The following is a 133,765-nucleotide window of genomic DNA, read 5'->3' as shown; positions in this document are numbered from 1 at the left end:
CCGCTCTGTAAATTCTCTAAGTAATCCAGGACAGTATATGACAATTTACTGAGAAAGAGGGATGTTAGTAATTTTGCTCCCCAGTTTAAACAATATTAAGCATGTTAATGCTTTAAAAGTTGTTGAACAAGTCTACATGATACAGCCTTTCAGCAAACAAACTCATTCCCAAGTGCCATGAATCATGGCTAGATGTGCTTTTCTGCAAAGCCTAGCAGGATCTAATTATGGGCAGTAAATGCAGAGCCAACTGCATAATCAATTTAAAGCTGCAAGGGCTCCAAAAATCAATCTGTCCAAGAAGACCATATATATATGTGTATGTATATATATATGTATGTGTGTGTGTGTGTATATATATATATATATATATATATACTTCTGCCCTGTGAAAGGCAGGAAGGAGATTACTTCTGACTGCCAAGGGGAGTTTGGTGGTTGGGCTCACCCTGGGCAAAAAGGGATAAAGTATGTGTTCCTAATTCCTTTCTGTACTTTCTCCTTTTCAGAAACTTTCCTCCACAATATACTTCTCCTATCTTCCTCCCTCTTTCCTTCTCTTTTTCCTTCCCTCCCCTGCACCTAGGACTGCAAGAGAGTCTTTGCTTAACCCTAAGGTTGATAAATGTAGCACTCCTTAGCCTTTAAAAATCCATGCCTTCTGGACATATACAGACTGCCAAATGTAAAATAGATAGCTAGTGGGAAGCAGCCACATAGCACAGGGAGATCAGCTCAGTGCTTTGTGACCACCTAGAGGGGTGGGATAGGGAAGGTGGGAGGGAGACACAAGAGGGAGGAGATATGGGGATATATGTATATGTATAGCTGATTCACTTTGTTATACAGCAGAAACTAACACACCATTGTAAAGCAATTATACTCCAATAAAGGTGTTAAAAAAAAAATCCATGCCTTCAACCTTAAAAAAGAAGGAAATCCTGACACATGGAAGAATCTTGAGGACATTATGCTAAGTGAAATAAGCCAGTCACAAAAAGAGAAATACTACGTGCTTCCACTTATATGAGGTATCAATTTCATAGAAACAGAAAGTAGAATAGTGGTTTCCAGGGGATAGGGAGCCTAAGAGGCGGGGGGAATGGGGAGTTGTTGTTTAACGCAGCAGTTCCCAACCTTTTTGGCACCAGGGACTGGTTTTGTGGAAGACAAGTTTTCCACAGACGGTGGCAGGGGACGGGGGATGGTTCAGGCTGTAATGCGAGCGATGGGGAGCGATGGGGAGTGACAGATGAAGCTTCGCTCCCTTGCCCACCGCTCACCTCCTGCTGTTCGCCCAGTTCCTAACAGGCCGCGGACCAGACACCTGGTTTAATGAGTATAGAGCACAATGATGTGAATATACTTAACACTACTGAACTGTACTCTTAGAAATAGTTAAGATGATAAGTTTTATGTGTTTTTTTTAACCACAATTTTTTAAAAAGTCTTATTAAAAAGACAGGTGTTGGAGATGGTGGGGACAAACTGGAACTCTTATACAGTGCTGGTGGGAACGTAAAATGGTACAGCCACTTTGGAAAAATATATTGGCAGTTTCTTAACAAAGGCATAAACTTTACCATATGACCCAGCAATTTCATACTTAGGAATCTACCCAGGAGAAATAAAACATATGTCCAAAAAGACGTGTACATAAAAGCATTATTCATAATGGCCAAAAAAATGGACACAGTTCAAATGTCTATCAACTAGTGAATAGATAAACTAAGTGTGGTAGATTCATACAATGGAATATTATTAGGCAATAGAAAGGAACAAACTACTGACACATGCTACAAAATGGCTAAACGTCAGAAACATTATGTGAAGTGAAGAAAGCCATATGCAAAAGATCTACATATTGCATGATTCCATTCATATGAAATTTCCAACGAAGGTAAATTTATAAAGACCAAATAAAGCAGATCAGTGGTTGCCTAGGCTGTGGAGTGCAAGTGGAGATGAACTGTCAATAAGCACAAAGGAACTTTTGGGGGTGAAAGTAATGTTCTAAAACTGGGTGGTGGTGATGGTTGTACTCAGTAAATTCACTAAAAATCACTGAGATGTACATTTTATTTTATTTTATTTTTTAATTTTTAAAAGTATTTATTTATTTATTTGGCTGCACCGGGTCTTAGTTGTGGCAGGCAGGCTCCTTAGTTGCAGCTCAAGAGCTCCTTGGTTGTGGCATGTGAACTCTTAGTTGCGGCATGCATGTGGGAACTAGTTCCCTGACCAGGGATTGAACCAGGCCCCCTTGCATTGGGAGCAAGGAGTCTTATCCACTGCACCACCAGGGAAGTCCCTGAAATGTACATTTTAAATTGGTGAATTATACAGTATATAAAGTATACCTCAATAAGATAAATATTAAAGATAAAAATTATAAACAACAGCATGCCCTGCATCTGGGGAGCCATGTTGGATGTAGATCCTGCAGCCCCATTCAAGCTGCAGGGCAAGTGTTTCCTGGAGCAGAGATGACCTGTCTCAGTGAGCTCTGCCCAACATGAAGGTCTGTGAGCAAGATAAAGCCCTACACATACACAAACCCATGTCACAACAATAAAAATAATATTTCATCTTCCCACAGATTCTAACCTGCCTACTTTCTTGAAGGAAAGAAGTCTATCATGGGGACTTCCCTGGTGGTCCAGTGGCTAAGACTCTGTGCTCCCAATGCAGGGGATCTGGGTTCGATCCCTGGTCAGGGAAATGGATCCCACGTGCCACAACTAAGACCCGGCACAGGCAAATAAATAAATATTAAAAAATAAAAATAAAAAGTCTGTCATGGAAGAATTCCCACCAGTGAACTGCACTTTACACACAATCACCTTTCAGCCTCCTAACAACCCTAGGAGAGAGACTAGTATACTAGAATATAAAACAGCACAGATTGTCAGATATCCCAATCATAAACATTAAAATACAAAAAAGTCTGCCTCTCAGTTAAGGAAATACTTATTAGCCCCATTTTACATATATAGAAACTGAGATTTAAAGAGAAAAAATTATTTCATGAGGTCGCATAACCTGTAAGTAATAGAGCAAATAGCCATGCTGTTAGCCGTGGCCCTTCACTGCCTTCCACTGCACTATAATATGCTTTTTCTAAATGTATATGTTCCTCCAACAAATAACCACCCTGTCTTGAGAACAGTTGATCTCTCAGAGGATGGGATTTGGCATTCACTCTGCCAACCCTTCTGTTACAGACAGAGCAGGTGGGTGACTCACCTCTGGGAGCCAGTCCCTTTTGCACACTTGTCTCTCTGGCTTTTATTTGTGAGAGAACTCCATCCACTGTTGTCCTGAAGAAAAGGGACACACTCTATCATTAGATGATCAGGAAATGCAAGAAATGAGGAGAGATTGAAAATGAGGGAGCAATCCACCTTGTAAGACTTAAAAGTAAAAGGAGTTCAGCTGCCTGGGAAATAGTGAAGACAAAACACATTTGACCAGGAGAAAAAGTGTGAGACTTTGGGCAGAGGCCCTTTGTTTGCTAGGAGATAACTGTGCTGTTTTGATGCTTGCCTGTTGGGAAATGGGAGAGGGCTATTGTGTAGAAATGGGAAAGAGAGCCACAGTGTCTGGGTTTTGACAAAAACATCCCATAAAGGTACACTTACTTAAGTGTCTGCTATTTGGTTAATTTCTTAAGTCTCCCCAGCCCACCACTCTAGTGGGGGATAGGGAAAAACTGAGTCACATCTTAACGTTAACATCCCACCCACCTCAAAACAAAACAAACGTTTGGTGTCTGGCTTGAAGTTTCTTTTGCCTTTGCAAGAAAAGGAGGTGGAATTAGTGTGAATGTAGGTGTTGTAGCTACACAGATGCTGCAGCCTTCATACCTTAAAAAAGAAAATCACCTTATTCTGCTGGTGTTAAAAAGTCTCAGAAAACTGACAGGTTTAAGAACATTAAGCCTCTTGGAATAATTTTCAGATATTTCTTAACACGGAATGCTGGGGAGGGGGAAAAGGAGGGAGAGAGAGTGTGTGGGAGAGAGAGACAGAGGAACTACATGACAGAAAATTCATTATCAGAGGCAGAGAAACTGCAAAGTCATCCCTGAATGTCATTTCATGCTAGATTCCACAATCCCCTGGATTACTGTGTGGTTTAGCATTTGGGCAGCCATAGTACAGCTGCCCCGAGTTTAGAGCCTAAAGGAGTAAAATTTAATGACAATTACATTACATAGAATTATAAACACATGAATTAATTGATCCAGTGGCATGCCAAGGGAGCTGTTCACCCTGGGCACAGACTATATGGGGCTCATTGTAGAGAATTTAAGAATAATACAAAACTGCCAGCAATTCTAAACAATGTCATTGATAAAATTCTCCTACCCTCAAAAATCATTCATTGATGTAAGTTCTAAACTATCGCTGCAGTTCCTCTTGAGTTTTTAAAAACATCTTTATGGTGATATAATCCACCTACCATAAAATTCACCTATTTATATAATTCAGTAATTTTTAGTATATTCACAGAATTGTGCAGCCATCACCACAATCTGAGTTTAGAACATTTTCATCACTTGTTGGGTTTTAGTAATGCGTATGTAAGATTCTGATTAGCACATTTTTATTACTAATTCTTTAATAGCTTTGCATACTACATGGAAGTTAATTTGGAGAATTTCCAATTATACTGTTGGCTTCTGACCCAGTGGAATTTAGCTACATGGATTCATTTTGAAAATAAGTTCATAATGATCAAGAATTGTTTTAGGTCATTGGGCAGTTTTTGCCTCCAACGCTTGTAATTTACATATTCTTACATTTAAACTGTAGGTTCAAAATGAACAATGGTGGATGTAAGTATGTTTCTTGTTATCTTTTTTCTGGTATGAAATTCTTAGATGAAGTTAATCAGATGTGAAAATATTTGTAAACAGCAAGAATCAGACTTGAATATCTGATGAAAAAACACTAAGCTTTGAAATTGCTCCCTGAAGATCTGTGCGTAGAAATTGAGAAGGCTATACAACAACAAAATGTAAAGAAATGGGACATTTACATTAAAAAAAGAATAAAAGTTCAAAGAATGCCAAGAGAAACAATGAAAGATTCTGTTCTTACATTGCTAGAAAAAAATCAGAAGTCAATGTTTCAATGTCAAGCACTGGACACCCATTTTAAAGTAATGGATCAAAAAAATGCCAATATTTACTATTATTCTGTCATTTCCTCAGATTTTTTTTTTTTATAAGATGCAAAACTTTGGAAGTTTTTACTAAAATACAGAAAAAGTAATCTCTGGTAAAGATTACATTTTAATAGAAAATTTTTGATTGTGGAGACATTTGAAAGCCTCTAGAATCATTCCTGAAGACAAAGACTTGAAGCATATTGCAATTTCTGGAATTTCTTGTTAAATCTGATTTTTATGACTCTTCCAAATTTATCCTCATGTTTAAGACTTTCCCTAATTCTTTGTGTGTCTGTTTCTTTGTGTGAAAGAAACTTTTCCAAGTTAAAATTATTAAAACATGTTGTTTGCTCTGAAGATAGATCCACAAATCTATTGAATGTGAAGATACGAAGGAGGTCCAATTTGATGAAGTCATTGACAAATTTTTCTAAGCCAGCGCCCCAAAACAGAAGATGTAATGTTATTCATTTCTGTCACAGACAAATATGTAGGTATGTTTCCTTTCTTTCAAGAAATACATTAAAGTAATTGAAAAGCTAGATGCTTTTTTTCTTTATTTTATTGAAATATTCAAATTTTAATTTTTACCAGCATGCTTATACATATGAAGTTAAATAAAGGAAAATTTTCTCCCCTCTGCATTCTTTTCTGGCCATTATTATTATTTATTCCCTTTTACAATACTACTGAAGCTAATTTTGTCGTGTAACATAGAAGGTGTTTAAAAGCAACAATAATAAAATGATTTGCTCTGGATGTCAGATAAGCAACATATTTGATCACTACATTGATCATCTTTGAAAACTACTTTTGTTAAAAAAATTTATTTATTTTATTTATTTATTTTTGGGTGCGTTGGGTCTTCGTTGCTGCGCGCAGGCTTTCTCTAGTTGCGGTGAGCGGGGGCTACTCTTTGTTGCGGTGCGCAGGCTTCTTATTGCAGTGGCTTCTCTTGTTGAGGAGCACGGGCTCTAGGTGCATAGGCTTCAGTAGTTGCAGCATGCAGGCTCAGTAGTTGTGGCTTCCGGGCTCTAGAGCACAGGCTCAGTAGTTGTGGCACACAGGTTTAGTTGCTCCACCGCATGTGGGATCTTCCCGGACCAGGGCTCGAACCTGTGTCCCCTGCATTGGCAGGCGGATTCTTTTTTTTTTTTTTTTTTTTTTTTGCGGTACGCAAAGCTTCAGGAAGCGCGGGCTTCAGGAGTTGTGCCTCGTGGGCTACAGAGCGCAGGCTCAGTAGTTGTGGCGCATGGGCTTAGCTGCTCTGAGGCATATGGGATCTCACTGTTGTGGCCTCTCCTGTTGCGGAGCACAGGCTCCGGACGCGCAGGCTCACCGGCCATGGCTCACGGGCCCAGCCGCTCCGCGGCATGTGGGATCTTCCCGGACCGGGGCACAAACCCGTGTCCCCTGCATCGGCAGGCGGACTCTCAATCACTGCGCCACCAGGGAAGGCCCTGGTTTCTTTTTTTTTTTAAACCTATGCTATCATAAATAAAGATATACTAATGACTTCCTGGAAACTACTCGGTTAGAACCTGGCGGGGCATGACTCACATCTGGTCCTCAGATGTGTCAGATGCTAGGACAGCCGGTTTCGCATGTGTTGCTTGAATCAATCAGCCCAACTCCCTGTGGTAGGTTTTATTATTTTCATTTTACAGGTGAGGTTTAGAGAGGTTTAGCAAGGTAAACAAAGTTACATAGTAACATGTGGTTTCTAACTAGCGGATTTGAATCCAGGTCTACCTCAAATGAGAGGCATTGTGCTGCAGACGTTTACAGCCTAACTGGGAATTCACAACCCATAAATGAAGATAAAAAGATAAAATAATATAAATAACCTATGCCAAGTGCCCATAAAGACCTGACCAAGACCTTTATTGGGTCAAAACGTGGAGCCGTCATTAGGGGGTCTCGCAGTTGAGAAGGCTTTATGGGGAAAAGATTGAGCAGGGCCTGGAAGGGAATATTTATATACAGAACTATAAAAGAAAGAGGAATCTGCATGAGGAAATGTGAAAAGCTGAAAAGCTGGGTCTGTTCCTTGCCTGTCAGGATTCTAAGCGACGACTTTAATTGATTTAGAGGGACCTGCTTACAGAAGAAAGAAAGTTCACATCCTTTTAGTTTACCTGTATAACTGAGGCAAAATCCTACCAACCATTTCCGGTCATCTTCAGGTTTGGGCTTGGATTTCAGAAGCTCATGCCACTATATTCAATGTAACAAATATTTCAAGCATAGTAGCCATGGATAAAGCTTTGCACTGATTTTTCTTGTAACTTTATGATTTTTAGTTATATGTATATGCATATCCACACAGGTATACACTCACACAAATATACATTTTCACACAAAAGATAGTTATGGATAAAGCATATACATACTCTTCTGCACCCTTTTTTTTTTTAACTTATCATATATTGTAGAGTTTCATATCAGTACATAAAGATCTGCCTTATTTCTTTTTTTTTTTTTTTTTTTTTGCGGTACGCGGGCCTCTCACTCTTGTGGCCTCTCCCGTTGCGGAGAACCAGGCTCCGGACGCGCAGGCTCAGCGGCCATGGCTCACAGGCCTAGCCGCTCCGCAGCATGTGGGATCTTCCCGGACCGGGGCACGAACCCGTGTGCCCTGCATCGGCAGGCGGACTCTCAACCACTGCGCCACCAGGGAAGCCCTGCCTTATTTCTTTTAATGGCAGCACTTTCTTTCATTGTCTGAATCCTATCGTCTTTAACCCTTAGGTTGTTTCTTTTGGTTTGCCATTACAAACAGTGCATCATATAACAACTTTAAAACTATATCCTTTGCTTATGTGTAAGTAAATCTAGGATAAATTCCTAGAAGTAGAGTTTCTGGATCAAATTGTATATGAATTTTTAATTTTTAAAAATAGTGACAAAGTCTCCTTCATAGAGGTTGGCATTAATAGTTTTTAACTTATCTGCAACCAAATTATTTTCTTGTAGAAACAAAAGATTGATCCATTAATGCTTTGTGCTGTCTGCTGGGTCCACCAAAGCAGTGCATGAAAGTGCATTCAGTTCATTTCAGCCCATATCGCTGGAGCCTGTGCTGTGTGCAATGCATAACTTAAAACAATGAGCAAGAGAAAGGACTGAGGGGGAGAAATGGGGACATATTGCAAATACTAGAGAAGAAAAACAATGCTCCTGCACCAAAACACCCACTTTCGCACAGGTGGAAAGTACAGAGAAATCTTGAAAGAAGAGGCCTTTTGTGTTTTTTCCAAGGCCCCTCTCAAAGCCGTGAGAAATCTGGGACAGGCAAGGTTGCGGTCTTGGCTGTCCCAGTCTTCAGACAGGCAGGTGACTCCAGCAACAGAGGTCAAGCTTGGGTAAGTACACTGAGAAAATGAACACAATCAAGGTGATCAGCTAAGAAAAAGTTTGGTGGCTGGCAACGGAGAGGAGAGAGAGGATTTTGGAGGAGAACCAGTGAGGAAGAAGGGCTTCTTGGGGGGCAGAGAGGAAAGCTCGTGGGGAGAAGGGCAGTTTAGGGGCCAGGAAAGGGGAAGCAGATTATACAGGAAAACGTAGGGGGACAGGGTTTGTTGAAAAAGGTTCATTATAATCTCTTTCCTGTCATTATCTCTCAAGTTTTGTCTGTTGAAAACCACTTCAGTGGGTCCCTACCAACCTAGACTCAAGACCTGTTTTCCTTCCATTGAGACACAGGTCAAAGCATCTGGTGTCTTGTCTTCCTCTTCTTGCCTCTTTCCCTCTCTGCACCAAATGGTTAGTGCAAACCTAGCCAGATAGTTACCTCATTTGTAAATGGGAATTCTTATTCCTGAACCCATGACCCTCCCCAACAGACAGGATACATAATGTAGTGGGAATCGATCATTTTTTTAAAAAAATTTTGTTGGAGTATAGTTGATTTATGAATCTATCATCTGAATGCAGGCTAGAGTTTGCTTTGCTGAAAAAACTCTGAGATCTTTCTACTTCCAGCTCCTTCATCATGTCCTCCAAGAAAAGATTGCTTTATATATCAAACCCAAGAAGAAAATACAGATGACATGCTAGTTGGAAGCAAAAACCCAGTAACTTTATAAAGTTATGGACTAGAAGTTTGGAAAAGATGTTAAAGGGTCACTTGGTCCCATACTTCAACAACTACAGGAATTCCCAGACCAATGATCTGTAATGACAAGAAACTCTAGTAAGTTTGGAAAAAGATCAGCTCCTGGGGTCGTTTTATCAGTAACACTTCTCCCTTTTTTTTTTTAAACTATGTGATGTCTTTTTTTTTTTATTAGAAATTTATTTATTTATTTTTGGCTGTGTTGGGTCTTTGTTCCTGCACGTCAGCTTCCTCTAGTTGCCGTGAGCGGGGGCCACTCTTCGTTGTGGTGCGCGGGCTTCTCATTGCGGTGGCTTCTCTTGTTGCGGAGCACAGGTTCTAGGGGCGCGGGCTTCAGGAGTTGTGCCTCGTGGGCTACAGAGCGCAGGCTCAGTAGTTGTGGCGCATGGGCTTAGCTGCTCTGAGGCATATGGGATCTTCCCGGAGCAGGGGTTGAACCCGTGTCTCCTGCATTGGCAGGTGAATTCTTAACCACTGCACCACCAGGGAAGTCCAGCACTTCTCTTTATAGTGAGCTTAAACTTGTTTTCCTTGTACCCACTGATCCAACTGTAATATCCATAGTTATACGAAATAAATTTAACTTCTCACTCCTCTGAATGTTTATGGTATTTATTGTCTATGTTGTTTCTCTAGGACTTATTATAATTTAAGACATTTAATATAGTAATTAATCAGTGAACACCAACTGCTGCTCTACAATATAACAGGCACTTGCCTACATTCTGGTATTATTTCAATGAATAGGACGAATCTGGAAGAGACATATAAACAGATAATAATAAATAATTGTTAAGTGCTATCTCTATTAAAGGTTTGAACAAAACACTATGGAACCACAAAGGAGGGAATAATAGAACATATGGATGGGGTACCATGAAAAAACAACCAAGTTCATCATTAAATAAATGTTTGATCTAGGTTTTGAAGGATGATTATGCATTTGGCAGGTGAAGAAATGGGGAAATAATTTTAGGAGGTGTTGGTTTCAGGGATTTCTTTTGGGCTTTTTTTTTTTTTTTTTTTGGCTGCACCGCCTGGCTTGCAAGATCTTAGTTCCCCGACCAGGAATTGCATGCCCTCGGAAGTGAAAGCGCAAAGTCCTAACCACTGGACCGCCAGGGAATTCCCTCTTTTGGGCTTATAGAGAGCAAATTAGAGTCTAGAGACTGAAAATTCCTTTCTCCCTGCGGTGCACAGACCTTAAGATGGTCTGCAATGATCCCTAACTCCTGGTATTGATGCATTTGTGTAATCCCTTCCCCTTTATTGCGGGTGGGGCCTGTGACTTGCTTCTAACCAATAGAATACTGCAAAGGTGACAGCATGTCACTTCTGCAGTTATATGAGGTATAACGCCCATCTCGATAGCATGATGAAGCAAAGGCCGTGTTGGGGAGGCCTACGTAGCAAGGAACTGAGAGTGACCTTTGGCCAGCAATCAGCCAGGGACTGAAGACAGCAACTGCGACAGCAAAAAACTGAAGATTTCAGTCCAACAGACCACAAGGAACTGATTTCTGCTAATGACCATCTGCGTTTGAAGCAGATCCTTGCCCAGTCAAACCTTGAGATGAGACCAAAGCCAGGCCAATACCTTGATTTCGGCCTCATGGGACCCTGAAATAAAGAGTCCTGACCCACAAAAGCTGTGAGATAATAAATGTGTGTTGTTTTAAGCTGCTAAATTTCTGATAATACTGTTATGCAGCAATAGATAAGAGATAACCTTATGCATTTTCTCTTGCTGTTCCTTTTTTTCCTCTTCATTATCTTCTTTGTTTTAAAATAGCTCTTTTCGGGCTCCCCTGGTGGCGCAGTGGTTGGGAGTCCGCCTGCCAATGCAGGGGACGCGGGTTCGTGCCCCGTTCCACGAAGATCCCACATGCCGTGGGGCGGTTGGGCCCGTGAGCCATGGCCACTGGCCTGCCCGTCTGGAGTCTGTGCTCCGCAACGGAAGAGGCCACAACCGTGAGAGGCCCATGTACCGCAAAAAAAAAATAAATAAATAAAGTACCTCCTTTCTTCACTCTCTTCTCTCTGTTTTAGAGAACTAAGCTGACTTTTCTGCCAGTCTTAGTCCAGAATGCTCTCTCTCTTCTTTAAATACAGCGAGTAATAACTTTAGCATGCATCTTTGTCTAGGATTGAGTGAAAAATGGAATTGTGTGGGAACACTTGGATTTGTGGAGTCAGAGAGACTTGGGTTTGAATCCTGACCTCTCTACTTAACAGCTACGTGAATTGAGGCATATTATTTAACCTCTCTGAGCTTCACTTACAGTAAAATGGGTATAAAAATAATGAACCAGGGTGGAAGATTTTAATTTTAGGAATTTCCTTGTAGCCAAGCTGCTTCTTCTAAGGGCACCTCTAAATACTGTGTACTCAGCTGAGCAGTGGCAGCATCAGTAGCTAATGGTTCTCTCTAGCAATGCCAGCTAGCGTTAACTAGCGTCAAATATGAAAGGAGTCCTGATTGTAAGGGAGTCCTTCACTCTCATATCATCTGGGAAAAATACCATTAGATATTAAATTTAAAGTCCTGGTTAGGTCTTATAAGAAAATCTACTTATTTATTTGGGGATGGGGAAGACTTTACATATTTCATTTAATCTATTAAAATAAAGAGAGATTTCAATTTTGCTTTTATTTCACTTTTATAATTCTTTAAATAGAGACTTGACCCCATTTTAGCAGGCTCTGATAGAACACACACCATTCATTTAAAGAGTATTCCTAGTGTCTATTTTGGGCAAAATGCATTTTATAAAATTCACCTGTCCTAGAAATAGAAAATATTTTATAGAGGAAAGTAGCTAAATAAATTAGGGAAAAAGAAACCATTCCTTATATTATTTAAAAAGAGAAGAGAAAACAGAAGTAGGCTACTCCCAACAGATACAGGAGATGTAAGGACACTTTATTTTTATTTTTTTGAATTTTTGAATTTTATTTTATTTTTTATACAGCTGGCTCTTATTAGTTATCCATTTTATACATATTAGTGTATATATGTCAATCCCAATCTCCCAATTCATCATACCACCCCCCACCACCACTTTCCCCCCTTGGTGTCCATACATTTTCTCTCTACATCTGTGTCTCTATTTCTGCCCTGCAAACCAGTTCATCTGTACCATTTTTCTAGGTTCCACATATATGCGTTAATATACGATATTTGTTTTTCTCTTTCTGACTTACTTCACTCTGTATGACAGTCTCTAGATCTAATGGAATATTACTCAGCCATAAAAAGGAATGAAATTGGGTCATTAGAAAGGACACTTTACAGGTCAGGTGTCCAGCATGTTCAAGTCTGCACCCCAGGGCTTGGCAGTCCTTGTATTTACAACTTCTGCCTAGTGGAGAGAAACTGAAGAATAAAAGGCCTCGCGAAGAGAATAAGGCAGAAATGAGAGGACGGGAAGGAAAGGGACTGGGAGGAACACTTTTTTCGAGAAACTTCACCCTCCTTTTTTTATTCAACTCTTCTCAAGAGCTGCACAAGCTGATCCAAGGCCTCTAAGAAACAGGATGAAGCCTACATGCTGAACATTTCTCAAATAAAAGATCCCAGGGTGGGGGCTTCCCTGGTGGCACAGTGGTTGAGAATCTGCCTGCTAATGCAGGGGACATGGGTTCGAGCCCTGGTCTGGGAGGATCCCACACGCCGCGGAGCAACTAGGCCCGTAAGCCACAATTACTGAGCCTGCGCGTCTGGAGCCTGTGCTCCGCAACAAGAGAGGCCACGATAGTGAGAGGCCCATGCACCGTGATGAAGAGTGGCCCTCGCTCGCCGCAACTAGAGAAAGCCCTCGCACAGAAACAAAGACCCAACACAGCAAAAATAAAAAATAAATAAATGAGGCAGAAGGAAATAACTGCCCTTTAAAACAGATTTTGAAAGGATTCTTCTACTTATAAAAAAAAAAAAAAAAGATCCCAGGGCTGGTGTCTGCAGTTCCTAGGGTGTTTGTTAGTCTAATGAAGTTTATCTTGAGAAGACAGGCTCGGTGGAGGTAAGTGTAGGGAAAAAGTAAGTAATAGCTACTTCTACATAGTAAGTACAAAAGGGAGGGGAAAAAAGAAGTTTATCCAATAGGAGAGGGTGTAACAAAGTTTAGGAAGGGATGCAAATGCGAAAGTAGAAATAGTAGAGACTTTTTTCTGGTCATTAATTCCTTTGGACTGTAATGTTGGAACAGGATTGTGGAGGCCATTTCATTGCTGGGTCATAGGGAACTGGGTGGAAGAGGAGTTTGGGAGAACATATAGGAAAGCTGGGGCAGCACTTGGGGGTCTCCTCTGGGCACTGGCCATTTGCCAACTGATTCAGAGGAATTTCAATATTTTAACATCTGGAATGCCCATCCTGGTGCTTCCTGGCCTGAACATCAGCCCTGCCAGTGTCCCCGCCCAGGAGCCCCCTCAGGTTCCTACTATAGTTTCCTGGGATCAGTGGGGCCAGTAGCTCAGCCATTGGGCCAAATGCCCCTCTTCAGTTTTCTTCTCTTGTTTTGAGCTGCCTGAAAAGAAGTACTGAAACGCTATATTACTTTTCCTTCCAAAGAACAACAACAACAACACACACAGATTTTAAAGGAAATCCACTGTATGATAAATCTTGATCCACAGTCTGACAGTTTGCTCATCCCATAAAAAAGTTTCACAAGGAAAAAATAAAACATAAAGTGATAAAAAAAAAATTTCACAAGGACCATCCCAAAGTTAGAAACTCCAGAAGCAAAGACATACCATGCATAAGAAAGGAAAACAACCAGTGCTCCTTTAGGAGCACAGACTCAACATAGACAAGAGCATGGACGTCACCCAACTCCATGGAATAGAATCCCTCCACCACCTCCCAAAGTATCCTCCACAGTCCTCCATTTGAAACCCTCTATCACTATGTATAATTTGTGTATCCCTGACTCCAGTATTGTCACTGGGCTTGGTGCCATCCTGCTGTTACCTTCAGTGCCCGCAGGAGAGTTGCTTCCACTGGGTACTTGTCATATGCAGTGAGCCCTGCTACATCTGCTTTCACTAGACCTCCCAAAAGGAACCACCGATATCTTGGATCCCTACAGCACTTAAGTGGCACTGTGTTCTCTGCAGCCCTCAGTGTCCTAATGCTGCACTGTGTGTTTTGCAAGAGAGTATGAAATATCCCTATCTGTCTTGTCCAAAGTGATCAGACATGGTCTCAGTTCTCAGCTCTAGGAACATTCTGCATGACCAATCTCTCCATATTGTCCAAAAACCTCTCTCCCTTGGCCGACTCTGGGCTCTGGAAGATGGATGGAGTACCTAAAAGAAGGCTAGCCTTGGGAAGTCCCTGGCGGTCCAGTGGTTAGGACTCACTGCCAGGGCCCAGGGTTCAATCCCTGGTGGGGAACCAAGATCCTGCAAGCCAAATAAAAAAAAAGCTAGCCTTTTGCGTGGTTAAAACTAGCCTCCTGCCAACATAGCTCCAATGTGCTGAAAGGATGTCTGTCTCTTTCTTGGCCTTGAGTTGCATTACCAAGGCTCCTGTCTGTTTTCACAACCTTAGTACATACCAGGAATCATAAAAGAAATAGGAGAAAAAAACTTGCCCATCCATGGGAATTCCCTGGTGGCACAGTGGTTAAGAATCTGCCTGCCAATGCAGGGGACACGGTTTGATTCCTGGTCTGGGAAGATCCCACATGCCTCGGAGCAACTAAGCCCATGTGCCACAACTACTGAGCCCCCCATGCCACAACTACTGAAGCCCGTGCACTGCAACTACTGAAGCCCGCATGCCTAGAGCCCGGGCTCCACGACAAAAAGAAGCCACCACAATAAGAAGCCCATGCACCGCCATGAAGAGTAGTTCTCGCTCACCGCAGTTAGAGAAAGCCCACGTGCAGCAACGAAGACCCAGTGCAGCCAAAATAAAAATAAAAATGGAAATTAAAAAATGAATAATAAAATATTTAAAAGAAAGAGTATATTAAAAACAAATTAGCCCACCCATGCCCTGCACCACTATGTCTCCTAGAATTTTAAAGAAACTGTACTTTCTGTTTATATTTACAGAATTTCACTCCCTCTCTCTTTCCCTCTCTTCACCACCAGTTTTCCCCAGCAACCCTTGGTCATGAGCCCATGCGGAGAGTGGAGACTTGGCTCAATGAAGAATGTGAGTAGAAGCATCATGTGTTACTTAAAATCTTTCCTTCCTAGTGATGACTGAGGCTTTAGTTAAGCTTGTCTGCTTCTCTCTTTAAATTATGACTTTTTTTTTTCTTTTTGGCCGCACCACATGGCATGTGGGATCTTAGTTCCCCGACTAGGGATCGAACCCACTCCCCCTGCATTGGAAATGTGAATTCTTAACCACTGGACCACCAGGGAAGTCCCAAATTTTGACATATTTTAAGCATACAGAAAATACCAAAATTATATAAAAGATCCACAGTCCTATTCCCACCACTGAAATATACTGAATGTTTATATTTTGTGGTGTTTAAATTACAGGTAAAGTTAAAGACATTTCATTCCCCTACTTCTTTCTGAAGAGGTAGCTCCTCTGCTGAAGTTTTGTGTGACCCCAGTGTATGCTTTTATAACTGTATTAGACATTTATGAACACATAGCTATGTATAATATTGGTTATATAATATTAGGTATACAATTCATGTGTCTATAGATATTAAAATATTAGCTATATTGGTTTGGGTCTTCAAGTTGTACATTAATGGTATCACACTATGTCACTTCTTTTCTTTGCTCAACAAAAGTATTTTTAAGTTTTATTCATTTTCTTACATATAGAGCTTAAGTAACTTTAATTGCTGTATTTTAGAAATAAATATATCACAATTTATCCATTAGTTCATGTCAGTGGACATTTAGATTGTTTCAATGTTTTACTATTACTAATCATGTGTCACTGAGAGTTTTTGCTCTATGGATCTTACAATTGAGTAAAAGTTTTTCTGGGTTAAATTCCAAAAGTGAAATTGCTGGATAATGGTATATGCATCTTCATCTTGACTCAATATTTCCAAATTGACTGATCTCCAAGCTGGTGGCGCCAACATACACTCCCTCATTCTCTCCCAACATTTAGTATTATCAGTCTTTTCTGATAATCTGATAAATGTCAACTTATTTTAAACTCTGCACTACCCTAATTACTCAAGAGATTGAACATCTTTTACCTAATTATTGATCATATGGGTGTCCTTGTCTGTGAATTGACTTTTCATATCTTTTGCCAATTTTTCAATCTTTTCTTTCTTTATGAATTTGTAGAAATTCTTTATATATTCTGGATACTACGTGGGTTGTCTTTTGTGAAACAGAAAATTTAAAATATCTGTGTAATCAAATATCTGTGTGATCTATATAATCAGATCTTCCCCTTCAGAGTTTGTGCTCTTGGGGTCTTGTTTCAGAAATCTCTATCTCAACATCACTCAAATAGGCTGCTGTATTTTTTTCTAAACATTTTAAAGTTTGCATTTTATATTTAGTTTTTAATTTACCTAGACTTTTTGTACAGAATGATACTGAAATCCAGTCTTATCTTTCTCCATGTGGTTAGGCAATTTCTGTCACCTGTCCATCTATATGCGGCTCTGGTGTGGGTTATCTATTCTTTTTCTGGTATTCTTGTCTCACACTAAACCATGCTGTTTGTTTTTTGTTTTTTTTTTTTTTGCGGTACGCGGGCCTCTCACTGCTGTGGCCTCTCCCGTTGCGGAGCACAGGCTCCGGACGCGCAGGCTCAGCGGCCACGGCTCACGGGCCCAGCCGCTCCGCGGCACGTGGGGTCTTCCCGGACCGGGGCACGAACCCATGTCCCCTGCATCAGCAGGCGGACTCTCAACCACTGCGCCACCAGGGAAGCCCAACCATGCTGTTTTGATTACTCTAGCTTCATGAATTTTGCTTTCCTGCCCCTTTCTTATTTGCCTTGAAAACTATGTTGCCTCTTCTTTACTTTTTCATATGAATTTTTGGATCAGCCTATCAAAGTCCATGAAAAACCCCGTAGGGATTTCAACTGTAATTGCATTAAATGTAAAGATTAGTTTGAGGGAGAAATTGATATTGTTGAGATGGCAATTCTTACCATTCTTGATCATGCTGTAGTCCCAGTTTACTTAGGTCTTGTGTTCTTCACTGAAATTGGTTTACTTTTTTCTCATAAAGATCTTTGCATCTTTCGTGAAATTTATTGCTTGGCATTTTTGTAATTATCTGTTGCTAGTTTATAAGAATATAATCGATTTTGGTATCCAGATCTTGTATTCAGCAACATTACATGATCTTAAATGTGCTAACTGTAACAAGATTTTCATGTCCACAATCTTTACCATGAGTACTCCAAAGTCAAGACTAATTATAGAGTCACAGTTGAGACCGAAAGTTACAAAGTGACATCTAGAATTGTGTTTGTCCTTTTGTCTCTTTTTTAAGTATCTTAGTCTCTTCCCCCTCTCCTCTCACACTGACTTGGACTTCCAGTGACTTGTCTGAACGTAGTTTTAAGTCTAGTTCAGACTCAGTCAAGTTGTACAACAAGGTTGTACGACTTGACTGAGTCTGAACTAGACTTAAACAAGGTTCAGAAGAGAAAACGGTTGTCCTTTCCCACCAGTTTTGGTAAAATCAAAATTAATGGTTTAATCATTATAACCAGATAAATATTCACAGCAGAGCCACACATAACTTTTTCTCTTCTTGTATCACACGTACTTGTCTCAGAGTTTATAATGCCTCTGTTAACTCCCGAATGATTTCTGTGTTGTTGGTCTGGCCTGGTGATCATTGGCTATCGGTTCATATTTAAGAGGAGGTACTGAAAGGCTGGCTTCAGCCTCTGAGTGTATAAGCAGGGTTTGTTGACCCATGGGTATTACATTAAGATTATTTATTTAGTTACAATTGTCAATATTTTCTCTCAATTATTCTACTGAGCTGGGGTGGTGCTATGAAACAGATGTTTGTGTCCACCCACCCCCCAATTCATATGCTGGAGCCCTAACGCGATGGCATTTGGAGATGGGGCCTTTGGGAGGTAATTTATTCATGAGGATGGAGACATAACGGGATGAGTGTCCTTATAAGAAGAGGAAGAGAGTCCTGTCTTTTGGCTCTCTACCATATGTAGATACAACAAGGAGATGTTTATCTGCAAACCAGGAAATGGGTTCTCACCAGATCTGCCGAACACCTTGATCTTAGCCTCCAGTACTGTGGAAAATAAATGATTGCTATTTAAGCCACCCAGTCTATGGTTATCCTTGTTATAGCACCCCAAGCTGAATAAGGTGGGGAGGGGATATGTAAAGGAGTTATAAGCAACCCATCAGGAAAAGGGGTTGCAGGTCTCCCCATTAATATACAGATTTCAACTTAACTCTTCTGTTTTTAACCCAGCCCCTTGACAAGTCTAGGATCCTGGAGTCCAGTGCCACTCATGACAACCTCTCAGAGTAAATCTCAAGTCATCTTTCAGAGAGTTGGGGGAGGGGAAGAGGAACAGTCACCTGCCCATAAGAGCCTTGCAGGGAATTTGGTGAGGAGTGTCTATAGCTTCCTAGTCAGATGTTTAATATAGCCTCTTGTTTTTAGTGCCATACCCCTTCCCACCTGTTCACAGTCACCCCAATTCCTGAATCTCTGTAGAATTCTATTTTCTTCTCAATATTTTTACTGTGAGATTAAAAAGCATTTTTTTTTGTTAATACAAAAAGTTGACAAATAACATCATACACGTCTGTTCAAACATTACCCCTACTCCCAGTTTCTTGTTTGTCTTTTGATCTTATTTATTGGGTGTTTGTCATGCAAAGTTTTTTTGTTTTTTAAAATGAAGTAAAAAATGATGGCTCTGTGTTTTGTGTTACAAAAGTCTTTCCCACTTCATGAATGAAAAAAATATCGTCCTGTCTTTTATTCCAGAACTTTGTAGTCTCTCACCATCTTTACATTTTGGAGGAGGATTAGCAATTAATGTAAGATTTCAGATAGTGGCAAGTATCCAAAATGATTCTTTCTTCCCAGCTGGCTATTTAGTTGTTTCAGCATAATCCTTTGAATTACTCATCCTTTTGATGACGATTAGAAATAGAACTTTTAAATTCTTATTTGACTTAATGTCATTTCTAAGCTTCTATTCTTTTCATAGATTTTGTGTGTGTGTGTGTGTAAATGCATATGCTCCATTATCACACCATTTCAGTTATTACTGTAGTTTAATAATAGGTTTAACTATCTGAGGTTGCTAATTTGGGGTTTAATAATAGGTTTTGCAATCCTCCTACAGCAATCTTGAGAATGTCTCAGTAAATGCTCAGGTCAAAAGCCCTGCAGTAATCCTTTCTCTTTTTCTTCCATGCTATATTCAGTCCATCAGCAAATCTGATGTATTCTATCTTCAAAATATATCCTGAATCTGACCAATTCACTACCATTCTGTCCTACATGAAGCCGCCATCATTTCTCTCATCTGGGTTCTTGCAGTAGCCTCCCAAATGGTTTCCATGTTTCTGTGCTTGGTGTCCCTGCAGTTAGTCTCCATACAGAAGCCTGTGTTATATGTAAATCAGATGTCAGCCTCCTGCTCAAAAACCTGCAGTACCATCTGATCTTACTCAGAGTAAAGACAAATACTCACAAAGCTCTGACCTCATCACCTCCCACTCCCTCTCAGCTCTAGCCCCAGGGGCCTCCTTGCTGTTCTCCAAACACATAAACAAAAAACACTTAGCATAATTTACTCCAGGTCTTGACAATTGCTGTTCCACCACCCATAACTTACTTCCCTCAGATGTCCGTTTATGTTGGCGGCAGAGAGGGAAGAAAGGGAGAAAGAAAGACACTATCTAAAGAAATAGAGGAGAAAGTCTATTTCATAATAAATGTAACAACTAAAATAAAAATATGAACTTCCCAAAATTGTCAGATGAAAAACACATACCAACACAAAACAAGCATAGAGCATGTAGTGACAATCTATTTTTTTAAAAAAACTAAAAATAAGAAAGAAATCATTTAAAAATGATAGAACTAAGACTCATCTAACTATTGTATCCATAGATGGAAATATGTTAAGACCTATCGATTATCTATTATTGACATGTATACACTGATGTGTATAAAACTGATGACTAATAAGAACCTGCAGTATAAAAACAAACAAACAAACAAACAAAAAAAACCCAACTAATACTAAAACTTCTTTGGGTTATTTGTATGGAAATATGTTAATATAAATGTGTCAGACATTACATGAAATTTCTAAAAATCTTATATGTTCTGGTATAATGTTATAAGTCATAATTCTAGTTATTACTTTAAAATGTATATCTCAGAAATAACTAAATTTCCTTGTCAATTGCATTATTATAAACTTTCATCAAATCTTTAACCGTGGTCATTTTTAAGTCTTTTGTCATTTACAAACAGTTCTGGGTGTACTCTGATGCTTTTGCAAAAATGTTCCTATAAAAGGGTTTCATCTTCAAGGAATTCATGGAAAAGACTCTGACAAGTACAGGTTTCTGGTAACTGACTATACTGCTGAACTGAATGAGTAAGCATTTTCAGGACTCTAATGGAAAACTGATGAATTCATAAACGTGCTAACAAAAGATCAAGATGAAAAAAAGAATTAATTACATGGGACTGAGTGAACTGATGAGGATGATTATAATTTTTGTGACTTTCTGTTTGAATAAAAGAAAAAATCACACAAGGACTCGGAGGCAAAAAATATACAAACCAATATTCACTGCAAAGTAAAGGAGGTGTTACAGTAGAGGCTTACTGGACTGAATGTCAATATTATGACATAGTGTGAGGGTATTTCATGTTTGGTAATTGCAGTCACTGTTGCTTTTGTTGTGGTCATCCATTTACAATGTTTGGTGTCAGTTTATTTATCTCTTGTAAAAATAAAATACAGAAAAAAAAAGATTCCGGTTGAATTATAAAAGAAAGAATATTCTGTACTTCTCTGTGTATATTCTGCCCATAGAGAAAGTACTAAATTAAAATTACTCAGAAACTTTGTAAAGAAAATGAACAGAGATATTCTAGGAAAATACAAATAAAATAAAGTAGGGGTTCTGATATTAATATCAGATGAGATTAAATTCTGGAAAACAATTACAAAGATGACACTTTATAGGGTATGCAATATACAATTACGTTCTTACAGATAGTTATGCCCAACTTATATGTAAAATTTGACCAAAATTGTTGGAAATTGCAGGTGAGGGTGGGGGGCGGTACCAGTGGCAGAGAATCCAGAGGCCCCTGTATTGCTCTCTATGGCCTTGAATCATCGTTTAAGTACCACCTTCACTTTTTAGGACATATCCAAATACTGCCTGTAGTTATTTACCTTATGTTTTTCTTTAAAGTGACACATTCCTTAACTGAAATAAGTTTATAATGGTAAACTTTTTTTATATTTTAAAAACATTTTTACAATATAAAAAATGGTAAATGTGAATATCTTATAAAACAGGAAGCTATTCCTCAGCTCTGAGAATGTATTTCTATTTTACCAAATTATTTAAATGAAGCCAAAAAATCTACCTTATTATATAAAATCTGATTTTTCAATGTTAGCTTAAAGGGACAAACGAAACATGCCTGTGACTCTTTTGGCTGTGTGTCTACCAGTTCTTTGTGTTAATAGGTGCTGGGGACACACAAAAGGAATCCTCCTCCCGGACTCCTCCCTCCAATATCAGCCAATGGCTCCTACAACTCAGCGCCCTCTCCCTCTCCCTCTTCTCCCTTTATCCTCAGCCACTGACAACACCACTTATGACTTATCTGGACTATAAACTCCTTAAGAGCAAAGATTATGTCCTAGCATCCCTCTCTCCTTCCCCTCACCTACCAGAGTTTCTGGTACTTGCCAGGGGTCCATGCATTTATTTGTTTGTTCACTCATTCAACAAATGTTAGGTAGCAGGGAAACAGAAAAGACTTCATAGCATAAGTGAAAAGGCTTATAATAAGTGTAGTAAGGACTCAGACAGAAAATATGCAGAGTTCTGTGGGCTGCAAAGAAGGGGCAACTAATCCTAACTGAGGGAGTAGGGATGCAATATCTGTCTGAATTGATTCTTTGATTCTTGGAGAAGTTGTATTTATAAAAAAAAAAAAAAAAAAAGTGTGGGGAGGCATTCCAAGAAGAGAAACCAGCTTGGGATGGGATCTAAATTAGATTGGAATAGCTGATTTCTAGAGCATGAGTTGGGAATGTTGAATGATGGTGCCGGAGGGTAGTCAGGCTTGGTCACGAAGAACTACATTGAATCCTTAACTTCCTACACTGGCACACTACACACCCTAACACCTCTTCACTTTTTTTTCAGTGGGTTTCCCCCAATGGCAGTCTATAATTTCTTACTTCTTCTTCCCTTTTCTTTTTAAAAACAAACTCTTAAGCATTTGAGTATGACTCAGTTTATCTTTTTTTAAAAAAAGTTTTATTGAAGTATAGTTGATTTACAATGTTGTGTTTAATTTCTTACTTCTTATTTCCTGACTGGCAACATCTCATTTATCCTTCATGTACCAGTTCAAATGCCAGTTTTTCCGGAAAGATGATCTCAACCTCTCTGTAACCCTTAAGAATGGAATTTGAATTGACTGAACTACTGTACTCTGCATATACCTTTATTTTAGTTGTAATTATTTTGTTTTATAGGTATTGTTATTAGTTTTCCAACTAGGCTGGAATCGTTTTAAAGTCAAGGGCCATTTTAAAGTACATGTTTGTATTCAAAGCATCTGTTAAGATATTTCATATTTGTTCCTTGAATGACTAAATATCTGCATATTAGTGTTTTGGGAGTGCAAAAGGAAAAGGAGATTGTCCTTGACTTCTCAGAGGAAATAGTATTTGTTGGACGTTGAGTATAAGTAATGTTATACACAAAAAAGAGTGAGGGAGGGCATATCATGCAAGTGGAATAGCAGTAGCGAAGATGTGATTTCTTATTAAATCATTTGGGTTAAAATGATTGCCCAAGTGATTAGTGGGGATAAAGAAAGTTTGATGGCATTTGCATAGGAGGAAGGTTGTAATAAAATTCCATTTCACACTGAACTTTTCTTCTGTTGCTTTACCTGTGTCCAGACATTTTTGAGGTGGCGAGGCTATTTGTTTATTTGTGCTAGTGCTGTTGAACAGATGACTATGACAGGTCTTTTATCCCTTAGTGTATGTATTTTTTTTTTTTTTTTCGGTACGCGGGCCTCTCACTGCTGTGGCCTCTCCCATTGCGGGGCACAGGCTCTGGACACGCAGGCTCAGCAGCCATGGCTCACGGGCCCAGCCGCTCCGCAGCATGTGGGATTTTCCCGGACCGGGGCACGAACCCGTGTCCCCTGCATCGGCAGGCGGACGCTCAACCACTGCGCCACCAGGGAAGCCCTTGGTGTGTGTATTTTAAGACTCAGTTCATGTTTGGCTTTCTCACACAGTCTTTTCCAACTACTGAAACCCAAAGGGTTCCTTCATCCTTTCTGAATTCCTCTGGACTTTTTGCTGGTACATCTTCCACAAAGGCATGATTATTTCTTTTGCAATTGCACACCTTATATTTTGATTTTTATCTGTAAAGTGACTTTTTGACTTGCAGCTGATACATATAAAACATAAAATATTTACCACATATATAAATACAGACAGAGAGAACTGACTCTTCATTTTACCCTCCCAGAGAATGATGAGTATATTGAATCCTTCTTACCAAGAAGGAAAAAAAAATCTCATTACTCTTTGGAACATTAGAAGATTAAGGCTAGAGAAATGTGCTTCACTTGAGAATTGTATTATTTTTAAATGTTTCCTATCATTTGAGATGTGTTTGAAGGCAATAGGAGATTATAAAATTTTTTTGATATTACACATGGACTTTCATGAAGACCTTCCTCTGCAAGTGTGCATTTTTCTGTGCCTACTGATAAAGAACCGTTTCAGATCCACTTGCTTTGATCTGCTTATTATTTGGAGTTTGATTCTGCCCTTAGGGTTTACATTCTCCTCTTTTTTTCTTAGGACACTAACAAGAACTTAGCTGGATGAAACGGCTTCTTTGATATCCAGTGGTACACTCCCATTAGTCAACCGTACTGCAGTTTTTCTAATCTTGATTAAATGTTAATGAGAAACTTTTGCAAAAGAGACTTTGCTCCACTATACCTAGTACTTGCCATAGAAATGTGTGGCCAGGACGCCCCCAGGTGGTCATAGTAACAAGTACATGGGAATCTTCAGAACTTTGCATTTCTCCCTAGGCTTTTTCATCCTTTGGAGCGGATATTAATAGAAGAGGCTAAAGGACAAAAGGGGAAGGAGAAAAATGTAGGAATGTTTGGCTTACTTCTCTCAGCTTAAATTTCCAAACTCATTATCTTTGTGTGGTGTGTTTATTGCTTCTGTTTTTTTTTCTAGTTTCTTGTTCTGGATGTTGATCAAAGTGTGTAACAATCCAAGCAGCCTTACACTCAGAACTAACTATGCAACTTCCCTGGTGGCACAGTGGTTAAGAATCTGCCACAACTACTGAGCCTGTGCTCTAGAGCCCGCAAGCCACAACTACTGAAGCCCGAGTGCCCTAGAGCCTGTGCACTGCAACTACAGAAGCCTGCGTGCTCTAGGGCCTGTGCTCCGCAACAAGAGAAGCCACCGCAATGAGAAGTCTGTGCACTGCAACGAAGACTAGCCCCCGCTTTGAGGCTAGTAGCCTCAACTAGAGAAAGCCCGTGTGCAGTAATGAAGACCCAACACAGCCAAAATAAATAACATAAAAATAAAAAACAAGACAAAACAAAAAAACGAACTATGGTTGGTTGACTATAGTTCTGACAAAACAATAGTTTTTGATCAAGAAAAGGTTTCTTTGAATTGAAATGGTCACGGTAGATGCAATAGTAATGATTCCTACAGCATTCTGATACACTGTTAAACAGCTGGACAATAATGGATAATAATGAGTAATTGAGTATACCTACCAGGTGTTGGGCATGGTGTAAAGTGCTTCACATGCATTTCATCTTCACAAAGGCCCTGTGAGATAGTCAGTCCTATTATCCCTGTTTCATAGAGGCTCAAATAGGTTAAGTGGTCTGATCAAGTTCACACAGTAGAAAAGGCAGAGGGCTTATGAAAGGAACGAGGCCCTGTGGGGCAAGACTCCAGCCTCCATGACTTTCCCTGAGTTCCAAAGGGTGGATTCGAAGAGTTGCTAATCAAGGGAGGAGCAGACAAGAGACCACATGAGGCAAGATTAAAGGGACCAGAGAAACTCATCAAGATTAGGAGAATGACCACCTGAGAAGAGATTTAAGGAGTGAAGGCCCTGCTCACACCCTAATCTTGTCAGAGACCCCACCCTTGAACGACTGTTAAAAACCCACATCAAACCCTCTGGGGTTTTCAGCACAGGAGTACAGAGAAGCTGAGCTTTCAGTAACACTTAGCTCTTTGCTTTGTTAGGGACTTTCCAGCATGCTCATTGATGGGCAGTGAATACTGAGAATGATTTTGGCATAAATGCCCACTTAACCTTCCTCTTCAAAATTACTTTGTAGTGTAGCTTAATTTAATACATCACTATTTCTACTGAGATCATGAAACATTTCTGTACAAATCAGGTGTTTCTTCATTAGGCAGTGACAATACATAACACCATTGATTTGACTTCTTGGCTTTGCTGGTGAAGTGATTAAGGTTGGATACAAAATCTTTTAAATTTTGGCTCAAGCAATAGGGCCGGCGTCTTTTACTAGGGTTTAATCCTGACTTTGTCCTTTCACCTGATGAGTCAGGGATGACAACTGGATTTCATATTGCACATTAAAAGCCAGAAAAAAAATTACTATTAATGAGATCGTGCCACAGGAAGGTACACTGCAGATATAACAAGCAGTAGAACCATTCAGGGCCATCTCAGAGAAGATCACAAGGTGGATCACCCCCAGCCTTGAACCCTGCTGGCCCTTCTTCCCCTTCAAACATTTACTCATCCTTCAGCTCTTGTCCTGACCTCTGGTTCTGGATTTTTGCCGCTTGTGCTCTTACACTTATCTCCCTCATATCTCTAGTCATGTTAATAATGGCCTGATTACTTGTCTGTAACACCAACCTTCCCCCATACTAAGAGTTGGGGGGTCGATAAACTCCATAAGGGCAGGAACTGTTTCAGTTTCTTACTAACAGCCTGGCAAACCGTAGGTGCTTAATAATTATTTGTAGAAATCGCTGTAGAAAGATGTTGCAATTTTAAAACTGCTTTTTTTTCCCCTCATGCAGAAAAATAGGAGAGCTTTTTAGAAAATTGTCTTGGGGATGTTAACAAAGTAAGTTTGCCAATGTTGAGCCATTTCTCTGTGTTATTTATGTAGAAGATAATTCTGAATACCTTTCTATACTACTTTCAGCAGCGGACATAATTTTAGGGTAAGGAAGTCATGTGTGAGATGATACCGCAATAGATTTTTTTTTTTGGCTGCGTTGGGTCTTCGTTGCTGTTTGCGCAGGCTTTCTCTAGTTGAGTTGAGTGGGGGGCTATTCTTCATTGCAGTGCGCGGGCTTCGTTTTCACTGCGGCGGCTTCTCTTGTGGAGCACGGGCTCTAGGTGCGCAGGCTTCAGTAGTTGCAGCACGCGGGCTCAGTAGTTGTGGTTTGCAGGCTTTAGAGTGCAGGCTCAGTAGTTGTGGTACACGGACTTAGTTGCTCCATGGCATGTGGGATCTTCCCCGACCAGGGCTCGAACCCGTGTCCCCTGCATTGGCAGGCGGATTCTTAACCACTGTGCCACCAGGGAAGTCCCACAATAGATGCTTAAATCCATTATCTCTAACCCTCTCAGGTAGGTATAACCCCCTTTTACATGTTTAAAAAAAATAATAAAAGGGGCTGTATTAGTCACGGATTTCCAGAGTGATAGATCTATATCTATATATGTATATAGATGTACAGGGTGAGTCAGCAAGTTGGAGATGATCTAGGAGATCCGATGGTATAGTTCCAGTCCAAAGGCTGGCAGGCTTGAGACCCAGGCAAAGCAGATGCTTCACTTTAAAGGCAGTTAGGCAGAGAGAATTCTCTCTTCCTCTTGAAAGGGTCAGCCTTTTTATTCTATTCAGGCCTTCACCTGATTGGATGAGGCCTACCCACATTAGGAAAAACAATCTGTTTTACTTAGTTTATCAATATAAATGTTACTCTCATCCAAAAACACCCAGAATCATGTTTGACCAAAATCTGGGCACTCTGTGGACCAGTCAAGTTGACTCATAAAATTAACCACCACAGATATCCACAGAAAATTACTTCCTCAAGTGGCAAAGCAGGGATTTAAACCTAAGTCTGATTTACAAGCCCCTGATTGTTGCCCCAGTCCACACATTGCCGCCAGAGAGGTAATAAATGCAGTTAGAAGCACTTCCAGGTTGATAAACCTTTGGTCTTTTTCATAACAGCTTTCTCTTTTCCCAAAGCAATGTCCACAGATTTTAAATATCCCAAATGCCACATTTCCCCCAGTTATGAAACATCACGTGCATACCGGCTTCAAACAAACTGATCTGGATAGCAGTATTTGCTCGTTGGTTTTTATACTAGAAGTTTAGGCACAGAAGTTGATTAAATAATAGGCAATTTGGTCAGGATAAGCAATTCAGTAAATTTTCCTAATAGGCATGATCAAAAGTCTGTAATACTGGATATAGAGGAGCAAATTTAAAAAAAGATAATCAGGATTTGGAAGCAGAACAAGACAGAAATATTGACTTTTTGACAATTACTTTTGTATCCTTTTAAAATTACATAAAAAACTTATTAATTAAAACAAGTATTTATTGAGCACCTGCTATGTACTTGTAACTGTTTGGGGTACTGGGCATACTGTAATGATCAAAATTTGAAACACTTTCTTTCTCAGAGCTAAAAAAAAAGCAAGCATGTAGCATTACCAATGTCTTGGCAAATCAGATGCCCAAAACACAAGAGAGTCACAGAACTAAAAACGAAACTTGCCAGTGACCAGACTTCTGGGGTATAAATAAAGGTTCCTTAGGGTCAGGGACTTTAGTGCATACACTGGATGGCACTGTTAAATTAAGAAATGTAATTTATGATTTAATATTCTCATTACCAGAGAGTCTACGCTAGGTGGCGTTCAGGGTCAGGATAGAAGCAGTAACCAGCGATGGAAAGTCAATATTGTTTCAATGTCTGTGCTAGAAGCAGCTTCCTGGTGGGTCCTGAGAAACAGTATTAAATGAGAAAGGGGTGAGGTTGCTTTAAGTGATGATTACAATGCTCTTCCCCGGAAGGGCCGCAGAGGTGAAGAGATAAAGAAAAGGTTCATGTGATGGCTACAGAGCAGACTGCAAGTTGGAAAGATAAAGGCTGACCAATTCTAAAAGTGTAAAATCGTGATATTAAGGGGAACACAGCCTTACTGTCTAGATCAAGGAGTGGTAGTCCATATCAAGAAAGTTTAGGATAAAGGATTGCTGTGCAGTGATAGAGTACATAAATGGAACCCTACCTTTCATAGTTGGGAGACTTTGAAATAAATTTAACAGATTAAGCTAAGTTTAATTGTTGATACAGCCATAAGAAACATCATCTCTCATGTCTATCTTGTATATGGTGTGAGATGAGCCACTGCCTAACCCAATAATGAAAATGTTGATAGGCAGTATTACCAGCAGAAAAACAATTTATCCTATAGTAAAGAGCATGTGGGCAATGTTCAAAATTATTTTAAATGTAAAATAAAGCTGGAAATCTATAAAACTCTGATACAAATGAAAACAACTTTTGAAATAGCACTTGAAGCAGGTCTTGACAGAAATTGATTTCTGCTCAACTGTAAGTGACAGGTTGGAAGAACTAGAAAGAAATAGACTATCCTCAGAGACACAGGTACTACTGCAAGTGAAGAACATCCAGTTTACACAATGCCTAGCTGACAACATTCTCAGCTTGGCACTCTTCAGTGCCATGTTTGAGGTCACACTTTTTTTTTTTTTTTTTTCTTTCGGTACGGGGGTCTCTCACTGTTGTGGCCTCTCCCGTTGCGGAGCACAGGCTCCGGACGCGCAGGCTCCGGACGCGCAGGCTCAGCGGCCGTGACTCACGGGCCCAGCCGCTCCGCGGCATGTGGGATCTTCCCGGACCGGGGCACGAACCCGTGTCCCCTGCATCGGCAGATGGACTCTCAACCACTGCGCCACCAGGGAAGCCCCGCACTGCCTTTTTTGTTGTTCAGAGACCTTAGGGCTAACACCATATCAATACCCTTAATTTATAATCCGAATGATATTCACCCATTTACTGATTAAAATTTTATTTCTAGTCTTTCCCCTTGGGCATGATTCCTGGTAGCTTCAGCTCATATATGCAATTTTTTTGTTTATGAAATACTTCTTAGGTCCATAAAAAATACTTTTCTCAGAAAACGCAGATGTGCAGGTAACAATCATCTTGTGCAAATCTCAGTGTTGTGTATTTTATTTGATCCTTTAAAATCATGAGTTATGAAGGGATTGGGATGGATTGGCATTATTCTTAGTTTGGATCATGACGGTAAATTGAATGAAAATAAAACCACTCTTTTACATTAATAACTTTGCATGAAGCCTCAATGCATTGTGTTAACAGTCATATATGAAAAATTTCAAATATACAAACTAAATATCAAAATCAATAAAACTGTACTGTTTTAACACCTTTATAAAATAATTACTAAGTCCCAGAACTTTAGATTAAAACCTTGGCTTTAGATAAAAACGTGGTTCCAGATTTTTAGATTTCATGGAGCAGTTAAAAAAAAAAAAGTGGGGGCCAATATAGGGCTGCCAACTTTTTATTTTGCCAAGAATATTGAAAGCAACTAATACTACTATCAACGCCATTTCATAAAAGGATATCTCAATACCACAAAAGTTGGTATAATCATGTAATAAAAATTAAATTCAAGTTGATGACCTTCTGTCAACCTTTTTTTTTTTTTTTTCCTTTAGGGATGCTGAAATTTTAGTCTTGGCTTAGAATTGGGGAACAATGCCTAAAATGCCATTTTGTCCAACCATTTCAATTAAAAGGCTAAGAGGTGAGTGTGTTTGCCTGACATCAGTTAGTGTTAAAATCAGGGAGGAAAAGCAGAGCTTCTGACAACTAGTAGAATAAAACACTGTCACAGATACCCAAGTATTGAACATGTGGCTAATTAGGAATCTTAACCAACGTTTATCTTAAAACAAAATCATTCATAACTAATACAAAATCAAATAAACCCACCTACTCTGTAGAAAGACTTGGTATACATGATTGCACCTGTTACAATTTGTCAAGGAAAACAACCCCAAGTCATAAACTATCATAATATAACCCATGTCATAAATGATATAATCCAAACTGTGAGCTTTGAATTCTCCAAAATGTTGTGTTCTCAATTACATCGTCTATAATAAATGCTTAATAAATGTCTGCATGAACAGGAGTATGTCACTCTAAATTTGTCACTGCAAAACAAGTTTCTTCATGCCATTAGAAACTTCTCAACCTGGCACAAAATCTTACTGTAGAAATCACTGAAACATAAATGATACAGAGAAAAAAAAGATGGTGATGGTGTTGGGGAGCCCCACTTGCCTGATCTCTCTATCAAATGAAAAAGCAATTAGAAGATTTAGGGTATTTAAGGGAGAACAGTAATTGTACACAATGATTTTTGTGTAAAAACAGCTCACATTAACTTAACCACACCTACTTTACTTTTTAGGTTAATTAATAACATGAAAAGGTTTTCATATCCTAAAGGAATTCTAGTTCAAAAGCATGTAATAGAATTTTAACATGACCATGGGACTACATTTATCTAATTATTCTGGACTATCAAAATGCTACACTAGATCTGCATTTCACAATAAGGCGACCATTTCCAATTTTACCATAATCATAGTCACCCACTTACACCATTGAAAGTACTTTTGAGAATTGGCACTAGTTTGTTTTCTTCTCCCACTAGCTATAAAAATGCATGACTCATAATAATTTCAAATTAAGAATACAGCTTAGTGTGTTCAAAGGATGTCCCCCCTCCCCTTTTTTTTTTGGCTGCACCACGTGGCTCATGGGATCCTAGTTCCCCCACCAGGGAGCGAACCTGGGACCCTGGCATTGAGTGTGGAGTCCCAACCACTGGATAACTGGGCAATTCCCTCAAAGGATGTCCTTTTATCTGTAACTTTGGGAGTTCATAGATGTATTTTTCTTTAAAACAATTAACCTTTAAAAGCATGATGCTCTCTATTGCTGACCCAATCACACTTATTTGAAAAAGGAGGAAGAGGCATGAAAAAATTCATCCTGAGAATCTTATAGGTAGAATCAGGGTTTGTAGTACTTGAGATTTTGTGCTTAGGATGTGCCTTAAAGACAAGTTCAACTAAGTCATGTGGACTACTTAAAAACTGGTACACACAATTTTGGGATCAACTTTATCTACTATAATACACAAAACCATACATTAAAAAAATATCAATGATCATACTTAATATAGGAACACTGATGTTTTAGTTGCACTGATTCCTGTTACTTCCAAAGTAATTCTGGATCCTACCAAGTAGAAACATGATGCACTACTACTGAGAATTCAAGTGCCTGCAAAGAAATGATGAGAATGTTTACCTGTTACCTTTGTCAATTTCAAATTATGTCTGCTACATTACGTATATATTTTTCCTTCTAACCCATGAAATCCAAAAACCTAATTTCTCTTAAAAAATATATTAACTACTCCTGGGCTTCCCTGGTGGCGCAGTGGTTGAGGGTCCGCCTGCCGATGCGGGGGACACGGGTTCACGCCCCGGTCCGGGGGGATCCCACATGCCGCGGAGCGGCTGGGCCCATGGGCCATGGCCACTGGGCCTGCACATCCGGAGCCTGTGCTCTGCGGCAGGAGAGGCCACAGCGGTGAGGGGCCCGCGTACCGCAAAAAAAAAAAAAAAAAAAAAAAAAATATATATATATATTAACTACTCCTGTCTTAACTCTTTTATTGCTCCTAATTATTTTCAGTTTTCATATTTTTTTCTGAATCAGCAATGAAATGCAATGTTTCTGGTCTGAAGAAAGTTACTTTGAAGAATATGACATAAACACTTGTCTTCAAATTTTTGCTTTTAAGATTATACAGTTTAAAAGAGGATGTAATTCTTATTTTTCTCCCCCAGTTTCTTTACTAGAATTAATCATGTGCCTGATTATCAAGCATGAGGAAATAAAAATCTTCCCATGCCTCTGATCTACCCTCATGACTACTATTTCTGTCAAGGATGTGTGGCTCTGCATACAGGAGACTTGATATTATGTGTTCCAATTCCTTCAGTGTCCCCAATTCAAGTGTTTGCCACTCCTTGGCTAGAATTCTGGAACATTATTACATTTTAAGACATCCTTCATGACAACTTTAAATCTCATATCATTTTGATCTAAATTTCCACTACTGGTTTCTTTAATGGATCAATTAAATATCCATGAAGATGAATACAAAGAAGTTACTGTCCCTTTATTATTGACCTGGCCCACTTTTGATTAAGCAGAATTAACATTCAAAGTTCATTTTGATTGAAAACACAGAAGCTGTATTTTCTCAGTGTCATTACCACGTTCAAGAAGAAAACCAAGGTCATAAAAGATTTTTCCTAGATTGTTATTAAGAGATTAACGTAGTTTAATCACACCCAATTTACTTTCTAGGTTAACTAAGTAATATTAAATGGTGATAATTTTTCTTTGAAATTACAAGTACAATCTGCACAGACATGATTTTGAGAATAATTTAATACGTTAACTTCGCCATACAACTATATTGTAATGTCATATTTAAATGTAAAGAAACGGATCCTTACAAGACCAAAGTAACCCACAGTCCATGAGACTGGATTTTCCTTTTTCCTTTTTTTTTTGTTTCAACAAATGTGCACCACGATGGTTCAACAAGTAAGGCAAATGCCGTGAATACGAAAGCTGTAGTTTGCAATATACCCCATCTAGAACCCAGGGGAGGTGAATTAGACACAAGTGGTACTCATTCTAATTAAATGATCAGGAAACATCATGACAAGTTGGTCTGCAGCATCAAAAGTGTCCATTTAAGTGTCTTTTTTCTTAATGATCAGAGGTCCCACGTTGTCTCCAGTTTCTTCATTGTGTTTTGTGTGAGAGCCATCACAGAGTGGGAACTAGGAAGAGAAAGAATGTGAAATGTCTAATTGCAAAATCAGTATTACGTTTGGCAGAGTGGGGGTGATGCTTAATTCACATATGACATGATAACTCAATAGATTTTTCTTGGCTACCTTTTACAGGTTTTCTTAATGAGCATATGTAAAGTGTACACACTAAGGAGGAGGAAGAAACTGACTTGTGGATAATACACAGATCATTAATTGAATTTCCATTTGTGACGTTTGATTGTGGATGTGGAAAACCTTTTCCATGTTTATGTACTAGTTATATTTCCTTTCTAGTGAACTACATCCATGGCCTATCTATTGGTAAGAGCCTAAGTTCATTTGTTTAAAATCAATCTGTTCATTATCCTTTTGCTGATCATCTTTGCAGCAATTTTTTACCCAACCCTTTTTATTTTGCTTATTTATTCATATCCTTAATTTCTCTTCTTTCATACAAATAAGTATTTCCCTTTTTATCATCCTTCATGGAGACTTCTTTCTCCTGGAGATGCGATAAATTTCCATTCCTTTCCAAGATTTCACATTTTAGAAAACACAGACATTTTGGTGTCCAGTTGAAGGAAAAGGGACAAAAACTAAATATTTAACACAGTGTTTCCCAGAGTGAGCTCTGCAAATTAAGTCCTGCAAAATATTCTGATGTAACTTCATTCTGTGTTTAAAAAACATATACAGTTAAGTCACAACATATATTATTATTTTAAAGAGGTTCTGCTATAAAACACTATTTTAACCCCAAATTTCCCAAGCTGATTGGACTATGGACACTTTCACTTTGATACCCATTATCACGGTGTTCTACAGAGCGCAATTTGCAAATTTCTGTTCTAAGATCCTGTTGCTTCAATATTATTAGAGGTGATTGCTTCCCAAATTGTTATACCTTTATTCATAAATTTATCAAAATGAATTCTACATATAAAAATGCTTATTTATAGGTTCTACATTATCATATTCATCATTCATATTATCATATTCATAATGGGATAATGACTGTGTTTAAAATTGGCTTCAATATTTGGTAGGGCTGGTTTTCCTTCACATTACTCTTTTTTGTTAAAACTTTCCTATTTATTCTTTACCTAACTTTATTAAACGTTACCTATTTATTCCTCCAGATAAACTTGAGAATTTTTTGGCCACGTCCTATTTTATTCCTCTTGTGTTTTTCATCCTCAGGTCTTATGCATTTTCTAATAAGATCATTTCTGCCTTACATGTTTTATGGTTATTATAATTAGGTATATGTTTTCATACCTGACTACTCTTGATATATATTATATATATAAATATATGTGTGTGTCTGTGTGTGTGTATATACCACTGTTTTTTGCAAGTATGTCCTTCCTACTGTTAAATGATAAAAAAATAAGAATGCAACAATGTTTTAGGTGTCTCCTCAGGATTTTACAATTATCAGTATATTATTTTGTTTTTTCCTTCTATATTATACCTTTCATTTTTTATTTCATGTCAAATGATGACAGCGAGCATCTTTGCTTTATTCTTGGTATCTGGAATGTACCTGCACTTTAGAATCTAGCTTCACTGTTTAGTATAAGGTACACTGTGGCACGAACTGAGCCTATTTAGAAGAGTAAAGTAACAGGAGTCCTGGCCTGAAGAGCAAAATCACCCATTACTCCATTAAGGAAGTATAATTTTCAATACCTGAAACTAGACAATGATGGTACATAATATTAAACTTTGATGAGACTTGTCTATTCTAAGATTAAAATAATATTGGGTTGATGTTAAAGAAATTCAATTTTAATTTTACGATCTGCATATAGTTCTGGGAGGTGGTAAATTAGTTAAAAACTACAGAAAAACTCAAGGTATCGTCACATCTTATATTTCCAAGTATAAATTCTATCTTGGGGTGCCAATATAAATTCAATGTATATAAAAGTTACATTATTTCTGTCAATAAAATATGGTACAGTATATTCATATTAAAAACAAGTCCGTGCAACAAAAACATGACCCCAAGCTTTCAGTGTTTTCTTGGCATGGATGAGGAAACAGCCCATAAAATATTAAACTGAAATGTATCCCACAGCAAAGAACAGCATTTCAAAGTGACGTATGTTTAATAAACAAACACAGATGATTTTACAGTGAGAATAAAAGTTTACATTGTAAAAAAACTCCATTTTTATAAATAGCACACACAAAACACGTCACTGTATGGTTTTATGCCCACAGGTTATAAAATACATTTCTGAAAAATGAAATATTCATAAAGTTAAAAGTCTCAAATAATTTACTAAAATAGCATATTTAACTTTTATTTTTTTTCAAGATTTTTTTTTCATATGCACCATTTTTAAAGTCTTCATTGAATTTTTTACCATATTGCTTCTGTTTTGGGGTTTTTTTTTTGGTTTTTTGGCCGCAAGGCATGTGGGATCTTAGCTTGCTGGCCAGGGATCGAACCCGCACCCCCTGCATTGGAAGGCTTAACCACTGGACCACCAGGGAAGTCCCTTTTATTTTTATTTTAGTCTCACATTGAAAATACTAGAAAACTAATATATTTTCTCAAATTATTTTTCTCCATATATAAAGAACAGGAGAGAAATCTATAGAGAAATATACAAAAGATAAGAAAGCCATACATCTAAAATGAGGATATAATTTTGTAATAATCTGGTTCTGCCTAAAAATGGAAATTCACATGTTTCATCATGGTCTTAAAAGTAAACAAGTAAAAAATAAATACTTCTTTAGGGCTTCCCTGGGGGCGCAGTGGTTAAGAATCCGCCTGCCATTACAGGGGACACGGGTTTGAGCCCTGGTCTGGGAAGATCCCACATGCCGCAGTGCAACTAAGCCTGTGCACCACAACTACTGAGCCTGTGCTCTAGAGCCCGCGAGCCACAGCTACTGAGCCCACGTGCCACAACTACTGAAGCCTGTGCGTCTAGAACCCGTGCTCCGCAACTAGAGAAGCCACCACAAAGAGAAGCCAGTGCACCACAATGAAGAGTGGCTCCCACTTGCCGCAACTAGAGAGAGCCCACGTGCAGCAACTAAGACCCAATGCAGCCAAAAACAAATAAATAAAATAAATAAATTTTAAAAAAGGATTAAAAGAAAAAAACAATCTAAAAATATTTCTTTAAAAAGTAGTGAGTGGGGGGAGGGATACATTGGGATATTGGGATTGACATATACACACTACTGTATATAAAATAGATAACTAGTAAGGACCTACTAGTATAGCACAGGGAACTCTACTCAGTACTCTGTAATGACCTATATGGGAAAAGAATCTAAAAAAGAGTGGGTATATGTATAACTGATTCACTTGCTATACACCTGAAACTAACACAACATTGTAAATCAACTATACTCCAATAAAAGTTAAAAAAAAAAGTAGTAAATAAGGAGATCCTGGCTATTTGTTAATAAACTTTCATGCTTCTTTAAAGTACATAAAGCTTTGTATGCCTTTAAAATGTAACCTCCGTATTCAAAATCATTCTGCTCAGAGGCACAGATATCTTTTAATAGTACTTCCTATATCACTTAACACTAGTCAGAATAATCTCCCAAACTTCATGTGAAGATTAGGCATTCTCACATTTATCCATTAGATATGTCTCATTTTAAGTTAATGAAAAGACTAAACATTTTTTTCAACCAAGAGCCAAAATGAGTTATTTCAAGATAGGATTAGCAATTTCTTAATACATTGTATGTGTTAGTAGAATGTATTTATTAAAATTAATTCATGATTCTGATATACAGTATAAATGAATGAATGGTAATTACTGGGCATTAAAATTCAAATGGTAAATTACATAACAATATTTGTGTTTTTCCAGAAAGTGCCTTGTTTCATTTTTGACCTTTCTATACAGGAGAAAAAAAACATGTGGTGGATATATACTTTCAAACGTAATCTAGGAAGTATAGCAGTTTTTGTATTAAATAACAATATAATGAAAATGTGAATTTTATTAACTCACTAAAAGTTTTAAATGTGTTAAAAATGTCAAGAGCTGAAATTACAAAAAACACAAAGGGTATATTTAATTCAGCTCATGTATCAATACTTAAAAATAAAAGAATCAGAAAATTGATGAGAAAAAAGTTTAGCTCACAGATGATTCTAACATTTGTTCTAAGATGTTAACCTTTGTCTATTAACAAATCCTGGAGAAAAGTTTGTGAATTAAATTGGTTGAATTTCCTGTATGTCCAGAAAATATACTATCATATTTGTTAATCCAATTAGAAAACTACGAATCCCAAATACCTTTAAAACTAGAGAAGAGAGAGTATGGAGAAGAGGTGGAAATAAATGTTTAGGGGTAAAAAACACTAGAGATCCTTGCTCTCTACTTGGAAAGCTAGCAACCTTGTCAGGGTCTTCATAAAAAGCACAAAACTTGTTTCTTTTTAATGGTCCCACATCTCAAGTTATAATGTTTCTGTTTTTAGGGTGATTCAAGATGGAAATAAATAACTGTTCATCCTTGACTTACCTCTTCTACTTGCAAAAATTAAAAAAAATTTTTTTGAAGCTTCCTTTGCCAAACTTTGTATTTTTAATTAGAGTTTGGATTATATTTTCCAAGGAAGTTGCCTGGGGCCATTTGGCTCATTACTATAAACTGCTCTGAGAAACAAGCTTGCTTTGGTTGAGAAAGAAAATAAAAGCAATGAGATCTTTGAGACTAAACAAGAGAATATGACATTTTATACCATTCTTATATACTTACTTTAGTAAGACCTATGATAGTAGATATAGTAGGAAAATATGTAAGAAAAATTAAGATTTTACAAGACTGTCTTTTTTTTTTTTATTTAAATTTTATTTTTTTGGCTGCGTTGGGTCTTCGCTGTTGCGCGTGGGCTTTCTCTAGTCACAGCGAGCCCGTGCTGCTCTTCATTGTGGTGCGCGGGCTTCTCATTGCAGTGGCTTCTCTTGTTGTGGAGCACGGGCTCTAGGCACACGGCTTCAGTAGTTGTGGCACATGGGCTCAGTAGTTGTGGTGCACGGGCTCAGTGGCTCCGCTGCATGTGGGATCTTCCCGGCCCAGGGCTCGAACCCGTGTCCCCTGCATTGGCAGGCGGATTCTTAACCACTGCGCCACCAAGGAAGCCCTACAAGACTGTCTTTGTGTGAATTGGGCAAGCAATGTAACCAACGATCAGAATATTGTTTCTATGAAGAAATGGAGTCAGTGCCACTCTTTTTTTTTTGGCCCCGCTGCGCCGCTTATGGGATCTTAGTTCCCCAACCAGGGATCGAACCCACGCCCCCTGCATTGGAAGCGTGAAGTCTTAACCACTGGACAGCCAGGGAAGTCCCATTTCTAACCATTAATAGGGTGGAGACTTTCCATAACTCATACACACACACCCACACTCCCACACACACCCACCAAAAACAAACCCATCACTAATAAAAAAACCCAACTCAAATCCGGAAGTTGTTAAGGAAAGAAAATTATTCTACACAGTTACATTTCATTGCAATTTCAGTTGAGCTCCTGGCATGAACTGGCTCACCTTTCCTCTCTTTCTTGATTATCTCTTAGTCTGCCTTCTCCTGCTGTCCTTGTTCAAATCTCTCCTGCCTCCCCAATGGCCACCATACAACTCAGCAAACGCCATAATCTACCCAAGATAAGTGGGGGCTGGGAATCTAGTAAGACCATGTTGCACACTCTTCCCTCTGACATCAATGTTCCCTCACCTTGTTTCGAAAGTAAGACTATCTCTTTCTTTCTAAGGCTGAGTCCGAAATCTATGCTCGTACTCTCCTTTCCTTCCACCCCTCTCAACATACCACTGTCTCAAATAGTATCTTTCCCTGTAGTTGCTTTAATCATTTCCTTTGTATTGGTTCCTTTCCTTCTCACTTCACTTAGGGACAACCCTTTTGTGAAATACTATGAAACAGTCCAGTTTCTGAAACAGCAGAGGGAACACCAATCGGGGGGAAGAGAGGAGGAACGAAGTGTGTTAAAAACATGTTATTTCTGCACTTGACTAAGAGATCTGATTCATTAGGTCTGAGAAAACTGCTCAAAATGTTAGAAACCCACAACAGGTTACTCGTGACTGTACCTTAAGAATGAATTAGAGGGGGGAGGGACAAAATGAAGAGTATGGGATCATCAGATACAAACGACTACACATAAAATAGATAAACAACAGGATTTACTGTATAGCACAGAGTATTATATCCAATAGCTCTTAATAACCTATATTGGAATATAATCAGCAAAAAAACCCCTCCAAAACTGAATCACTATGCTGTACACCTGAAACTTACACAGTACTGTAAATCAACAATACTTCAATTAAAAAAAATAATGAATTAAAACTGAATTAGTTTATATAATACATAAATTTTTTTTTTTAGATAGGAGTTTAAATTTTGTTGTATTAGAAACACAACTGGTGTATGAGGAAAAAATTACTGAACATAAACTCCATATAGCCATCTAATCAAAGGTATCAAGCCTTCTGTGGACAGGCATGTAAGTGTGTGACTTGGCACCTGCGTGACAACCTTAGGAACCTCAGGAATGTGCAGAGATTCCAAAGATGCCTGGAGAATAATTTGAATGATATTCAAAGTGAACTTTGAATCGCCTCATGTGGTAATAAAAAGTGCCCAAGATTCAGGGAAAATTCAGAACTGACAAATCAAAGATGCAAAGAGGATTAATAATGGTATGAAAGATAAGCTTAAAAAGAAAGAAGACATTGAGAAAATTGAAAATAAAATGACTGGTCTCGCATTCCTTTCCTTAAAGTTTACCTAAGGGAAACTCTAAATAGTATGATGAAAGAATAATCCTGGAACGTTCTGTTGACTTATAAAGTCTAATAAACTTTTAAACCACTAGCTTGGCCTGTGTCCATTTGTGATTCTTCCTGAAATACTTGAGATCTTAGTCCATAAAAGTCCACATTCGCTTTATTGACCCTTTACCCTCTGGAAACACCCAACCAAAGCAAACGCCCTTTACTTGGCTTCAAAGGTAAGCTTCAGCGTTCACTCAAGCAGTCATCATATTTTTTTCTTTCCATTCACTGTCATATTTACCAAAATTTTGCCATATATTTAGAAATACCATATATTTAGGTATTTCTTTAGTAGTAATTCATACTGTAATCCATTTGGACACAGCTTCTATTCTAATTATTCTGTGAAAATGACACCAAAAGGTCAGTTGCCTAATTGTTTAACCCCACAGTCTTAGTATAATAGTCTATTCACCTCCTGGTCTTTTGCACAAGCCGATGTTCACAATCAAACCTTCTTTGAAACTTTTCCCTTTTCCACCGTGAAGCCACGATATTCTTAGTTTTCTTCTAACTCTGGGACCCATTTCATCTCCTTTTTTGGCTCTTCTCTTTACAAAATGCAGAAAATTCTCCAAGATTTCATACTTAGCCCTCGATTTTTATCTGTACCAAGGATCTGCTGCATTCCTACCCTTGACTCATCAGTTTTGCTGATCGCTATCTCCAACCCTGATGTCTCAGCTTTAGTCCCACATTTCAGGCTGTCTGCTGTACATTTCCATTCAAATGTCACCTCAGTGTCACTCTTTGAAATTGAACTCCTCATTGGTGTCCTGGAAAATGAGCCATTCACCCCGAATTCCTTATTTCCGTTAACGGCACCACCTCTTCTAACCCTACGATCCTATCTTAAGCAAGATACTTCCACGAGCTTTAGTCTTCCTCCCACAATCTTTCGCACAAATCAGTCATTGCATTTGGCTGATCCTTGCCTCAAAATGGTTCATGTATCTGTTCATGCTTCGCCATTCCCACAGCCAGCACTCTGGTGTAAGTATAACTTTATGTCTGAAATCCCTGACAAGAAGCTCCCCCATGTTGGGAGGCACAAATTCCTCACGCTGGTACTCAAGACTCTCCTCAATTTGGACTTATTCCTGCGGGGAGGGAGGTGCAAGGACCAGACTAGATTCCTCATCGATCACACTTTCACTCATGAGTCCTTTCCCACAGATTCTGAGAAAGAGTCCCCAATACTTGCTAGTGTATTCCAATGCCACCAATCTTTCCAAGGGCAGTTTAACTCCCATGTATATATCACTATGCCTTCCCAGAAAATTCTAGCCCACAGTGCAACAAGCTCTTCCTTTTATTTAAAGCATTCGTACTGCATCTACTACACACATCTATGATACCTGCTGTTTTACTATTTAACTGTTCTCAAGCATGTATGTAAGTAATAGAAATTAAATGAACTACTTAAGATCACTGACTAAAGAACTATTACAACTCCGGACTTAGAAATGCCTTAATTTCTAAAGGTATTACTTTTTTTTTTTTTTTTTTTTTTTTTTTGCGGTACGCGGGCCTCTCACCGTTGTGGCCTCTCCCGTTGCGGAGCACAGGCTCCGGATGCGCAGGCTCAGCGGCCATGGCTCACGGGCCCAGCCGCTCCGCGGCATGTGGGATGTTCCCAGACCGGGGCACGAACCCATGTCCCCCGCATCGGCAGGCGGACTCTCAACCACTGTGCCACCAGGAAAGCTCCTAAAGGTATTACTTTTTATATTTTGGTGAGCAACAAGAGAATGAAACCTATTATAGGTGTTAATTTTTAAAAAACAAACCAGATCTAGTCTACAGAATATTATTGAGGATTATTTTCTAGCAACTCCACTAGTACTTATAAACAATCCCATACTCCAAATGAACAGTGCTCTTCTTAAGGAACAATTTCTGTAATGGGACTATTAATTTTTGGTTCATATTCCATATGTTCATCAAGCAGTTTTCAGACACAATGACATAATCTAAGCACTCTATCACCACTGGATTATACAGTATCAATTGTATCCGGAGAAGGGGGTTAGAGTAATATGCTTTCCGTTACCTGGTATGTGACTTCTTCCTTATCTGTGATATGTGATTTGTGATAATGGCTTTCCACTGTGGGAAGAGGTCCCTGACATAACATGCTTTCAGAAACAGATACATCATTTTTATTGTCTATTTTCTTAGGCCTTATAGTGTCATCTTTAGTAAAATCCATTTTATTTAAATGTTAATAGTGGCAGTATACACAGTATTTCACCATATTTCTCTAAATATACCAGAAATTCTGAAGTTATTCAATGTATGAAGCTTTTCAAGATGACCTTAGGAGAGCATTTTACCATCTTCAGATCACCAGCTGTCATCGCTATCTAAAAGCTGCAGGTATCACAGAGATAATTCCAGATGGAACTTGATAAAATGCAATTCTCGCAAAAGAAAATAAAGATACAAAAAAATCCTGTGTTGGATATTTAAATATAGGAGCTGCAGCTTAAAAAAAGCTTAGGATATAGGGTCAATACATATGTACCAGGTAAGAAATTTTCAGGGGTGATTTTCCAAAAGTTTCTCTTGATATTTCTAAAACTTGTGCTAGAATCTAGGAGCTTGAAATCTCAAGGGGAAAAAAAATGACCTCTTCTGTTTCTCTTTGTATTTAGGCTGCATACTCCTTTTCCTGGGATACTGAATGCTAACACCCACTTGGGGAGGAAATTCTAAGCGTAAATAAAGGGATTTTTCTCTCTTCTTTGGCCAAGAATGTGGTTATATTTGCCTAACTCGACGAGGGTACGATGCAATTTCACTGCATGGTGGTTATACATCTTAGTAAATATATTCCTGAAGAGTACACAGAAAACAGAGAAAAACAGAATCCATAGAAAAAAGGAAGCAAAGGAGAAGGGATATCTTGATATTTGATGGTACCAGTGTGGCAGATAGTTTAAACGAAATGTTGCATTAAAGACGGCACTGGCATAAAGGACTTGCTTCTCTTACCTTCTTGGACCTCCAACAACGGCAGTACACAGCTTTATCTCCCAAATCCTCCATGTCAAAAGCATGTACTACCTTGGGGTTGTCTTTCTGGATGTGAGGGTTTACCATAGATTTGTTGCGATGATCTTTGACATAAAATCTTTTGTAAGCTAGATAACCAACTGCAGCTGTCCCAGCAGCAATGGTAACCGCTGCAATCCATTCAACTAGAGTAGGGAAGGAAAACAGGAATGATTATCAAAACCAAAATCTATACCAATAATCTAACACGAACGTTCAGGAAATCCAGTTTTTGAGTACTAAGCATCCCAACAGTCAAAGGTGTTTAACATTAAAAAAATGATCAGAACACACTGGTGAAGTAGTCCCTTGTTAAAACCTTCCCCAGCCCTTACTGAGGCAATTGTGTATTTTCTATTCAGTATTGTTAGCTAAGTTAAGATAGAAGAGGGAAACTTAAAAATTATTTTATAATTGGAGAAGAAACAAAGTTTAGTAATCTTTTTAAAGTGTTCATAAATAGATTTAAAATAACCTGTGAGCCTGCAGATACCTATTGCTTTAAAAAAAAAGATACATATAAAAATTCAGATTACTAATAAGACCATAAAAATTCAGATTACAAACAAGACCCTCCTCATCCCTCTAAAAATCAGGAGGTGATTATGTTAACAAAATGACTCATCAGAGTTCTTTTTTTTTTCTTTTTGGCCACACCTGAAGCATGCAGGATCTTAGTTCCCTGACAGGGGATTGAACCTGTAGCCTCTGCAGTGGAAGAGTGGGGTCTTAACCACTGGACCGCCAGGGAAGTCCCAGAGTTCACTTAAATAGTAGGTCCTTTAGTCATTTAAAAATGCATAACCACGAACAGAACTGGTATCCAAAGAAAAAGAAAGGACAAATAAAACAAAACCAACCTTTAATATTAAACATTCAGAGGAATATATCCACCAGCATTCTGGGCTTCAAGTCATTCAAAAGCTTTGTTTTTGTTTTCAAAGTGTCTCATTAAAATAAAACTCAGAAGGTACTAATTTTATAGAAAACATAATATAATTAGTTAGATTCTCCTTTAATAAATTCTAAATTTCCATTATCCACCAGTGGATGATCTGAATTCCCTACAAACTTCATTTTAAATTTAATGACATTTTTCTGTGCAATTATTTGCTTGACTAATAGGCCATCTATTTATTCTGTTCACGTAGCTTTTCAAGGATCCCTTAGAAATCCAAGCACTTAACAACTACCCCAGTTCCAGAGAATTCTGGAGAGGAGAGAGTTCTGCATAGTCTGGTTAGCCTCAGTCTCAGAGGAGAGTTGTCTATTCCCAGCATGGAGTGGACTGCAGGAAGAAGTTGAACAGGGGTCAGGATAAACACACTGGACTGCGTCCCAGCATTTCCTAAGTCAGATCTTCACAGTGTTTGAAATAAGTTCCCAGACTATCAAATAAAGCCCTAGAGAGACAAGTACAAAAAACACATTCCAAGACCAAATAAAAACATATAATGAATAATTAACTGTATGGCTTACTTGCACTACTGAGTCAAATTTCTTATTGTACTAATGTGATTAATCATTGAACCTAATAGTTCCTTACATAAAATTGGAGTTCATTCTTACAAAACTCTAATGGAAAGGAACAACCACTCTCACACTTAGTTCCTTTTATCTCGGTCTTCTCTTCTAGCTTATTTAATAATTTAGTTTTCATCAAGTGTTCCTAATTAGCATGTTCCTTGGATTCTATTTTCAACCACAGTTATTTTTCTCTATGAAAAAATTTAGTTTGTTTTCCTGCCCACACAACAGTTCTATTCCTCCCTGCTATATAAAATAAACATTAACTTTATGCCCTTCCCAGATACTGTATGACTGAGAAAAGTTAATAAGTCATTTGATAGCTTCAAACCTTTGGCTTCATTGAAAGATACTTTAAACTACACACCTTGTGTAGATTTGCCCTGAATTTTTATTTATTATTTTTTAAAATTTGTTTTATTATGAATGTCATCATTTTTTCTCATTGGTAAAGGATTCTTTCTTTTTTTTTTTTTTGGCTGCGCTGCACAGCTTGTAGGATCTTATTCCCTCAACTAGGGATTGAACAGGAGCCCACAGCAGTGAAAGCTCCAGTCTTGGAGCTGGAGTCCTAACCACTGGACCACCAGAGAATTCCCTGCCTTGAATTTTAGTGCTGCTTCATGGTATCATTCTGTGGCAACTCCAAGCAGGGCTGAAACTTTACTGATTTCTAGCTTGATTCATGATCTTCCTTTCTGATGCATTTTTAACCATGGAAGTCCCTTGAGAAAATGTCAGGAGTTATAGCAATCTACTTCTTAGCTAATGGAAAGCCACTCTGAATAGTTAATGTACCTATCACAAAATGGGCTAAAATACTGCTTTGCATATATATATTCAATTATGTTTGCTGAATGTTAAATCCTTAGTATAAACTTAAAAGAGGGAAATATCCCAAAAGACTGAAATAATACAATTCCCTAAATGCTGTTGATCTTAGTTACACCTTACCTTTTTTTTTTTTTTTTGCAGTACGCGGGCCTCTCACTGTTGTGGCCTCTCCCGTTGCGGAGCACAGGCTCCGGACGCGCAGGCTCAGTGGCCATGGCTCACGGGCCCAGCCGCTCCGTGGCATGTGGGATCTTCCTGGACCGGGGCACGAACCCGTGTCCCCTGCATCGGCAGGCGGACTCTCAACCACTGCGCCACCAGGGAAGCCCTACACCTTACTTTTGAGGTGAAGTTTGAAGTAATCTCTATCAGATTTGTTTTAATGATGCCTACATATTACATAAAGGCCTGAGATCCAAAGAACAACTACAATTGGTTAGGATTAATTGGTCTCATGATATAAAAAAAAAGTCCTATAGGAATTTCTACCTGAAACTTATGATAGGCCAGAAGAATCTTTCTCAGCCATCAAAACATCCTTATATTCTCCTTTCTCATTACTACCAACTGAATCCATATGGTGACTTTTTTTTTGCGATACACGGGCCTCTCACTGTTGTGGCCTCTCCCGTTGCGGAGCACAGGCTCCGGACGCACAGGATCAGCGGCCATGGCTCACGGGCCCAGCCGCTCCGCAGCATGTGGGATCTTCCCGGACCAGGGCACGAACCCGTGTCCCCTGCATCGGCAGGCGGACTCTCAACCACTGCGCCACCAGGGAAGCCCCATATGGTGACTTTTTAAAAACCTTTACTTCCCTTGGATTTTTTTGATGGTGGAAGAAATGACAGAATAATTGACACAGAGGGAACTAACTCTAGATATTACCCAAGAGTGGCTGCCCTGTGGGGAATCAAAACATGCACTCTGTGACCCTACCCCCTAAGGAGGGTCACTGATGAACCTTTATAAATGTCATAGCACCATATGTGTGCTGGGAAATGGCTTTGCATTTGCTCCAATGAGTTTTTTAGACTCACAGAGTCAGATAAGGTCTTAAGAAAACAATTTCCATCCCTCCCCCATTCCCAAATTCTAATTCTCTAACCTCATTAGAGACAAATGTAAAAGTTCCCAGAGTAAGAAAAATGTTGCTGTTTTATCATTTCATTACTGTAGCCTGAATCAGTCTTTTCTGGCAAAAAGCTATGGATGCCACTGGCAACTCTAGGGAAAAGAAAGAAAAGGAAACTATATGGAGATAGACAAGAATGATGATGGATTCAAAAGTCAACAATTACAATAGAGAAAGAATTGAAAACCCAAGACAGTAAACAAACAATAAAACCCAAGTAACATTTAGTTCTTGATAGTGTACATGCCTATTAAGAACAGACACCATCTCAGGTTGAACAAGGGACTATATCAAGACCCAATTTCTAAAGATATTTCAGTTGGCACCTTTCAGACATTCTTTCAAAACTGGTGTCCAGAAATATCCTAAGCCTTATTTTTGCCTCTTCTACTTTATCCTTACTTCCCTTTTCTGTACACCTCTCTCAAGGTATAGTGTTCCTATAGTTAGATCAAGCCCCTACCTTGCTTAACAATGCTCTCTATCTATACAAATACCATGAATACATCAATATAAAGAAAATACAAAAAATACACTTCTAAATAATCCCTCCCTTTCTTACTCTTCCCCTGGCAATCTTTGTATAATCTTTGGTTTTCTCTCTTAGGATTATTCAGAGATAGAGAAAACATCAACTTGTTCCCAAATCCCACACCCGTATTTATAACTCATTTCTTTACTGTGGGAAATCATTTTGCTTTAACCTAAGACAGAAATCTCACCCTGCTTCTTTTCCTTTAGCCCCTTTGATAGCCCCAAACTGTCCTCTCCTACCCAGTGTCAACTGCCATAGAATCAGAATGTTCCTTCCACCTCAGGAGGGGGGGAGGGGAGCTGTGTTTAAATCTTTGCCTCCCTTAGGTCCCCCTTAGATTGGTAGGCTGTGCCTGGTAACGTTTTTCTCTCAAGGCCTGGTGCACAGGAAGTGTTCAATGTTAGTTAAGTAAAAAGAAATAATAGATTCCTAATCTGAATTTGCAACTCCCTCTGTCCATCCTACTATCACATTGCTCTTACACCAAATGACTTCTCTTTGGCCTCATCTTAACCTACTGTATCAAACTGTGGAATTTCAATACTTCCTGAGATTAAAAATAAAACTTCATTATGGAACCCTTCAGACATACACGGAAAATACTGTAATGACCTCCCATTTACCCTCACCCGGCTCCAACAAGTATCAACTCACTGCCAATCTTGTTTCATCTACAGCCCCTATTATTTTTTGTTCATAACCCATAGGAGCTAACTCCTTTATTCACAGTATGATCTGCACATTCCTTCTCAGATAAAAACAAACCCTTGAATAGTTACTTTAAATGACTCAATAAATTTATTGAACCCAAACAGTATTTTTATATGTTGAAGTTAAATGGATTGGAAAATTATGCGTTAGTTTCAAAAAAAGAGACAACGATATAACAGTCAGAGAATAAGAACTTATGAAATTTAGTTTTGGTTACAAGCATTGTAGTGCTCAGGGTTTGGGAAGTACAATAAAGCACAGGCAGATAGACTAATGCTTATTTTGTAACTGGAGGGTAAAGCAAAATATGAAGAAAAAAGTGACTTGAGGGGACAGCAGGAAGAAGGAAGGCCTTTAAAAATATTTGGTTTAGTTGGCTTTTTTTTTTAAATGAGGGTGAATTATGAGTGACTTTGGGCTGAAGAGAAGAAAATCCCTGTGAGAGGACAGAAGAATTAAGAGCAATTGGTATCATTACTGAGGCAAGAGCTTAAGGAAGCAGGAGAAAATGGCATCTGGATGATATAGAGAGAACAGCCTCAGATAATCTCTTCCTTGCAAATAGAAGGGAAGGGATTAAGGATGAGAGCAGAGTCAATGAGTCTTGGAGGTATTAAGGAGCAAGAAGTTTAGTAAACTTCCTAGAGGTCATCTATTGGGTATGAGGAGGGGTCATTAGAGAACGGGGACTCTGTAGCAGTGAAAGGCACTTAATGTTTCTTAATGTTTATTACAGTTTCTAAAACTGTAATCAATATTTGGTATCACATAAAAAATAAGTTTGGTATAAGTATGTCAATTATACCTCAATAAGGAAAAAGGAAGTTTGGTAATATCGACCAAATGGGCATCAAAAGCCATCTCACTGACTGGGATCTTCGGATTACCATTCCAATCACTCATCCTCATTGCCTTTCCCAGATTCATGTCCTGACCTGATCTCCATTTTATTTCTAACCCACCCATTATTTTTTTCCTGAACATAAACAAGAATTCTGCATGCACATACACACCCTTTCATTTTTTATTTACCATATACTTATATAGTGCTTACCATTGCCAAATACCATTATATAATATACACACAAATTATAAAAAAAATATATAATTCACTTACTTAACTGAGAAAAGTCATGGTCATCTTCCCCCAAATCAAAAGATCTAAATTGATTTTCAATCTATAGGAATGAACAGGTTTGGTTTAAACACTGAGAGTAGAACAATTTGAGATCTAAACATTACAAAACAGATATTCCGTCCCTACCTTGCCACACCACTATATCTGAGGAAGAAAGCACTGGTAGAAGTGATTTACAAAGGCTTTGGGGTCCCTGCCCATTGTCCTCACAACAGTCCTTATGCTTTTAGGTGAAATAAAAAGTAGTTACTTCTTTGGCTTCCCTGGTGGCGCAGTGGTTAAGAATCCGCCTGACAATGCAGGGGACACAGGTTCGAGCCCTGGTCTGGGAAGATCCCACATGCTGTGGTGCAACTAAGACCCTGTGCCACAACTACCGAGCCTGCCATCTAGAGCCCGTGAGCCACAACTACTGAGCCCGCGTGCTACAACTACTGAAGCCCGCGCACCTAAAGCCCGTGCTCTGCAACAAGAGAAGCCACTGCAATGAGAAGCCCATGCACGGCAGTGAAAGAATAGCCCCTGCTCGCTGCAACTAGAAGAAAGCCCGCATGCAGCAACAAAGACCCAACACAGCCGGAAAAAAGTAGTTCTCATAACAAAGTTGAGTACCTAAAGTTTAAGCTAATAACCCAATTGACGAAGCAATTTCCTATCCCTTAGAAAATGGCAAAATAATGGGAAAGTCACCTTTGGATTCCCATATAATTAGGTCAAAAAAATAACAAACTTGTCTTGATTACAAGAAAGATTAGCTTATAGTCTTAAGAGTCTTAGGGTTCACCTATATCACATTTCAATAGTATGCTACCTAAATAGAGTTTAGTGCCCAATTATACAAAATGACTCCACATTAAAAAAAACCACTTTGGAATCTTTTGTCCCATATCACACAAGTGCAAATTGTCTTCCTATAAGATTATCAGTGGCTCAAGTCACATGAATATCTTATTTTACACAATTGTCTTATTCCTCAGAAAATTTTTTTTTTACAATAAAAATCACTCCCTATTTTAAATGTACGAAGGTGCCTCTATTTAAAGGAGTCTAAAGATGAGTATCCTTTGAAATACGTTTTGCAAATAATCACCTCCTATATACCGCATTAGTAACTTAAAAATGTCATGGGTTATCACCCTCACTCTGACAGATAACTTTTCGCAACAAGTGGAATTCTCCAATTTATAGAATCTATTACAAAATTAGGGCCAAGTTAGTAGGCACCTTTTACAGAACCTGGTACTCCAGATGCTCAATATTTACTAAATGAATCAAGTAGACTATTTTAAATTAATTTCTGGACAATCTACCTTTACCTAACTACTGTTACAGGTAACCAAACCTTGAGGGTGGTATTTTATACCTGGGCAAAGATCACAGGTATCCCGTAGCAGTACAAACTATTATATTAATTATACTACCACCAAGAATTGTTATAAAGTGAAGCTCTAGAAAGTCTCTTAATTTTAATCGGACCTTCTGTGAAGTAACATTTCCAAACGCTAGGTACTAGCACAAGGGAAGCAAGGCTGAGAAAGGTGAAGGCTCAATGAGCTCAGTTTTCAATCCTCTCTCCTGGACTACTGCCACCGAGGTCCAGATGCCAGAGGCATTAAAAACAAAAAACAACAACAAAAAACCCTGGGAAAACTGAAGACCTCGGATTGGGTGCCTTCCCTTTAAAAAATGTGCAAAACTAAGCTGTGATTAGTCATGCATCGCTTGAGGGCTGCAGGAAATCTACGTTCTCACTCCACGGTAATTTAAATGTGGAGAAGGGGGAAGAGGGTTTTTGTTTTTTGTTTTCACCTTTCCTTTTTTTTCCAGGCCCTGTGACACAACAGAAAGGAATCTCAGGGAAGAACAAGAAAAGCTAGCAGCGCAGCGGTATAGTTAGGGGACTACCCAGACCTAGGTAGATGCCTGCATGGCCCCCACGCCACTTTTGCCCCGGATCATACCCTGACCTGGCCCCCTTGCCCCGTGTGGCCCGAGGTGTCCGCAGGTCCGCGGAGCGCTTGCCCTTCTCCATCTCAAGGTTACGAGACTGGCGGGAACGCAGGGCCGCCGTAATAGCCCGAAGAGGTGCCGAGGGAGCTGCAACCGGTGCGCAGGCCGCCAACCTCACCCGCTCCCATGCCCCACTTCACCTCGTACGCTGGAAGTCATACTCATGGCGCCGTCGCTTGCAAGAATGTACACAAGACACTGAGCACAGACCGGCTCGAGTGGACAGCGGGAGTCAAGGTAAAACAGACGTCTGTCCTAAGGGCGAACTGCAGGCTGCGACTGCGCAGGCGCCGCGATAGGCCGTAAGCACGTGTGTATTAAGCAGCCGGGCTGATGCTGAGCATGCGCGAAGCTGCGTTCCGGGCCTTTAGGAAGTCCTGAGTCCGGATTTTGACAGCCGTAAGAGGTGGGAGGAGGAAAAGACCAAGAGAGGTAGCAACTGAGTTTGCGCAATCCTGAGGGGCTCGGTCCTGGAGCCCAGCGGACGGGCCTTTGGAATAAGGAATCCGGACCAGGTTTTACGTCTCTCCCAGGTGTGCGGATTTGTGGGGGCAGGGTGTGTGTGCTGATATAACACTTGCCATAATCAGATATCTAAGGTTTTACCCAAAATTTTCTTGCTTAGTCTGGTACCTACCTGCAAGGCCAGGTTCAGTTTTCACTTGAAATGCCGGACACAGGAACCAACTGTGGTGTCCCATCCCAGAATCTCCCCCTCGCTCCCAGCGTCCATCCCTTTTCTCTGCCTTCCACCCAATTCTCCTTGATCACCTTGGAACTTGCGCTAAGGGTCGAGTGGGAGAGAGATAAAAACGGCTCATTTCTTAAAAAAAAATGTGCTCACTTAAAAAAAATTAAGATTATTCCCTATCTTCTACAGTCTGAAATCAGTGTCGGTTTCAAATTTTTTTAATTAGCTGTTTAGGAGCAGCAATTTGGGGAGGGAGGATAGGATTACTTGAGGGATGTTTTGGAGGTGCGTCTTCTAAGAAGCTGCCTGTTTTTACTCCTGTTGTATCTGTGCAGGGTGGGAGTTGGAGGAGGGAGGTGATTGCAGTTAAAAGGTGGTCTTCCAAGCCTCCCTGGGCACCGCCACTGCCTCCCAACTCTCCTAACGCGTGACTGACTGCCCCTCACAACTGGGAGCCCCTGATGTCTTTGAGCTTAACTCCGGGAAGCGCTGAAGCGCGCACTGAATGAATGAAGGCACACCAGCCCTGGCAGAACCGTAAGGCCAACCGGGTGGGAATGAGAAGAGTCGCGAGCTTGGTCGCCTCATCCAGGTCGCCTTCCGCTCGCCCCGGTAGCGCCGAGCGCGCGCCCTGCCGCGGGGGTCCCGTCTGGCGGCCTCTGGGCATGCTCAGTAGCGGCGGCGGCCGCGGGTCGCGCAGTAGGAAGCTCGCGGCTGAGGCGGCGGTGCCGGCGGCGCTGACGCGCGCGCGGCAGCTAAGGGGACTGGAGGACAGCGGGAGGGGGCGGGGGCACGGGAGGTGGGGCCGCCGTCGCCGTCAAGGCCCCAGGGAGCGCGGGGCGCCACCGCCGACGCCGCTCATCCGCTGGGGTCAGTCTTCTGGGCTGCGCCCGGGTCGGCGGCTACGGCGGCTAAGCAACGGGAGCCGAGAGGCGCGCTCCGCCGAGAGTTGGGCAGGGCGAGCCCGCGCCTTCGCGGCGTCATGGGCCCCCTCCTTGGGCCACAGAGGGCACCAGCCGCAGGAACCCCCGGGCCTCCTCGCGGCCGAGCCTGAGCGACCCCCGGGTTCTCCGGCGTCCCCTCCCTCCGCCTTATTTTCTTCCCTGCTCTCGCTGTTGCTGCCGCTTCAGCTCTCCGTTATGGCAACGGAGCCGCCATCCCCTCTCCGGCTTGAGGCGCCCGGCCCCCCAGAAATGCGGACCCCACCGGCGGGCGAGACCTCCCGCGAGGGCACCCTGAAGCCGGCGGGTGGCAGGCTCCGCTTCCTCAACGGCTGCGTGCCCCTCTCGCATCAGGTGGCCGGGCACATGTACGGGAAAGACAAAGTGGGTAAGTGGGGGTGGCGCGGAGCTCACCGCACCCCTTCCGCCTTCGCGAGCCCCGGGCCGGCCGAGGTAGCCTGGGGCTCGTTGGCCGTGCCGGACGCCCCTCCGGGTGTGTACGCCGCACCCCCGGTCTCTTCCGCTTTCCCCAGAGCCTCGCGACCCGTGCAGCAGGGGCTCGAAAAGTGGGACGATTTCTGGGGTGTGGGGCGTCAGGCGGGCAGCAGGAGGTGGCGGGGAGAGGAGTGTCTGGTCTCCCCAGGGAGGGTGGGTATTGATTGAAGACGGCTTTCGTTGTTAGTGAAAATAAGGAACTTCATTTTTACTGGACGGGGAAGTAAATTCTCCCCTGAGCACAAGGTCTGTTTATTATAGGCGGGCAGCTAGTATTGCAAAAGAAAAGGAATGAAATGCATATGATGCTAATCTAGTGCTTCTCTTTTGGGTGCAGCTGCATAGCTGGAGGGGACGAAACAAGTGTTTTTTGTTTTTTGTTTTAGAATGTTTGTTTGTTTGGGTTTTGGTTTTGGTTTTGGAAGCTTGTCCTGGTTTATCCGGGATCTCTCTCCGCGCCCCCTTGAGAGGTTTTTCTGATATCTCCTGGATTTCTCCGGGAGGCGTGGTTTCAGGAATGCTGAAACTCGGATTCACGGTAGGAAATACACCCTACTATTGTATTAGGGTGGTACACAGATAAGACAATCAGTTATTCTTGATCATCTTTATAAGATTGTGTCATGGCCTGTGTAGTACATGTTTTGAGTCACGGCGTTTAAAGCACAATCCAGGGCCTTTTTATTCTGTTGGTGATGTAAAAGTTCGGTTTAGAAACTGGAATTCACCTAGCTTACACTGGTTCCTAGGCCATGATTACTTGGAGAATCAGATGGAGGCGTATGTGAGTAATGCAGATCTTAGACCTGACAATTTGGTTTGTGCTGGTAAGATGATTCCGGTTTAGGCTGGTAAGATAATACTGACATTTTTAGGCGAGGTAACAAGCCAAGGCTGGTTAAGTGACAAGCCTAAAGTCACAAAGCTACTGTGTGTAGAATCTGGAAACCAAGGGTCTTGCTTCAGAGCACTTTTTTTCCCACCGTGTATTGTGCTTGTAGAAAACCACTCAAACAAGGATTTCTGAAAATGGATGAGATTGAATGTATGTTATTTCCCAAAGAACATTTCCCACTACTTTGATCTTTACCTACTCCTTTTCTCTTTTTCAAAATTAGGGCTTAATGATGTATCAGTTGCGTGCCTTTTTCCCCATTAAATTGTTAGTTAACTTGTTCCTTGAAGTTAGCTCTCTCTATATATCGATACAAAATTTGTCTTTTTCTGAACTATTTGAGAGTAGGTTGTATATATCATGCCCCTTTACACAAGTAATACCTCAGTGAGTATCTCCTAAGAATGTACTTTAGTGTGTATTTCTGTAACCACAGCACATTTATCAAATATGCAAAGTTTAACCATGATACAATGCTTTAATCTGTAGTCCATATTCTGCTTTTGTCAACTCTTCCAATAATGTCTTTTATCGTATTTGTTTTTTTTGGCATAGGAACTAGTCCAGGACCATTTGTTGCATTTAGTTGTCATGTCTCTTGGAATTCTTTAATTTGTAAGTTTCTCAGCCTTTCTTTTTTTTTATGATATTATCAATTTTGAAGACTGCAGGCTAGTTATTTTATAAAATATTGTTTAATTTGGACTTCTGATGGGTTCTTATGATTAGATTCAGGTGATACATTTCTGGCTGGAACATTATAAAAGTCTGTCCTTCTTAGGGTATCACGTCTAAAGTCCACAATGCCTATCTGCCCATTATTAGTGATATTAACTTGATCATCTGGTCCAAGTGTGGTCTGGCTTCTCTAGTACATAGTTAATATTTTCCACCTTGCAATAATAGGCTGTCTATGGAGAGATGCTTTAAGATCATGCAGATATTGGGGTCCTCATATTTTACCCCTAGATTAGACATCTATTGATGATTCTTGCCTGAAGCAGCCTTTACTCTGATAGTTGAAAAATTGTGATTTTTCCAATTCTACCACTCCCTCTATTTTAACAGTCAGCATTCTGTTGTAAGAAATAGCCCTCAGATAGGAAGAAAAAAAAAAAGCCTTCCACTCACAGATACAGAGAACAAACTAATGGTTACTAGAGGGGAGGGGCAGTGGGAGGAGCAAAATAGGTGAAGGGGATTAAGAGGTACAAACTATGAGGTATAAAATAAGTTACAAGGATGTAATGTACAACACAGGGAATATAGTCAATATTTTATTTATTGAAGTATAGTTGACTTTGTAAGAAAAGGAAAAAAAAAGAGATAGCCCTCCATTACTACTATGCATATGTGTTCTTTTTTTTTTTTTTTTTTGGTACGCAGGCCTCTCACTGTTGTGGCCTCTCTCGTTGTGGAGCACAGGCTCCGGACGCGCAGGCTCAGCGGCCATGGCTCACAGGCCCAGCTGCTCCACGACATGTGGGATCTTCCCGGACCGGGGCACGAAACCGTGTCCCCTGCATCGGCAGGCGGACTCTCAACCACTGCTCCACCAGGGAAGCCCACGTGTTCTTTTTTATGATCACTTTGGAGTCGTGGATTCTTATTTTATAAAGTGTCATAACCCATTATAGAACTTGTTTATTTTGTTGTCCAAATTGTCCTAGATTTGGCCAATTGGGAGCACCTCCTTCTTTTCTGTCACAAGTTATTTTTGCCTTATCTCGTGCCTTCCCTTCCCAGCTCTGGAACCAGCCATTTTCTCTAAGGAGCGCTCGTTCATTTTTAGTGGGAAATGGTATTTAGAAACCAAGATCTGGGTGCAGGTTTGCTCATTGCCACTAGGGTGTCATTGCTTCCAGGTCTTTTCAATACACGTAACTAAAAAGTATGTATAAATATTTTAGAAATCATAAGTACATACTGATACTTCCAGTTTCATTCCAACTCCACAGAGTTTTTTTCCTTTTCCTGATTCTAAATTTGTTTCCTGTTTGCCTCAGTGAGAACCTGGCTCCCAGCAATATTAATTTTTTTTTCCTTAATCCTATAATCTTCAGGATTTCTGTACCCATACTACTCTAGAAAACAAACCTAGAATAAAGAGTGCAAGATGAGATTCCCTTTTACTGAAGGTATGTAGTTGGAAACTCTTCAAAAGTTATTTGGATTAGAATTTTTTGTGTGTGTGTGGTTATTTTTACCCCCCCTCTTCTCAATGGTAATATTATTCATTTGAAATACAGTTGGATTCATTTGTTTCTGTTTAAATTCAGTTCCCTTCCTTCAGTGATATATCAATATTTTTGAATGGTTGTAAAATTACTATGCTTCCAAAAGTCAGAACTTTACAAAAAGGTATATCAGAAGTGTCACTCTATTCCTTATCACTCCATCCCATTTCTCAGCATCCCTTGTAGTTAACCAATTTCATTGTTTTCTGATTTATTCTTTCTGAGTTTCTTGTTGCAGAAATAAGCAGATCTCTGTAAGTTTTCTCATTTTCCCTTCTTTCTGACACAAAAAGTGATATGCTGTATATACTGTTTTGGACGTTGCTTTTTAAACTTAACAATATCTCCTATTATCAGTTCATAGAGTGCTTCCTCATTGTTTTTTTACAGCTCATTTGTACTGTATTGTGCATATACCCCAGTTATTTCAATTTCTTGAATTTCCTTTTGGACTTTTGTTTCACTGATTTGTTTATCCTAGCAATAATACTTCATTGTCTTAACTTAAGCTGCTGTATAATAAGTCTTGATGTATGGTAGAATAAACATCCCACTTTCTTTTTCAAGATTATCTTGACTATTTCTGGCCCTTTGCATTTCTGTATAGATTTTAAATCAACTAGTCATTTTCCCCAAGAAACCTGATAAGATTTTGTGTCTGCTTTGAATCTATAGATTGCTTTGATGAGATTTGATTTCTTTATAATCCTGAGTCTTCCAGTATTTGAATATCGTCTATCTCTCCATTTATTTAGGCCTTCTTTAATTCTCTTAGACATAGTTTTCAGTGTAAAGGTCTTACACTAGATTTTCCCTAGGTATTTGATGCTACTGTAAATCATCCTTCCTTTTTAAAGAATTTGTGTGTGTGGGAACATTTCAAACTTAGAAAAGTTGCAAGTATAGTACAATGAACTGAATGAATGAATGAATATATTACCATTCATCTAGATTTACCTATTATTAATGTTTTGCCACATTTGCTTTATTACTCTCTGCATATGGTAATGATTTTGCAGAACCATTTTAAAAAAATTGCAGGTATCATGACCCCTTTCCTCTAAATAATTGTGTATCTTCTAAAAATAAGAATATTTTCTTACCTAACCATGGTAAAATTATCAGTTCCAGAATATTTCCATTTGGCTTTTGCCATTATTCCTATAGTATTCTTTATAGCAATTTCCCCCTGATATTCTTTATAACAGTTTTTCCCCTTCTAAGGCTATGTACATTACATTTAGTTGTTATGAGCCTTTAGTTGCCTGTCATATGGAGCAGTTTTTAAATTTTTCTTTATGTTTCATAACTATGAAATATTTGAAGAGTATAGGCATATGGCTTTTTAGAATATTCTTTAAGTTTGTCTAATTATTTCCTCATGCTTAGAATCAGATGAATGTATTTTTGGTAAGAATACTTATGAATTATGTTGTTTTCTTGAAGCATCATATCATAAAGCACAGGATGTCAGTTGCATTGCTGGTGATATATTGGGATGGCCAAAAGGTTCCTTTGGTTTTTAAGGAAAAATAAAAGACACATTTTTCATTTTCACCAAGAACTTCATTGAGCATTGTATTCACCATATTCTTCTAATAACCTTCCGCCATTTTTCAGGCTTCATAATTCCATCTTCCCAAGACTTTTTATCTTTTTGAGCAAAGAACTGTTCCAGGTGCCTTTTACAGCCTTCCAGGGAATTGAAATTTTTCCTATTAAGAGAATTTTGTAAAGAACGAAATAAATGGAAATCCAAAGATGCAATGTCTGGTGAATACGGTGGATGAATCAGAACTTCCCAGCCAAGCTGTAACAGTTTTTGCCTGGTCATCAAAGAAACATGCGGTTTTGCATTATCCTGATGGAAGATTATGTGTTTTCTGTTGACTAATTCCAGATGCTTTTCATCGAGTGCTGCTTTCAGTTGGTCTAATTGGGAGCAGTACTTCTTGTGATTAATCGTTTGGTTTTCCGGAAGGAGCTCATAATAGAGGACTCCCTTCCAATCCCACCATATACACAACATCACCTTCTTTGGATGAAGACCAGCCTTTGGTGTGGTTGGTGGTGCTTCATTTTGCTTGCCCCACAGTCTCTTTAGTTACACATTATTGTACAGTATCCATGTTTCATCACCCGTAACAATTTGTTTTAAAAGCAGAACGTTTTCGTTATGTTTAAGTAGAGAATCACATGTGGAAAGAAGGTTTTTTTTCGCTTAATTTATGTGGAATCCAAACATCAAAGCGATTAACATAACCAAGCTGGCGCAAATGATTTTCAACCCTTGATTTGTATATTTTGAGTATGTCGTCTATCTACCACGTGGTATAACGTCGATTGTTCTCAATTAATGTCTCGATTTGATTAATCACCATCAATTTCAACTGGTCTACCCGACCGTGGAGCATTGTCCAGCGAGAAATCGCCATCATGAAACTTTGTAAACCACTTTTGGCACGTTTGATCAGTGACAGAACCTTCTGCATACACTGCACAAATCTTTTTTTGCATTTCAGTTGCGTTTTTACCTTTCTTGGAATAGTAAAGCATAATATGCCAAAAATGTTGCTTTTTTTCTTCCATCTTCAATATTAAAACGGCTACACAAAAATTCACCAATTTTGATAAGTTTTTTTTTAATCCATGCTGATATGACAGCTGTCACAATATAATCTAACAAAATTGTTTCGAATGAAGTTAAAGACAACTAAGCGCTACTAGAGTCAGCTTACAGAAAAAACCGAACGAATCTTTTGGCCAACCCGATAACTGATCACCTGATTAAATGTTATTGCCAGATTTTTCCACCGTGAAGTTTTATTTTTCCTATTGTAAGTAAATAATTTGAGAGGAATATTTTTAGACTTAAAATATCACGTTTCTTGTCAAAGTTTTCATCAAATGTTGTAAGCACCCATTGATGATATTTGACCAACTCACTAATTACTGTTAGTTGGAAAATGGTAATGTTCTAACTCTCTTATTCCTGCTACATGTTAGTTGTCATTCTTCTTTTTTTGTTTTTTTGGCCGCACAGCATGGCAGGCAGGATCTTAGTTCCAGGACAGGGATCAAACCTGTGCCCCCTGCATTGGAAGCGCAGAGTCTTAACCACTGGGCTGCCAGGGAAGTCGCTATTTTGTTTTTTGGGTTTTTTTTGGCATTCTTCTATAAGGAATATAGATTTCCCTCCTCTGTCTCTCTTTCTTTAATTAGTAGGATGGAGTAATGGATTTTTCAAACTTCAGTGAATGGGTCTTAATCCATTATCGTTGCTACTTATTTTGATGCTCAGTTGTCCCAGATTTCGGCAGTGGGAGCTTCTTCAAGCTGGCTCCTGTGCCTTTTTTTTTTTTTTTAATATTTATTTATTTTGGCTGTCTTATCGACTGAATCACCAGGAAAGTCCCTCCTGTGCCTTTTTAACATTTCCATATTTTCTTTTAAAGCATTTTCTCATGTTGTGGCATAAAAAGATGTCCCATGTTCATCTTGTACTTGCCCTGTCCCAGGCCTAGAATGAACCACTATTTTCTTCAAGAACCTAGTTCCTTTGGGGGTAAATGGTATTTAAAAACCAAGATCTGGGCAACAGGTGTATTCTTTGCTCCTTTAGTGTGGTTGCTGTTTGTCCTTTCAGCAGACTAGATTAAGAAATAAATAATTTCATATTCTTAAAAATTAGAGTTCAGGGCTTCCCTGGTGGCACAGTGGTTGAGAGTCCACCTGCTGATGCAGGGGACACGGGTTCGTGACCCAGTCCGGGAAGATCCCACATGCCGCGGAGCGGCTGGGCCTGTGAACCATGGCCGCTGAGCGTGCGCGTCCGGAGCCTGTGCTCCACAATGGGAGAGGCCATAACAGTGAGAGGCCCGCGTACTGCAAAAAAAAAAAAAAAAAAAGAGTTCATATTCATATCTGTAATTAAAATTTAATATCACAGTGTTCTTTACCTCTCCCTGTTCTGTATTCATATCTCCCTTTTTTCTCACAGAGAACTCTGTCTCCCCAGACATCAGTATATTTACTCATTTTGGAATATTTATTTATTTATTATTATTTTTTAAAGGTTATTATTATTTATCTTTATTTTTGGCTGTGGCAGGTGGGCTTCTTTCTAGTTGTGGCGTGCGGGTTTTCTCTCTCTGGTTGTGGCACGCGGGCTCCAGAGCACGGGGGCTCTGTAGTTGTGGCTCGAGGGCTTAGTTGCCACACAGCATGTGGGATCTTAGTTCCCCGACCAGGGATCGAACCCGCATCCCCTGCATTGGAAGGCGGATTCTTTACCACTGGACCACCGAAGTCCCCTGAAGTGTGCTATTTTTTGTTTTGTTTTGTTTTGTTTTGCTCCACATAGAGTATAAGCCCTTTCTTCTGTTTAGGGTGAGGGGCTGATAAATCATATTCCCCCTTGAATTTAATTGAGCTGGTGTGGGCTGCAGTCTTAGATTCAGTTCACCTGGTATTGGTTCAGCCTTCCAAGATGCTTCCTTTCTTATCATGACTGTCTTTTGGCTGTGAGGTATTTGGCTGCAGTATAAGGTACTATTGGTTTACTTTTAGATCCTGGAATTCATTCACTGGGAGAATGCCTGGTATTACTATCTTCTACTCCATGTCTGCTTTCTCTGAAAACTTGGAGTGGGTGTTTTGCAGAGTGAGTAGTGTGGGAGAATTGCTGGACCAAGCAATCTATTTTTGTGTTAGGACTATTGTCTCTAATCCATCCTGCTACCCCCCACTGTTGTCTACAGTCTGGCTGATTTCTGCTTGCCTGCTAAAATATTTGTCTAATGGCAGGTTTACCTGTCTCTAGATGAGGTGTCTGCCCCAAGATAGGGAAGCTTCATGGTTCTGTTCTCACTTATGAATGCTCCATTCCGCCCCCGCACAACCACAGTTCAGTTCATCAAGGAGTTTTTACATCTACCATTCTTCATTAGCCTATTGAAAATGTCTATTTCCATGGGAGTGAAGACCTTTCTTGTTCTACATCCCAGCCTTTGGGAATAGAATTTCTCTTTAGTAACTTTTAGCTCTATTAGACTGCTCCTTGAAGTCCCAAAAACCTCTACCAACCAATCTTATCCATATGAATTAATGTTTACCTTCCTTCTAGTCTGTAACTAGGACTTAAAACAAATAAACTTGATTACTGTTTCTCTTAAGTTGGTACTTTCTGCTTCTGTTGACTAAACTCTGCATTTTTGTCATGATTAAAAATTCCTGGCATTGCCAAAAGAAATAGAAACTTAAGTGGCGTATTTTACCAAAATTGTAAATAGATTTATTTGAGCTATGTTGTGTTCTAACTAGTGTGATTTTATGAAATCTCAATATATGAAAATTTAAGATTTTAACATATAAACTTGGGAATGAATCTTCATGGCATAGTGACAGGGGCAGTGCTAGTATATATATGTGATGACTTTAGAAAAAGTTTTTCCTTTTGAGTGGACATATTATAAAAAGGTACCTCTTCCTGCTCCAGGCTTGGCCCCTGATTTCAGCCCCCACTTTTCCCATTGCCTAGGTGCCCTCATGCTATCTGTATAGCTGTACACAGTGCATCTGAATCAGGAAAAAATTTTAGTTGCTTTCTTATAACAGATGAGAGAAGCAAAAAAATTACAAAGTAGGAAATTCATGTAGAACCATTGTTAACATTTTTTTGTTTGCTTAATAAAAGTGGGATCAATTTATGCTACTGCTTTTAACTTGCTTCTTATTTAACTATAAATTAACATCTCCTGGAAAGTCTATCACTGAAGAATTTCTGTAAAAATTTACATGTGTTCTATTTATTAGAAAGTCTGAGGGGGCTACAAGGGAAACAGTGGTTGGAGACAATAAAACCAAGCTGTTTAGAATTTGTGTTCTGGTGCTTTGCATATAACAAGCACTGAAATGTTAAAATTTCTGAAATAAGTGTAAGGAATCCCTTCAATTTATCAAAGTGGTTTATCTGTAACTTTAGGAAAAAATCTACGATGCAAGATACGCTATTATTTAAACCATTTTAAAATATGTGACTTGTTCTGTAGGTATACTGCAACATCCAGATGGCACAGTTTTGAAACAGTTGCAGCCACCTCCAAGGGGTCCTAGAGAGCTGGAATTCTACAATATGGTAAGTGAGGTAAGATTTGTTTCGTTGTATTCAAAGTGTTTTTCATAGCCTTCTGGTGATGACTCAGTAAAAAATACATTTGACAGCATGTCTTAGTGTACTGTGTATGTGACTGAAACAAAAGCTTCAAGAAATACAATGCTTATCTTTACCTATGCATTCTGGTATTTTCTATTCTACTTCATTTTTTAAAGATTTGATCTACTAAATTGATTTCAATTGATGGGTTGTGACCTACATTTTGAAAAACGCTTAGCTGAGAGACTGTATTTCTCAGAAGTGCTGAGTTTAAATAGGTGTTTTTTTACTACAGGATTTCTTAGAGCCTTGAATGTGCTAATGTGTACTGTGCAACTCCAAAGGAGGGTAAGGGTGAAGGGGGGCACTTAACATCTAATTAACCATATTACTAGGAGTACTTTTTTTAAAACTTATTTATTTATTTACCATCTTTATTGGAGTATAATTGCTTTACAGTGGTGTGCTAGGAGTATTTTTCAGAACATTCACAGTGTTTTGCAACTGCCACTTCTGTCTAGTTACAGAACATTTTTATCACATGAAAGAAAACCCTGTACCCATTAAGCCATGATGCCCTATTCCTCCCTCCCCCCAATCCCTGCCAACCACCAATCTGCTTTCTATGGACTTAACTATTCAGGGTATTTCGTATAATTAGAGTTTCACAATATGTGACTTTTTGTGTCTAGCCTCTTTTGTTGAGCATGTTTTTAAGGTTTGTGGTATGCATTAGTACTCTGTTCCTTTTTATGGCTGAGTAATACTCCATTATACTTAGATACCACATTTTGTTTATCCATTCACCCATTGAAGAACATTTGGATTGTTTCCATCTTTTGGCTTTTGTAGATAGTGCTTTTATGAACATTTATGTATAAGTATTTGTTCGAGTACCTGTTTCCAGTTATTTTAGATATATACCCAGGAGTGGAATTGCTGGGTCATACAATAATTCTACACTTCACTACTTGAGGAACTGTCAGAAGTGTTTCCCAAAGTGGCTGCACTATTTTACATTTTCACCACTAATGTATGAGGGTTCCAGTTACTCCATATCCTCACCAACACATGTTAGTTATTATTATTTTTTTTTTAATGGGCAGTCAAGTGAGTGTGAAGTGTTAATCTTACTGTGGTTTGTTTTGATTTTCATTTCCCTAATGGCTAATGATGTTGAACATCTTTTCATGTACTTATTGGCCATGTGTGTTTCTTCTCTGGAGTAATGTCTAGTTAGATCTTTTGCTCATTTTTTCATTGGGTTGTCTTTACCTTTTTTCCATGTTTTAGATACAAATCCTGTATCAGATACGTGATTTGTAAATATTTTCTCCTGTTCTTTGGGTTGTCTTTTCACTTTCTCGTTAGTGTCCTTCGAAGCATAGACTTTGTGTCATATTTAAGGTCATGAAGGTTTATGCTTATATTTTCTTCTAAGAATTTTATAACTATAGCTCTTAAATTTAGTGCAAGTAAAAAAATGATGCAAACCAAAACAAAAAACAAGTACTGCTATAATGCTTTACCACCATTAGCTCATTTAACAACAACCTGTGAGTTAGGTACTATTTTTATCCTCATTTTTTACTAAGGCAAAATTAGTTTAAATAATTTGACCAAGATCATTCAAACAGTTAATGATGGCCCCTGGATTTGAACATAGGCAGTCTTATCTCTAGAATATGCTTTTAACTGCTAACACTGCTTCTTTTTTGAGGAAAGTATTTTATATTTACTCTGCAAAAGTCTTGCACATAATTTGTTGGATTTATTCTAGGTACCTTATTTTTTGTTTCTATTGTAAATAGTATTTTTTTGAATTAAGTTTTCCAATGATTGCTAATACACAAGAATGAAATAGATATTTGTATAGTGTTCTTATATATAGTAATCTTGCTGAAATCTTTTTGTTTTTTGCCCGCACCGCGAGGCATGTGGGATCTTAGTTCCCCGACCAGGGATCAAACCCGCATGCATCCCTTGCAGTCAGGGACTTTAGTTCAGTGCTTAATTGAAGCAATGGTGGGGGCATCTTCCTCTCATTTAGTAGAAGTGCTTCTAACATTTCCCCTTTAAAGTATGACTTTCAATCTAAGTTTTTGAGAGGTACTTCTCCCCAGGTTAAGGAAATTGCTTTCTTTGTGAGTCAAGATTCTGTCAAGGAACAAATGGTGCACTCTGTCAGTTTAATAAAAGAACTGTAGTCAGAGTTTAAGGCCACCTGCAAGAGATAATGCCATACCATCCCTGGGCCTAATCGGCACGGAGAGGGAGTGGTTGTTGGAACTCTGGGAGGGTAACTTTATGAGAAGACTTGAACTGATAAGGAGGGAACTAGAGAAGTAAATAAGCTGACCTCAAGTCTTCTCCTACCCTCCAGTCTCTTGTACCAGGAAGAGACAATGGCAAGAGGGCAAGGAACCCCCCTTGATGCAGTCGATTCAAATGAGCTTCTTGGGGAAGGAGAAGAAGATACGTAACATCCTTCCTATTTTTATTTCAAGAAACAATTCAGAATACGAATGGGTATTGAATATTTTTCAGCTGCCTTTCTGTATCTGTTGAAAAGGTCATATGAGTTTCCTCTTTTAATCTGTTAACGTGGTAAATGCCATAATAGATTTCTAACATTACACTACCTTCCATTTTTGAAATAAAACCTACTTGGACATGTCTTTTTAAATTTGTTTTTTAATAATATGCATTACTGGATTTTGTTTGCTAGTGTTTTATTTAAGATTTTTTCCAGCTATACTCATAAGTGAGATTGGACTATTATTTCTTCACATATTGTCCTTGTCTGGTTTTGATATCAGGTTTCTTTTAGCGTCATAAAATTAGTTGAGAAGCATTTCTTTCTCTATTTTGTGGAAGAATTTGTATCAGATAAGGATTTTGTTCCTTAAAGGCTTGATAAAACTTAACCTATGAATTCATCTGAGTGGCCTGTGGTCTTTTTCTTCCTTTCCTCCTTTCCATCCATCTTTTTTTCTCTCATTCTTTCCTTGGAAGGGATGTGTGTGTGTATGTGTGTGTGTGTGTGTGTGTGTATATATATATATATATATATATATATATATAACATCTTTATTGGAGTATAATTGCTTTACAATATTGTGTTAGTTTCTGCTGTATAACAAAGTGAATCAGCTATATGTATACATATATCCCCATATCCCCTCCCTCTTGCATCTCCCTCCCACCCTCCCTATCCCACCCCTCTAGGTGGTCACAAAGCACTGAGCTGATCTCCCTGTGCGATGCGGCTGCTTCGATCTACTTTACATTTGGTAGTGCATATATGTCAGTGCTACTCTCTCACTTAGTCCCAGCTTACCCTTCCCCAAGGGGTGTATTTTTAAACTAATGATTCAGTTTCTTAAATGTCTTGATTTTTTCTTTGTTAATGTGATAGTAAAATACAGATTGTAGTTTGTTTTATATAATTACCCACCCGGCAGAGTTCTTCATAGTATTTTTTAAAATGCTGTGCTAGTTTAGTTATGACTCCCTTTTAATTCCTGATATTATTTGCTGTTTTTCTCTTTTTCTCTATCAGCTTGACCAAAACGTTCTTTATATACTCTCCTTGTTTCGGTATAGTAGCTCTATCCTCATCTATGACAAGTCCTTAAGTTCAGATATCCTTTGGTTCAAGGCTTCAGAGTGGACCTCTATGAGCCCAACATCACTGCTCAGCTTAGCACTTCGGGTTTCCTCTTTATTTTAGATCCCTATGAATTTCCTTTTTAACCTTGGGAGCTCAATTATGCGTTTAAGAAAATATTTGTTATATTTTATCCTACATTTCTAGGTAGAAAGCTTTTTAGGTTATCTTGCTTGGCATATTGCAGTAAATACCAGTCTTACTACTTTAAAAAAATATTTAAAGTAAGAAGAGAAAGTTTACCTTTCTACTCTTCCAGTTTTTATCTTTTCACTTATAAATATATCATAGACTTCTTTAGGTAAGTACATAGAGATATACTTGGTTCCTCCATCTTGTCGTTAGGTCATCATGAACACTCTGTGCCCTCACTCTCATTGTGCCAGGAACAGAGGGATGATAAGGTACACCCTGCTCTTAATTACCTTGGCCCATAAGTGACTAATATCACTTATGCTCATATTTCAATAGGGGAACCTGGGAAATACAATGTATCATGTGGATATTTGGTGAGTTTCTGCCATACTTGAGTTTATTCTGTAGAATTATGTTGTATGTAACTACTTGACATAAATGTGGTGTGACACGTAGAATTCTGATACTGAGATTTCATGAGCATTTTACATGAGTAAACTTAAGTGGTTTTGGATAATTAGGTAGACCGTATTTGACAAGAGTTAATGGGATAAGATGTCTTACAAGTTGTTTTTAAAACAAAAATATTTTCTCTCTTTTTCTAGGAAAAAAGTTAAGAATCTAGTTCCAGGATATCTGGATATTTCTAGTCTTTTCTAGAATTATTACTGGTTATAAATCAAAGAATTAAATGAGCAATAATAGTTAGACTTGGGCTTCCCTGGTGGCGCAGTGGTTGAGAGTCTGCCTGCCAATGCAGGGGGACACGGGTTCGTGCCCTGGTCTGGGAAGATCCCACATGCCACGGAGTGGTTGGGCCCGTGAGCCATGGCCGCTGAGCCTACGCATCCGCAGCCTTTGCTCTGCAGCGGGAGAGGCCACAACAGTGAGAGGCCCGCGTACTGCAAAAAAACACACAAAAAAACACAAAATAATAGTTAGACTTGCATTGAGTTAAACGGTATTTTTTTTTGAGGTAAAATCACAATTTCCTTACAGATATAAAACAAATACATGGTAAAGATTTTGCTAAACTCATCATTTAATGAGGGAACTAGGCAGATTTAAAACTGGTTCAAAAGAGAAGTCAAAGAAGCACAAATTTATATGGCTTAAAGGGAAGGTGGAATGAGTGTACATAAGAACACTGTAAACTCTCCCCTTTCAGCGGGGTTGGAGGGAAGTCATTTGACCCTCCTCTAGGCCAGAAATTATTTTCATGTCTGTGGGCAAGAATTCTTTTGCATTCGCTAAGAATTATCTATAACTTACTTTGTTGTAAAATAGTTCAAGGACAGTGAAAGGCTAGAATTACATAACCAAGAAGAATGTGCTCTAAACAGTACATGGTTTTTCACTGAAGACACATAATAATCTTTTTTTTTCCCCAGATTTACTTCCAGTTAAAACTCATACCAGATAAATTATGATTCAACAGTAGTGTGTTATTTGAGAAATGTGTGGGGCAATTATAAATAAAGCATTATAAGAAACTAACATGCAAATATTATATTTCTGTTTGTTTCAGGTTTATGCTGCTGATTGTACTGATGGTGTTCTTTTAGAGCTACGAAAATATTTGCCAAAATACTACGGTATCTGGTCACCTCCCACTGCACCAAATGGTAATCTTTTCTTTAAAATCCATCTTTTAGTCTTAATTCAAGAGAGTTGCTTTTTAAAAGGCTTAAATAAGATTAAGCCTAGTATATAAAAACAATATATCCATTTTTCTTACTACTTTTTCTCTTCATGAAAGAAAACTTATTAGTATTTTTGCTGTTCATAACCAGTTTCTTAGATAGCATAAACAAATTAATAACCAATCTCTTATAATTGAATGAAAATATATATACTAGTATTTAATACTGTATTAATTTACAGATATTCTTTTTTCCGAACTTTTTCTTTTTTTTAATTTATTTATTTATTTATTTATTTTATTTATTTTTGGCTGCATTGGGTCTTTGTTGCTGCACGCGGGCTTTCTCTAGTTGCGGCGAGCAGGGGCTACTCTTTGTTGCAGTGCACGGGTTTCTCATTGCGGTGGCTTCTGTTGTTGCGGAGCACTGGCTCTAGGTGCACGGGCTTCACTAGTTGTGGCACGCAGGCTCAGTAGTTGTGGCTCGCGGGCTCTAGAGCGCAGGGTCAGTAGTCGTGGTGCACGGGCTTAGTTGCTCTGTGGCATGTGGGATCTTCCCGTACCAGGGCTCGAACCCGTGTCCCCTGCATTGGCAGGCGGATTCTTAACGGCTGCGCCACCAGGGAAGCCCCTTCTGAACATATTGAGCAATTTCTTTTCCCATTTTGAAAAAAGAAAATCAAGAAAAATATTTTCTTTGTGTACCTTCCTCCCTACTGTCTGTATCACTCCTTCATCCCCCACCTGCATGCTTTAAATAGCAGTCTTTTAAAAAATACTGGTAAGTTTCATAGTTAGAGGACAAAATGATCTATGTAAGGGCATAGCATTTCTTTCTTAATATTAGTTAATACTTGAAGCAGTATTTGCCACATCAAGGCCTTTGACAGCAGACAGAATTCAGTTAAACTGGTAGTGTGACTGCTAACGATTGAAGAAGATTCATGAATGAGGGAAGAGTTTCAAACTTGACTTAGTTTAAGAATAACCCATAGGCTTGTTAAAATGCAAATTAATAGGCTCAATTCCCAGACATTTTGATTATGCAGATCTGTGTTGGAGATTAGTGATATGCTTGTTAAATAAAAGCTTCAAGTTTTTTTTTGATATAGATAGTGCTTGAACCACATTTTGAGAACAGGAAGAGAAGGGGGCTCCTTTTTTCCTCTGAACAGTTTCAGCTTGTTCTTTTCCTCGGTTCTTTGTCTCCCTTTTACTCATTCACTACTTTTGCGAAGTTTCATTAATAGGGAATCATGGTATCTCCCTGTGAGTATCCTCAGATAATAGTAAATCAGTGGTTCCCCAGGGTATTTAGGATTCTTCTGTATTTCAGTTGTATGGGGGGGCGGTGAGCTTTGCTTTGTTCTCCTTCCCTCTTCTCCTCTCCCCTCCTCTCCCCGCCCCTCTCCCCTTCTTTCCCTTTCCTTTCCTTTTCTTTTTTCTTTTCTCCCTCCCTGCCTCTTTCTTTCCCCTTCCCTTCCTTTCCCTTATCTAATCTAGCCTCGGGATAGTTAAATGCTCAGTTTAAAAAATTATTTAGAAGGGGTAGAGGGAATTCCCTAGCTGTCCAGTGGTTAGGATTCCCCGCTTCCACTGTAGGAGGCATGGGTTCAATCTCTGGTTGGGGAGCTAAGATACGACATGCTGTGTAGTGCAGCCAAACCAAAAAATAAAAAAAATAAAAAATAAGGGGTAGAATAACTGAGCATACAGCATCATTATTTTGAAAAGTAGAGTATACTGAAAGAATCTGGGTAAGAGAGGAAATATTTTAATTGAAAGTAACATTTTATAGTTTAGGATTACTGGCACATGATTTAAAAATCAAAGACTTACTAGCAATCAACAGCCTTTTTGGTCTTCAATACCAAATAATCTTGAGGGACATCTCTGCTAATGTATTGTAGAGCGGTAACTTTGAAGTCAGAAGACTTGGCTTCTACATTGGTTGTTTCCAAATTTTGTGAACTTTGCTAACTCATTAACCTTTTGAGCTCCACTTTTCTTCTATAAATGGAAAATAATATCACATAGAGTTGTGAAGATCACGTTATGTGAGAATGCTTTGTAAACTCTAATACTCTTATTTTAATATAAATGGAGATATTGGTGCTACTGAGATGAAAAGATGAGGTGAGGAAAATGAGAAAAGAGAGGAGAAAATGTCAATAGAAGTATACATATTTAGAGTAGTCCTGTAATACCACCAATTGTCTCAGGGAATTTCCTATGCCTTTCCAATTAAAAAAAAATATTTTAATTAATTAATTAATTAATTTTTTGCGGTACGCGGGCCTCTCACTGCTGTGGCCTCTCCCGTTGTGGAGCACAGGCTCCAGACGCGCAGGCTCAGCGGCCATGGCTCACGGGCCCAGCCACTCCGCGGCATGTGGGATTCTCCCGGACCGGGGCACGAACCCGTATCCTCTGCATTGGCAGGCGGACTCTCAACCACTGCGCCACCAGGGAAGCCCATTTTAATTTATTTTAAAAAATAAAAACAAACAATTTTTTTTGGCTGCGCCTCGTGTCTTGGGGGAGTTCCCCGACCAGAGATTGAACTGGGCCATAGCAGTGAAAGCGCCGAGTTCTAACCACTGGACCACCAGGGAACTCCCTTCCTTTCCAATTTTTTTTCTTTTTTTTAAATTTAGTTACTTTTAGCTGCATTGGGTCTTCATTGCTGTGAGCAGTCTTTCTCTAGTTGCGGCGAGTGGGGGCTACTCTTTGTTGTGGCGCACGGGCTTCTCATTGTGGGGGCTTCTCTTGTTGCAGAGCACGGGCTCTAGGTGTGCAGGCTTCAGTAATTGTGGCTTGAGGGCTCTAGAGCGCAGGCTCAGTAGTTGTGGCGTACAGGCTTAGTTGCTCCGCGGCCTGTAGGATCTTCCCAGCTCAGGGCTCGAAGCCATGTAGGGTTCCCTACATTGGCAGGTGAATTCTTAACCACTGCACCACCAGGGAAGTCCCGTTTCCAGTGTTTTAGCTATGGAAGGAGTTAGATAAAACTGTTGCACCATACAGATTGTTCAGCTTTGATTTTGCTAGAGAGTTCATGGACTCATCTTTCTGTTTTTATCATTTTGATTGTAAATGAAATAAATATAAGATAGGAAACTCTTTGACATCTTTAGCCCACGGGATCATGAAAACAAATATTTTCTTAAATTTTAGTAGAAAACTGGTTTGTATTACTGAACTTTACATAGTATTAAGTTAATGACATAATTTATTTCTTGACTTTTTTTTTCCTCTTTTTATTTGAGCATCTTTTCTTATGTGCTCAGGGTAGAGTTTTATACAGCTTTGTATAATTCTTATAATCCAAAGTTGTAAGATGTAGAAAGTACTGCCAGTTTGCTCAGCAAATTATTGTCACTTAAGAGAAGCATAAGGATGTGCTGACCAATAGGGTTTTTTTTCTTTTAAATTTTTTATGGCAGTTTTATTGAGATATAATTTATGTACCATAAAACTCACCCATTTAAAGTATACAATTCAGTAGTTTTTTGTTATAGAGTTATATAGTCATCACCATTAGCAAACCTTAGAACATGACCAGTGGGTTTTATTTTTGTTTTTTAAGGTAAAACATTTGTTAGTAATTACATTTGAAGATTTGGAGCTATTTATACGTATTAAATCTCATTTTACTTGTGTGTAAGTACATAGATGCCTAGTACATGTACTATCAAAAGCCTTTTATTGATAGTTATTTGGAGGAATGGAAAAGTGTATCTTCAAGTAGGTTTGAGCCAATTGAGAGTTCCGAAATGTAATCTCCAGTCTCATTGATTGGTAGGTTTCTGGATCTAGCTACTAGTCAAGTTTCAGGAAGCATGGACTGAAATTAGCTGTTCCCTTTATCCCACATTTGGAGGCTCAAGGTCTCTTCTATTTATAATTCCTTTTACTTTCAGCTTCCGTTACTCTTAGAAATAGCTGAAGATTGATGTGAAAAACAGAAATTTGGCTTCATAGATGGGCAGGGATTCACCACCAGGCCTTTTCTCCTTTTTGGGGGGTTCAGAAATGAAGATGGTAGCCAGTACCTAGATATGGTGGGGAAGAATGTGATGAAACTTGGAACCCATATTCTAATGATTTATACAATCAATAATATTCATTAAGGGGATCTGAATAAGTCTTTCTTGAACTCTCTAAATGTCTTCACCCTTGTCTTTCCTTTAAAAGAACTGGTTATCTCATCTTGACTGTTTAGTTTTTTGTAGGTCTTTCAATTTTTCCACAGTATTTCAGATATTTTTATTTTTTTCTCCTTTGATACTGAGGAATATTCTGCCTTTTTTTTTCTTAAGAGTGTCGGACTATATTCCATCAGTAGAATTTTTTTATGCTTAATGTATTAGAAAACAACATAAGTATTTAATTTATATTAATATTTAAGATAGTTATATTTAATCATATATATTTAAATAGAAAATATATTTAAAATAGAAAAGCTTTTGCATTCATAGTAACCTTGTGTAATCTTATACATACTATCATCAACAGCATGAAATATATAAATATTTTGAGCATGTTAACTATGCCATTGGTATAGCCACTGAGAAGTCTTACTTAATAGTCTGCTTATAACAGCATGAAGTGGCGTATTTTAGAATACCTGGTAGTTATCTTCATGATTTTTACCTCAAAAAATTAAGGAACTATGGAAATTCTATATATATTTTCCATAAATTAATATGTAAATAACAGATATATCCCTTATGGCCACAGCCTGTTAAACTAAACTATACTTCTAGTCAGTGTGACCTCTTGTAATGAGATCCATGTATTTATGAAAAATAGATGTCCTATTATTTATTATACAAATACCAAGACTAAGCTTAATAGAATATCTTTTTAGCTCCGAGGTTCACAAATGCCAGTCCTTAGACCTCTGACGGACCGGCTTCATCAGAATCTGTTGTCCTAAATAGAGCTTTTAAGAATTTAAAAAAGTATATGTAGTTATTTTGCTATCTTTATGATTTATACACACATGCATATATATGTGTATATATGAAAAAATCAGCTCTCTTCATGTTTTAATATTCAAAAATCTGTCTTTACTTACAAGTTACATCATATCAAATAGTCATAATTATTTTCCAAACATCATATTAATATAGTTTAATTTATTTCTTTGACCTTGGTTACAATGAACCTAAACTATTCCAGATAGAACATTATCTTATTCTTAGTCCATCAGATTTGGGCCACGGAGTTTTAGAACATATTTTTTGCATACCTAAAGATTGAAAAATATTGTTCCACTATACCCAGAAGGGCTTAGCTGAAAAAGTGTCCTTTGTTATCCAGTCTGTAGCATTGCCTTATAAATGAGCCTCCCCTGTTGTAAAATGCCTTTGGTCATTTAAGCTATTAAGTCTTGAGATTGACCTACTTTGAGTTGAACTGTCTTCTACTGAAATAATTTACTAATAGCATTTTTTCAGAGGGAATTAGTATTCAGATTAATTTCTAGTGATAATAACCTGTAAAAAAAAAAATCAGCTTAGATCTCAGTGCTCAGATCATGCCTCATTTTCCTATTTACCTATTTTATTCAAAAGCAGTTGTGGCAAGCTGCTAGATATATAACATCATATTCTGTTTTTAAAACTCTGCATCTCTAAAGCAAGTTTTGATTTTTTTTTTAATAACTTAGAGGGAAAGAGAAACGAAAATCTCAAAATCTTTTCACTTAAAAAAAATCAAGGCCAGAGAACTAAAAGAATACACTAAACCAACTCTCAGTAGGCCTTAATTTAATGATTATTAACTTAACGCTAATAATCAATAATTTAGCAGTTATTTGGTAATTCCAATCATATAAAACATATCAAGAACCTGAAAGTAAGATAGTGACAAACATTTGCCTAGTCAAAATAAATGTCAAATAAAATCGATGATACTTAAGCCTGTTTACTGAAGGAATGGCTCAATTTATTACAGGATCAGAAAGGCCAAACCCAAAGTTCCCCTGGGCAGTAAGAATGAGAAGGGCAAACATTGATTCTTTCAGCAAACATTTATTGTATTCCCACTATAAAGAAAGTTTGCATTTGTATTTTTCTCCTTCGCAAGAGAAGGAAAAAATAGGGATTTTATATGCAGTTTGCAAAGTCTCTACTCTAGCTTCTGACGTTTCTATCTTATTACAACAAACAGGTTATTTTTTGTTTTTAATCACTACCAAATTGGCAAGTAGAAAATAATAACCCTACGCTGAACTATAGATGCTGTGATAGCTAGGTTTACACACTATCTTTATACTCCCATACATAGTCTCACCTCAGTAAGGCTTTTAGGGTTTCTTGAGTTATGGAAATTAATGATGATAAATTTGTGAATGCTAATGATTTACTATATTAGGATCTAATTAGTCTTTTCTGATACTTGAAATATAAGCCTAGTTACTGAAATTTTTATATAACTTTAGGGAGAGGATGGATTGGTTTCCTTCTGTTTTGCTCAAGGTAGCTGAAATTGGGAAGAGAGAATCTGAAGGGGCCTGTCCTGCGCTACCTCCTTTCTCTTCTTCTCATCCCCTCCTGTGGTTATCTTTTAAAGCACAGAAATGGGTGGGTTCCAGTTTCTTGATCAGCATATTCCTACTTGTCTCATTACCTTCACTGTCGGCAGGTTCATGTGTGTGTCCAGACCTTTTACTTTCTCTTATCCTGTTGAAGATGTCCATTTGTTAGAAACTTTCTTAAAATGTGACATGCTCCTTCTTGTTTCTGCCAGTGCTGGTCTCTTAGGCTGCAGTTCCTTTTTTGTCACTTGACTTCACCTAGTTCTACAAGGTTATAATCCTCCCACTCGCCATTTTCCTTTCACTAAGAGATAAAATTTTTAAAAATAAATTTATTTACTTAAATTTTATTTACTTTAAAGAAGTAAAACCTTGTTACTTTGATAAAAAGAAAATATAATCTCTTCTGTCTTTGAGGAAAAGTTTTTACTAGAAGTGCTTCATATTACATTTGTAACTGAAAATTACGATCTCATTCAGAACTTTATTTGGGAAGACTCATTCACCCAGGAAGTGGGGGAAGAATTTCTTTCCTTACTTCTGTCCCTCAGTGCACCTGGACTCTTATTCAAGCTAAAACTATAAGGTCAGCTACCGTGTGTGATAACTGGGATGTTTATTTTTTTACTCGAATCTCCATTTATAATAGTTTTCTGAGGGAAGATGTATACAGGATGCCAAAGTTATTTACAAATGAACTTTTGAGGATTTCTTGTGTTCTAAAAAGCAGGATATTTGTTTTTCCTTTGGGACTAGTAAGACTAGAACGTATATTTGGCAGTGACCATCATTTGGATTGATTTACCTTTCTTAACCTATACCTGTTGTGTCCTCTGTGGAAAGGATTTATTCCTATTACTAATTTTAAATGAAGACTTAAAATTATTAAAATATTGATATCTGCTGAGGCATATATGATATAAACTATATTCAAAAGGAGAATGTATTCTGGGACAGCTTTAAAATAATCTCATTGCCTTTTTAATGTCCTTGGAAGCCTTATATCTAATTCATAGCTTTTGTTTATGGTTGAATATTATTTATTCCATCTCCTGCAAGAGTTTCTCTGGGACATTTATACCTGTTATAAATTTGTTGGTCAGTCTTTTTTTTTTTTTCTCTCTCTCTCTTTTCAGGTGGAGTAATAATAATTGTTGACTCTGGACTTGTTTTAACTTTTTTCTCAGTTTTAAGATTTCCTCATTTTTGTTTTTCCTTGAGTAGTAATATATTTTCCTATTACTAATTAGAGTTTTTCTTTAATAACAGATTTATACCTAAAACTGGAAGATGTGACCCATAAATTTAATAAGCCCTGTATAATGGATGTAAAGATAGGGCGGAAAAGCTATGATCCTTTTGCTTCATCTGAGAAGATTCAGCAACAGGTCAGCAAGTACCCATTAATGGAAGAGATTGGGTTCTTGGTGCTTGGCATGAGGGTAAGAGTGATTTTTAGTGTAATATACACGTTTCTTGTTACATGTTCTTCCCTTGAAAATTATAGATGTCACATATATTTTGGTATTAGGTTATCCATAACTCCCCAGTGTGGGGCAGAGATTTTTACCTCTTCTGTTCACTGGTATGTGGGCAGTGTCAGGAATTATTCTGATATACAGAACATGATTAATAAGTAAATGAATAGCTTAACCTCAAGGCTCTGACTCTGATAATTTTGTATTAAAGAAGTCTTAAGTTTAGGTGCAAAATAAGTAACACGATAAGTGAATGTGATATTATTTATGATTTTCCCATGAGAAAAGTGCTAAGTTTATATATTCAGTAATTTTTCTGTATATTTAAAACAGAAAAGTGAAATTAAACATTAGCTTATTGTTTCAGACTGTGATTTAAAGCTGTTATTTTCTTTGCTCATATTTCTCTGGATTGGCAATTTGAGTTGGGCTGAGGTGGTCAGTTCTTCTGATCTCATCCAGGTTCCCTCTTGTGGCTGCACTCATCTGATGGCTCAGCTGGGGCTTGGTGGTCTAAATAACCTCACTCTTATGTCTACAAGTTGATACTAACTGTTGGCTGAGCCTTTTCCCATGAGGTTCCTCATCTTCCAGAAGGCTAAGTGGAGCTTCTTCATGTGCTACATTCCAGGAAGGCAAGAGTGAGAGCTACAAGAGCTGTTAAAATCTAGGTTAGGAAATCACTTTCTGTCATTTCTATGGAGTTTTATAGGTCAAAGTACATCATAGGTCCAGTCCATATTGATAGGGAGAAGAAGACCCCACTTCTGATGGTGGGAATAGGGAAGTCAAAATACAAATGGCAGTGTGCACAAGGATGTTGAGGCCATCTTCACAAACAATATGCCACAGTTAAGAATGTGGAATAAAATCCTCTAAATAAATGGTATGCCTAGATGTCTGGAGGTAAAATTTGTATATATGATAAATTATTGCTTCTATAAAAACATAATGGGTCATTTTGAAATTCATCATGTAAGATGATATACAGTCTTCCTTTTGAGTTTTAAACAGGAGAGTTAATAGGAAGCATTATAAATGAATTGTTACTGTGATAGTTAAAACAGCACAGTTGAATTTGGTAGTCTGTAAATAAAACCAAAGAAATTATTGACACAGTTATTTCATTTTAGAAAACTCTAATTAAATGTGGGTATATAGTAAAGGGGAAAAGGGTAGTGGAATAATGGTAAAACAAACATGGAATAAACATCTCAAAGGAATCTGACTGGGTAGTTATTTAAACCTTTACTGTTTTCAAATCTCTCACCCTCCTGCTTTCCTTCTCTTTTAGCAGATAACTTTGCCTTCTGCTTCAGAAAAAATAAGCCATCACACAGGATTTCCTTTAATTTCCTGCTAACAGATGTACATACCTAACCTGCAAGTGCTTTCATTTCCTCCTTATTCCTTCCTGTTACGTTGAAGAATTTTCCATCTTCCTAAGGACAGCCCTTCCCTATGTCCTCTGGATCTCATTGTCTCCCACCTCTTCAGGAGCCTAATACTGTTGATTCTCTCTTGTCCTTTTTATATCTTCAACTTCTGTCTTCCTTTACTCTTTTTTCCTTTTGTTTTAAATATGTTCAAATCACTCTCAAAAAAAAAATCAAAACCCATCTTTATCCTGTTCTGCTCTCCAGCAATGGATTTAAATTGTTTGGCCTTTGCACCCAAACTAGTTACATTTGTTTCTCTTGCCTTACTTCCCACTCAGTATTCTTCAATCCATTCCAGTCTGGCTTCGGCTTCATCATGCCACTAGATTGGCGTCTCATGAAGTTCCCTAATGACGTCTCCATGTCACTAAATCCAAATGGCATTTTTCATTACTCACCTTACTTCACTTTGAAAAGCAGCCTTCAACACTGACTAGGTCCTCCTTGAAACATTCCTTTTTGTGTCCATAACACTACACCCTCTCTTGTTTTTTTCCTAAGACCACTTTGCAGTTTTCTTTGCCAGCTCATTTCTTTCTGTTTGTTCTTTAAATATTGAGGGATTCCGCTTAGTTCCATTTTACTGCCTCCCTCTCTTTTTTATTTCTTCCTAGGTAGCGTCCTTTGTTCTCATTGGTTCAGTTTCACTTACACTGATAACTCCCAAACATATATTTTCAGCTTCTGGTTTTTCTTTGATCTCCTAATCTATATAGCTAACAGCCTATTAGACATTTTACTTGGATAACTTAAAGACATCTAGGACTAATATGTAAAAAACTGACATAGATCTGTCTTGCAAAATAACAGCCACAACAGTAGCAGCAAACCTGTTATTCTCTGTCTCAGTAAATGGCATCACCATACGTCCAGTTTTACGAGTGAGAAACCTCACAGTACCATCACCTCTCAGAGCCATCCATCGATCCTGTTGATGTTAATTCCCAAGCATCTGAGTCCCATTGTCAAAATTATTCCTCTCTAGACTAGTATCTTTACTGAACTCTCAATGTCAGTTTTGCTCTCTTCCAGTCTGTTCTCCAAACATTGTAAAATGTATATCTAATTGTGACATTCTCCAGCTTAAAAACTCTTCAGTGGATTTCCATTGACTTTAAGATATGATTTTGCTCTCCCGTGTTGTGTTATTTCCCCAGACAAATGAGGTTCCTCTGTTTATATTTTTTAATAACATTTTTATTGAGATATAATTTATATACCATTCAATTCACTCATTTAAGGTATACAATTAATTGATTTTAGTATATTCATAGAGTTGGGCAGCCATCATATTCAATTGTAGAACGTTTTTATCACCCCAAAAGAAATGCCGTACCTATTAGCAGTCACTCCTCATTTCCTTCCAGCTTCCAACCCCCCTAGCCATAGACAATTCTAATCTACTTTCTGACTCTATAGCTTTGCCTCTTCTGGACGTTTCATATAAATGGAATCATGTAATACAATAGGTGGTCTTTTGTGACTGGCTTCTTTCAATAATGTTTTCAGAGTTTGTCTATGTTAGCATAAATCAGTATTTTATTCCTTTTTATTGTTGTATGGATATACCACATTTTGTTTATCCATTTGTTCGTTGGTCAACTTTGGGTTGTTTCCACTTTGGGGCTATTATTAATAATGCTATCATGAACATTCATATACAAGTCGTTATGTTTTTATTTGGGGGGGTAGTTCCTGAATTTGAAATTGGTGGGTGCTATGATTAAGTTTAACTTTTTCAGAAACTGCCAAAGTGTTTTTCCAAAGTTCCTGCACCATTTTACATTTCTACCAGTGATATATAGGAGTTCCAGTTTCTCCACATCCTCACCCAAAACCCAAACCTTGTTATTGTCTCTCTCTCTCTCTTTTTCTTTTTTTAACTATAAGCCATCCTAGTGGATGTGAAGTGGTATCTCATTGTGGTTTTTTTTTTTTTTTTCCTGCGGTACGCGGCCTCTCACCGCTGTGGCCTCCCCCGCCGCGGAGCACAGGCTCCGGACGCGCAGGCCCAGCGGCCATGGCCCACAGGCCCAGCCGCCCCGCGGCACGTGGGATCCTCCCGGACCGAGGCACGAACCCGCGTCCCCCGCACCGGCAGGCGGACCCCCAACCACTGCGCCACCAGGGAAGCCCTCATTGTGGTTTTTATTTGCATTTCCCTAATGGCTCATGGTATTGAGCCTCATTTCATGTGCTGTTGACCATGTGTATATCTTCTTTGGAGAAATGTCTATTCCAATCCTTTGCCCATTTTTAATTTGGGTTTTTTCTGTGGATTGTTTATCCACTTTCTTTATAATGGCTTTGGAGTACAAAAGTTTTAAATTTTGAAGTCTAATTTTTTTTTTTTTGTCTTTTGTTACTTGTGCTTTTGGTGTCATAGTTAAGAAACCATTGCCTAAACTAAAGTCATGAAGATTTACTCCTATTTTTCTTCTATAGTTTTAACTCTTACATTGAGATGTGTGTACATTTTAAGGTAGTTTTTTGGGTGTGGTTTGAGGAAGGGGTCAAACTTCTTCTTTTGCATATGGATATTCAGTTGTCCTAGCACCATTTATTGAAAAGACCATTCTTTCCCCCACTGGATGCTTTTGACACCCTTGTTGAAAATAAACTGACCATAAATGTAAGAGTTTATTTCTGGACTCTCAGTTCTCTTTTGTTGATCCATATTGTCTATCTTTATGCCAGACCCACACTGTCTTTTTTTCCCCAGCTTTATTGAGGTATAATTGACATAAAGATATTTAAAGTAAACATTGTGGTGATTTGATATGCATACACATTGTGAAAGGATTCACTCATCTAATTAATTAACATATCCATCACCTCACATATTTATCTTTTATTTGTGTGTGTGAGAACATTTAAGTTCTACCCTCTTAGCAAATTTCAGTTATGCAATACAGTGTTATCAATTTAGTCACCATGTTTTACATTAGATCCTCAGACTTTATTCATCTTATAACTGAGTGATGAATACCAACCTCTTCCTATTTCCCCCACCTCCTCCCAGACCTTAGTAACCACTTTCTACTCTCTCTATAAGTTTGGTTTGTTTTTTTGGATTCCATGTATAAGTGATGCTGTGCAGTATTTGTCTTTCTCTATCTGGCTTATTTCACTTAGCGTAATGCCCTTAAGGTCCATCTATGTTGTTGCAAATGGCAGATTGCCTTCTTTTTCATGACTGAATAGTATTACATTGTTTATTTACAGGCGTACCTTGGAGGTATTGTGGGTTCAGCTCCAGACCACTGCAATAAAGCAGATATCACAATAAAACAAGTCACAAGAATTTTTTGGTTTCCCAATGCATATAAAAGTTATGTTTACACTATACTGTAATCTGTTAAGTATGCAATAGCATTATGTCTAAACAAACAATGGGCATACCTTAATTTAAAAATACTTTATTGCTAAAAAAGTGCCAAAACAATTATAATGGTAACATCAAAATTCACTGATCACATAACATAACAATATAATAATAATGAAAAAGTTTGAAATATTGCGAGAATTACCAGATGTGACACAGAGACATGAACTGAGCAAATGCTGTTGGAAAAATGGTGCTGATAGACTTGTTCAATGGAGGCTTGCCATAAACCTTCAATTTGTGAAAAACACAGTATCTGAAGTGCAGTAAAACGAGGTATGTGTGTACACACCACGTCTTTATCCATTCATTCATTGATGTACACTTAGGTTGTTTCCATATCTTGGCTATTGTGAATAATGCTGCAATGAACAGGGAGTGCATATAGCACCATGATATCCTATTTTCTTTTTCTTGGGTGTATACCCAGAAGTAGAATTGCTGGATCATAATGGTAGTTCTATTTTTAAGTTTTTGAGGAGCTTTCATACTGTTTTCCATAGTGGCTGCACCAGTTTACATTCCTACCAATAGTACTCAAGTGTTGCCTTTTCTCTATATTCTCACCAACACTTGTTATTTGTTGTCTTTTTGATGATAACCATTCTAACAGGTGTGAAGTGTATCTTGTGATTTTGATTTGCATTTCCCTGATGATTAGTGATGTTGAGCACCTTCTGATGTTCCTGTTGGCCATTTGAATGTTGTCTTTGGCAAAATATCTATTCAGTTCCTCTGTCCATTTTTGAATCAAAAAATTGTCCCATCAAATTGTCTGACTTCTTTATATGTTTGGAATATTAACGCCTTATCAGATATATGATTTGCAGTTATTTTCTCAGAACCACACTGTCTTTTTTTTTTTTTAATTGGCTGTGCCGTGCAGCTTGCGGGATCTTAGTTCCCTGACCAGGTGTTGAACCCAGGCCCACGACAGTGAAAGCACTTAGTCCTAACCACTGGACCGCCAAGGAACTCCCAAGAATTACACTGTCTTGATTAGTGTAGCTTTGGAGTAAGTTTTGAAACCAGGAATTGTTAGACTTCCAACTTTGCTCTTCTTTTCCAAGATTGTTTTGGCTGTTCTGGGTCCCTTCAACTTCCACGTGAATTTTAGAATCAACTCGTCATTTCTGCAAAGAAGTGTCGGCTGGGATTTTGGTGTAAGGAATAGTTTTGGATCTGTAGGTCAATTTGGGTTCCCCTATTTGTTTTCATGGCTTCTTTATATAGTAGTTAGCAGTTTATAATTACATATTGTTTACTTATCTGAGAAAGGATATGATTGAAGTGTGAAATAATAAATGAGAATGTGAATATAAATTTAATTATGTTATTCTAGAATGTTAAAATTGGGAGACATACCTTGAATTTAGTAGTAGTTATGTTAGGATTTTTTTCAAATAGTCATTTCTTTAGTAGGTGGTAAATTCTTTAAACTTTTTAATCACAGTGGGTTTGTAGACTAGTAATAAAGATAGACTTGAATAATTTTAGAATGAATGTTCCAAATTTAAAAAATTCTCCTTCAAGACAGTCCTGCCTTTAAATTAAAAAAAAAAAAAAAACAAACCAAAAACAACCCTTAATATAACTGAATAGACTGAAATTTATCAAATATATCAGTTTTAACATACTTTTCTGTTATGTTTAACCAGTAGTAGGAAGAGGTTTGGTGGGTAGAAGAACATGCCAGTTTAGGAATTCCTTATTTTTAAATGACTGTCAGCAATTATACTGTTATTTCCTTGATCCCAAGATGGTGTAGATGATAAGACTCACTTTGATTTAATAACAAGATTTATTAAGATATGTGTAAGAAAAGAGATAGAAACTGAATAGGAACTATAAGAACAAGGGAGTCACAAAAAGAGGAGTATAGAGTGCCTTTGGAAAAGGTGGTATTTTGAACTGGCAATGGGGAAAATAATAGGTAGAAAACCAAGAAGCAGAGCATATTGTGAAATAGGAGTTTATGTAAGGTGACTAGAGCATACTATATGTAGGAAGGTGGGGTGTATTTTAGCTTAGAGTATCAAACTGAGAGAAGTTAATATATCAGCAGCTTGCTTTGGGACTTCCTGGCTTTTTGACATAGCATCCTTTTGGGTTAACTATTTGAATGGTTGTTTAATTTTCCAGTTTTGTATTGACTCGGAAAACACATGCTATATAACTGTAGGGGTTTATTATATTTATTAACCACAGGTAATTGAAATACAGTTTGTAGAAATTTACCTGAAAGTTCTTTAAAACTTGTGATTCAAGATTTTAGATGATTTAATTTTGGATGTTCCAGTATATTTTTGGCAATAACTTAAATTTTTGACAAAGAAATATTTGCACTTAAGAGAGAAGTCACGTTTCTTAATCACTGATTCCTAATTACTGGGGGAAAAGATTCTTCTCTTTTTATCTTTAGTTATCACATTGTCTAAAAATCGGACTCTTTTTTTGTATACCTTTTTTTCCTCTATAATAGTGGATAACAGTAACCCTTCAAATTCCTTTTTTCCATTAATAGGATTTGAGTTAATAGGAAATGTGTTTTGCTAAAGATATTTGAATTGGTTTGCTCCTGACATGAGTTCCTGTAAGATAAGCAACTCATATGATCCAGGAAGTGCTGGAGCCTTTTTTTGCTTGTTATTCTGTCCTACTCATGTCTTCCAGCTTACCATTCCGTTAAAAATATTTTCAAGGTGGTACTGTAACTTTTTTTTTTTTTTTTTGAGGTACGCGGGCCTCTCACTGCTGTGGCCTCTCCCGTTGCGGAGCACAGGCCCCGGATGCGCAGGCCCAGTGGTCATGGCTCACGGGCCCAGCCGCTCCGCGGCAGGTGGGATCTTCCCAGACCGGGGCACGAACCCGCGTCGCAGGCAGACTCTCAACCACTGCGCCACCAGGGAAGCCCTGTAACTTTTGATTTACAGATATCTTTGTGATTGACCAAGACTGGACTGGTAGAGTGAAGAAATTCTCAGACCTCTTTATATTCTAGCTTTAACTAGTAAAGTAGAAGTAAATAGAGATGCCTGAAATTAATACAGCATTGTAAATCAACTATACTTCAATAAAAAAATAAATGAATAAATAAAAATAAGTAAATAAAGGAAGAGAGAATATCAATAAAGGAGTCCCACTGAAACTGATTAGCTTTAGTCTATTTGTGAAATTTAGATTTTTCATATGTGAAATCTAACTTAGCTTAGAAAATACATCCCTGAATAGTAGAATGGTGACAATTTTGAGAATCCTCTTTTTTGGTACATTTCCTAGTTTTTAGTTTACATGACCGGGTATTTGAAAATTCTTCTCACTTGTTTTTTGTGTCTATTTAATATATTTCCTCAGATTATTAATTTCTCAATTTCATCCTTTTTTATTGCAACATAAATGATATATAACATTGTCTTTGAGTTGTACAACATATTGATTTGTTACATTTGTATATTGCCATATGATTGCCACATAGCATTAGTTAATACCTCTGTCACTTTGAAAATCCTCTTTTACACATATTTCTGTCATAGAGAACATGAGTATATTTTTTTAAACACATTTTGGTTATGATTAACTGTTCTTATAAAAATAGTTTTTCTTGTAGTCAAATGTAATTTTGGTATTTATGAAATGCTTTCTTCTATTCATAGTAACACTTTGTTCAAGATAAATTATCTTTCTTTAATAGGCTGTAAGTGGGTGTAAGAACATGGTTCTAAGTTAACTTTTTTTTATCTAAAATGTGTTTATTGGGATGGTTTCCCATTCATCTTGATTCCAGGGGCTTTTAGTGCTGCTTCCATCTGAAAGAGCACCCTTCTGTAAGCCTTGCTTTTCCTCCTGTAGGCTGGCAGAGGATGGTAGAGCAGCCAACACACAACACTACTGTTTGTGCATGGCTAAAGACGGTGGTGATTTTATAGCATCCTGGGCATTTCACATCCATGAAATAGGAATTGGGGCTCTGCATCAGGCACTTCTTGTGTTTCCTCTTCTCCTCTTCTGGAGAGGGATGAAGGAGATCCTTTGCTAGAGGCATGTTCTCGTGGGGAGGTCGTCACTGTCGGAAAGCTAATTTAACTTTTTGAATAAAGTGAAGCATTTGAGATAGATGGTAATTAGCCATATCAGACTGAAAGTTATAAAATATCAGTTTCTAAAGCAGTGTATTCTTTTTCTTCTTTTTTTAAATATTTATTTATTTATTTGGCTTTGCCGGGTCTGAGTTGTGGCACACATGGGATCTTTAGTTGTGGCATGTGGGATCTAATTCCCTGACCAGGGATCAAATTCGGGTCGCCTGCATGGGAGTACGTGGACCAGCAGGGAAGTCCCTAAAGCAGTGTATTCTTAATGCTTCTTAAAAATATTTAATTAAAATTTGATGAGCTACATTGTTATATGGCTCAAACTCCAAAAAGTATAGAAATATATACAGTGAGAAGTCACTTTGCACACAGGATACTATATTATAGTGATTTTTTTCTCCAGTGTATCCTTCCAGAAGTATTTTAAACATATACAAGTAAATGCTGCATATATGTATTCCTTTATTGCAAAACCTACCTACTTTGAACACTGTTCTGTATCTTGCCTTTTTTTTTTGTTTAACATATCATGAAGATTTTTCCATAGTGGCACAGTATTATAGTTTAACCATTTTACTTTGATGGATCCTTTGACTTGTTTCCAGTCTTTTGCTCTTACAAGTAATGTTACAAATGACTAACCGGAGATCTACCTCATTCCACCAGTGTGCTAGGGTATTTATGGGATAAGCTCCTAGAGGGGAATTGCTGAGCTTGTATGCGTTTATAATTGTGGTAGATATTGGCAGTCTGCCTGATATCTAGAGCAGTGGTTTTGAACCAGGGGCAGTTTTATTCCCCAGGGAGTCATTTGGCAGTGTCTGGAGGCATTTTTGGTTGCCACAATTTTGGGGTAGGCTGTGTTCCTGGTATGTTTAAGAGCTGTTTGATTTCAGTGAACTCTTCAGATATGTTGTTCATTTTCCCATAAGAGTAAACATGCCCTTTGTTCATCATATAAATTTCAAATACCTTTTCTCTGTTTGTCTTTCAATTTCTGAATGGCAAAAACACTATGAACATTTTAAAAAACATATTGTATGTGGTAGAAATTTTTGAGTTTTAGTTGGAAATGCCTTCCCTAGTTATTAGTTATTCAAGGATTCTTCTATCTTGGGGTGGGGAGGCATTTTATTTTGCTCATTTTGATCTTTGATGTATTTGGAATTTATCCTGGTATAAGTTATAAATACAACCTATTTTTTCCAGATCACTAGTTAATCATACTAACACCATTTAATAATAATCCATCTTTTTCTACTGGTTTAAAATACCATTATCACATACAAGCTTCTCATGTTTTTGACTTTAAAGTATGTTTTAATGGAATTACTATCCCAAAGAGATATCTGCACTCCTATGTTCATTGCAGCAATATTCACGATAGCCAAGATATGGAAACAACCTAAGTGTTTGTCTACAGATAAATGGATAAAGAAGATGTGCCTCTTTAAACAATGGAATATCATTCAGCCATGAGAAAGAAGGAAATATGGATGAAACCAGAGGGCATTGTGCTAAATGCAATAAGCCAGCCAAAGAAAGACAGATACTGTGTGGTAGCACTTATACGTGGAGTCAAAAAAAGAAACCCAAAAGACAAAGCTGATCTCATAGAAACAGAATAGAATGGGGGTTTCCAGGGATTTAGGGAAGGGGGAAATGGGGAGATGTAGGTCAGAGGGTACAAACTTTCAGTTATAAGATGAATAAGTTCTGAGGAACTAATGTATAGCATGGTGACTATAGTTAATATGATATTGTATACTTGAAATTGGCTGAGAGTAGGTTTTAAGCATTCTCACTGCATACATACATACATAACTATGGTGACTATAGTTAATATGATATTGTATACTTGAAATTGGCTGAGAGTAGGTTTTAAGCATTCTCACTGCATACATACACTGCATACATACACTAAAAATGAGTTAACTGTATGAGATGATGCATGTGTTTATTTTCTTGATCTTAGTAATCATTCCACAATGTATATGTATACCAAATAATCACATTGTATACTTTAAGTATATACAATTATACTTGTAATTTATTCCTCAATAAAGTTGGAAAAAGTATAAATAAAATATGTTTTAATATCTAGTAGGATGGCAAGGTTAGTCCCTCCTTACTGATCTTATTTGGATTTTCCTTAGCAATTCTTGATTTTCTATATGAACTTTAAAATTAGCTTATATGATTAAAATAATTGTTGGTGTTTTATTATAATCTGATTTTACTTCTAGATTAATTATATCTTTTATGATGTTGAATCTTCCTTTCTGAGAACATGGGTATGTGTTTATGTGTATATCTTAGGGGTGTTTTAAAGATGTCTTTATATAGATCTTAGGCTTTTTTAGTTTATTCCTGTGTTTTATTTCTTTTTTATTTGATTTGTAAGTAGGGTCTTTCATTACATTTCTAGCCAGTTGTTTGTATATATGAAAGCTTATTTTCTGTTTACTAATTTGTACTGTCACCATTTCAAGTTTTTATTGTTTTTGTTAGTTTTTAAATTGATTTTCCAATATACAACCATTATCTACAAAGAGTAATATTTTTGTTGCCGCCTTTTCAAATTATTATGCCTCTTATTTCTTTCTCTTATCTATTTGCATTTGCTAGAAACTCCAGAACAATATTAGGTAATAATGATGATAAAACACATTGTGGTAAAGTACTTTTTGTGGAAGTTTCTTGTATTTTAGGACAGATGCTTCCTTATTTCTACTTTAAACTTGAGGCTAACTTTTGGTGGATTGAGATGGATAATTCTTTTCATATTGGAAGTACTCATCTGTCTTTTTAAAGAGTTTTCATTGATAGTGGATGTAAATTTGCTAAATGCCTTTTCAGCATGATAAGACAATATGATTTTTTTTTTTCATCTTAACTCCATTAGAATGAATTATATGGGTAGATCTTCCCATCTTTAACCATCCTTGCATTGCTGGGATTCCGTCCACTGCTCCTCACGCCCAGCCCTGGGTCAAGGAGTATTAGTGTTTAATATTCAGTGCTTTTTTCTGACAGGTTTATCATGTTCATTCTGATAGCTATGAGACACAAAACCAGCACTATGGAAGAAGCTTAACAAAAGAAACTCTAAAGGATGGTAAGGATTGAAAAACCATACTTTACTGCTTTTATTACTACACAGTTATCAAAATAATTCTAAAGTGATTTCAGTTTTAATTCTCCTTTGGTATAATGATTCAGTTCACAATAAAGTCTTAACATATATGCTTCTAAAATATTTATGGCCAAGATATTATAAAAGCAGTGATAGCACAGATTTCCAGAAATAATATTCTTTTAAAGTTTATTATTAGCTCTATCCAAGATGGGGCAGAACTTAAGAGTGATGTAAATAGTTTGAAGAATTTTTATTTTATGTATACAAAATAATCATCTATAGTGTGCCCTTAACAATTAGTATTTGCCTTGGTATACTTAACCAATAGCAAGCTAATATTCAGATTGGCTGTTGTTTTTGGCCATGCTGTACAGATTGTGGGATCTTATTTCCCTGACCAGGAATCAAACCCATGTCCCCTGCAGTGGAAGCATGGAGCCCTAACCACTGGATTGCCAGGGAAATCCCCAGATTGGCTCTTTATTAAAATATTTCTCAGGCTAATATGACTATTTTTTAGCAGTTTCTGTCCCGAAGTAGGGGAACAGCAAAATTTAATTACATGTATCCATAAATTCCCCAATATGATAAAATATGCATAAATAATTTTATAAGAGGCCTAATCTGATAGGTTAAAACATGTAAACGTCTCAATTTTGAATAACATACTCAACTTGGAGTAGTACTAGTCCCCAAAGTGAGCTCAACTTTTGTGAAAAGACTGATTTAATAAATATTTTCGAGAACATAAATTAAGTACAGTTATGGTTTGGTATTTTGGTAACAGGCTGTTGACATCATTAAAATTGGTTATGATTTGACTCAAGGTTCTAGATTAGTTCTTGAATGTGATTCTAACAAATATGTAATCTTACTGTAAAATTCCTCATAGCAAATGAAGCAAATCTTGGAATCCTGTTCCTTAAGAGAATGTATAGAGAGAGCACTAAACTAGCAGTCTACCTGTAGTAAATTTTTTGTCTAAATAAGGTATTTCATGTTACATATGTGTCATTTATATGTTATCTAGCAAGAACATCTTCACCAGAAATTAAGTTGAGTTCCAAGACTTTGTGTTTGACTAGAATTCTTATCTGTTCACTTAATTGCAGGGGCTGATGGGAGAAAATTAAAGAATTGTATCTAAGATGAGATTACTTCCCAAGTGATAGTTATTTCATAATTTCAATATAATGCTAGTATTTTCCTTTTTATAGGAGTCTCCCGTTTTTTTCATAATGGATTCTGCTTAAGAAAAGATGCTATTGCTGCCAGTATTCAGAAGATTGAGAATATTCTGCAGTGGTTTAAAAGCCAGAAGCAGCTTAACTTTTATGCAAGTTCATTACTGTTTGTTTATGAAGGTTCATCTCAGCCAACTACTGCAAAATTGAATGACAGAACTTTAGCAGAAAAGTTTTTGTCCAAAGGACAGCTCTCAGACACAGATGTACTAGAGTACAATAATAACTTTCATGTGTTAAGTTCCACAGCGAATGGAAAAATAGAGGCTTCAGTGGGCAAAAGCTTGTCCAAAATGTATGCTCGCCACAGAAAAATGTATTCAAAAAAGCATCACAGTCAGACTTCGTTGAAAGTTGAAAATATAGAGCAAGACAATGGGTGGAAAAGCATGTCACAGGAACATTTAAACGGAAACGTACTTTCCCAACTGGAAAAAGTCTTCTACCATCTTCCCACTGGTTGTCAAGAGATTGCGGAAGTAGAAGTGCGAATGATAGACTTTGCTCATGTGTTCCCTAGCAACACAGTAGATGAGGGATATGTTTATGGGCTAAAGCATTTAATTACTGTACTGCAGAGTATTTTAGACAATTGAATCCTTTGCTGCAATCTTTTAAAGGAGTGGGGCAATCATAATGAAGAGCAGCAGTTAATAACTCTGCACTTGTAATGCTGTGTAAAAAATTTGTATTGTGAGTCTACATTTTATTTGTCTTTATACTTTTGGTAGAAGGGTTAACTTTTTTATAATCTTACTCAGGAAAACTAATTATTTGTTCTTTAGAAAACTATAAAGAATAAAGAAACTTAGGAATGTTAAGCAGGGAATGTGGTGGTACGTGGCTTAAACATCTATTTGGCTTAAGCAAAATGCAAACCATTATTCAGTCATTACAAGTTTAGTTAGCTTTCTGTAGCCAATTTATTGTGAAATCTCTGTCCACCCATCCTTAACAATGAGCCATATCTAAACTCATTACATTATTAGAACACTTTCAAAAATCTAGAAAGCACAGGTCGATATCCTTAGTATTGCTATGTATGAAGTTATTAAAACTGGAGAAAATTCTACAGAAATAAGTACTGTTTCGGTTTTATATTAAAAGTTCAGACCAGCATATCAAAAGGTGCTTCTTAGAAGTAAAATGGTTTAGAATCATTGTATTCCAAAAGCAGATTTTCACTTTAATTCCCATTTATATACATATTTCAAAATACTTCTTGAAAAAGATCATTGAAATGGACAACAACAACAACAAAAGTCTTGACATTAAGGGCACTAATAATTAGTCTTGCCAAGGTTAGGGAAGAGAAAAGTTATTTGCAAGGAACAAAATGTTTTTCTTTTAAAATCTTTATGGGAAAATTGGAATTTTACTACATTGTGACAAGTATTATAAACCATATAATACCTTTTACTGCAGCTTCAAAAAGGTGGATGATTGAAACTCTTCTTCTTATTTCTCCTTTAAATAACTTTTGAGAGTTTTTTTCTTTTACAATTCATGTATTTATATGTCCCCATTTAGTTAAGCAGTGGTATGAATATATGTTGCTAAAAAGTGTTTCTCAGAATTCTAATAAGCAGTGAAGGACAACATCCAGTATTGTGAGTGTTATCAAAAATACTGTGTGTATATTAGTACATCATACAGAGTTTGGTACATGTCTAAATTCATGCTTCTGTTTCATTCTTACTTAAAACAGTTGTATATCATATTCAAGAGAGAAATTATAATTTAACTTCATGGAAGGGGGGGCAGTACTATTTTTCTTGGAAAAATTAGATTTGTAAGTATTATCTCTGTTTCACATCCACCCCTTTTAAAAAATAACTAGTTATTTGTTATTGGAAACATTCAGAACTTTGAAATTAAATTTGCAAATATGTTAAATGTTTATGTTTTCATTACTTGCACTTTGATTCACTAATAAAACATCTAAGTAGTTAACAGTTCTGCCATATTCCTGGAAATTGTTTTAGACTTGTGAACTGTTAGACTGTTTTCCCCCCAAAATTGCAAATTAAACTTTTAAATTCAAGGGCCTTCTTTTAGTGTGAAGGAAAGTATCACAATTTTATGTTTATCTCACCTTCCCAACCCTCTCTGAGTGTACTTTTGCAAGTATCTGAGCACAAAAAGAAGTAACAGATGCCCTATGGATTCTGTGCTTAGTAAATTTATTAGGCCTGAATACCTTTAAAATTCATATGCATTTGTTATAGCAAAATTTGATTATTTAAAATTTTTTATTTAGAGTCAGTGTAGGTATTTTCCATAAGGACTTCATATTTTTCTCTGCTGCCTAAATGGGTATTGCCGTAGCTTTTTTTGTGGGGATGAAGTTCAAGTCATAGTTAACAGAAATTTTTTAGTTTTACTTTTTTTGTCCCACAGTGTAGACTTTTGTTGTTGTTGTTATTTGGATAGTGGTTCAATAAATCTTAAGCTCATATAATTTAAACACTATTTTGAATCTTAACAAAACAAGAGACTTTTTTTTGTATGGGGTGGTATCAACCTATATGTACAATGAATTTAATAAATTTAATTATTATCAGATTTTTTGTGCATTTTAGCTCAATAAAGTGTGAATCAGTTCCATATTTTCTTTATCCATATTTGGAAATTTAGTTTTGTATAATCAGTGTCTTACCTTTTTGATACAGTAGATAATGTTTTGTTTTAATAAAACAAGAAACACTTTTATCTTTTGTTCTTCAGGGAAGAGATTCACATTTAATTCTGTTTGTTTACATTTTTTTCACTGTTATCCAATGCCCATTTTATGTTACTTTATAAGTAAGCTTACATGTAACAACAAGCATCTATTTGTGTTATCTACATGTGACTATTTTACTGTCTAGTCCAGTCATTTAACATTATGCTAAAATTTACCACTGTGGGGATGAATGATCACTATTCACCAAGCATATTTAAACATTTAAATGTTCAAGAAATAATAATAAGGATATAGTTTGGGTTAATAGGATTACCGTAGTGTTTTCCCCCTAGGAAATATAAATGATTTTAGTGTATTTCTTATGGAATGCACTCATGAAAAGGACTTTAAGAAATTGTGGATAGTGAATAATACATTTCTCTAATAAAAATTTAAATTGTACAATAGTTTTATAATAAAGTATTTACATTAATTGATATTTTAATATGGATGAAGTTGCATAGATTCAAATAAATTAAAATTGATAATAAATGCTAAATATTTTATCTGAATAGTTTTTCAAGAAACAGTTGTGAAAATGTGTGTATTAAATGACTGTAACATGGAGCATGTGGTATTTTCAACTCAGTATTCGTTATTTGTTTTATGTGTCTGGAAATTGTACTTACTATGCCTCTTTACACTACAATTTGCTGTTGTGGGGCTTTAGATTGTGTTCAACTGAATAAGATCTTTTTTTATGATTTTAATTGAGTATAATTTACTATTTTATGATTTCCAAGATGATGTTCTTCATATCTCTATACCGTATACACATCAAATTAATAATGTAACTTGAGAAGGTAGAATTAATTTTCAGAGATATCTCAGTTGCCATTTTCTTGTTTCATGCAACTGGAAACATATTTGTTTCTAGGACTTGGAATATTAAAGATTATGTAGGATGAAAGAAAATGGTAGAACAATGAAAGAATTTTATTTGTGAAATTACAGAAATTTTGTCCACTATTTTAAAGCATTGTCATCAGTTTAGTACCATTTGCTCTTAGTAGTTTGGCATTTGATACTTTAAAACTTGATTTGCTTTAAAAATTGTTTACAATGCTTTGTAATAATCTTCCTTATCCAGTGCCTTTAACCTTGATTTGATATATTTGTAGCCTTGGTTATCCTTCCATTACATCCTGTAATGTCTTCATAGCCTAGACTTCAATTAAAAAAAGTCAATTTGGTCATGTAAAGAGGTTGCAATTGTCTATTCATGCTTTAGGAAAACAAGTCATGTTGTGTATGGAGGCCAGGCATCTTAGTTCATTCAAAAATATAAATGTGACATTTTTAACCCCTGAATATAGTTGTGATGCAATCAGACAAAGCCCTTACCGTTTCCAGCATTCTTTCTAGATTGGGGTAGGTTGGGGGCTAAATTAAAATAGAGATATGGAGAAATGCTTATTTAAAGATAATAAAGTTAACTAGCATTCAACTTTGTGTAAAGATAAGGTAATAATTGAGTTGAGGTGAAGCAACTAACAATATGTTAAAGAGGTTAAAAATAATACTTTGCAGCATTGTAACCTCTATTTGACATTTGAGTTCAGGTAATAATTATAGATAGCATTAGAAGGCCTTAATTTTTCACTTTTGCTGGTAAAGGTACGTTTACTTAGACTGTTCATGTAGAATAGTGTTTTAACATAACATTACTGTGAAAAACATTCCATTACATATTCACAAACAAATTACTGCACATTTTAAAAATTGTACTTTACAATTTACTGCAAATATTTTAGGGCTCAATCTTCAAATCATTTGTATTTTAAATTTGGCAATGAATATGAAATTACTTTTTTGACTTACAGAATGATTGTATTGTTACTTAAAATGCTCGTTAATATTTTAAGAAGGTTGGAGTCTCCATGTTTCTGGAGTTAATATTTAAATTCTTATTACTTATTTTGATAGTGTTTAGTAAGAGGAAATAGTACTCATGCAATTAAACAAATTAGAATATACTGTAAAGAACATTTTTAATTGTTAAATTTGTCATCACTGAGGTTAAATTTTGGCCTGGTATTCACTTACAATATATATTAACATGTTTAATTATGAAGTGAAATAGTCTTAAGTATGATGTATGATGCACCTGCATATAAATGGATATGGTGTGCACAAAGACACTTTACTGTGGGAATTGAACTGGAAGATATATGAAAGCATGTGAAATTGCACCTAAAATTGTGTGTTATTAGTGACTATGCTAAATTTATTGTACTTGATGAATGAATGTATTTAGTCAAAGTTACTTTGGTTTAAATGTCTAAACAATGTCTTTTTAAAAAACGTGTTTGTAATTTGTACTATTGATGGGGGGTTCTTGGACTGCAGGGGTTGTTGTCAATGTGTGATTTGTGTTTTTATTTTATAGAATCATCTAATGTGATATACCGATTTTTATATAAGTGATATTTAGATAATTCTAATTACTGTATATTTGACAGCCTATTAAAATGTTTTGCATTGGAGCTTTTTTCATTAATTGTAGTATGCTAACAAACTCACAGTAGTTTGAAAATAACTTGTTCATTCAACAAATATTTGAGTACATGTTATATACCAAAAACTATAGGGATCATTAGAGATTCAAAGATGATTAAGACGGGATGTTAATGGAAAGAAGTATATGCATTGGAAGTGAAAAAAGTATGTAAACTATTTTGTTTGAATATTTATTTTTTCTATCATAGTCTAAAATCTTTGGATTCAATCTAGTAGGAGAAGTAGACTATAGGAGAAACAAGTTGACTTGGCTGTGAAAATATATACTGTAATTTAAAAACACCAGGAATAGGTAAGATATTTTTGTTTGTATTTTACATGAATCAGTTACTTAATTAGTGACCAAGTTTTTTTTTTTTTTTTCCCATTCATTAATTAAAAAGAAAGAGCACAGTCCAATACCTACCTATGCCTTATCAGGCAGTGTATTTGGCCTTTGGAGATTTTAAAAAGTTGAATAAGGGATCTAGTACTTGTCCTCGAGATATGTGCTGTCTGGTAGAAGAAAACCATGTAAATGTGGGAAAAATGTTATTGGGGCTATGTTGTATACTTACCAATATCCAGCAGGGATGGAGAGGGGAATCAGTTTTGAATAGCATGTAAGGAGGTGAACAATTCACAGACTCAGCAGTTGTGAGTCAGCTCTCAGAGGTGGTATGGCGTTACTCTTTTATGCTGCTGCTGTGAACTGTGGGGAGGAGCAGTTCTGTGTGAAGTACACTCCCTCAGTATCCACAGGGGATTAGTTCCAGGGGCCCCCACCTATACCAAGATCCATGGGTGCTCAAGTCCCTCATATAAAATAGCTAGTACAGTCAGCAGTCCATATCCATGGGTTTCAAATCTGCAGATACAGAGGGCCTACTGTATATTTATCTAAAAACTGTATATAAGTGGACTCATCCAGTTGAAACCATTGTTGTTCAAGGGTCAACTGTAGTTTCTTCCTTTTTAAGACAGGCTGCCTAAGGAAGGAAAAAAAAAGACTGGCTGCCTAACTGCTGAAAATAACAGGGAATCCCGTTGCCATAGTCTCCAAGTTAGGGCTAAGTATAGGAACTAAATAAAACCTGAAATGAAATAATAAGTGAAAATAATAGTATAATTAAGAGTGAAAGTAATCACTTGGGGATCTTGTTAAAAATGCAGATTCTGATTCTGCAGGCTTGTGAGGGGTCTATGATGCTCGTGGTTCATGGACCACACTTTGAATAGCAGTGTTTTCTAAAAGATTTTTTGGGGGGTGGAGTGTGTAGTGGAACTTGGATTACTTTGATCCAAGGAACAGAGCTGTTTGAAAGCCAGGAGAGTGCTGAGAAAGAAGTGGGTTTACAATGTGTGAAAATACAGCCAGCAATGGTTCAAGGTAATATGGCCATTCTCAATTGGAAGAAAAGTTCATTAGCTATGCGAGACAGACCATTAAACCTTCCTTTGGTAACAGGTGTTAAGAATTCTGTAGTAATAGACTTGTCATTTTCTATTACTTGTATGTGAATGTTGACTACTTTGCCAACTGAAAGAAACATTTCTGCATATGCTTGTTAATTATGTTGTACTTGCCATCTAACAACATTCTAGAGATGCTTTAGGCATAAATGACATGATACGATTGGTTTAGATACTCTGAAATATTTTAAAGTCAGATCTGTGTGTTTCTAAGAGAAGTTAGTTTAAATTGTTATTAAGTTAATATAATTTGACAAACTACTTTGGGATGGGCACAAAAAAGGTGATGAATGTGGAAGCACCATGTGGACACATGTTAGTCTATGGAAGAATAAAGAGTATCACATACATTTTGAAGAATATAAACTTAAGTTAAATGTATAGGCTTAATTTACAGCTTATAATTCAAATATCCTTGTTTTTTTAAATTTGTAAAGAAACCATAATATCATAACTTTTAGTTTTCATCAGTCTTAACTTCCATTTTTCACTCCCTAGTATGATTGACCCTAATCCATCTAGGTTATGCTTGAGGCAGAGAGGACAGTCTAAGTTATGGTAGCCTGACCACTCTGTCAGCAATTATTTCTGCATAACACCTCAAAATGTAAGTGGCTTAAACAATCAACCATTCTTTATTATTTGTATGGATTTGCGAGTCAGTTGAGTTTTTCTGGGGATCTTGGCTGGACTTAGGTTTCTATCGATAAAATCAACTGGCAGGTCACCTGAGTGGAGGCTAGTGAGGATGGGTTGTGAGCTAGTCTAGTCAGGCTAGCTTAGGTATTTTCTCTTAATGGTAGTAGGGGTCCAAGAGAAGATGCTGAAACATGCTAACAGGTTTCAAGCTTGTTTGAGTCAAGGTTGCTACTATTGCCAAATCCTGAGTCAGTGTGGGAGGATACTACAGAAGGACGTGATGCTGGGAGGCCACAATGCAATCAATAGCATACTCCAATCTCAGGCCAGCTCACACAGGGCACCAGGAAACTGAGTCTTAACATATCATGGTCCATGGTTTCATCAGGAAGCAATATTGAATCAAGTTAGACAATGGATATTTAATTCTGGTGATGAAATCGGGCAGAAGGGCAAGGAGCATATGCAAATTTTAAAATCTCTTTTCTTGTTTCTTTTTTTTTTATTTCATTGAAGCTTCCACCCATGACCTCCCCTAGGTAGAACCCACTGGGCAGTTTCACAGTGTTGCCATCCTCAATTTATATATATATATATTTTTTAATTTGAATTTTATTTTATTTATTTTTATACATCAGGTTCTTATTAGTTATCTATTTTATACATATTAGTGTATATATGTCAATCCCAATCTCCCAATTCACCCCCCACCACCACTTTCTCCCCTTGGTATCCACACGTTTGTTCTCTACATCTGTGTCTCCACTTCTGCCATGCAAACTAGTTCATCTGTACCATTTTTCTAGATTTCACATATATGCATTAATATATGATATTTGTTTTTCTCTTTCTGACTTCACTCTGTATGACAGTCTCTAGGTCCATCCACGTCTCTACAAATGACCCAATTTCGTTCCTTTTTATGGCTGAGTAATATTCCATTGTATATGTGTACCACATCTTCTTTATCCATTCATCTGTCGATGGGCATTTAGGTTGCTTCCATGACCTGCCTATTGTAAACAGTGCTGCAATGAACATTGGGGTGCATGTGTCTTTTTGAATTATGGTTTTCTCTGGGTATATGCCCAGTAGTGGGATTGCTGGGTCATAGGGTAATTCTATTTTTAGTTTTTTAAGGAACCTCCATACTGTTCTCCATAGTGGCTGTATCAATTTACATTTCTACCAACAGTGCAAGAGGGTTCCCTTTTCTCCACACCCCCTCCAGCATTTGTTGTTTGTAGATTTTCTGATGACATCCTCAATTTATATTACTATGTTGTTATAATTTGGGGAGTGGTTTGGTATCCTCAGCAATCTTGTGTTATTCATGAATTTCCTTGGTAATAGCTTGAATGTCAGTTGATTTTCTTCCAACTGTGTGCAAACTCTTCTGTTTCTATGCAAAAACAATGCAAAAAAGTACTTTCTATTACATATTATAGACACCAGTTCACCAGTTGATATTAAAACTATTTTTTAAAATTGAACTAGTAGTTTTGGTTCAGTTTTTAAGTACAGAGGCTGTTTAATTCTAAAATAGTATTTGAACTTGAATGTGCTGTTTTATTGTCTGTTTAGCTGGACTTTAGTTTCCCTAAGTCAGAATTTCACATCAATTCATTAATTGTCATTTTCTCCCTACTGTTTTTTTTTTCCTGTTATTATGTAATACAACAGCAAGGGTGAAAATTCTTAGAATGAATGTCTGTTTACTTCCTTATTTCCCTTTCCTGTGCATTTCCTATTCATTTTCCCTGGAGGAGATACCATTATGGTTCTTACCCTTTAAATTTGTTCTGAATATATTTCTTGGAGAAAATAAAATTAATGCCTTTTTAAAAGAATGACACATTAGTGTCATTCTTAACATATCTAAAGCAGTCAGTGGGTTTATCCCTAATTTCTAGTTTCTAGGTCTATGATAATTCTGTATAACCTTAAGTGGGATGATTAATCAGACTTGTGCTCAGTAACTACGCAAATATATGCTATGTAGCTTTTCCTGGCTGTTTAATTTTTATTTTTTATAGCTTTTGTAGAGACCTTGCTTTTACAAAGGGTTCAAGTATCTCACTCTTTGAAATATGATTTTTGTATTACACCATAAATAGCAGATAACATATCAGAAGCTTCCACACAACAAATCTACAAATAACTTCAAGTATCACAATGTTCTCAAACTATTTATAGTAATTCTTCCAAAAGGCTTTGTAAAGTTTCTTTCATTTACAGAAGAAGATATTGATGGTACATGGCAACTGTTTTTGTTCCCCCACATCTAAATAAGTTTAGACCAGGAGGTACTACGTGTTCTGTAGTCATTTCCAGAATCATTGTTATTTCTGCCTCTTTCCTTGAACAAAACAGAAAAAATATCTATAATCAAATCAAATGCTGAAAATATCATCCAAATTCAAAATGTGGGTTTATGGGCTCTTACTCTTTTTTTTAAATTGAAATATGATTGACATACAACATTATATTAGTTTCAGGTGTATAGCATAATGATTTGTATATGCATATATTTTGAAGTGATCATCACAATAAGTTTAGTTAGTATCCCTCACCACACATAATTACACAATTATTTTCTGTGTATGATGAGAACTTTTTATAATCTACTCTCAGGCAATACTTATTTCAAATATCCAATGCATATAGTATTATCAACTATAGTTGCCATGCTGTACATTACATCCCCATGAATGACTTATTTTATGACTGGAAGTTTGTACTTTTTGACCCCCTTCAGCCATTTTGCGCCCCTGACCCACCACCTCTGACAATCACCAATCTGTTCTCTGTGTCTATGAGGTCTTTTTTTTTTTTTTTAATTCCACATATAAGTAAGATCAGGTGGTATTTGTTTTCTCTGTCTGACTTATTTCACTCAACATAATGCCTTCAAGGTCCATTATGGGCAACATGCAGATACTCTGCATGTTAAAGAAGATGTTGAAAGCCAGAACTAAATATTGGATCATTTCTATTTGAGACTACTATATAACACAGGAAAAGAGTTTAAATATATACTTAATTACATTGGTTCAGATTATAGAAATGAATTAAAAATGTTAACTTGTAGCTAAGCAGAGAGCTTTCTTATGAATATACAAAGTATATGAATGCTCTCAAGATATGCCATGTATAGAAATGTTTATTTTTGCTTTTTTTCCCCTTTTTACCATTTTATTGAGGTACAATTCAAGCCGTTTTAGTAAATTTGTGATTTAAATTTCTGAGCCATCACCACAATCCAGTTTTAGAACTTTTTAATCGCCCCTCAGATTTCCCTCAAGCTCATTGGACTCTTTTCACTGTTCTTAATGAGACAGAGGAAACACACACACACACACACACACACACACACACACACACACACACACACACACACACACACACACACACACACACACACACACACACACACACACACACACCCCCATCTTAAAGGGAAAAGAAAAATCACCAAGTACCACCTAGTGGTGTGTAAGTAGATAGCAAGTTGTTATTCGAGTTCTTGAAATCCTCAGATTCACGTTTCCTTGTTTTCTTCTATGGGATCACTAAATCAGCTAAAAATATTTATGGTTTATAATTTAAAGTCACCTTAAAAATTTCTACGATTATCTAAAACCCTTACTAGATAAATTTTTTAAAGTTTAATTTAAAAAATTAATGACATTCTTTCTTCAAGTGAGAGTTTAATTGGAGCCTCAATATGTTTAGCTGATAAATGCTTAACAAGTTTGATTGAAGCAGGGATGGGGGGCCACTTGTTCCCCCACTTGCTGAAATTAACTTTATAAAGAAAAGACTGGAGAAATACACAAAAAATAGAAAGAATAGTTACCTTTGGGTATTGGAAAATGAGTGAATTTTTCCTTTTGGTTTTATTTTTCTCTTGAATATGTATTTATAATTGAAAAACTTTATTTTTAAAGGTGAACATCGAATTTCAAAATATTGCAAAAATGTTCAGCAAAATCCGTGAAAGATAGTAATTTTCCATGACTATACCCCATCTGGATTCTTCCCTCTTGGTGGCAGTAAGTACATCACTCATAGCATAAGATTGAAGGCAGTGGCTAACTGAAGGGGCTCCTGCCCCAGCCTCACAGTCTGACTCTGTCGCTGGGAATTCCACCTGTTACCTGACTTCATTGGTGCTCAATGTCCCAAGGTTAATTAAATGCTGCTCTACAGTGTAACATTCATATGGTGAAATGCACGTGATTCTGATAGCATTCCTAGAAAACAGTGCTTTAGTACAGAAAAATTATTCAGAGAAACAATAATTTCAATTATCTAATTAGAGACATCAAATTGAATAATAATAATGAATACCTAATATAGATTCCAGTTCTGACTCTGATTCTTACTATCTGTGTGGCCTTGGGCAAGCCACTTGACCTCCTTTTGTTGAATTTATTTCTCATCTATAAGCTGGAGATAATAACCTACCTTATAGGGTTCTTAAGGTATTAGGTGAAATAATACATGTATACCATATATTAAGAACACAATAAATGTTAGATATTGTTACTATTATTTTACTATTAGTATTATTTTCTTAGAGTGGTGTGTGAGAGATCTGGCTTAACCTGTGACTGTAGAGGAAATCTGATCACAGCAGTCCCATAGGTGTAGATAGAAAACTAAAAGTATGGAAAGGTAGGATTCAGGTGCTGTCCTTGGTTCTGAAACCACCATCACTCAGCACGGCAGGATTGTTGTGAAACCTTAGGATACTGGTGATTCCTAAGTGAAGGGAAATGTACACATACACACACATGGAGAGCGAGAGGGAGAGGATGAGGGAGAGCAGAGCATAGCTCCTGAGAATTTACCAGGATGTTTGGTGGGAAAAAGTGCTTGATGTTTTCAAATTACATTGCTTGCTATCATCAAGACAGAAACAAGCAAACAAATCCCTTGCTTTTGGCAGAGAGCTTTGGGCGTGTATCTGGGGGAAGTTTATATATTTCTTCCCTCATTGCTGTATTTCCTTATCACAGTAGCTAATCACCTTGAGATTAGTATCTAATCACTAAGCTGCAAGTTCCCCGAGGGCAGGGACTGGGTCTTGTGCACCCTTGTGAGGACAAAGAATAATGCCTGTTTCTTAGTCAGCTCGAGCTGCCTTAACAAAATATGGTAAACCAACTGGCTTAAACAAAAAGAATTTATTTCTCACAGCTCTGGAGGCTAGAACTGTGAGATCATGGTGTCAGCAGGTTGGCCTTCCTGCTGTGTCCTGATATGGTAGAAAAAGAAAGAGAGAGGGACAGAGAGAGATTTCTTATAATGGCACAAATCCCATCCCACCTACCCTTATGACCTCATCTAACCCTAATTACCTCCCAAAGGCCCCATCTCCAAACACCATCATATTGAGGATTAGAGCTTCAAAATATGAATTTTGGGGACAAAAACATTCAGTCCATAACAGCCCGGAAAGTGGGAAGCACACAGCGCCTGTCGTACTGAAGGCCCTCAAGAAACTGTAGTTATATATAAAAGGGAAGCTGCAACCTGAGCCTCAGTGTTTTGGTTTCACTGTATAATTCTTTTCCATGTTACAGATCACATAAGATGAACTGGGTAGTGGCACATACAACTTTGTCATTGTCTTTGTTTCCTTAGCCACATGCACCTGCTTAGCATAGAAGATGTTCAGATTGACTGTGCTGGAAGAGGCGGGGGCGGGGTGCTGGAGATGTGAAACACATCAGGATGGAGCCTTAGTGCCGGAAAAGACCCTAGCTACACTCAGCGGAACATTGTTGGTTGGAGCCTATATGGACTGCATTCTAAAGGTAGTTTAATGTAGCCTGCAGTCATAGCTAAGACTTACATTAGCAGTTATTATGTGCCAGCTCTTCTAAGCACTTACATATGTTGACTCATTTTAATTATTACAAAAACCCTAAGGTATTAAAAGTATTATTATTGCAATTTGACAGATGAGGAAACTGAGGCAAAAATATGTAAAGGACCTTGACTAAGGTCACACAGTGAGTGCCACAGGGGAGGTTTGAATTCAGGCAGTCTAGCACTAGTGCCTGTGCGCATAATCACCATGATATAGTATCTTCCCTGAAATTTGAGCAACATACTAAAATTACACCTTTTCCTCTTGGGTTTAGTCCCTCGGCATATACTCATCTTCTTACTGTTAATATTCAAAGACTGTGAGGAGTGGTGGAAGGAAAGACTGGGGATGGGCATTGAGAAGTGACTTCCTTTGGCAAAGGGATTCACTCATATAAAGGAATTACAGTGTCTTTAAGAAGGTGGGGGCCAGCCTCATCAGGCAGGGGCAGAGAGGCTGGTTCAATTGTCTGAGAAGGTTCATTTGGGGGTGGGATGTTGGAGGCTTAGAGTAGTCCAAATCTTCTAAAACCTGCCATATATGCTTAGTCAGATTCTTGGTACACTCCTTTATGACCAATGCTGTAACTGCCACGTAAGAAATCATGAAACTGTCAACTCAGCAACCTGAAGGAGTTTGGTTCCCAGCTACCTTCTCAGCCTTGGTTCTAAGTAATAACAGTCTCTAGTTGATCCTGGTCCAAAGAATTTAAGGATTTGAACTTCTCTTTGTTTAAACTTTCTGGTTTTGTTAGAAGCATCCACCCCACAATTTTGGATTCCTCATGGTCTTCATACTATTCTATGGCCAGAGAGCAGTTCAGTTCAGTTCCTCTAAACCTCCCTCAAAAGTCAATTCATTCCAAGTGATACCAAGAATTAGTTTAATTAGGTGATTCACCACAGCATGCTATGAGTTGCTAAAGTTTCATTTCTAAGCATTAACATGGTTTTCACTGCCTTCAGGCCAAATAACTAATGCCAGATTTTCCCATTTCCCTGAGGGTCTATTGCCTGCAACTAGCTCCTGATGATGTAATATGTTAGGAAACTAACCCATCTGGATTAGTTTCCTAAGGCTGCTGTAACAAATTAGGAACTGGGTGGCTTAAAAAAACAGATATTTACTCTCTCACAGTTCTGGAGGCTAGAAGTCTGAAATCAAGGTGTTTGGCAGGGCCATGCTCCTACTAAAGGCTCATGGAATCCTTTCTTGCCCTTTTCCAGGTTCTGGTAGTTGCTGGGCCACGGCATTCTTTGGCTTGTAGCTTTGTGACTCCAATCTCTGCCCCTTTCTTCACATGGCTTTTCCTGCCTATGTATGTCTGTGTCTCTGTGTCTCCAAATTTCCCTCTCCTTATAAGGACAGGAGTCATTGGATTTAGGGCCCACCATAATCCATATGACCTCATTTTAACTTGATTACTTCTACAAAGAACCTATTTCCAAGTAAGGTCACATACACAGGTACTAGGAGTTAGGACTTGAAACTCTGTCTCTGTCTCTCTCTGTCTCTCTGGGTCTCTCAGCTGTTTAATGGTTTAACGTTTACTTTTAAATCAAATTATACATTAACAGTGTATGGAAAAACCTACAGTTTTTTTCCACCTGTGTAGGGAAAAACTCAGTTCTTCCCTACTGTGTCTCTCTTTTTTCCTGTGTTTCTTTCCTCTGTGTGTCTGCTTTACCTTCACAGAGAGCATTTCACGTCTAGTCACCAAAGGTGTGGAAGAAACACACATTGCTTGTTGGTGTGGGGAAATGTGTTTTCCTCACGCCAACAAGCAATTATTGGATACCAACAGAATGTCCAAGAATTCAGCTCAATTCTGACACTATCTACCTAGAGATAGTATTAGATTTCATAGATTAAGGGCTCAGTCCCACAAGGATGAATGTTCCTCCTCACCTGCCTTCAGATGCTTCTGACCAACCAGCTATAGACTGGAGGCTCCAATGACTCCCTCCTTGAGTTCAATTAATTTGCTAGAGCAGCTCACAGAACTCAGGGAAATGCTTACATACATTTACCAGTTTACGAAATGATATGATAAAGGATATAGATGAACATCCAGATGGAAGAGATGCATAGGGCAAGGTATGTGGGAAGTGGCATGGAGCTTCCATGCTCTCTCAGAGCACCTACACATGCTCCCAGCCTGGAAGTTCCCTGAACCCCTGCTATTGGGACGTTATGGCAGTTTCCTCACATTGGCATGATCAATTATTAATTCCACTCCCAGCTGCTCTCCTCTCTGGAGCTTGTGGGGCGGGGCCGAAAATCCCAAGCTTCTAATCATGGTTTAGTCTTTCTGGTGACCAGCCCCCACTGAGGACCCCACCCAGAGTCACATCCTTAGGACAAGAGATGCTCCTAGTGTTCTCATCACTTAGGAAATTAAAGAGTTTTACTAGCTCTGTGCCAGGAACTGGGGGCTAGACCAATATATATATATTTTCTATAATCTCACACACATAAAGTGCTAAATCATTCTGGAAATCTCACTTTTTTTTAAAAGCCCTTGTATACCCTCCATCCCATTTCTTTTTCTCACAGAAGACCCTTGGGTCACAGAAAGCTGCTTTAAAAATTTTTTTAGTTTTCATTTCCTGAACACTGCTTGTGTTTCAGCTCCCTCAGAAGTCTTGCCCTCTTTGTGAGGCCTGATGAGCATTCCTTTTTGTGGGACATAATTCAGCTCACAACACCGTATTTGCCCAACATTGGTGTTTATAGCTCCTCTTAATCATTTTCCATTTTTGCATATCTTGTACCTGCACGTTCCTGCCAAACCTCTCCCAAGACTTGACTTCTGAAGTAGGCGTGAGGACCAGTGATGGGAAATGCCTCTGCGCAAACACACTTCAGAACTCAGGACACAGGAAAATGTATGTGTCACGTAAAAGAAGCTGATTTCCACTGGCTACAATTAGATCCATGCCTAGGGTATCACGAATTCCTTACCTGGTACTGGGCACTGACTGGTAGGCAGCTAGTGGTACCCCCAGTAAAGAGACAGTGGTGCCACTTCCTACATTCTTCTCCCTTTTATGTACTTTTTTGGAACAAATGTAAATGTTACATGGATTTTAGTTGTGTATCTACATTTCTTTGAGTGATATGGGAGACAGCAGAGAAGAGATAAAATAAAAAGTGGTATTTCATCCGTGTTCAGTCAATGGAGTGAGATCTTTGGTTCTGCTGAACTTTGATGTAATTACAGTGATCTTGAACTCTAGTACTGGCACCTTGCTTTGTATCACAACCCTCCATCTCTTGGTTTTTACTTTTCTCCCCATTCATTCTCATTTTCCTGCTTGCTTCCATCATGAGCCATAGATGCCAATAGGTCTCTTGAGTCTTTCTGTGTGTGACAGAATCTTAAGATTTTGCCTTGAAGCTTGGAACCTAAAATGTTTCTATGTAAAGAAATTAGGTTTTTATAAATTGATAAGCCTTGGCTATCTTTTTTCTTGGGAAATAACTGGAAGGGGTTGGTGAGAAGAAATTATGGCTTTTCAAATTAATTGGGAGGAGTCAGTTATTCCAAAGAAAATATTCTGCTCTGTATTCAATTAAACAACTAACTGATTTGTCAAATGCCCATTCATTTAACAGAGATACAAAAGAGATATTAAAAGTTCTTGTCATATTCAGACTATACTACAAAGCTACAGTAATCAAGACAGTATGGTACTGGCACAAAAACAGAAATATAGATCAATGGAACAGGATAGAAAGCCCAGAGATAAACCCACGCATATATGGTCACCTTATCTTTGATAAAGGAGTCAAGAATATACAATGGAGAAAAGACAGCCTCTTCAGTAAGTGGTGCTGGGAAAACTGGACAGCTACATGTAAAAGAATGAAATTAGAACACTCCCTAACACCATACAAAAAAATAAACTCAAAATGGATTAAAGACCTAAGTGTAAGGCCAGACACTATAAAACTCTTAGAGGAAAACATAGGCAGAACACTCTATGACATACATCACAGCAAGATCCTTTTTGACCCACCTCCTAGAGAAATGGAAATAAAATCAAAAATAAACAAATGGGACCTAATGAAACTTCAGAGCTTTTGCACAGCAAAGGAAACCATAAACAAGACGAAAAGACAGCCCTCAGAATGGGAGAAAATATTTGCAAATGAAGCAACTGACAAAGGATTAATCTCCAAAATTTATAAGCAGCTCATGCAGCTCAATATCAAAAAAACAAACAACCCAATCCAAAAATGGGCAGAAGACCTAACTAGACATTTCTCCAAAGAGATACACAGATTACCAACAAACACATGAAAAGCTGCTCAACATCACTAATCATTAGAGAAATGGAAATCAAAACTACAATGAGGTATCACCTCACACCAGTAAGAATGGCCATCATCAAAAAATCTACAAACAATAAATGCTGGAGAGGGTGTGGAGAAAAGGGAACCCTCTTGCACTGTTGGTGGGAATGTAAATTGATACAGCCACTTTGGAGAACAGTATGGAGGTTCCTTAAAAAGCTAAAACTAAAACTACTATACAACCCAGCAATCCCACTACTGGGCATATACCCTGAGAAAACCATAATTCAAAAAGAGTCATGTACCACAATGTTCATTGCAGCTCTATTTACAATAGCCAGGACATGGAAGCAACCTAAGTGTCCGTCAACAGATGAATGGCTAAAGAAGATGTGGCACATATATACAATGGAATATTACTCAGCCATAAAAAGAAATGAAATTGAGTTATTTGTAATGAGGTGGATGGACCTAGAGTCTGTCATACACAGTGAAGTAAGTCAGAAAGAGAAAAACAAATAGTGTATGCTAACACATATATATGGAATCTAAAAAAAAAAAAGGTTCTGAAGAACCTAGGGGCAGGACAGGAATAAAGACACAGATGTAGAGAATGGACTTGAGGACACAGGGAGGGGGAAAGTTAAGCTGGGACGAAGTGAGGGAGTGGCATGGACATATATACACTACCAAATGTAAAATAGATAGCTAGTGGGAAGCAGCCACATAGCATAGGGGGATCAGTTCAGTGCTTTGTGACCACCTAGAGGGGTGGGATAGGGAGGGTGGGAGAGAGACGCAAGAGGGAGGAGATATGGGGATATATGTATATGTATAGCTGATTCACTTTGTTATACAGCAGAAACTAACACAACATTGTAAAGCAATTATACTCCAATAAAGATGTTAAAAAAATTAGCATGCAAGGAGTTTTATACTTTTTTTTTCAGGGTGAAAAGACTTGAAAAGATAAAAACATTAGTGAATTATGGAATATCATAAACAGAAATGCAAAATAGCCTGATTTTAACTATATGTCGTTGACTGCCATCAATCCCCAGGGTTTGAACTATCTGTCAGTTCCACTTTATAAGACCACAGATAGCATTAATTCATACATTCCATGAAAGGCACATGCTTAAAAACTCCAAGTAATTAAATACTGGACTAAAAAAAGTTAAGAGTTTCCTAGAGGAAGCTCTATACTTTTTTTTCTTTCTAAAGCCACTTTTGGCATGTTTTTGAAATCCAAATCTGAGCAGCAAAGACTTTTTTACAACTAAATGAATTATCTGACACCATCACAAGGGAGCTGGATCCCTCATAGAAGTCCAAGAGTTAAAAAAAATTTCACTTAAGCGTGTTACCTGTGACAGAGCATGCCAGCTCTCTACTCAGTATCCATTCTCTGATTCTTCAACAGTAATAGAAACCCCAGTTAACATGTTGGTACATGGAAGTCTTACAATAAAGTATACGTATCCCAGACCTTCAGAAAGCTCTGAGGTGTCATGTATAGTCATGTGACAAAATTCTGGTCTGTGGGTTGTGAGTTGTGGTCATGTGTGCATCTTTCAGGCCATGTGCTTTTATTTATTTTTAAAATTTTGGCATTATTCTGGTTTAATTAAATAAGATAATTTGGGAATCATTAATGACGTTATCAACTGTCTACATCATCACCATACTTGGAGGAGTAGCATAATTCTAGAAACTATCACATAATTATATTAAATTTCACAAGTGTTTTCTGTATTTATACTTTGAAAATGTTGTTTAAAAATGTGGTCTTCTTACTCTACTATGTGCATACAAAGATCTGCTGTCCTATTTGATTTTTATTTCTCATAAAAATGAAACTGAATTGTGTAAGCTACTATGTTTTCTTTCTTTTTTTCCCCCTTGTTGGTTATTTATTTTAAATATAGCATTGTGTACATGTCCATCCCAAACTCCCTAACTATCCCTCTCCCACCACCCTTCCCCCCTGGTAACCATAAATTCGTTCTCTAAGTCTGTGAGTCTCTTTCTGTTTTGTAAATAAGTTCATTTGTATCTTTTTTTTTTAATTCCACATATAAGCGATATAATGTGATACTTCTCTTTCTTTGTCTGACTTACTTCACTCAGTATGACAATCTTTAGGGAAGGGATTTCCCATGGACTATGCAGATGTGTGTAACAAACCAGCCTTGTATCTCATTGTTTTCATTTGCTTATCTCTGAATATTAATGAGGCTGAGAGTCTTTTTTCATACACTTATTAGTCATTCAAGCACAGCATTTAACTCAATGAATTGGAAAAGGGTAACTAAGCACATCCATAGAGGTAAGAAGAAAAGAAGTAATAAAGATTTCTATTTTTAGCCTTAATTTCTGAGTGCATATAGAACAATCAATTTCCTTCTAAGTACTGCCTTAGCTATGTCAAACAATTTTTTACATGAGTGATGTTTCGTTTATAATCAGTTCTAAGTAGATCTTCATTTCCTTTGGGTGTTTTTTTTTTTTTTTTTTACCCCATGCGGTGCTTGGTCTTTTTATGTTATTTAGTTCCCAAACATTTGAAATGTCTTAATCGCTATATTTTTGGCATTAATTTCTAACTTTATTGCACTATGGTTGAAGTAGTCTGAATTGTATATTGACCATCTGGGATTTATTAAGATTATTTCAAAGGCCTAAAACGGTTTACTTTTATAAAGGTTGTGTGTGTGTGTCGAAAAAGTGTATATTGTTCATTGACTGTATGTATGTGTGTTTGCATGTGTTTGTATTCCAATATTTATTTTACACATTTAATATATTTCATAAATCCAGTACTGTATTAATTGTTCATATCTTTGATATTGTCACTTATTCTTTTTTTTTTTTTTTTTTTCGGTACGCGGGCCTCTCACTGTTGTGGCCTCTCCCGTCGCGGAGCACAGGCTCCGGACGCGCAGGCTCAGCGTCCATGGCTCACGGGCCCAGCCACTCCACGGCACGTGGGATCTTCCCAGACCGGGGCACGAACCCGTGTCCCCTGCATCGGCAGGCGGACTCTCAACCACTGCGCCACCAGGGAAGTCCTGTCATTTATTCTTGTCTGCTTGTTATATCAGTTTCTGAGAGGATTGTGTTATAAATCTATAACATAATTTTAGAATTATATCAATAGTTGTTCTTAGAATAATGCTTTTTGCAATTATTTTGATGAGCATCTTATGCTTATTTTGGTCTTTGTCAAACAATTAACAGAAGTTGATTGTATTTATATCTTGGCTTGATTGGATTTTTTCAATTGTTTTGGCATTTGGAGTGCATTCTTATTTTGAGAGGGGAATTTTATTTTAGTTATTATTTCTCTCTCTCCTGCTGTGCTCATCCACTCTTCTTTAATGGTTTTGCAACTGTAAAAAGAAGGGTGGAATTTCAACAAGAAGGAATGTTTTCAGGGAGTTTTACCCAGAGAGCCTAACATCATGAAAAGATTCAGCTGAAAATGTGGGGACCATGCAGAATGAATGAATAGTTATGTTTAGCACTGGCAGTGTTGTGCACCTCTGGGAGGGGAGTCTGGAAATGGATGTTGGATCCATGACAGTGAGAATCTTTGAAACAAGGCTCTTCACTTTATTCGGCAGAATTTGTTCAGTTCTTAAGTACTCTGTTGTCTTGGCTTTGATTCTGATTTCTTAATAGTAGAACAAGGAAAAGATTTACTTAATATTATTCTCAACGTTGTCATGTGACTACTTGTGACATTATTTGAAGATCTGAAACGATAAACTCCCAATGGCTGAAAAATTATCTCATTATTATTCTCAAAACAATGTCTTCAGTGAATGTCTAAAGCTATATTTGATGTGCCTGAAGTCTCTGGCTGCCACAATTTGACTTTTATTATTATTTAGTATTCTTTTGGATCAACGATTTCCCAATTTGGCAGTGTTATCAGGAAACCAATTTGATTTATAGCTGCTTAGCTTTCCAGAAATACAAAGCCAAATACATCATACCCTTATTTTGTCTTATTAACACTTACTAGCTTGTATAGCACTATAAGTAATTATTTAAATCTGTGTGTTAAAAACTTATAGTTTTTCCCCAGTATTCATCGTTCTCATCCCCAATTTTTTAAACCCCAATTTTTGGTTCTGTGCATGGTTACTCACAGATTTCCCAGCCTCCTTTGTAGCTAGATGTGGCCAAATGACTCTGTTCCACTCAATGGGATGTATCTAGAAGTAATGTTTAAAGGCAGAGTGCATCTGCCTTCTTTATACTTCCTTATATTTGTTGGCCAGAAAAAGATGTAATAGCTGGAGCTGCAGTGTTTATCTTGGACAATGAGGTGACCTTTAGAATGGAAATCCTGCAGGGAGCAAAAACAACATAATGAGCCTGATCTTTTACACCTTTGAGTGCTTTAACAGTTCTGATCTGACTACCATTGGGCTTCTTGAATATGAGAGAGAAATAAACTTCTATTTTTGTTTAAACAAAAATTTTGTTTATGTCTGCTAAGTCTGGAAAGAAGGAGGCTCAGGGGTAGAAGTGGCAGAGGGTATATTAGAAATCAAATGAACTTTTAATAAGTTTTGTTAAAACTCATTAAAATATATAAAACAGGCATTATTAAATCCAGTTTACCTAAGAGAAGTTGTATAAATGGCCTGAGGATTCACAGTCCATGTAGCCAGGGCCAGGACCCAATCCCAGATTTGTCTCACTCCCAAAACTGTGACTTTTCCTTTCCACCAGTTGCCTTCTTAAGGCTGACTTTATTTGGTGAGATCGGGCACGTTCACGGTGGTATGGCCATAGACAAGGCTTACTTTATTTGGAATAAAAACTCCTATAAAGCAAAGAGACTTACTTCCTCTTGAGTTTTGTCATATAAGTGTCATGCCATAGGGTAGAGATAAACACCTCTAGTGGCACAATGGGTAAGTGTAAAGTGAGGGTTATTGAGGAAGATTTAAAGAAGGTCAGCCCATCATGTGTAGGGTGCTTAGTTTAGGCCCACCTGGATACACTGTCGAAAGTGGTCCATGAGAATAATCCTGCCATGGTACCTCTTTGGATATAAATGGAGAATGCTGTGGTCAATGTTCGTGTCCCTCCAAAGTTCACAAGTTGAAAACCTAATGTCCAAGGTGATGGTATTAGGAGGTGAGGCTTTTGGGAGGCAGTTAGGTCCTAAGGGTTGAGTCCTTGTGACTGGGATTAGAGCCCTTATGAAAGAGGCTCCAGAGGGCTAGCTTGTCCCTTTCATCACGTGAAGACACAGTGAGAAGTCAGCAGTCTGCAACCTGGAAGAGGGCCCTCGCCGGAACCCGACCGTGCTGGCACCTTGATCTCAGACAAACAGCCTTGAGAGCTGTGAGAAATATGTTTCTGTTGTTTAAAAGCTACCCAAGCTGTGGTATTTTGTTATAGAAGCCTGAAAGGACTAAGAAAACAAGGGAGGGGAGCAGGAAACACTTGTCTGATCACGTACAGTGAGAGTTTTCTGATGGTAAGAAGTGGCATTGTTGAAAAAAAGGGAGTGTCTCGAGCCCAGGTGTCAATAGTGTAGGGGGTTCACATGCAGGTGCCGGTAGGAGCTACTTCCCTTGTAGGGCTTCAGCTGAGCCAGCTCCTTCCTGCTGAGTGAACTCTTTGGCAGACCACTCAAAGGGCGGGCAGTGATAAGGGGGACAGGAAGGGACCAGGTGTAGGTGGAGCCACCAGAGCCATCCAGCAGGTTTATGGTTTGTCTTTTTTCAGCAAGTGTGTAGTTTCCTGACATGACTATTTTATTTGAATGGATATGTTCGTTTGTTTGTTTTGGTCTCGTTCATTTTCATCTTATCTCCTCTTATTACTTTACTGCTTATTGCATATTTCTAGAGTGTGCCTCCAAATGGTAAGGGATGCAATTCTCTTTTGAAAATGAGCTGCTGGAGAGTATATCTTGGGCATATACTACGCAGGACTCTCAGTTTGCTGTCTATTTGAAAGAAAGTCTCCCAGGAGCTTCAACAGAGAAGACGAGTATTTCACAGTTATCTTGAGCATCTATGGTGATAATCACTAGCCAGAACATCCCAGGGTAACAGAAAGGTCCAAGGCTCTCTGATAGTATCATATTTTCTCTATCTGCTCTTTTGAACCTAACCCAGAGACTGGAATAGAGGCAATGAGTCAGCTGTCTCGATGGACACACATGTTGTTTGTCTAAAGATAGAGGTTGCTGTTATTTTTAAAAAGGTCATCTAAGCCTTTGGGCAGCAGGCTTTTACCTGCTTCTTCTCTAACCACTCAACGACATCAGTTTCCAGTGGTGACTGTGGAGTGGAGCACTGTTACATTCTGTAACTCTGTGTGTTGCCTGTTCAAGAAGCGGCTGGAAATTTTCTGCGACTGCAGCATGTAAAAGACAGCTCTGCTGTGGCGCCTTTTATAAAGAAAAGGATGGGGACTTCCCTGGTGGTGCAGTGGTTAAGAATCCACCTGCCAATACAGGGGACATGGGTTCGATCCCTGGTCTGGGAAGATCCCACATACCGTAGAGCAACTAAGCCTGTGTGCCACAACTACTGAGCCTGAGCTCTAGAGCCCATGCGCTGTAACTACTGAGCCCATGTGCCACTACTGAGCCCATGTGCTGCAACTACTGAGCCCACGTGCCGCAACTACTGAAGCCCGTGCGCCTAGAGCCCATGCTCTGCAACAAGAGAAGCCACCACAGTGAGAAGCCCACGCACTGCAACGAAGAGCAGCCCCGCTCACCTCAACTAGAGAAAGCCCACGTGCAGCAAGAAGACCTAATACAGACAAAAAAAAAAAAAAAAAAAAGAAAAAAGAAAAGAAAAGGATGGGCCAAGCTGCTTCTGCCTTTTAATGGGGACCACAGAAAACAATACCAGGAGCAAAATGAGGGGAGGGTTCTAGAAGCAGATAGCTGGGAGATAAAAGGAAGTCAAGTGTGATCTGCTAATAGGCACAACTGCTCTTGATTCCATCATTTCTGGACTGTGTGATTCTGCACAAATGACTGAACCTCCCTCTGCCTCATATCCATCTGAAAATGGGAATAATAATGATACCTTGTTGGTTTGCAACCTTGGGAGTTCCCTGGGTGAACTTTAAAACTGGTCCCCATACACGGAGGTTAGGGGGAGACTGAAGAAAGAGGCTGACCCTTACAGATTAGTAGGTGGCAGGTTTAATAAGCAAGAGAACTTACATATGAGGCTTGTCTTGGGCAACCACAAGATGAGTAGAGCTCTGCACCTGCCCAACAGAATCTTAAAAGTTTTCTATAGAGGCCTTAAGGAGTTCAGTGATATAGACCATCCAGATGGTCTCTTAAGGCTGTGTCCTTGAATCTGCTGCTGGTGTGGGAATAGTAGGCAGAAGTACATTCCAGGGACGGGGAGGGGGTGAGGAGCCTACCACTGCCGGGGTCCAGCTGAAGGACCCACCAGCAGCCGCTTCGTCTCAGTGACCTACTCCAGCACATCTACCCCATAAAACTATTGGGGAAATTAAATGATTGAAACATATTTCTCGAGTGTCTGCTGTGTACAGGTATCAAAGTAAGCAATAAAAGTGTTCATTTTTGCTTTATGATGATGATGACAATAATTATAATTATTAAGGACATCATGGGAGAGGATGGGCATTTTGGTGGCATCTGGCAGGGTATATCAGTCTGCATCCAATCAGGTGACAGAAACCACAAAATAATTTAAACAGGGCTGTATAATGTAAAGAATTATTAAATGTGGAGAAAAGAGTAACAGTAGGATAAAAGAAGATTTTATAGGGTACCTTAGGACTGAGGGGGAGTACACAGGAAAGACACACCTGGAAGAGGGTCTCACCCTTAAGGCGGGGGTCCACATTTTGTTGGAGAAGTTGTAGTTAGAGCCCATCGGATGGCAAAAAATTTGCTGGTTTGCATGGGCCAGAGCTGGTCTGCATATTCTGGGCAAGCAGGAAACACCCCTGTAGGAACACTTGGGGCACAGGAGGAGCTGCAGGGCTGGCGCGCGGCTGTGCAGAAGCAGTGCGAGCGCCAGTGCAGGTTGCCGTCGGTGTTGAGAGGGCTCTGGGAAGGTGATTGCTAGGCTAGGCCGGGGCTGCAAGGTTGTCAAGGGACTGTGCATTCTGGGAACCTTTTGCTCTCACACCAACACCACGACTGACCCTGCTGCAGTCACAGGAAACAGACCTCCTTCCTTTTGGAATTTTCCTGCAGCGCCTTCTACTGAAAACGTTTAAAATTGCACTCACTGTTGAGGAGGAATGAGTAAGAAAATCCACCCCTTGTTGCGCAGAATGTGTTCGGGGGCGTTTACAGCTGAGAGGCACTAAGTTGATAAATGGCACACAGGTTTTCCTTGTAGTTCATAGTAAGTTCTCAATAAATATTGGCTTGATGCTTTGCCCCAAGCCAGCTGGATGAGCTAGTAGATATTTGACTTAGAAAGAGCACTGGCTTGAAAACCCGAAGACAGACGTGGAGTTTTAGTCCCCCCTGTAGCATTACTTTTGTAATCTTGAACAAGTCACTTATCCTCCCTAGGCCTTAGCTTCCTCATCTAGAAAACAAAAGGGGTGGACTAGATGCAAAGCCTCCAATCTCCACCTTTAAGATATAAAAATTTTAAAATACAATACAAGCCCCTCGGCCTCCAGAACCAGGCAATCAAGGGGTGACTGGGTGGCAGCTGCAAAAACCAGGGCATGAGATATGTGTAGAAGCTCCTGTCTGGGAGATGCTCGTGCTCAGGATCTCAGCAGAGGGAGAGGAGGGAAGTGCCATCCACCAACCTCGGTCCCCTGAGTCCCCCAGCAGGCCCCTGCCCCTCAGTCCAATGCTTTTAAAATAGCAAATGAGCCTCTTTCACAGGAAATCTGGGCACTTTTCAAAGAGCTGCTTCTGTGCTGAGCCCTAAGGTGAGTAAGTTGTGTGGGAGCCCGTGAAGAGCTGCTTCTCAGTTCTCCACAGCCCCGTGGTTCTTGTGGATGTGAGCCCCATTGGTTTTCAAAGCTAGATGTTTTGGGCGATTGTCTCTCAGGTGCAGGTCTTAAATGTGGGGTATGAACCTTTTCTTCCTCAGGGAGAAGCTCCAGGTTTCCAGTTCCCTTCTGATTGTGGTTCACCTCACAATGGATGTGGTTTATAACGAGATTGTGTCCCAGCCTCTCCTACACCTTCAGTGTGTTTTTTTCCCCCTTGTTTGACAGCTATTTTTAAAGTTTTTTTCCCAGTGTTTCCCAATTACAAGTGTTATTGGGAAGAGGTGAGTTCAGAATCTTCCTGTGTCACCATCTTGACTAGAACTCCTGAAATACAATGTAATTTAAATAGCACAGTTCTTTTAATGTTGCTGTGATATGATGGTATATCAATTGTCTCATCGAATGTCATCTTGCAATGGATGCAAATGCTGATTTATAGATGTCCTTCAGTATCTGTGGGGCATTGGTTCCATGACCTCTGTGGATACCAAAAATCTGTGGATGCTTAAGTCCCTTATATAAAATGGTGTAGTATTTGCATATAACCTACACATATTCTCCCCTAGACTTTAAATCATCTCCAGATTACTTATAATACCTAATACAACCTAAATGCTCTGTAAATGGTTGTAAATACAATGTAAAAGCTATGTAAATAGTTGCTGGTGCGTGGCAAATTCAACTCTACCTTTTGGAACTTTCAAAAAAACTTTTTTTTTCCAGATAGTTTTGATCCACAGGTTGGTTGAATCCATGGATGTGGAAACTGCAAACACGGAGGGCCAACTGTATTACCTTTAATATTTAACATTCCAAGGAGTTCCTTTCACATATAACACTGCTAGGATAGTTGTAATCTTATTTCTTGTGCTTATGGAATAAGAATTTTATTCTTTCCTTTTATCCTTTTCACATGAGTCATGCAGAAAAAGCATAAGGATACAATATATTTTTTCTTGTCACCATCACTCAACTATTGGCTTTTTCTCTAGGAAGAAAGATGTAAGAAACAGCAAAAGTTATTTAGAAGGATTCCTTTTTTGACACTTTCATAAGAAAATAGCAAGTTAGTTAAATTTCTCTCCCTCTAGATGTGACTAAATGTTCCTTATGGTTTCCAGTCCATTTTTTGATTAAAAAGATATCAAAGAGGTAATCAATTTCCTGCTATCCTTTTTTTTTTTTCCTGCTATCTTATAAAGGCATCTAGCAATATATTTTTGTGCTAAAGTGGGAAAATCACACAGAGGAATAAATTTTTATTGCAAGAGGAATAAATTTTGAACTTGTTAGAAGGATTTAACTTTCAAATGTTTGAAATTATAGTGCAGTATAGACCCAAAGGGTCCAAATGATATTTCTGCTGGTAAGATAAATCAGTGATCTTTCATTCATATGACAAAATCAATATTCCTATAGATGAAAATACATTTTCTTTGCCAGTTAATGTGTTTTCTTTCCCTCACTCTTATGTGAACTTGAATGATTTCCAAATATCTGATTAAATAATATCTTGCTTAGGATGTCATCTTGCTGGATAACTTAAGATTATCAATGCCTTTGATGTGAGGCATATTAAAAAATGACAATCGAATCTCTAGTGACCCTTGGTAAATATTCTATGTGTACATATAATGTACTGAGGTCACTTATTTCTGAATACTAGCTGCAAGGTGGACGATATATGATCGTTCTTAGTTAAAGAAAAGCACAGAAGAGCCCTGTTATAATTTTTCTCATTATTGGAAAGCATTTTATAGAGCACACATCAGGTGAATTCTTCAGAACTCAATACTACAGCTCTTTGTCACTAATTTGGATGAACTGGGTAGAAATTCTATGTAAATTGAATACATTTGAAAAAAATTTGTAAATGAATTCAGTTGACTTTTTCCAAGTGCTTGCTGGCACTCAAAGCCTCCTAGAAGGCTTACTTTAATGAATAGATAAGTTCACAAAACCACCAGCTTAAGTATATTATGGTTACATTACACAGACACAGAAAGACACACACATACACACACACACACACACACACACACACACACACACACACACACTAAAGTGATAAACAGTGAGGTTTGTTAGAACCATGTTTCAGTTCTGACTAGGACTACATATCAACCAACCAAATCAAGGGCACAGGACCATCTCCATGTTGTTCACTTAATTTTACTCTGTTTCCTTGTAGATGAGCCCTGCTGGTGAGTAGGAGGTTCATGGAAGAAAATGAGGATGAATGACAGCACATTCACTATGGTGGGAGAAACTCTGGATGACATATCAGTACTTTCCTTATCTTCTCCTACTAAAGAACAGCATATAGATGTTTATATGTAATGAGGCAAAAGTGTTTGCTTCTTAAGTGAATATTAATTTTTGCAAAAGAATTCTATAAAGGGTTTAAACACTTTTTATTTTTCAAGTTAAGAATCACTTTCCCATATGTACTATCAACATCATGGATTTTCTTCATAAACCCTTTCTTGCCATAGATAAGAAAATTAAAAAAACCAATCACTGTGTGAATTATAATCGATTTCAAGTTGGTAAAGTTAAGTTCGATGCATGCTGATTGTATGTCTGATGGAAGATAATTTGTAACAAATCAGGAGCAGATTGGAGAAGATGCTCCTGCTTTGGCCTGCTTGGGAGACAACAACAACCAGAGCCTAGAGGACAGGCTGTGCAAGCACAGTGATCTTCCCTCAACTTCCCCAATCCAGGCAGGTCATTCCTCTTTTCAGGTGGGAGCAAGTGAGGGGAAGAGGAACCAAGTGCTGACAGAAACTTTCCCCTTAACATTTAGGGGAAAATTCATGGTGGAAGTTCCCATTAAATGAGCCAATGTAGAAACAAAGAGAAATAAAGAGAAGGGTTCCTCCTGCTGTCTGGAGCAGAGGGTCTCAAACTTAGCTGACCATCAGAATCACTGGGAATTTTAAAATGTTGTACAATAAATTTGGGGGCCTCAGCAGAATCAGATTCAGATGCTCCAAGATGGAGCCGGGGAGCCTGTATTTTTGAAAATCTGAGCAGGAAGTTCTGATCATTAGTCAGGTCTTGAACTACTGACTTAAACCCTAGGAGCTCTCTTTTCCTAAAGCTTTTTCACAAGCCAGAAATACATTTTGTCTACTGGGAGGAAATATTCCAACACATATGAGTAAAAAACCCAGTACAAGAAATTAAAACCATAGAAAATACTCACTGATTTAGATTGTCTTTAAAATTTTTGTTTTAAATTACCTGGCAAACTGTACATGTTTGCAAATGTTTTAAATGTTTGTAAATAACGTGGATGCATAATTACCAATATTGTCCAACCTAGTAGAAAGGAACTTCAATTATTAAGCAATGGTCATGTTGTGTAACCAGGAAAAGGACTGAGGTGGTAAGGCAATGATGTACACCATTGTTAGAGCCATGACAGCAAAGAATTAGACATTTCAATAATGGTTTTCTTTCCTTCCTTCCTTCCTTCCTTTCTTCTTTCTCTCTTTCTCTCTTTTTTTTTGGAAAAGTGAAGTGGTTCAGTTTCTGATTTAAGTTTAAATGGCATCACATTGAGATATTTCTCTTTTGTTTTTATTGGGCTGAGAATAAACTGTCAAGGAAGAATGTATAATATTGTGCTGCAGCGGACAGTGTAGTGCAGCATTTAAGAGCCCAGATTCTAGAGCCAGTTGCCCATTGCCTGGGTTCTTTAAAAACTGACATGCTTAAAAACTTTTTTCCCCTACTTCCTAGAGCCCACTGGCTTGTGATACCAAGGGTAAATGGAATGCAGGGATTCCCTGGATGTAGGGAGGACCCCTAGTTCTTCCAGTCTTATTGGCACAGGTTATCAACAGTTGACTCTATCTCAATGGGGTGGTAATGTAGGTGAAGCACAGTGCCTGGTACATCATAAGGGCTTGATTGATGCCCGTTAATTTCAGTGGTGCCTGGATAAATTCCCCTGATAACTGTTAGTCCTTTATTTGTTCCCAGAGGTCATATATATTTTATCTTTAACCTGGAAGAGGGCAAAGAGGATTGACTGCATTGTAGAAGTGGAACCATGAGGAAGAAAGGGCTGGTTATCCCCATAGGTTCCTCTCTCTGAATCCATCACCTGGTGATCCATCGCTACTCACATTAGCCATAGGACAGCTCTTACTCTGGCTGGGGAAAGGGCATTAAACCACATAAGGTACACCTGCATCTTTGCTTCAACAAGAGCTTTTACCCCTGCATGTAATAGCTATTCCTCAACACTTCCCTGTAAGTTCAAGTTTATTTTATTTAGTATCTTTATCACCATCACCTGGGGAGATAGGGCTGTTTAGTCTGGCCCCAGGCATTTCCTAGGGACAGAACATTTTGATGTGAATTATATGTTGTGAAATGTAAATTTCAGCACCAAAATACTACAGTCCTCACTGTTAACTCGCTGTTACGCTCTTGTTGAAATTTAAATTACTGTAATTGGACAGACTACCTCCAGCCAATGAGGAGCAAAACTTCTCAAGGTTAAAGATGTGCATGTAGAAACCACCTATCAGACTACAGAATCTGCTCTGCAAACGTGTTGTTCCAACTGCCAGTTTTGTGGACCCAATTTAATGAGAATGAGGGTCAGGCAGACGGATCACTAATGTTTTGATTGATTTTCATAGTCTTCAGTGAGTGAGTGAGTAATGAGTGCAAGTTTTTGTGTTTTGATAGGTTTTACCCAGAAATAATACCTCCCACTATTACCCCCAAGCATTCCAGAACTGACCTTAGCTAAAGAAAGCAAAACTAAAGAACGCCTGAGATAAAGCAGCTGCTTTTCTGAGGACTGACAAATGTTATGCTGACTTTGAACACTAGGTGGCAGACGTGCTCTTGTTAAGATTTGACGATTGCGTTTGGAGAGCGACTTTGTCCTGACAGGGACGATGCTCTTAATTAAATAGTCACCTCCTCACACACAAAGCCCACACAGGATGTTCCTATCGAAATAGACATCTCTTTTGCAATCCACGGGGACCATGTTTTTACATTATTGATGGCTTGGCTGGGGATGCTTTTCGAGGCCTTTCGATTCATTTTAGTAATGGAATGGAGTCACACAGACCTCAAACTCTCCTTCATCCGTGGTGAGTAGGAGGAGAAAAATGAAATCTGCTTTAAAACCTGGATGTCATGCTTAGTACTAAAAATCTTGGGGCTCTAGAAGAGGCTAACAGGACAGACAGTGGGACGTAATTTTCTCTCATGATTGTGGAGAAAGAAAAGTTTCATTGCATATCACAGAACTTCAGAGGCAGGATGGCCCTCAGTGATCATCTGATGACTAGAATCTCTTTGAGAGGGAGTCAACCCTGACTGTGACTGAAACTCACCTGGGTACTTTCAAAAAGTGCAGGTGCCTGGATGCTAGAGATGGCATCCCTGGAGGTGGGATACAGGCCTGAGCATCTTCCATTTGAGAAGGTGCATGGGTGATTCTGGAGTGAAATCTCCACCCTGGAGTAACATTTGTAATTTCTTTTTTTAAAAAAATTAATTAATTTGTTTATTTTTGTCTGCGTTGGGTCTTCATTGCTGCATGCGGGGTTTCTCTAGTTGTGGTGAGCAGGGGCTACTCTTCCTTGTGGTGCATGGGCTTCTGTTTGTGGTGGCTTCTCTTGTTGCAGAGAACAGACTCTAGGCGCACGGGCTTCAGTAGTTGTGGCACGTGGGCTCAGTAATTGTGGCTCTCAGGCTCTAGAGCGCAGGCTCAGTAGTTGTGGCGCATGGGCTTAGTTGCTCTGTGGCATGTGGGATCGTCCTGGACCAAGGATCGAACCTGTGTCCCCTGCAAGCGGATTCTTAACCACTGCACCACCAGGAACGTCCCAACATTTGTAATTTCTTAAGCATAAAGTAAACACATTCTCAGGATCAACTTACCAGGGTGACAGACCACAACGGTGGTTTCAGGAACACAGAAAAACCCGGGGGCCCCAAATCCATTCTCCCCTTTAACCTATAGGAGGTTTGAGTCTTCTCACTGGCTCCTCCTTTGTGTCTCTTAGGCTGAAGTGCAATAGTAATATGGGGTGTCATTCATCATCAGCCTTTAGCTTTATAGTTCTGGGTTGTTTATTTTATTATCAAAAGCAGTAAAGCACTGGGCATTAAGCAGTAAGTTGATCAGAACTGAGAAAGGTTTAGGATTTTGCTGTCTTCTTGGGAAGGGCAGGCTTAGCTCTGGGGAGGCACAGAAATTCACTGGTCACCAGAGCATAGCTAGGCAGGAGAAGGATTCAGAGAAGTGGATTTGGAGGTTCCCCAAAGCAGACTTTGTATGTTTTCCAATTTTTGCAGTGCACTGTCCAGGCACACTGCTTTGTACAGAGGAGTCAAGGGTATGGTGTAATTCTTCCTTGGGCAGGAATGAAGCAGCTAAGTCCAGTGGTGTCGAAGGCATGTTTTAATCTCTGAGCTCTGATGGAGATGAGGTCAGATCTCCGTGGTCATGAGCACAGGGCTTCTCTCTGTGGACATCTTAGGGTTCAATAGAATTACTACTGAATCTATGTCTCTAAGACACCACAACGGTAGATTAAAAAGTACGACTGTTGTCCTTCAGCCAGAAGTATGAGAACATACTCGTTTATTGTTGTTCCTCTGGATCTGTTACTATAGTGTTATATAAGCACATCTTAAATAGTCAATTTGAGTCAGTTTTGTCAAAAACTAGTCAGTTCAGTGGAAAAAAATCAGTTGAACATTTCATTTGGCATAAACATAGCATAAACCTAAAGTACAAAGGAATTTTGATTGATTGTAGCTTTCACTTTTAGCATTGGAAGGGCATGGTAGTCAGTCTAGCCTTTAAAATACCTAGAAGGATGATCATGTATTATTCACTTTAAAATGGCTAATTTTAAGTTATATGAATTTCACTTAAATAAAACAGACACATACACACACACACACGATAACTAGAAAGAGCAACATTTCCCACTTGGGGAAAAAGTTTCTACTTATCAATTCTAAATTAGCCATCTACCACATTAGTTTTTATTATAATCACTAGAGTTTTTCTCTGTATTGGTCTTTATTACACTCAGGGAAAGCAAATGTAGAATTCAGGTTATAGAATGAACTGTGTGCTAGAGACATTTGATAGTCTCTGGCTGTCCATGTGGTTAATCAATCTCAGAAATATGTGCTTTGGAAACTGATTTGCTTAGCCTTCCAATATTTATAGTGATCTTGTCCCAGTTCCTAATTAATGGGCAGGTTGTAGCACAGTAAAAAGAATCAGGATCTACCAGAGAGGCCTTCAGCCAGGGCAGCCTACACAAGCACTCAGAACAGCCCAAGCCTCTGAGCTTTTGCATATGGCACCCAGGCAGCACTCAGGGTTGGAGAGGTGCGCCCTAGTGCCTCTTCTACCATGGATTCTAAAGTTCGGTGAACCCAGAAAGAAACATACATTTCCCAAACTGGTTATATATTTATTTACAACAGACATTTTTTGAGATTGCAATTCTTTCTCAGGGGAAAAACATCTCATAAATATTCCTTTGGAATTTAGTGAAGTATTTATAACTTTAGCTCCGAGATGGAATTGTTGGCAACTGTAAATATTTCTGATATTATGCCTTAAATGCTTCTCCTCTTCAAAGTCACAGGAAGCACGGTCCAGGGCTCACCATTCTCTTTGGAAAGAGTAGTACACAGAGCTCACAGGAGTGCAATGGGATGATATGAAAAATTGACTTCTCACTCTACCAGGCTGAACTCTATTTAAAATCAGGGCGTCAATAGTCATATACAAGATGAACCAGATGCCTGAAGGATCCTCCTCTTAAAAGAATAACATAAAAGTGATTTACTTTATTCATGGAGAAAACAAATTTCTCTCCCCTTTTTGATTTTCAGTGACTAATCAGTTATAAATAAATTAGATAATGTGAGTACTATCTATTTTCTCATGATTGATTGGATAAAAAGAGCTTTGCTTGGCTTTAGGCCTTCACAGTCAGACACCTTTGTTTAATGAAAGGTGCTTTCAATGATGAACTGACTGAAATACCGCCAGTGACAGAAAAGGTAGAGGTATTTGCATAGTGCCTCTGTGGCTTTGCCTGATAAATGTGAACCACTTTGTCTAGGTTTCCAATAAATAATTTGCCTGCATTGTAATGAAAATGATGATGGAGTATCCTGAATGCTATGCAAATGCCCTGTTCATCATGAATTGTCCAGGTAATTGCTGCAGTTTTTAGCATTGTGTGACCTGCAGCTATCAGACCAACAGGTGCTTTGCAAAACAGAAATTTGCTAATGTAATTTGCCTGGGAAGTTGGAAAGCTTATGATAAATAGTGAAAAGATCTCTCTCACTTAAATACCCCATAAATCATAAAGCACATTTAAGCCTGAGATTAATTTGAGCTTAGTTTTGAAGTGAGTCAGAAAGTTTCATATGTTTTGCATTATTTTATTAATTTCATATAGTTGCAAGTTGATGTTATATATACCAAAATCATCCTACAGATGTGTTCTGTTTAGCCTGCATGTTGTGGCCCCCCAAAGTTTCCATTTATTATCATCTTGTTTTTCTTATAGTAGAATAAAAAGGAAAATGCAATTATGTCTTAAGAATATTTTTCCATTAAAAGTAGAAAAGTAAAATCCAGACCGAGAAGGTCACGGCTTTCCTAGAAGGATCAAAGAATGATTGTGTGCGTGTATGTGTGTAACTGGAGAGTAGTCTATATGCAAAGGGGGTCTTTGTCAAAAGAGTAAACTTAAACCACCATTACATAACAAACCTTGCCTCTGTTTCATTTATTTATTTATTTATTATTGACTGTGTTGGGTCTTCTTTGCTGTGCGCGGGCTTTCTCTAGTTGTGGTGAGTGGGGGCTATTCTTTGTTGCGGTGTGCGGGCTTCTCATTGCGGTGGCTTCTCTTATTGCGGAGCATGGGCTCTAGGCGTGCAGGCTTCAGCAGTTGTGGCACGTGGACTCTGGAGTGCAGGCTCAGTAGTTGTGGCGCACGGGCTTAGTTGCTCCGCTGCATGTGGGATCTTCCCAGACCAGGGCTCGAACCCATGTCCCCTGCATTGGCAGGCGGGTTCTTAACCACTGCGCCACCAGGGAAGTCCCTGTTTCTTTTCTTAACATTTTCTACCTGGACCCTCTAAGTTATTTTGGTTTGAGAACACTATTTTAAACAAGAATGGGGTTTTCTATTGATATTTTGTGATTTTTTTTCAAACTACATGGATTCTTTTGTTGTTTTATTTTGATTTGAGATATTGTTACCATTGCACAAAGAGGAAAGCCTGAAGGTATTAATCACAGTGGATTTTATGAGCAGAGCATTTTTTTAAACTTTTTATTTCATATTGGAGTATAGCCAATTAACAGTGCTGTTATAGTTTCAGGTTCACAGCAAAGTGACTCAGTCATACATATCCATGTATACATTCTCCCCCAGACTCCCCTCCCATCCAGGTAGCCCCATAACTTTGAGCAGAGTTCCCTGTGCTATACAGTAGGTCCTTGTTGGTTATCCTTTTTAAATATAGCAGTGTGCACATGTCAATCTTAAAGTCCCTAACTATCCCTTCCCTCCACCCTCCACCGCCGCCCCCCCCCCCCGTAGCCATAAGTTCATTCTCTAAGTCTGTGAGTCTGTTTCTGTTTTGTAAATATGTTCATTTTTATCATTTCTTTTTAGAGTCTGCATATAAGCGATATCATATGATACTTCTCTTTGTCTGACTTACTTCACTCAGTATGACAATCTCTAGGTCCATCCATGTTGTTGCAAATGGCATTATTTCATTCTTTTTTATGGCTAATATTCCATTGTATATATGTATCACGTCTTCTTTATCCATTCTTCTGTTGATGGACATTTAGGTTGCTTCCATATCTTTGCTATTGTAAACAGTGCTGCAATGAGCATTAGGGTGCATGTATCCTTTCAGACCATGTTTTTCTCTGGATATGTGCCCAGGAGTGGGATTGCAGGGTCATATATGGTAGTTCTATTTTTAGTTTTTTAAGGAACCTCCATACTGTTCTCCATAGTGACTGTATCAATTTACATTCCCACCAACAGTGCAAGAGGGTTCCCTTTTCTTCACACCCTCTCCAGCATTTGTTGTTTGTGAATTTTTTGATGATAGCCATTTTGACTGGTGTGAGGTGATATCTCATTGTAGTTTTTTTATAAAGCTATTTTAAATTATTTATTTATTTATTTAGTATCATTATTATTTTTAGCTGTGTTGGGTCTTTGTAGCTGTGCGCAGGTCTCTAGTTGCGGCAAGTGGGGGCTACTCTTTGTTGTGGTGTGCAGGCTTCTCATTGTGGTGGCTTCTCTTTTACGGAGCAGGGGCTCTAGGTGTGTGGACTTCAGTAGTTGTGGCACGCAGGCTCTAGAGTGCAGGCTCAGTAGTTGTGGTTTGTGGGCTCAGTACGTGTGGCTCGCAGGCTTCAGTAGTTGTGGTGCATGAGCTTATTTGCTCTGCAGCATGTGGGATCTTTCTGGACCAGGGATTGAACCCATGTCCCCTGCATTGGCAGACAGATTCTTTTTTTTTTTTTTTTTTTTGCGGTACACGGGCCTCTCACTGTTGTGGCCTCCCCCGTTGCGGAGCACAGGCTGCGGACACTCAGGCTCAGCGGCCATGACCCACGGGCCCAGCTGCTCCATGGCATGTGGGATCCTCCCGGACCGTGGCACGAACCCGTGTCCCCTGCATCGGCAGGCGGACTATCAACCACTGCACCACCAGGGAAGCCCAGCAGGCAGATTCTTAACCACTGCACCACCAGGGAAGTCTCTCATTGTAGTTTTTTATTAACATCTTTATTGGAGTGTAATTGATTTACAATGGTGTGTTAGTTTCTGCTGTATAACAAAGTGAATCAGCTATACGTATACATATATCCCCATATCTCCTCCCTCTTGCGTCTCCCTCCTACCCTCCCTATCCCTCCCCGCTAGGTGGTCACAAAGCACTGAGCTGATCTCCCTGTGCTATGCAGCTGCTTCCCACTAGCTCTATTTTACATTTGGTAGTGTATATATGTCCATGCCACCATACGGTATTTTTTTCTCTCTTTCTGACTTCACTCTGTATGACAGTCTCTAGGTCCATCCACCTTACTAAAAATAACTCAATTTCGTTTCTTTTTATGGCTGAGTAATATTCCATTGTATATATGTGCCACATCTTCTTTAGCCATTCATCTTTGAGGGACACTTAGGTTGCTTCCATGTCCTGGCTATTGTAAATAGAGCTGCAATGAACATTGTGGTACATGACTCTTTTTGAATTATGGTTTTCTCAGGGTATACGCCCAGTAGTGGGATTGCTGGGTCCTACGGTAGTTCTATTTTTAGTTTTCTAAGGAAACTCCATACTGTTCTCCATAGTGGCTGTATCAGTTTACATTCTCACCAACAGTGCAAGAGGGTTCCCTTTTCTCCACACCCTCTCCAGCATTTATTGTTTGTAGATTTTTTGATGATGGCCATTCTTACTGGTGTGAGGTGATACCTCATTGTAGTTTTGATTTCCATTTCTCTAATGATTAGTGATGTTGAGCAGCTTTTCATGTGTTTGTTGGTAATCTGTATATCTTCTTTGGAGAAATGTCTATTTAGGTCTTCTGCCCATTTTTGGATTGGGTTTTTTGTTTTTTGGATATTGAGCTGCATGAGCTGCTTATAAATTTTGGAGATTAATCCTTTGTCAATTGCTTCATTTGCAAATATTTTCTCCCATTCTGCGGGCTGTCTTTTCTTCTTGTTTATGGTTTCCTTTGCTGTGCAAAAGCTTTGAACTTTCATTAGGTCCCATTTGTTTATTTTTGTTTTTATTTCCATTTCTCTAGGAGGTGGGTCAAAAAGGATCTTGCTGTGATTTATGTCATAAAGTGTTCTGCCTATGTTTTCTTCTAAGAGTTTTATAGTGTCTGGCTTTACATTTAGGTCTTTAATCCACTTTGAGTTTATTTTTGTGTATGGTTTTAGGGAGTGTTCTAATTTCATTCTTTTACATGTAGCTGTCCAGTTTTCCCAGCACCACTTATTGAAGAAGCTGTCTTTTCTCCATTGTATATTCTTGCCTCCTCTACCAAAAATCGTTATTGTAGTTTTGATTTGCATTTCTCTAATTATTAGCAATGTTGAACACCTTTTCATGTGCCTCTTGGCCATCCGTATGTCTTCCTTGGAAAAATGTCTATTTAGGTCTTCTGCCTATTTTTTGACTGGATTGTTTTTTTTTTTTTTTTTTTTTTGTGGTACGCGGGCCTCTCATTGTTGTGGCCTCTCTCGTTGTGGAGCACAGGCTCTGGACTCACAGTCCCAGCAGCCATGGCTCACGGGCCCAGCCGCTCCACGGCATGTGGGATCCTCCCGGACCGGGGCATGAACCTGTGTCCCCTGCATCGACAGGCGGACTCTCAACCACTGTGCCACCAGGGAAGCCCTGGGTTGTTTGTTTTGATGATATTAAGTCTCATGAGCTCTTTGTAAATTTTGGAGACTATTCTCTTGTCAGTCACATCATTTGCATTTTCTTCCAGTCTGTGGGTGTGCTTTTTTTCCCTCTTCCTGTTTTCTCCTACTTTTCTGCCTCTTTAGTAAAAAGTGATCGTCTCTTTAGTAAAAAGTGAACAATGTCTCAATTTATTATTATTTTGTCTTACTACTGCCTATTCTGTATCTAGCTGTCCAAGGTTCTGAAACACTGCTTGAGCATTGGTTCTTCTTTTTTGTTTTTGTTTGGTTTGTTTTTGGCTGCATTGGGTCTTCATTGCTGTGTGTGGGCTTTCTCTAGTTGTGGTGAGTGCCGGCTGCTCTTCGTTGTGGAGCACAGGCTCTAGGTGTGTGGGCTTCACTAGTTGTGGCATGTGGGCTCAGTAGTTGTGGCTCATGGGCTCTAGAGCGCAGGCTCAGTAGTTGTGGTGCATTGGCTTCGTTGCTCTGTGGCATGTGGGACCTTCCTGGCCCAGGGATTGAGCTCGTGTCCCCTGCATTGGCAAGGCAGATTCTTAACCACTGCTCTACCAGGGGAGTCCCGAGCATTGGTTCTTAATTTTGGCTGAATATTGGAGTCCTCTGGGGAGCTTGAAGGAAAAAAACACAAAAAACACCCTACCAACCTCATGCATGGGTCTCATCTCTACGGATTCTGGTTTAACTCATCTTTAAAATGCTCACAATGAGGTTGTAATGTGTTAACGTGTGAACTAAGGTGAGAGCCACGTTTTTATGGCCATGTTGTTTCAGTCTGGTACTGCTGTTTAACTTCTCTGTGCATACTTTGATATTATTAGTTAAAATTTTTCTTCCTTGGTGAAGATAATTTGTGATTTTTGTCATAGTTCTAGGACAAACAGAACTTTATTTTTGTTTCATGATGCTTAAATAGAAGTTTTGGTTGACCTATTACTTTTCTGTCAGATATAAGCATTTCCTCCTCTTGGAAATGTTTTTATGATACTTAAAAAAAATCATTCCTGATATTTCATGGAACAATATCATGATTATATAGAACGTAATTTCCAGCTCAAGTGTTGCTGAAGAGGGAAAAGGGAAAGGGAAAGAGCACAGTTGTAATTGGAGAGAAATGTGGCCTCTGCAATTTGTGAGAAATATCATGGGGTTAGAGGGTTGTATATGACCCAAAACCTTGGAATAAATACTATTCCGGTTTAATCATTCAAAGTCCCCAAAGGGATATATATTAATAAGATAAAATGGTGGAACCCAGGAGCATTCTTTTTTTTTTTTTTTTTTTTTTTTTTTTTTTGCGGTACACGGGCCTCTCACTGCTGTGGCCTCTCCCGTTGAGGAGCACAGGCTCCGGATGCGCAGGCTCAGCGGCCATGGCTCACGGGCCCAGCCGCTCCGCGGCATGTGGGATCTTCCCAGACTGGGGCATGAACCCGTGTCCCCTGCGTCAGCAGGCAGACTCTCAACCACCGCGCCACCAGGGAAGCCCCAGGAGCATTCTTTATTATACTCTGGCTCTGACCCTTAACCCTGTTGTAGAACTTTAATGCTCTATATTGGGTCATACAGAAAACATTTTTTTCCATGCCAAGGGTGGTTCTGAGATTTGGAACCAAAACAGGTTATGTGGTCTATTTCACTAGTTGTCCATTGGAGTGATCTAAGATTTAAAAAAAACAAAACAAAACTCTGTTTTTTTTGGTTCTCCTCTTTTCTGCCACCAGAGATACTGGCTGATTTGGTATAATATGTGGTTTGGCCAATAGAATTTTAAAAACCTAACAAGGTGGATTCTAATGTGTAGTCAAGGATAATAACCACTAATCTATTCTGCTTCCTTTTCATTAAGTGCACCCTGAGTCTCAGATCTTTCTGCTCCAACGGCAAAGGCCAGAGCATCCAGCAATGAATAAAAGAATAAGAAGCTCTAGAAGCCCTTAGGAAGGAGTCATCTCCAGACTCATCTTTTCTCACCAGTTGGGATGATGTAGGTCTAAAAAGGGAGAAGGGACCAAAATGAAGCAGAGATGGACAGGTTTTCCCCCAGGACAGAGCAGGTCCTGTTCTTATCTTCCTTCTCCAGCTTCAAGGAATCAAGGAAATACAAGGAAAGAACATACATGTATGCACATGATCTTTAACTCCCTTGAAAGTGCACATTCAAGGACAGAGGTCAATCCAGAGACAAACTTTTCATCCCAGAGTAGAATGAAATGTGAAGGTCAGGAAAATATCAGGGTCCTGATCCCACTGAGATCACTGGCTCAGTCTCTGCCTCTGCACTTGTGGCCATGAGATGGGCAGCTTGGTCTTTCAAGGCTTTTATGAAGGCCTCTGACATTGCCCAAGGACCCTTTTTGAGGTTAGCTCCAGTACCACTCTGTACAATACCTGAGAAGTCATACTCTTTTTATTTTTGACTTCAATTTTGTTGAAATATGTTTTATTTGATCCTTGTCACGATGATAGTCCCTGGAGTCTTATCACTGGGGTTTCTGCTCCTAGAGTCACTAATTACTACCTGTGTTGACCTTAGTAAAATGCTTAGTCTTTCTGAACCTCAGTTTCATCGTCTTTAAAGTAATGGTACCTACTCCATAAGGTTGGGCTGAGTAATAAATAATAAATACAAATACATAATAATTGAATAATAACTAAAATTAAAAAAAATAATCTATGTCTTGGCACTCAGTACAGTGTCTAGCACACAGTTAAGTGCTCATTCAATGCTAGATGTTTCTCCTCCTCCCCTATTTCTCCAACCCAGTGACAAGACAGTGTTTTACTATTTGCCCCAGAGTAAAGTCCAGAGAAAAAAATGATTATTATAAGAGCATCTAACATGTATTGAGCAATTATTATGGGCTAGGCACTTTTCAGGCATTGTTTAACTCAATTCCCACATTAACTTTCTGAGGTGGTTAGTATTATTATCTATCTCATTTTACAGTTGAGAAACCTGAGGATCAGAGACATCAAGTAATTTGCTAACACAACATGCTAATAAACGATGGATATAGGATTTAGCTATATAGGATATAGCTTTATAATACTATAACATAATTAACCTAAAGTTGAACAGTATGAATTTCTCTAGTAAGTCAATCCCTTGTTTCACCTGAGAAACTAGTATAATAAAATGGATCTCCTTTCTTCTTGTTGCCATAAAAAGAGTAAATTCCCTAAATATGTATAACAACCATTTTTTCTTGGTGGACTCATTTGCTGTAGGTGGTGGCCTATTTGGAATCTGGGTTTCTCCATAGAAGCTGCCTTCCTCTGGAACTGAGGTTGCTTCTTCAACACCACCAAACATCTCAAAATTTGAGGTAATTTAATTCCAGCTTCCAAATGTGTCTTACAGTTCTGCAGTTCCAACAATACAGATAACACCTAAAATTGCAGCAACAAATATTCATGCTTCAGCCACTCTCAATCACAGCGGTAGTTTCCTTATATAGTAACATGTCCTCCAACAAAGTATGAGTTGGAAATTAACATATATTGTATTCTAGATGTACATTGTTGATATGAACCATAGACTAAAAGAGTCATATGGGAGAAGTTGATGGATAGAGTCAACAGGAGAGCAAAATACAGAGATTTCTTGTTTCCAGCATTGCCAGGTGGTAACCAATCTATGCCAGTTTTCTAGAGTGGAAGACACGTGAACTTACAACTCCATTGGGAGGAATCTCCCATCAGAATGTTAATTGTGACACAACAACTCTTACACTCTGGGGGGAAATCCACCCCTGTTACAAATTGTCTTTTCTCCACAGGGGGCTCCTGTCTTTTTGCAAAATTTAGCAACCTGCTAGAGTGGCATTGCCATCCTCAGGTTTTTTCTGAAGTCTCCTTCTTCCTTTTGGTGTCCATTTTCTTGTTTAAAACTCCTAAATTTTCTTTCCATCTTCTTCTTGATTTCCTACTTCCTTGGGTTCCATTGTTGAATTTTAGTGAGTGTATTAGTCAGTTCAGGCTGCCATAAGAAGATACCACAGACTGGGTGTCCTAAACAACAGAAATTTATTTTCTCATAGTACTGGAGGCTTGAAGTCCTAGATCAAGGGGCTGGCAGATTCAGTTTCTGGTGAGAGCTCTCTTTTTGGCTTGCAGAGAGACAGCTGCCTTCTTGCTATGTCCTTACATGGCCTTTCCTCTGTGTGCACGTGGAGAGAGAGAGAGAGAGCTCTCTGGTATCTCTTCTTCTAAGGACACCAGTCTTATCCGATTAGGGCCCCACCCTTATGACCTCACTTAACCTTAATTACTTAAATGCTCTATCTTCAAATGTAGCTGCATTGGGGTTTAGGGCTTCAAGATATGAATTTTGGGGGGACAATTCAGTCTATGCAGTGTGGGTTTCTTTAGGGATTTAGCACTCATTCCCTCTTGCAGCAAGATACCCTACATTTATAACAGGCACACTCCTGAGAATAGTTCCATGATCTCTGTATTTTTTTGTCTAGAATGATTCTAAGTCTTTCTGGGCCTTGTACTGTTATTATGCCATAGTACCTTTTCATCTAGAATTCCTTAGGTCTGTGAGGATTTTATCATGAAGGAGAAGATCCCTTAAGATATTTCTGTTACTTTACTTTCTTCTCCTATTTTCTCTAGTTTAAGCACTACCCTTGTTGTTTGTGTGTGTGTGTGTGTGTGTGTGTGTGTGGTGGTGTTGGTGGGGGGGTTCCTTTTATGTACAACCCTGTTCATTTTTCCAAACCAGTTGCTTGAGATCACCTTGCTTTCTCTCAGTCCAAAATAAAGTGGAAGATTTAGTCAGACTTTCTTTGAGCCAATTCCACCTCTGCTCTCTTGAGCCCCTAGGAATAAAGTATATTTAAAGAGAAACCATGATCATGTATGCTTGAACTTCAATCCCTTTGGAAGCTCTACCTCTTAGAACTGTAGTCCAGGAACTTGACCAATCTATAACAATATTCCTTAGTCTTTGGGATGAAGTAAGAGGTACTTGAAGGGAATAGAAAGGAACCATGAACTCTCCCCAATTAAACCTCAGAGCACAACATAGATCCTGAGCCCATCCAACACTAAAAATTTAGGGATTCATGGGGAAGCTCAGTCAGGCACCTGCACTGCCACTTGACAGTCTCTCTCTCTTCATAGTGCTTTACTTTGTAAGCATTTCTATCCCTGTATTTATATAAAAACCCCTTAACTCTAAAT

At 38.3% G+C, this 133,765-nt stretch overlaps 3 protein-coding genes across 7 annotated transcripts; 1 reads left to right on the top strand and 2 right to left on the bottom strand.

The window, feature by feature from the left end:
* Positions 1-33,149: 33,149 nt before the first annotated feature.
* Positions 33,150-51,670, bottom strand: CISD1 (CDGSH iron sulfur domain 1). The gene is made up of 3 exons (XM_067710160.1): positions 51,505-51,670; positions 43,415-43,620; positions 33,150-33,568 (listed from the first exon to the last, which is right to left on the bottom strand). The coding sequence occupies exons 1-3, from the start codon at positions 51,527-51,529 to the stop codon at positions 33,479-33,481; spliced, it is 321 nt and encodes a 106-aa protein (XP_067566261.1). The 5' UTR covers positions 51,530-51,670; the 3' UTR covers positions 33,150-33,478.
* Positions 51,671-52,872: 1,202 nt separating this feature from the next.
* Positions 52,873-94,755, top strand: IPMK (inositol polyphosphate multikinase). 5 transcript variants are annotated; one of them, XM_067710157.1, is made up of 6 exons: positions 52,873-53,384; positions 62,674-62,768; positions 68,111-68,207; positions 76,038-76,156; positions 88,198-88,279; positions 89,518-94,755. In XM_067710157.1, exons 1-6 carry the CDS (start codon positions 53,195-53,197, stop codon positions 90,138-90,140), a joined length of 1,206 nt encoding a protein of 401 aa, XP_067566258.1. In that variant the 5' UTR covers positions 52,873-53,194; the 3' UTR covers positions 90,141-94,755. The 5 variants fall into 5 exon arrangements, with proteins under 5 accessions (XP_067566258.1, XP_067566255.1, XP_067566257.1 ...); XM_067710154.1 differs by having other exon boundaries at positions 76,038-76,210; XM_067710156.1 differs by having other exon boundaries at positions 52,874-53,384; positions 62,674-62,759; positions 76,038-76,210.
* On the bottom strand, positions 84,799-85,136 carry LOC137208451 (small ribosomal subunit protein eS27-like). Its single transcript, XM_067708886.1, has one exon. The coding sequence runs from the start codon at positions 85,110-85,112 to the stop codon at positions 84,861-84,863; it is 252 nt and encodes an 83-aa protein (XP_067564987.1). The 5' UTR covers positions 85,113-85,136; the 3' UTR covers positions 84,799-84,860.
* Positions 94,756-133,765: the final 39,010 nt, after the last annotated feature.

Source organism: Pseudorca crassidens, chromosome 16 (genome assembly GCF_039906515.1).
Source record: "Pseudorca crassidens isolate mPseCra1 chromosome 16, mPseCra1.hap1, whole genome shotgun sequence".
NCBI lineage: Eukaryota > Metazoa > Chordata > Mammalia > Artiodactyla > Delphinidae > Pseudorca > Pseudorca crassidens.
This window is presented reverse-complemented; position numbering and strand designations above follow the sequence as displayed.

What these genes read in the sequence shown, in the direction of transcription:
- CISD1 (XM_067710160.1), bottom strand. Translation starts at nt 51,529, where the DNA reads ATGAGTATGACTTCCAGCGTACGAG. An exon ending in TATGACTTCCAGCGTACGAG is followed by an intron (nt 43,621 to 51,504) that starts GTGAAGTGGGGC and finishes TCCCTACTCTAG; the next exon opens with TTGAATGGATTGCAGCGGTT. An exon ending in GTTGTTGGAGGTCCAAGAAG is followed by an intron (nt 33,569 to 43,414) that starts GTAAGAGAAGCA and finishes TTCTCTTCCTAG; the next exon opens with TTCCCACTCTGTGATGGCTC.
- IPMK (XM_067710154.1), top strand. Translation starts at nt 53,195, where the DNA reads ATGGCAACGGAGCCGCCATCCCCTCTCCGGCTTGAGGCGCCCGGCCCC. An exon ending in GTACGGGAAAGACAAAGTGG is followed by an intron (nt 53,385 to 62,673) that starts GTAAGTGGGGGT and finishes CTTGTTCTGTAG; the next exon opens with GTATACTGCAACATCCAGAT. An exon ending in AAAAGAAACTCTAAAGGATG is followed by an intron (nt 88,280 to 89,517) that starts GTAAGGATTGAA and finishes TCCTTTTTATAG; the next exon opens with GAGTCTCCCGTTTTTTTCAT.
- LOC137208451 (XM_067708886.1), bottom strand. Translation starts at nt 85,112, where the DNA reads ATGCCTCTAGCAAAGGATCTCCTTCATCCCTCTCCAGAAGAGGAGAAG.